The 131589-nt window shown below is 40.6% G+C and overlaps 5 protein-coding genes across 13 annotated transcripts; 3 read left to right on the top strand and 2 right to left on the bottom strand.

The window, feature by feature from the left end:
* Positions 1 to 29124: 29124 nt before the first annotated feature.
* On the bottom strand, positions 29125 to 44062 carry papss1 (3'-phosphoadenosine 5'-phosphosulfate synthase 1). The gene is made up of 12 exons (XM_088302473.1): positions 43792 to 44062; positions 42551 to 42665; positions 42237 to 42472; positions 39858 to 39996; positions 39583 to 39701; positions 39378 to 39491; positions 38890 to 39001; positions 36733 to 36938; positions 34004 to 34139; positions 33509 to 33777; positions 32984 to 33213; positions 29125 to 31323 (listed from the first exon to the last, which is right to left on the bottom strand). Exons 1-12 carry the CDS (start codon positions 43852 to 43854, stop codon positions 31185 to 31187), a joined length of 1878 nt encoding a protein of 625 aa, XP_088158599.1. The 5' UTR covers positions 43855 to 44062; the 3' UTR covers positions 29125 to 31184.
* Positions 44063 to 45182: 1120 nt separating this feature from the next.
* sgms2a (sphingomyelin synthase 2a) lies at positions 45183 to 57044 on the top strand. The gene is made up of 6 exons (XM_088302474.1): positions 45183 to 45411; positions 49974 to 50450; positions 51301 to 51418; positions 52149 to 52302; positions 53508 to 53674; positions 54595 to 57044. The coding sequence occupies exons 2-6, from the start codon at positions 50029 to 50031 to the stop codon at positions 54775 to 54777; spliced, it is 1044 nt and encodes a 347-aa protein (XP_088158600.1). The 5' UTR covers positions 45183 to 45411; positions 49974 to 50028; the 3' UTR covers positions 54778 to 57044.
* A 3403-nt stretch (positions 57045 to 60447) lies between these two features.
* cyp2u1 (cytochrome P450, family 2, subfamily U, polypeptide 1) lies at positions 60448 to 65135 on the top strand. 2 transcript variants are annotated; one of them, XM_088302824.1, is made up of 5 exons: positions 60448 to 60961; positions 61763 to 62413; positions 63623 to 63784; positions 64460 to 64585; positions 64705 to 65135. In XM_088302824.1, exons 1-5 carry the CDS (start codon positions 60547 to 60549, stop codon positions 64884 to 64886), a joined length of 1536 nt encoding a protein of 511 aa, XP_088158950.1. In that variant the 5' UTR covers positions 60448 to 60546; the 3' UTR covers positions 64887 to 65135. The 2 variants fall into 2 exon arrangements, with proteins under 2 accessions (XP_088158950.1, XP_088158949.1); XM_088302823.1 differs by having other exon boundaries at positions 64460 to 64627; positions 64705 to 65134.
* Positions 65136 to 65306: 171 nt separating this feature from the next.
* hadh (hydroxyacyl-CoA dehydrogenase) lies at positions 65307 to 69249 on the top strand. 3 transcript variants are annotated; one of them, XR_015844749.1, is made up of 9 exons: positions 65307 to 65498; positions 66342 to 66470; positions 66543 to 66700; positions 67260 to 67386; positions 67571 to 67660; positions 67751 to 67823; positions 68055 to 68124; positions 68509 to 68625; positions 68688 to 69249. XR_015844749.1 is itself a non-coding variant. In XM_088303713.1 (8 exons), exons 1-8 carry the CDS (start codon positions 65382 to 65384, stop codon positions 68804 to 68806), a joined length of 930 nt encoding a protein of 309 aa, XP_088159839.1. In that variant the 5' UTR covers positions 65308 to 65381; the 3' UTR covers positions 68807 to 69249. The 3 variants fall into 3 exon arrangements, 1 of the variants encoding a protein (XP_088159839.1); XR_015844748.1 differs by having other exon boundaries at positions 68055 to 68128; XM_088303713.1 differs by lacking the exon at positions 68055 to 68124 and having other exon boundaries at positions 65308 to 65498.
* A 1325-nt stretch (positions 69250 to 70574) lies between these two features.
* Positions 70575 to 130278, bottom strand: lef1 (lymphoid enhancer-binding factor 1). 6 transcript variants are annotated; one of them, XM_088302246.1, is made up of 12 exons: positions 129487 to 130278; positions 127509 to 127566; positions 124237 to 124361; positions 91845 to 91974; positions 87653 to 87743; positions 87424 to 87543; positions 86052 to 86214; positions 84564 to 84671; positions 81593 to 81641; positions 79991 to 80023; positions 79735 to 79776; positions 70575 to 71981 (listed from the first exon to the last, which is right to left on the bottom strand). In XM_088302246.1, the coding sequence occupies exons 1-11, from the start codon at positions 129685 to 129687 to the stop codon at positions 79742 to 79744; spliced, it is 1113 nt and encodes a 370-aa protein (XP_088158372.1). In that variant the 5' UTR covers positions 129688 to 130278; the 3' UTR covers positions 70575 to 71981; positions 79735 to 79741. The 6 variants fall into 6 exon arrangements, with proteins under 6 accessions (XP_088158372.1, XP_088158373.1, XP_088158375.1 ...); XM_088302247.1 differs by having other exon boundaries at positions 81593 to 81635; XM_088302249.1 differs by lacking the exon at positions 79991 to 80023 and having other exon boundaries at positions 81593 to 81635; positions 129487 to 130151.
* Between the last annotated feature and the right edge of the window lie 1311 nt (positions 130279 to 131589).

Genomic DNA, 131589 nt, shown 5'->3' with positions numbered 1-131589 from the left:
AGGAAACCGGAGTACCCGGAGGGAACCCACGCAGGCACGGGGAGAACATGCAAACTCCACACAGGAAGGCCATCGATTTTACCAGTCGTCCACCAAGCCGCCTCGGAAATAACAAATTAAACTTGATACTGTCACTGTTATAGTCACAATGATTGGGATTAATTGATTTTATTGACTTACTTTTGTGAAGACACCGATCATGATAATAAGTTCTCACAGTAATTAGGAAACTCCTGATTATCTATATGGAAACAATCTATTTCTCGAAATACTTTTTCAACAGCCCATCACGAGTTATCTATTTGTAGAACGGGCCCGTGGAGGACTCATGTGGTCCTTTCGGGCTACCTGGTGGTCAGAGGCACGTTATCGGCATCACTGGGGACTCGTGTACAGTAATACCCCGCTACTTCGCGGTTCACCTTTCGCGGCTTCAGTGCTTCGCGGGTCTAAAAAATATTCGGGGGCATTGTAGTTTCGCCGAGCGGCACGAGGGGGCGCTGGAGCGGTTAGACGGCCGGCGTGCGCCGAAGAGGAGAGTGGACGAAGAAGAGAGTGGACGAAGGAGAGCACGTTCCCCCGGACACGATTTGGGGCGACGTTTCGCGCGGTTCAGACCGTACCAGAGCTCCGGAGGAGGCCGGCCGGCGTGCGTGGCAGTTAAGCCGAAGAGGAACAACTTCCGCCCGGGCATGAGGGGAGCGCGAGGCTGTCAGTTATGAATGAATAAATGAATAAATAAATAAATGAAAAATGCCACCTTTCATTTCACAGGGCACACCGGACGGCGTACCAGCAGGTAAAAGTCGAAGTAAATAAATAAGTACAAAAAGAGGTAATTGAATAAATACAAAAATAATGGCTGGGGAATAAAAAAATAATAAGTTTTAATAATAATTTTTTTTTTTTGTTATAACATGAATTTCACTCTCTCTCTCTCTACCCGTATATATATACATATATATATATATATATATATATTTTATTTTATTTTTTTTTAAGCATTTTTGAAGGTGCGCCACTACTTCGCACCTATATATATATATATATATATATATATATATATATATATATATATATATATATATATATATATAGGTGCGAAGTATATATAAGTATTTTATTTTATTTTTATTTATTTATTTTTTTTGAAGGTGCGCCGCTACTTCGCGGATTTTCAGTTTTCGCGGGTGGTCTCGGTCCCCATTAACCGCGATAACCGGGGTATTACTGTATATGCTTTTCATAGCTTGTGTGTCGGGTTACTTTATTTGGCTACATTAGGAGACAAAACATTACAAACGGCTCCAATTCTGATGCCGTGTGAGAGTCCAAATTTGAAGCAGCCCTTGTTCAAAGTGTGCACGTGTACCTAATATTGTGGTTGGTGAATTATGCGTAGAGAGAAAGCTCTGCTACAGTGGCGCATTTTGAAGTCCTGCTCTAGTCCAGATGCATGTAGCTCTATCTTCATTGCAAGCAGCTGACATGAAGTGAAAGTGTCCCCCTTGTAGCCCTCTTGTACACCCCTACAAAGACCGTGGATCTGCTTCAAAGCCACTCTGACATTGAAAATGACATACAGATGAAACCCTGCCGGTCAAAAGCGTTGATGTTCCGGTGGTGATAAGCACATGAGAGTTGATGGACGAGCACAGCAGATGAGTCGCTTGGAGGACACTTGGATTCTTTTTCTCCTCAGATGAGAATCTTGTGGTCAGTTAATGCCTCACAGACGCTGCTGGCCACAATGTTCTGTCACATTTGCTTGCACACTTGATTGGCAAAGAGTTTAAGGCAGGCCGTTTGTTGCAATACAGCATCACATATGGATACGTTCAGAGCGTACATTTTACACTAAAAGGATGATGTTTGGTCCCAGTAAACAGAGTAAAAAAATGAAATTTGTTGTGGATCTGCCGGAGCTCACCTACAGACTGTCTGGCCAAACTCAGATTATTATTATTTTTTTTAATCTGTGACCATCCGGTTGGAATAGTCTCTTCAACCTCAGTACAACACACCAATAATTTTGATAATGAAATTATTGGTTGCGGAAAAATAGAATCTTTTGTTTGAATTTTCTTTTTGAAATGGCCTTATGGGGGATTTGGCTCGAGAAAACCTGTTCAAAAATATTGTCAAATTAGAGTTACGGAAGCGTGAAACATGTGAATGTGGAATAAACATTTTTGACATTTGAGCTTCCTGCAAAGTCGTTTGAATGTACTGTTAAAATTGTTGAAATAATTGGTCGCGCGTATTCGTAAAAACAAAAAAATAAAATAAAGGCGCTAAATGCTAAAATCGTTTTGGTTTTTTTCACCATAATGCCACAGCGTATTGACTTACGCATGTGGAAATGTGTGCAACAGCCTTTGTCCACTTCGCACAATTAAATGTATTTCTTTTATCCGATGGGGTGAGGTTACCAAAACATTCCATCCATCTACTTCTGGTCCGGCCCCTCTGTCAAATTTTAGAACCCATTGTGGCCCGCCAATCAAAAAAGGTTGCCCACCCCTGGTATACAGTAATCAGTATTTTTATTTATTTATTTTTTTATTTCTCAAACACAATCTCCTTGACCCTTTTATTACAACTTCTACTCTGGGAACCCCTTCTCTAATTGGATGAACAGGTTGCAGTTAAAAATATCCTCTAGTAAGTTCGTACAGGCCAACGTTTCAAGGGGTTTTCCAAGTTGACGTCTTTCAAACAGCTCCACTTCCCCTAAAAGCAAAATATTAATAGCACAAATGGAACATTATCCGCGAGAACAGCAATGTGGATCATGGGATAGGTTGTAGTACAGTAGTACTTGGTGTGAAATGTTTGACAACGACTGGAATAGGTCAAGTGCTTTCGAAGCGTTTGAAGTGTTCATTCGTTATCATTTAGAAGATTCCACAAAGATAATAAACGCTTGTCACGTTGATGGTATCATTGTTGGTCTTCTTTTAATATATCAGTTATTGGTTCATCGCTGAATCGTAATATTCTCATTATTGTTGCAAGGATCTTGTGCTCATATCAAAGATTTTTTTCTGTGTTTCCACAATCTACAATGATATTGTCTTTAAAAATGTTTCAGACTCTAAGACTTTCTTGTAAATGAACGGCCAAAGTGACACATTTTTAGCATTTACACAAAAAATGTGAGCAGCATCCTTTTCAAAAACTTTGAAACTTGTTTGCATTTACCAGTAGCAACGTTTACATAAGGAGCATGTGATTTTCAAAACTTGGACTTTGAGACCCATTTTCCAGATTTGAGTTTTCACACTTCGAAATGCTGTTGAGACTTAAACGGACGCCTCAAATTATAGCCTTATCTGTTTCTGGCACTTGTGTGCTGTGTGTCGTTTTCATGCACATTGAGACATGTTTTGATGTTTGCGTTTGCAAGCTGCAAGTCTCCATTTCTATGTAAACAAACAGACATCTGTTTTACACAAACACCAGAAGTATTTTCATGTTTGCGTTTTCTGGGTGCAAAACTGTTGTCATGTAAATCAACCCCGCACATTTCAGCACGATCGGTTTGCAAAAAACTGTCGATTTGAAAAACATGTTCTTCATCATTTTTCACGTTTAGGTTCTCAAGGTCCAAGACAAGCCAAAATGATATTTGTCTGTGTATATTTGAAAACCTTGACATGTGAAAAAGCCCCTAAAGTTCTCTTTAAATGTCGACTCAAAGCTGGTTAGCACCATTTGGAGTTAATAGGTCAGAAATTTGGACCGCCCCGATTGGTCCACTTTTGATTCTCCGTAATTGGGAATTCCCGAACATCACGTTCCTCCTACAAACCTTGGTGGAGTTGAGCGCGAAGCCTCTTCAATGACGCGTGAGTCACGCTGATTAAGCGCACAGACGTCAAGCAGGCTGCACGAGAAGCAAATCAGCATCTTGCTCTGCCCACCTTCTCTTTGGCCTTCAGATGTGATGACGCAGTGCGGTCGGCAGGTGGCTCAGAAAAGAGGGGAAACCCGCTTTTGACGCCAGACAGGGCGACGTTTTGAACGTCACAAAAATATTTGGGTAGGGAGAAAGTGTTTTGCTTTCAAAATGCAGACGACTGCTCTTATTTTTATTACCGGAACATCTCGGCAAGACGTTTAACATGGATTATCTGGAAAAGCCCAGCATTAGGGTTTGTTTCCGAAGAGGATATTGCTTTGTGTAGTTCACCGGCTAATTTATATGCATCATTTTGAGGGAGATGAGTATGAACCAGGACATGCTTCTTTGAAACTCCTTCCAACCAGATTAAAAGAAAAAAAAGCTTATGCGCATGTTTATGATTAAGAGCAAGCCGACGTGGGGCCCAGCCAGCAAAATTAAGAAAACCAGCTGCCCAACTGTGCTGAGACACAAACATATTTACACTGGGGCCGTTATGTTAATTCTCAGCGTGTACATTTATTTTGAGACTCAATCTTTGGCTGTGCTCGAGTAGCTTTGCATGACCCTTGGCTAAAAAAAAAAAAAAAGTCTTTGTATTCAACGTTATTTCCACTTTGACAAATAAATCAATATGATCCAAAAGAATATTTGATAATATCACCTGTGAGTCTTTCATAACATATTTTATTCAAAATGGCTCAACAACACGCATAAATGTAAGCTACATTATGAATGCTGCCGAGGCTTGTGGATTAGTTTTGACAGTGATGGTGCTTTAATTGAAGCCAGACATGGCCACACGTGTGTGCTTTGTTCATGCCAGTGACAGTTTTGCTCGTACTCGAGTCATTAAAGTAAAGGAACATGTTTTATGCTTGTTGCGATAAAGGCCAAAATGCTACACGAGGATAGTAGGTAGACGGGAATAAAACTACATAGGCGAGACAGTTCATAAAAGTCAAAAATTGGCCCAAATTGTCGTTGATTTGAAGAATCTATAAGCATCTTACTGGAACCAATATCTGGCAAAGAAATGTCAAAAGTAGGTTTGCGCTCGACCAAACGTTTGTAGAAGATTTCTGTGTTGGCGGAAGTTGCGCACAAATTTGCAGGAGGGGATGACATGGATTTAGGCGCCCACGTTAGCGGCTTTGGTTCTTGATATTTCCGTTAAACCTTTGTTGTACCTGGGAAAAGTAATTACTGTTTCTCAATTAAGTCATCACTTGAATCCATACGCTGGACCAACCCGAGCCCAAATCCTCCAAAAACGAACGCAAACCCTGAAAGTAACCCCAACTATGAACATAACCTCAAAACTAAGCCCAACACCCACTTTGGATGTAACCCAAATTCTAATGTTAACACAAGGCCCTGCAACGCCGACCAACGGCAACACAATCCGATCACCAACTCCAATTCAACGTTACCCGTAAGCTTTGCTAATCAAGTCAAGTCAAATGTATTCATATCGCCCTTACTCACAGGAAAGCCTCAAATGGCTTCCCATGCGCACAGTTCACAAATACTAACGACATGCCCTGATCCAGACCCCCAGGAGGGCAAGGAAAAACTCAAACCCCCATTTGGGGAAGAACGAGAAACCTTGAGAAGGGACCACCAATGGGGGAATCCCCCTTCCAGGATGATCAGGCTGCAATGGATGCAGGCTGGGCAACATTTGACTCGCATTATGATCGTTGAAATAATGCGAAAGTCAATTAAATGCAGTTTGACGACTTTGGTGAAGTGGGTCAATGCCCAGTAGGTCAATGCCGAAATCTCCATAGCAGCCTCCTTGAATGTGCTCAACCTCCAAACTTGTACCGGACAGATGCTGTCGAATCCAATCAGCAGCTTGCAATTCGGTCATCATCATCTAATTCCCGGAAGAAGGGGCAGAAAAGGGAAACGAAGTGTTTGGAACCAGGCCAACTGCTACTTCAACGAAATGCAGAAGAATATAATTAAGTCGTGTTTTAAAAAGTTCTAACGAGGTAGTGCCTGTAATATCCATGGCAATAACATTCCGGCGCATAGGTGCCCGAATAGAAAATGCTCCAGAACAGGTGTGGGCAAACTATGGCCCGGGGGCCACATGCGGCCCATTAAACGTTTTAATCCGGCCCGCCAAACTTGGAAAAATAATAAATGAATAAACCTTATTATTTTTTTATTTTCTAAATACTTAATAAGTATGATTTAATACTTAATAATGGGAAGACCACAGAGCAAAACGTTACAATAATCGAGCAGTTTTAGTCATGGTCTTAATGTGCATTTGAAAAGACACTGTTGAGACGAATACAAATAGAAATACAAAAAGATTTTTTGTCGAATCACTTCGGGTAATAGTACATTCGCCAAGAGTCAAGAGGGGTATCCTTAAATAGATGCCGATGACGAGCAGGTCCAATGATCTCGGTTTATTTGAGTTAGAAGCAAAATATTTAAAGACATTCATTGTTTTATCTTGGCAAGGCTCGTCTCAAAATTGGAGCAATTGCGCCGGTTTGCTATTTCCAGCGGCATATTTAATTGAGTATCATCAGCAAAGCATTGACTGGATGGATCCAGAATGCGGAGGTGGAGCTTACATAAGCAACGGCTAGGTGGGAGGAAGCCCAAGCAAGCACAGGTAGAAGAGGCAAACTGCCTTGCGAGATGTATCAATGAAGAATCGAACCCATTGATTTGAGAAAACTTGTATCAGCCAAATAATATTTGTTTGTACGCCACTGGCATGATCACACATGATCTCACAAACACAAAATGCTTCAGGAGGGGACCAGCTGCCGGATCGTTGTAAGACAGGGGCGTTGATGAGAAGATACTTGCTTTGGAAAATATTTCCTGCCCTCTGGCGAGCCTACTTTTATACGAAAGAAGTTATGTGCGGTCGAACATATTTGGTTTTATTTTATCTCCTTGTTTGTCAATTTGATTGGCTACAAGAATTTGGGTCATAAATATTGAACCGATTTAATACTTAAGATAGTCGGCCAGACTTGTGGACGCTAACATTGGGACTTATACAATATTAACACATTTTAGACAGAAAGCTCATCTTGAAAGCAGAGATGGGCACTTCAGCCGATTTTGCCGGTCCATCCTCCGTCCGCGACCTGAGCACCCTTACGTCATCGTCCCTTTGTCCTAATTCGTAAAATAATCATCCTGCGTTCCCGTCCGTCCTGCGTCCTTCTACAGCGATTCCGACCTTGCATTTCACCAGTCCGTCCATCCCACCCTGACCCAAAAAAAAGACTAAAGTGTACGTTCATGACCTTTGGGGAGAGAGGCTAACGGGTTTCATAATCCATATACATTAGTCTTGCTCGCCCTCTCTCTCTCTCTCTCTTGCTTGTTTGTTCGCAGTTGAACTCTCAAAGGGTCAGTAAATGCAACAGCATTACAAGATTTCACTCTGCTCTTTTGAATTCTATACCCGTGGTACTCGGGACAAAACGAAAACCCACTTCCATCCTTATTCACTCAGTCGTTCTTTCAAAATTTCTTGTCCTTCTTCCCCAAAATGGGTGTCCACCCCATCCCTGGCACGAAATGCCCATCTCCGATTGTAAGACACCAAATAGTTGGGCACTTGCAATCCTTGATCAAAATTATGATCAAGCAAAATGTTTTTATGTATATATTTGTAAAAGTAGACATTACAAATCAAATTGGAATGAAAGAACACCATTTCCACAAGTCAGAGTTGCCAGTAGGAAAAAATGTGTGATTATCAAGACGATAAGTACAAAGCAATATCACCTGCTTCTTTAGGTCATTCGTTTTCGTCAGTGATACCCTTTGTGAAAACAAATAAATGGCCAAAGAAAAATCAAACAACACTTGCTTTTACGGCCTGGTTGCAAAGGGAGATCAGCTGAACGCAAAATTCTAAATCACTTTTTAAAACTCACTTGTACACACAGACTTGCTTTTTTTTTTATGTCATCCCCTTTGGCCACACACTTCTGTGTTTTATTTTCTGTTTCCAGGAACTTTTGACATAAATTTTAGACTTTAGACACTTGTTGTTCTTGCACCAAACTGTTCAATTTGTGGTATAAATTTTGCAAATGTGTCCCCTTTCTGGCTTGTTTGAAGTGAAAAATATACTTGACGATAATATGGGCTATGCAGGCCCTCAAGTCTAAACATGGCTTTTCTGATAATTATTGCATTTGTGGAATTTGACTTAAGCCGCAAAATCCACACGTATTTAGCTTTCTCCAGCGGTGGCCATTTGGCCCTTTGCTGTTGACTGAAAACTCCATTCTGAGTTTGGTCATGTTTGTATTGGCAAGCTGACGCATGATTGGTTGTTACCTGCTTAATTCAAATTCCACAAATGCAATCCTAATAAAAATACCCGCATTGAACATATTATTGCAAAGGTAAGTAGTAAGTACACGTATATATGTACATAGTCTTCTTACAAAAGTATTAAGTCAATTTCTTTTTATTGTCAAAAATAAAAAATACCAATCCCTATTTTTGATTTGCCACTTGGTTGGAAAGGGGGGTGGTGGAGAGGACTTGGCACATAAAATAGCTTCCAATTTTTTTCATTAACTTGTCTTGTGCTTGTACTGAGAAAACAATAAATCATTAGACATAGCTTTATTTTTATTTTTATAAATTTTTTGGGGTCCTGGATGAACACACCTAAACTTTTTTGTTTTGTTTTTTTTAAAGATTAGACTTTTAAAAAAAAAAAAAAAACAAAAGTAGAAAATTTGTAAAAGTTACAGATATGTGAAAAATCAACCTATTTTGGAAGTAATGTATAGAACTATTTGTACAGCACAGGTGAGTGGAGGGGAACCATCAGGTTCTTGCCCCTGGGAAAGGTTTATCCCAGCTTCTGACTGAAGAATAAGGCTGGACTGCAATGTTTAAAAAATAATAAATAAATAAAATAAAATAAAAAAAAAACGGCGAGCAACATTAAACAGGCCAACACATAATCCAACTAAATGCAGAAGTATCTAAATTAGTCTTTTATTTGTTGAGCAAATCAATTGTTATTTTGCTATCAAAAGCCCCATTCTCTCATGTTGTTTTATAGACGGAAAGGATCATTTAGACGTTTGAACTGTCACAAAAGCAAAAACAGTACGTACTGTCATAATTGAAATTATGCTTGAAAAAAAAGCTAATTTTCTAAATTTTTCCCAGAGATTGGAATTTTGATCAAATGTAGCTTTTTTCTCATGCTGATTGCTGAAGTTAACAATTGTATTTTTTGTTCGCCTTCATTAAACAAAAACAAAAGTAAATGACAATGACATTCCTCAAAACTAGGGGAAATCGGCCCCTAGCGCAACTTTTAATAAATTTGAGTAAAACCTTTGAAATGTTCCTTCAATAAATCAACAAAAGTATTCAGTTTGGTATTATAACAACAAAACTGTTTCTGAACAAAACATGAATAGAAGGTACTGATTCCAAACAAAATATTTTTTTCCCTTGAAATTGTCTGTACACCAGACCACAGGACTAGTGAGAATTGACATTTTATAACAACTGTGACTTGTCTCAATACTCATCTTAGAAACCCATAGCAGCCTCCTCCTCTTTAATGACAAGTGGTGCCCATCAATGTCTGAGGACAGCTCTTTCTCACCCTCATGACAGTCCGAGACCTCAGTAGAAAGCAGGTGTGGGAGTTTTGGATGGTTACTCCGATTAGCGATGAATAAAGTCCCTGATGAGCCGTTCACTCAGTACATGGTAAGCCATGAACAAGTTCCGCTCTTTAGGCCTATACCCTTTCCACTCAACCAGATGTTTCAGACCTCTGCCAAGGTGACAGGAGAAAAGCAGGTAGGGAATGGCAGTGGTGGCGAAGCCATGTCAGAAGGCGGCATACCGTGCGGCATTGGAGCAGGGTTGGTAGACGGCCGCGTGCTGCACGCCATTTGAACAGGGTCCGATGACTTTCACACGTTGTGCCGCTACGGAGCATTGTAAGAAGGTGGCCAGCATAGTCTGCCCTAAAGCACATAACCTCAAGCTACCATGGAGCTAATCAAGGTGAAGTTGAAGGATTATGGACTTGTTTAAGGTGGACTTGGTAACCGCAAGAACTCCAGGATCAAAGGGATGGAAGGATTCCAGGATGTGAAATGGGAACCGTTATGGAGAAGAATCTTCACCAGTACTTCCCCCTCAAAAACTATTGACCCCTATCTTTTGCGGGATAGTGGGTGACCACATGGCTGGCCTGGCCACTGTTCAGGAAGAGATTAGCCGCTTTTAGCGATGCTCCCGTTCCTCCGGGCAGAGGCTGCATGGGTTCCAAGTTCCAACCACACTGATGTTGAAACTTCAGTGGCGGGGCTGCAAGGGTGGGTCGGAGAATGGCGACCCATCATTCCACACCTCTTTGCTATCTCAAAGCCTGGATGCGCAGATCGAAGAACGTGCAACATCAGTTTTTTCTTGTAGTCAGCCAGGCCATGGAGAAAAGCATCACAAAACGCTGGGGAATTCCAATCGCTCTGTCTAACATTGGCACAGAAGTCATTTGGCAAAGTCTATCACCACTGACACGTTTATTAAATCCCATGGAGCATCGGTATCAGGGGCCCTCATGCCAAAAACCGTGTGTAACTTCTCGCATAATGACTCGAAGGAGGCACAGGCAGGAGACGATCTATCCCACTTGGCAGTTCCCTATAGGCGAGTTCAGATAAATGATTGAAGGTGAGGGCTACATTGGCTTCTTTGGAGGTGTGTGATTGTTGAAGAAAGAGCAAAGAACATTTTGTCAGAAAAGGATCATAATTCTCGCGATCTTCCATTTCACATTCCAACACCCCCACTCAAAGCTTGGGAGGGTTCCAAGGAGGAACAGGAAGAGGCTATTAGCCTCATCTGGGATGCTAGCACAGATGTTAACGAATTCTCACCTGTGCTTGGGCATCTGCCTCGGCGGTGGCAAGCATATTTGTTTCATGCTGCTCGAGTGTGGCCTCATTACCCTCTAATCTGGAGTGATGAGAGACGTGACCACAGGACTAGTTAGAATTCACATTTAACTAACGTTTAGCGACGGACAGGTGACTGACAACCCATTTAACTTCAAAGTCTAGATGAAGAGCTGTTAAGTGCAAAGTCCAGCTCAAGAGTCTATGAAGATAAGCCCGTCTTATTTTGCGTAGTAAATTTCAAAGATAACACATTTTAGACAATTGGGGAAGTGGTTTGGAGCCGGGCCAAGCAATGCGCCAAAATCAGCAGATTGCTGGAAAAGGAAACTCCTACTTCGTTATCGTTGAAGCATCAAGATGACAACATGCAAAGGCAGAACTCATGGCCCGACAAAGAAGCCTGAGGGAAATCATGGGAGAATGAGTCCATCCAAATGAATCCAATTAATTATTCAATCCCCGGAAACCTCCCGAAGCTTGGGGATGTTCCGAGGAAGGAAGGCAATGAGTGAGTCATCAGCAGAGCTCTAAATTGCTGGACATGATTGATTGGCAGCAAAGTTCTTTGCACTTTCTGAGTATCCAATCAAACACGTGCCATTTCTCAAATTTGCTATGATGTGGGTGGATGCGTTAGTTTTGTCCAAACAGTAGCATTTCCTCACATTTTAATTTGTATTGGTAGTTATACTGGAAATGTACCAGATAATGTCTCGGTGAAGCAGCATTTGGCTCATAGCCCAAGGTTCTTTTTATTCTCTCTATTCCAAATAGCTTTCAACTACAACATGTTTATGAGCAAGATGAGGCTGGTGTTTAGTGTAAGTAAGACAGCAGCTGGCGCACAAGTCGGGATATTTTGTGCATTTGCTCTGTACGACCTCTTGTCATCTCGCAGAACTCGAATGACAGGCAAGTTTTTATCACAGAAATATTTCACGTCCTTTAGTCCCAAGTGACTAAAGACATAATGCTAAAGAAGATGCTAAATATATGTACTAAACATGAGCATTTTAGCACAGCTGTGAACAATATTATTATCTCTCCTGATCATGCAAACTCAACATAAGAGGTGTCCTGGCTGCTCTGTCAATATTATGATGGAGCACTAGGAGATGCTATTCTCCTTATTACAAGCCAGTGTATCATCGTTGGAATTTCTAGGCTTTTGTTGCACATTCCATTTATTACATATTGTGCTTTAATTTGTTCAATGGAAGTTACCTTGCACTTTTTTAAAAATATCTGATCTACATCCATCCAGCCATCCATTGAAGTGCAAATAGCAATGTTAGTGCTGAAACTGATGAGAGTTGCTCTGGCTGGTCCATTAATATTATCAGAGAGTATTATGAGATGATAGTCTCCCGATTCTAAGCGAGACATTTCGAGGCTGTTATTGCAATGGCCAGTCTTTCCATATTTTTCTTCAAAATGTTCAAGTTTCTCTCTGATCTAAATGAATCTTTAGCCAATGTTCTAATGGAACTCACGCTAATATCAGAACAACATGAGACAGCGGCTGCACTGAGGCGGACAGAGTGAGGCTCCAGAGGACGGCGCAAAGGATTATTGGCTGCCCTCTCCCCTCACTGTCGGACGTCTACACCGCCCGGTGCCTCAGCAGGGCTCTCAACATCGTCAAAGACAATACCCACCCAAACTCACACCTGTTGGACCTGATGCCCTCTGGCAGGCGCTACAGGTGCATCAAATCGAGGACTAATAGACTGAGAAACAGTTTCTTTCCAAGAGCCATCTCCATTCTAAACTCTCACACACACACACACACACACACGACCACCCTTACCTTGCAGAACAGCAACGTGATGTGTTTTTATATATCCTATTCAGTATTATTTTCCATTGCACTAACTATTCTCTTATTTATATATTTATCTGAATTATTGTTGTATTGCACTGGAGAGGGGAGCTCTCTAATCTCGTTGCACACTTGAGTACAATGACAATAAAGGGATTTCTAATTCTGATTCTGATTCTGAAATGGTCCTGGCTGGTCTGCCAATATTATTCTTGAACTTTGTGAATACGCGAATGCGAACAAGAGACGGTCCTCGTTGCTCCATATTTAGCATCTGTGTGATTTTAACACCGTTACTGCAAAATCAGGTTATTATATAGCATGATTTAAATTAAAGTAATTTCTGCCCAATTTCTGAGGGGGGTGAGTTTGATCTACATTACAGACCAAAAAGAACTAGACGGACACTATTTGTATAACACCAAATCGGAGTCAGTATAGCCTGGCGAAAATCTTAATAAAACACTGGATAATATTTCTTAGCAGGATTAACATCTGGCGCAAATGTCACTGTTTGAGTGCCGTACGTTATTGTTCTGCGAGAGAAAAGGAGCCAGCATCAATAATAATTTGACCAAAAATAAAAAAAGAAGTCATCCATAAGCTGAACGGCGAACCTTTCCGACGGATCAGACAACTTGGAGCCGTTTATGGACTCCCATCACTCTTGCAGCCTAGATACAGGCAAATACATGTCGGAGCGCCAAAACAATGCCTTAATGGACCATCAATCAGCCGCTTAAGATCCGCCATCTTTGAGCCCACGACTCTGGCTAAGTTTCACACATGTTCAGCTGCTCTGAAGACAAATCACGTCTCCTTGTGATCTATTATCATCTGGCCTTGTATCGTTGTCTTTTTTTTTGTTTTCTATTTTCTTTTTTTTCTTAACTGTGATTTACAGGACTGATGGCCGCTCGGTGCGATAAAAGTCTCACGTTTAGCAACAAAGACAAAACTGTCTAAAACGTCATCAGGTGCTGGTCAACCACGTAATAAAAACATCGTATTTTTTTGCTACTGCTTCTCAATCAGTAATGCAACACTTATACTAGAAATAATAATGATAATAATGACTATAATTGTAATTATTATTATTTGTAATAAGAGTAAATCATATCAAGCAGTAAGCAAGATGAACAAAACTTACAATTCAATTTTTATTTTTTTTTGATAAAGAAAAAAAAACATGCTTTTGATTGGACAGCAGCAATGTATTTTTTGATTGTGTTCTATTAATACAATAAATAACAATTGTGTAAAAAAAAAAGACGTGATGTATCTACAGATTTGTTCTTTTTAATATTATATTTTTTAGGTGTTATTTGCTTTGATACCCCCCCAAATATACAACAGAATGACTTCTTGTATTTCCAATTATTGTTATTTAAATCTCCGAAAGCCATGTCATTCTTTTTCATTTAAAACGGGATAAACTCTCAAGATTTGGGGATAGTATCTGATTTGAATCGCTAAAATTTATTTTCTTTATTAATTTATATATTATCTATTTATTTTTACCCTCCATAACAACATAGAGTAAATAACTCTTGCGTGAGGATTTTTTTTTTTTTAATCCATCCACTCCCTGCTCCGCTTATTCTCACAGGGGTCATGGTTGTGCTGGACTCTTTCCCAGCTGACTATGGTTGTGGTTTTGTAATTACTTGAATTATTCATTTTTTTTAAATACCAATTAACTGAATTCACTGCCAGCCCAGGTAAAATTATTGTTATTTTTGGCTTCGACAGCCGTCAATGGCAGTGAATGATTTTAGCCCCTCGACGAGCCAGCACCTTACTTGGAGGGGTTTGCGTGTCCCATGATCTGAACAGCTAAGTTGTCCCGTGCTTTATGCCCCTGGGACCAGACCAATCACAACTCAAAGGACCCCTATGTTGATCCCAAATATTGGACCGAGAGGCCAAAGAGGTCGGGTACCCTGTGAGATGCGCCGCGGAAATCTTGGCTCCAGAAACTAGCTCTTGGGCAATGGAATGTCACATCTCTGCGAGAGAAGGAGCCCGAGCTGGTGTGTGCGGCAAAGAAGTTCCAACTAGATATAATCAAGCTCACCTCAACACATGATTTGGCCGCTGATACCACTCGCGAGGGGTTGGACACTCTTCTACTCTGGAGTTGCCCAAGGTGGGAGGCGCTGAGCAGGTGTGGACATACTTATTGCCCCCTGGTTTGGCGCCTGTACATTGGGGTTGACCCTGAAGACGAGAGGGTAGCCTCCCTCCGCCGTTGGGTGTAATATAAATCAAATTATGGTTTTAAGATTGAAAAAAGGAGGAAAAAAATTCCGTTTGACATGCAAGCAGCAGTCATGACGGTAATGGAAGTGAGTGTATTCTGCCACTGTGAAGTAAAATAAAACAAAATGCTCGCATTGGACAACAGACCGCGGCACAGACGTAACAAGAGACGTGACGCCGTGTGAAGCCTTTGGAGCAGATGTTGCACTTCACGGAGGTCTGCCTCCTACTTGAAAAGACTGCTGATGTACTCCGACTTGAGCTGCAGACGAAGCCCTGAGTCCAATTGAATGCAAATTGCTCATTTGGCCGCCAAACACACACATGCACATACCACTCAGCTCATTTTTCACGTCGCTTAATGACTTGACATCACTTGGAATAGTTGCTAAAATGTCTTTTGGCGCTAATTGTTGCTCCCTGAAGTTTTTTTGGTGTCCCTGGAGTCACGCCGACCTCCGCAAGGGAGCCGTTGAGGAGCCCGTTTTGTTCCTTCTGTCAGGCAGGCCCGGAATTGAACCTTGAGAAGCAGCCTAAATGCCTGTGGTCAGCGGCACAATAGAGACCATCCTGTCCTCAGGCGAGGACAGGACAACAACCAAAGTGACAATACATTTCCGCTGCTTTGACGCCACTTGAAACGGAATCCTTTCACCTGAAGCAATGAAGACCTCCATGCAAGGTGTTGTGTGAGCCGCTCTATAGTTCTTGTGGAAAATGCTCGTAGGAGGTATATCCACACTTATTCCAAAAACATTCGGCTTATTTGCAGAATGACCAACATTCAAATACAGTAGTGAAGTAAGCCCAATTGCATTACTCCCTTTATCTTAATCTCCCCCCACTCGCCCTTAAACTTGTTTGGGGGGAGATGAAGACAAAGAGTGGGAAAACAATCCCCGTAGGAAATGGGAAGCCACTAGATTCGCTCCATGCTGTTAGCCCCGACCGCGTGCCAGCGAGCGTTAAGCATAAACTTTTAAAACACGGCGAATTACTACAAACTACAAATGCCTAATAAAATCTTGTGTTATTGGTATGAAAATCAATTTGTCATGGCATTCAGAAGCAACAGTACTGTACTACCTGCCTTCTAACAAAATTTTTGTTTGGTCCAACAGACAGGTCGACAGAGAACATTTGATAAAAACACGCATGATACTTCTATGAAACACAAATATATTACTTATATTTTAGATGTATTTTTTATGTTTCCCGCAGCATACGTTTTTGTTTTTTTTTTAGTTTACGGAGAATTGGGACACGTCCTGTTTATCATGAATGTGCATTTTTAAGGGGGAAAGGACAAGAAAAGGGGTAAGGGGTGCTATTGGGATTGGACCCAAGCGTTTATCCAGCCAAGGGTTTGTCCCACCCTTCCGATCAGGTGTGATAGTGGTTTTGCACGTTGGTCTTACAGCGAAGAGGTGCAGGATTTGATTCCAGCTCCGGCCTTCCTATGTGGACTTTGCATGTTCTCCATGTGCCTGCGGGGGTTTCCTCCGGGTACTCTGGTTTCCTCTCACATTCCAAAAACATGCATGGCAGGTTGATTGGACACTCTAAATTGCCCCGAGGTCTGAGTGTGAGCGCGGATGGTTGTTCGTCTATGTGTGTGCCCTGTGATTGGCTGGCAACCAGTTCAAGGTGTACCCCGCCTACTGCCCGAAAACAGCTGGGATAGGCTCCAGCAAGGATAAGCGGCTTAGATAACGGATGGATTTTCCAGTGATATACGGTGACTTAAGTGTTTTTGTTTTTTACCCTCTTTTAACTCTATTCAATATTTATGATACAAAAAAAATTCATATGTTTGTAATCAACACTGAGTTCAGTCAAGCCATGAACTCCACGATTATGACCGAAACAGATAGACGATAGTTAGCAGATACAAGCTAATAGTTAGCCAAGCTTCATCTTGTACGACTGCTATTTCTTCTTCTTTTTTTGTATTTTCTGGCAGTTTGGGTTCCCCATGCTGCTTCTCACAAGTCAGTCTCCGTCCTACGAAAGACGTTACAAGTGCGGTTTGCTGTGTTGCTCATCTGGAGTTCTCTCACAATATGAGAGCAGTAAGAACACATTTTTTCTTTTCATCATGTGTTGTGTCTTTCACAACTTTGTATGCATGAATTGTGCACCTAAAATTGTGGCCAGGAAGTGACACTTCCTTATTTAACGCTGCTCATTAACTGCGAGACATTAAAAACAAAAAGTGAATCACTCAACCAGCATAAAAAAAAAACGTTTGCAAAAATATGCGATGAAGCGCTTTGTACATTGTTGAGCGCCAACCGCACGACAATTTTTCATGTCGTTTTGTGTTCCAGTTCGTCCTCTGATGGATGAAAGACATATTTCCTATATTTGAGATAAAAGAAACGCTATTATTCTTGGTGTATAAGCGACATTTTTACTTGTCAGCTGCAACTTTGGAATTTTTTTTACTATTTTTCATCTGCTGTGTGTTGTTGTTCATGACAAGCCTTCACATGTGGTTCACTATTTATTGCATATTTTTCATCCTTAAGTTGGAAGCCTCAGCTGGAGTGAGAAACATATATGACCGAACTGAAAGCGGCAACAACTGCTTTTGAAAAAGGAATGATAAGGACATTTTGTATTGGGGAGGGATTTACAGTGGTGGATTAGTTGTTAGCAAGTCAAACATAGCAATTTCAGATTCCGGTTCTCTGGGCTTCCTCTGGCGAGTTTTTATGTCGCACCTGCGCTTGGTCGTCTTCTAAAAACATGCAAGTTCATTGATGACTCTTGAAATTGTCCACAGAGGTTTGAAAGGCCTGCCATTAAAATGACCTCGGCATCACCGGCAATATTTAATATCTGTGATTTCAACATTTGGAGTATGAAAAATTAATAATGCGGATCAGAGTAGAGATTTTTCTAGTCGGGATTTGTTGAATTTAGATTTCAAAAAGTGAGTGTGATTTAATATCCTGAAGTTTTGATGTTAGTTCAGTCTACAATTCGCTGGAACTGATTCACTTGCCTGGTAGAATCACTGCAGTTTTTAATTAAATTAAAGTCTTGTTAAATATTCTCTGGCATTTCGTTGTGAAAAAAATATCCATTGAGGGAAGTTTCAATTTAAACAATATAAAGAAATTTTTGATGTCTCGGCAATTGGGTGCTCATATTTGCCAATCTTAGAAACTATTCAGATTGCCTTCTTTTGAGTTTTTATTATCGTCTGTAACTTTGATGAAATCAACACATTCTTGCCTTTTAAATATTCAGTAATCAATATTTTTAGTTTTATCCTATGTTTAATTTATTAATTAATTATAATTAATTAAATACAGAAATAATTATATAGATATTTTGACGTATAATCATTGGTAATTTAATTAATAAATGACACATTTATTTTTTTAATTCCATATTCAATTAATTAATGAACATTTTAATTAATTAATTACAATTTTAAACATTTCATGGTGTATTTACTTATTTGGCACTTCCAGTCCTCCATATTAGCCTCTTAAATTGATCAACCATTTATCTTTTTACCGTGATTTTTTTTTTTTTAGATCATGTTAAATCCATCATAAATGGATTGAACAAGTGAGTCAGAAAATGCCAAATGTTAAATATTCAGGTACCATGCAGCAAAAAAAAAACATTAAAAAATGGCATATGTTGGAATTTTTTCATGCCAAAACTTGCCAAAGGGTTGAAAACAAATATGAGATTGTATGCAACAGGATTTTGAGCATGTTTTTTTTTTTTAACCATTTGTTTTCTTAGTAGTTGTCAGGATTGTCATATGGAAGTATAGAGTTAATCAGAATATCAAAGTAGCCCTGATTACATCCTTGACACATCATGTTTTTAGAATCCAGTAAAAATCCAATAGAATGCATTTGCTCATCTGGAAGAGCCGTAATGCGTTTAAACAAAATTCCAAGCAGAAGAACAGGCCTTTTCCGTGTCATAATATGTGCAATCGGCACTATATCTCATCTGTAAACGTCAGGATAATTTATGTCGAACAGCGGCGTTGACTTGAGTGAGCGAAGCGCGGTGAGGCAGATTATGACGTGCTGGCAACCGAACACACCACATCATAAAAGTCCAAATGCTCCCTCAGGACACACATTTGATACTGTTGCTGTGTACACCGAGCACATTTTCCCAACGTGTTTCACAACCGACTTTGAATCTAAAACGATACGCTCCAGTCTTGTTTGGGCTCCGAATAAGTCCTGAGTGATACTGGCAGAGATTGAATCTGTCAACAGTCGTTAATATTTTCACCCTGTGCCTTTGCTTGCGTTTTGGATTTCCTATAAACTCCATTAAATGCTTTGATTGATCAAAAGGAGCAGAAATTGGAACACTTTATTTCTCAACGCGTGGGTGGAATTTGGTCTTGAATTCCTGGAAATCTGATATTCCCGAAATTACCAAAATCCCCATCATGAATTTCACATTAGATCAGCGTGAGCAATATGAAGGATATCAGACTTCGGATTGCGCTATTGTCTTGATCTGGGAATTGCGCATGTACTCTTTATCAGCTTGTCATCACTCAACAATGTTGCAATGGGAAACAGATGTTTAGTTTTTTTTTTTTATGTGACACATACAAATTCTTCAAAGCGCCGTAATCACCTCACTGCACTTGCACTTTGATCCAAGTTACCTTTGAAAAATTGTGTTGTGCAAATGTGTTTTATGGCATATGCAACCATAAAACTACTGGATATGGAGCAAGTTTGCCTTCAGTTTTTGTTGTACTAAAGGACTAGCTCAGTCAGAAAACGGATCGCTGCAGCAAATTGGAAATTGTTCGCTTTAATCCCACAGATAGCATTGAACATTTTATGTTTGTTTTTTCCAAGAGGTTACTGAGAGCACCAAGAAAGAAGCCAGCTGCAGCTGACGGGGGTGGGAAAGCTTTTGTTCGCAGAGATTACAACTACTATTGATTAGAAAAAAAGATAACTTTCCTGATCAAAACAAAACATACATTGAACTGGTTGAAAAATGGATTATCCATGATCCCTTTAACTGAACTCAATATTTTTTTATGTAGCACTTTTATAACAGCTGCAGATGAAGCAACAGCATTTGTACACAAAAGGTAAAATCAGAATACAATACAGTCATAAATCTTCTTATCCATTCAAAATACACCATCACTCCATCCACACTGGCACTTTGAAGACAGGAGGTAAGTAAAGTTATTTTTAATGGGCCCAACAAATAAGGATTTTTTTTTTTTTTTAGGCTGATGGCAATTCAATTTGGCAGCGTAAAATTACGATAAACGGTTAATTTAAAAAAAATTATATTGACTAAAATAACTTCTTTGTTGGTCCCAAAACTCTTACAGTAAAAGAATAAATAGAATCACAGAATTACAGGCAGAACATTTGAATGTGTTATATTGCTTTGGCCTTTAATATTTGTTAATGGTTTACAACTGAGAAAAAATTGGCAAAAATCGTCTGCTTTCTTTTTTCTTTTTTGCAAAAGGGGTGGGGATGATGATTTGAATGTCATTTTTCTTTGCCTTACTTTGTGATGTGTCCATGCGTAAAAATAAAATTGGCTCATTCTTAAAGAGCTAAATTACATTGGTCAGGCCCTATTCACGATGAATTCAATTAGCATTAAATAACCATTTTTTAATCTTTAAACATTGTAATTGGATGGATGGTTAAGCATTTTGTTTGGAAACAAATAAATACAAATCAATGAATACATTTTAGTGAACCAGTTTTAGGGAGAAAATGCTCAATTCATGCAACAAATACTGTTTAATGTATTAATATAATATATATATATATATATATATATATATATATATATATATATATATATATATATATATATATATATATATATATATATATATATATGAATAATAATATATTAATAACTTTGCCTATGCTTGTTATTCCCACTGAGGGACGTAAAAGTGAGTGATTTGTGAAAGCAGCACATCACTAGAACAAGAATTCTAAACAGATATTTATGAACGCCTTTTCTTTCCTCTAACTGGCGTCATTTTATTGCAAAAAGGCTGGCGCCTGAATTTGTGCCATGAAGTTGAAAGGGGGAATTGCTTCATGAGTTCTCTATTCAGGGACCTAAATTATTCCCATGGCCTGTTTTTTCTTGCTGATTGCCGTTATGCTCCGTAATGAACCGTTCCCCACAGTCGGGTCTCTCAGGTTGTGCCGGTTTATTTATTTGTGCTCGGAAACTGGACGGAGGATCAAGGAAACGAGCAGTTAGGAGAACATTTGCACATGCGGCCATACCAATCGGAATCTGCGTTCAATCATCTTATTTTTCCTCCCATTTGCTGGCCTGAGTATTTGGGTGTGTGAGTGTGTCACCATTCCAGATCTACACATTGTTTCCAGTGGGAAGGACAAGGCCATTGACTAATCACTGCAAATTGGAGATCAAAGCTGAGAGTGACATCCGAGACAAATAGGAGTGTAGTGTCGGTATGCCAGGAAGGAACGATACCCCATCACTTCTTAGACGATCACGGGTCCTCGTTAATGGCGTCAAATGTGTTTTGTCAGCCTCAAAGTGAACCACGGTGTGTGACCAATTGTTCAGTCAGTCTGGATTTTCAGGAATATTATTGTTCAGCATTCCCAAATTTAACCGAGCTCCTTTGCAATTCTTAAGCCTAAATCTGAACGCAGAATTAAAAAAAAAAGTTGAGTTTTTATTATCGTCTGTAAGTTTGATGAAATCAACACATTCTTGCCTTTTAAGTATTCAGTCATCAATATTTTGATTTATGATTTTTTTTATAAAATTAATTCATGAAATGTTACAACGCGGGAAATAATTAAATACAAAATAATTAATTCAATACATAAATAATTAATTAAATGCATAAATAATTATATAGATTTCTTTTCCATATTCATCCATAATTTAATTAATGATACGTTTATGAATTTAATTCCACATTTACACAATTAAGCGTTACAGAGAATACCAAAACCTTGATCAGACTCACGAGACAAATTCACAGATGAGCTCGGACCGGGATCACACTGTAGAGATGGCTGTATTCATTGCACTTCATCCCTTTGCTCAAATTAAACGCAACTTAAAATGCTTACTGTGGCTCTCAATTGATTTTTTCACGCAGCCGCATGTATCGTGTTTTTGCCCAATTCCAGTCTTGAGCTCTCTCTCTCTCTCTCTCCATCGCTCTGAGTTGAACTCTCAGTTCAAGGGGCAGTACATGCAACAGCATTACAAGATTTCATTCTGCTCGTCCTCCATCCCCAATATGGGCATCCATCCGGGATGGGCGGATGGACCATTCTGCCCCTATACAGAATGCCCATCTCTGCTCATTAATGCATTTTTTGATAATATTCATCTGTCCATTTTCTATAGCGCCTGTTCACTGAGGGTTGTTGGTAGCTGGAACATTTCCCAGCAGACCATTGGCAAGAGAAGCGGGATACACCCTGGCCTATTTGCCAGTAAATCACAATCTTATGGGCAATTTGGAATCTTCTATTATCCAGTTGGGGATGTGAGAGAAAACAAGCATGGGAACAAGAACACACAAACTCCCCTGCAACACAAACCGGGATCGCCTAAATGAGCGTGCAGTCAGAGTGTTAGTTACCACCTGTTTCTTTCCAAAGGGAAAAAAGGGGATGTTGGGGGGGGGGGGCATTTATCTGCTTCGTCATTTGGTGACATCATGGCGTGAAAGCACACCATCATAACAGCATGCAGAGTCATAATGTACGCCCGTAAAACAAAAGCATATGACGGCCGAGGTGGAGCAGACATCTGTGCACACAAAAGACCAACACGGAAATGACCTGAAGGCTGCGGGAGGCCAGCTGACTCAACACTGAGGCATCCTTTGCTGGTTGTCCTGCCAGGTCCACCAAACGAGCGCTGATATACAGGATAAAGAACGGACTCGCCTCAAAGGCTTTGAGCTCGAGTCCGTGTCTAGTCTTTAAAGTGGACTACAAGGTTCTTGTCTTTAAGATTGAGTCCAAGTATCTAGTTTCAAGTTTTAAGTCTCGCCTGTGGTCTATGAGCTTGAGTCAAGATCTGCAGTGTGTGGGTCATCTTTGAGCTTGACTCCCAATCTGGAGTCCATGTCCCGAGTTTCTTTCACGTAAGTCGCTTCAGTGGCATTTGTAGTAAGAGGCCTGACGATCGTCTTCGGCTGAGTTACTCGTACTTGTATTTAACTGTCGCTAAATTGCACGACGATCATTCTAAGGGGTTATGTGCGCTGTTGGCAAGGAATGTAAAAGTGCTGGAGAACATCGTATTTAAAAGAGGGTTTTGCACTCGAGATTGCTCTGACAGAAAAATTGATAGAGTGCCACGAGTGCAAAATGAAGTTTGAAGTGATGGAATTGTTAGTGGAAGAGACAACCAAACGTTACAGAAATCGATTGTTCCGATAGTTTTGGGGAAGTCAGCAATCACGGAAAAGCCATTTTCTATTTGCCTTGAGTGCCTGGCTATAAGATGGAAGTGGAAGATAGCATTTGACTGAAAAAGATACCATCATGCCGAGGTCCCTCTGGACTTCAATCCTCACTTCGACTTCCCGAAGCGTAACTCCCCTAACAAACACACGCACAGCCCAACGCTGCCACCTTCCATGCTGAGGTCAAGGCAGATGCGTCTTCAACTCAAGTCTTCACTTTTTCATTCTCCGCCTGTGTTTCACATTTAGACCCGGGGGCCTCTGCTTGTATTGGCCACAGATGTCCGCTTGGCAACTGGCTGCTCCTGCCTTTCAGGTGCATTTTGACACCAAATGCTCAGTTGAGTGAATTAAGGGAACATGATATGAAATCGACACCTTCTAATCGGCTCTTCCAGTGTGGAACGGAACATTGTGGAAATGTTTTATCGCTGCGGTTTTGATGGATCAAATCCCCCCCGTGGTATTAATCTAGGTTTTGAGACCATGGTTTGGTTCACTTTGGTCAAAGTTGTTGTTGTGACTTTCAGCTTGTCCCGTCAGGGGTTGCCGCAGTGAGTTACTCACATGATTTGTTTGGCACCGTTTTTCCACCACATGCCCTTATTGATGGAACTCACCCATTCAAACGGGAAGTTTTATTTGTCTGTGGTCTGTGCTATCAGCAAATAAATTCAATCAATCAATATTTTTTTTTCTTTATTTGATCTTGGGACTAATGCAGTGGAAGATTGGCAGTAGTCGCATGTCACTGGCGTTGGGCCAAAACCTCCTATGGCTACATTTGGTGAAATTGAATTTTCTTACCACTCAATACTACTGGTCAGTTTTTTTTTTTACAAATTATTGACCAAGCAAATCTGTTGAAATGAAAGCATAAAATGAAATGGACATGAAAAGAAAACAGCCTGTGTTTTTTTGTTTCCTGAAAAGTGATGATTTTGGAATTGGACGGTTTGCACCCGATGCCAGTAAAGTACAGCTCTCATTTGGTAAAGTAAGGGAACAAAATACAAAACACATTTTTTTTCTTTTTAAACTGAAAGCTAAGATAAAGATAAATACAAGATAAAGATGCCCTTTATTAGTCCCACAATGGGGAAATTTTTCAGCAGCAAAGATATAGGTCACACAGAGACGGCAGCGTAATGTAGCCGTTAATAAATAACATTAGCAGCAAACATTCAGAAAAAGCAAACCTATGCGAATATACACAGTATATACACAACACAAATCGTCATGTAGTATATACACACTTACATGCCTCAACATATACTAGTTTAAGGAAACACTCCTTATGTCTGTCCATGGTACAGAGGGGAAATAAATAAAAATGCTGCCTTAAATAAAAATGCTGCGAAATGAGTAGCTAGTTTTAAATTCTCTAATAATGAACGAATCTCAAAAACAGCGGATACATACTCGGGGCTCAGCACCTGGGGATTCACATATTGCTTTTTCCGATTTTTTGTTTTGTTTTTTCTAGCTCCAACCCCCATTTTTGGTAGAAAATTGAATTACATTTGGGTGGTTTCAAATAACAATTTTTTACTGTGCATTATGTACTTATTACTTGACTCTTACTCGAGTAAGAGTAAGATTGATGAGGTGTCGGCGTCCATAGCTAGGAGAAGATCATTTGTCTCTTTAGCAAGGGCCGTCTCAGTAGAGTGATCGGCTCTAAACCCTGATTGAAAAAAGTTCTAATCGATTATTAGCAATCGCCACCAAGTAGAAAAAATGGTAGCCGATAATAAACAGTGATTAATGTTTTTATCAATTGCAGAAAAAGTACTGAGATGATTGACTTGTTGGTTCATAATCCTCAAAAAGGATTTACGGGCCTTCATCTAGCGCCAGAGTCTGGAAATAGGCTCATTTTCTCAGATTTGCACCTTTTAGGGCCTCACAACTGAGTTTGCCGTGAGCCCCCAGGGGTTCAGATCTCGAGGACCCGGTTCAGTTCATGAGAAGAGAGCACACATAGTCGATGGTTGTAATAAAAACCAAATCTGGGCTCAGCTTGCGGCCATCTGTCACACTGACAGCTACTGTTACCTCTCGTCTCAGCCGTGGCCTCCTGCAGGTGCTGCTGCTGAGGTCCACCATCAGACAGACCCCCCCACCCCCTTTTTTTATGTTCAGCAGTCATAAATCCAACCATCCAACCAACCTTTAGTACCACCATTATAGCGGCTCTAATGGAGGAGCAATCAGTAAGGAATGACGATTAGGGCTATGCTGAAATAATAAATTCAAGTCACAATTCAAGCGATACCTTGATTTAAAGAAAGGAAAGAAGACCGTCTGGTGTCGATTTCCGCATAGCGCCAACCTCGACCAATTGATTATCGAATCACCGGATACGTTCGCACCTTCAACGAAAGGCCTTCGAGAAGGCTTTCTGTATCCAACTCGTGATCTGAATGGCTATCGCAACTGTCTATCAACTCTAAGAGTCTGTTCACTCACACAGAACAGATGCCCGCACGATTGTATCTGAAGGCCTTGGATGAATACTACGTCCCACTGGTACTATGAAATCTGCCTAGCAACACAAGCAAGCTGAATTGTCATTGGATAAAAACTCTCAACTAAAAATATAACACTGGGATATAATATGACATGCAAGTGAAGAACTACAAAATGAAAGAAACTTATCATAAATATAATTTCTTAATTATGGTAGGTCAGCAGAGAAGGCCTTGACCATCCCCCACTGGTTAGCATTACGCTAGCAGACTTTCGTGAGACTGAGTTGATGTGGTTTGGTTAACTACACAAAATATAATTCTTGGTTTTTAGTTTAGGGAGTTAGTTGACTTGGCCTCTTATCGAGAGAATTAGCTGCAACTGATGTCACCGATGGCATAGTGGTACACTCGCCTTACTTGTGTCCGGGCAGCGTGGGATCAATTCCCACTAAGTGATGGTGTCTGTGTGTGTGTGCCCTGTGACTGGCTGGCGACCAATTCAGGATGTGGCGCGCCATTTGCCCGTAGTCAGATGGGATAGGCTCCACGAACCCCCCCGAGACGCTGTACAGGATAAGCGGTGTGGATGATGACATGACAAACATTAGCTGCGACTGGCCAAGTGTTGCTTGTTGTAAAGTTCGCTGCAACCACAGCTAGCACCAGTAAATCAAGACAAAAAATAAATAAATCAGCGACATTGTATCATTAAATCATCAGTCGATTCCAAAATGTAGTCTATGTCCATTACCAGTGTTACGTTCAAGAAGTTTTGCCTTCTCCTTTTGGATTCCTCTCAAGTTACAAGGCATGTGTTACTTTTGACGGGCATGTATGATCTCTTTATGATCACACTTCAGACACGAGCCCCTCTGAATGAATGCTATTCATAAGGACGCCATAATAACCCACTTGTGACACTTATTATGGTGGATTATTTGTGTTAAAATTGGCTAGTATTTCAGAATAGGCAACAGCCGAAAAAAATGTCAACCCATCTCATGTGATTTTGCGTTGTTTCCTTTGCAGTTTGCAAATAATAATAATAATAATAATAATAATAATAATAATAATAATAATAATAATATTCCCTTTATTAGTCCCACAATGGGGAAATTCGAGATTCGAACCCAGGCCTCCTGGGGAGACTGGGTCCGGAACGCGGCGCCTTAGACCATTCGGCCATCCTGGCAGCCAAGATTTGAACCCAGGCCTCCTGGGGAGACTGGGTCCTGAACGCGGCGCCTTAGACCACTCGGCCATCCTGGCAGCCAAAAGAAAATTCGAGATTCGAACCCAGGCCTCCTGGGGAGACTGGGTCCTGAACGCAGCGCCTTAGACCACTCGGCCATCCTGGCAGCAGTAATGTCTTATGTTATTTTGTTTTTCCTGGCTTGTTGTTGCCAGCACCTTTTGTTGCACATTGACGTTTTCTGTGAATACATTAATTTTCTTTACCTGTTTCTGCTTACCCTACTGGCTCATCAATTATTGACTTTTTTTTTTAATTCACTTCGAACATTTTCCTACATGTAATAAAAAGAGTTACAATTTACTGAACTTTGAATTATTGATTATTATTGTTGATATATTTTTAAATGATTAAAAAAATGCCACATCAGCTTTGAGGTCTGTTTCATTGACCAATTATCAATTATGCGTCGTCTATCACTGTTATTTGTGCGCATCGATTTGAGTTTGTTGATAATTTCATTTATGATTATGTATATACTCGACAAAAATCTGTTCCATTATTATATGAAAAAAATAAATTATTGATACAAATATTGATCAAAGGTCGTGATCTCCCACCATAGAGTCATAACATCTAATATTATAGCTCACACTACATGGTTAAATATCCTAATTACAAGTTAATTTTACCAGCTAAAGTATGGTCGAGAATTTTGCATTTCCATTTTAAAGAGCGGAAATCATTTTTAAATAAATTAATCTACAATTTAAAACTAGGAAAAAACTCACTTATAAGTAACTCGAGTAATTCATAACTCCACAATGACAGTAGTATTGTAAAAGAAAAAAAAAAGAAAATTACGAATTACTTTGACATGCAAGTAAGTACGAATAAATACAAACGGGACACTTTTGTGTTCGAACATAAGCTGAACAAAAAGAATTATTTCTGTGTGCACAAAAGGGCTGTTCCTCTCAAATGTTTTTTTATCACATTGTCTAAATCTGTGCTAGCGAGCACTTCTCCTTTGCCGAGATAATCCATCCATCACTCTAAATTGTGGAGTTTTACTGTATTTGGAGGCTCTTGAGAGGGGTCAGAAAAGCAGTCAGTGTGTGTTGTGACCACCAGTAAACATCAGCCGTGATTTAATGGCCCTGCAAGAATCCTGGTGATTTTTTAGCAATATCGTGTTGCACATGTGGGGACACAGAGCGTTTCCATTAGTTTCTTTCTAAAAAAAAAACAAAAACAAAAAAATCCCCCAACGTAGCAATTGTCAAAATTCAATATTGAGAAAGTTTCTCAACAAAATTAAACAAACATTTTGACTCGAGTCTGAGCAGATGAGAAAGTTACGACACAGCTGACAAATGAAAAGGATGAACAAAGATAAAGTGCCTTGTTGTAAGATGTCGGGCCACCGTCGCAGATGTAGAACAAGCTGGGTATGGGACTGAAACAATGTTATGATTACATTCTTTCATGTGGTGTTATATTTTGGTGACTCTCCTCTTTTTCGTGGTACGGTGGCCCGGACGGTCATCACATGTGCTTCTCATCAGGCAACGACTGGTCGTAAATCCTATGATCAATTTAAGTTCCCCAGCAATATTCTGCCGAGGCTCTCAAAGAGGAGCAATCAGGAGGAAGGAAGATGACACTCACTATGAAAAACGCGTTTATATTGCCGGATTCATGACAGGAACACTCTCAAGTACAAGTAGATAGTAATATTCTAAGAATTAACGCATGGTGCAATATTACAATCGCACTGAAGCATTGTAAAATTGTATTTTATTGTAGAAAAGAGTTGAAACAAGAATAGTACAAAAATCGCGGGAAAAATTAGCACTGCTATATCATTCCAAAATTTTTTTTAGTTTTTTAGGATTTTAATCCAAGATTTTTTTTTTAATTAAAAGAATACATAGATACTGTGTATGTGGGTCGGCATGGTGATTGATATATATATATATATATATATATAAAAAATACTAAAAACACATTCATCATGTCACTAATTTCAACGGTTGCCACTGTTTACTTACTTTTTGATATATTTTCCCCATTTTTTTTTGTTTGTTTTTTTAAAGTTTTAAAAAGCAGTAAAGTTCAGACCTCAGCGATGACTGTAAAGAACAGGAAATTCAATACATCTTGAAGTCAGACAGGATGAAATTTCTCACGTTCGATGTTAGGTGGACACTACTTGGGGTGCAGTCGTGCACGTGTTCCCCATGTACGGCATTGTTTGCATCTGGAAGCCAGCTGCCACTCTCTTGATCCGCGAGAGCATCAAAGTGAGGTTATGGGGTTGGGGGATTTCGGGGGTCACTCGTGGGTCTCATTTAACACACAGCTGATGGAGTGACAGTGGGGAGGAATTTGATTTTGAAAGGTGAAGCCATGTGGACTGCTTCAAGGTCATACTGACATCACATTTCATAAGCAGAGTGCCAGTTACCTTTAGCAGAATGTTCTTGCATAATGAATCAAATGACCAGCTTGTTTTGTTTTTAGTTAAAAATGCTTTACTGGACAAGAAAGCTTTTGCAAAGGGTATCCCGTGCTGGTGAAAATGCAGCAGCTGATTACACGCGTCAGAGACGAAATGCCACATGGAATAAATTAGCAACTTTAGATGGGATGTAACAAAATAGCATGCCAAATGTGCTTAAGACGTCTTGTTAGGATAACAAATATACAAGTACAAAAACAAAATAACGTTCAAGAGTGACAACTGTGGATACTAATTAAACAGACTTTTATCATGGTCTTAAGTGTATTCTGATTCCATCACGTATGTTTTCATTTGGCCAAGGCACTCAAGATTTACAATTAATACACAAGATTACAGTACAAAGAAACTGCTCCACTTTGAGTGAGATCTTTGGTACCATAACTTAACCCCCAAATCAAATCAAACTACAGTCCAACTTCCTCAAGTGTTTACCTTACCATGAAGTATCTGATACCCTTGCCTCAAACTAATCAACAAATCCTAAGCCCCCTGGTTTTCAAACTCACGGACGGCCGCCCCAGGTCACAAGCCAAGCAATTTCATATGGTCGAACATAACCAGAAGGTAATGCTTGTAACAGAGAAATGTAACGTCAAGACCAGACGAGCTTCGACAAAGCTTGTGTACGTTTGTTTGGTTTTTTTTTTTTTTTTTTTACATGGTTTCACAGTTTGGATTTTTCAACCACAACTGCGATGTGGCCCACGATGACTAAAGCCCTAAGCCCAGAGCTCCGTCAACATCACTATAAGGTGCCTTTGAGACTTTCCCATTTCATCAAATAGTTTAGAACTGAACTACACTCTCAGTGCAGTTGGTTATTTTGTTGCATATGAGGTCAAGTTCCTCCAAGTTTCATGAACAGTGTAAATATAAATTAACGGCAAACTGACAATGCTAACAGTAAAATGTGAGCTTGCGAACAGGGTGGACATTTTTGACAAATGTTAGAATTTTATGTGCACTTATTGGACCTATACTTTGCAACATGATTCAGTCAGCAAGCTGACTGTACTGTTTCACAAATATATTACAAGTTTCTCAAAGGTTGGTACGGTACATCAATTGATATTTTTATGATGTAAATTGTGAACCATACGTGTAAAGTAGATTAACTCGTCACTCGAGCAACAAGCCACTTAAAAGAACACAAAATACTGTCCGTGATGTGATTGAAAACCTAATAGTACATTTTAAAGGTGCAGTTAACTCCAACAAAGAGGGTTGACAATTTCTTGGGGGAAAAAAACAGTATAAATGAAGGGAAGACATTTCAAGAGCTTGATCATATTTGTGTTCGTGCAAATATTTTTCCACATTTAAGAGTTTCATTCTTTTGCTACATTTACATGACAGTCCTTGTGATGAGGACACCAAAGGCACTTTATAATGATCTTGACCCAGAGACTCTATTCCTAACCCCAAACACCACCCGCACCATCGCTTATGCAACAGGTGGCCAATAAACGGTGCCCATAATTTGAATCAAGAAATAGAAAACGCACTGTGATGAGCAATCATTGAATGGTCCCAACAAACGGCAATAGAAGAGTTCCGTTTTCTTGGCGTCACGCCTTTTACGCCTTCTCCAGGGACTTGTAGTATTCTTTAAGCACGGCCCAGGCCTTGGGGGCCATGAAACCGTCTGGAGGATTGTCGCCTTCGCGGGCCATCTTGCGCATGCGTGTGCCCGAGATGAAGTCGTAGTCTTGATGGCTGTGGGGGAGAAGATTAAAACGTTTTCTTTGGGTTTCGCTTAGGACTTGGAAACAGGGATGCTTAGGGAACACCATGTGTTCTTTGAAGTGGGAATTAATATCAATAACGTCACCATACAGTGATGCACACAGCTATATTAGATAACCATGCAGTATGTGCGATATATATATGTATACACACTACATTTGTTGAGTAGAATTCTGTCTTTCATATAAATTGATGGTTTATTCGCCTTTATTTTAGAAAAAGCCTAACATGTAAGACCAAAACATTTATGGATAAATTTTGTTTATTGTAATATTGATTCTTTTATTGCTTGTTTGTTGAAAAAATACATGGGAATAGGACCTCGAAAAAAATAATTAAAAATTAAATAACACGCAACATTTAAGAAAATAAAAGTGCAATTCTATTACCATATTTTCCGGACTATAAACCGCCACTTTTTTCCAAGATTTTCAACCATGCGGCTAATACAGCTGTGCGGCTTTTCTGTGGATTTTTTTCACCGGTAGGGTCGCTCCATAGTTCAGAAAATACGCTAAATCTTGAGAATTAGTCGAGTTGGATTGTGGAGAGTAAACCGCTGTGTTGAAAAGATGTGATCGTAGCGCGCTCAAGCACCCGAGGGCACAGCTCGCCCAGCACGACAAAGTAGAGGGAACAAGGGCAAATAAAATGTTAAAATGTTTGCCTGAAAACGGCTTACCGTAACTAGAATCCCGCGTTGCATTTTATTACTTTGTGCACTTTGTCACCGTAAGTAATCGTGGCTTGACTTTAACCTTTGGCTAAAATGCACCGAGGGATTGTAGTTAAAATAAGCCAATTTAAGGATAAAAATTAAACCTTCGACGTAGTTATTAGACAATGTTCGACGGAATGTCGGCTTGTAGATCACGGTCCCCTTACACCCTGCAACTTGGTATTTCTTCTCAAGGTTGCTGTGTAAAAAGTATTTAGAGGGTTGGGATCTATGTTGATGGGGTCGCAACGGCATAATAGCGGTGTAATTCCCCCCGGTAATAAAAATGTCAATAAAATTATTTTAAAAATTATTATTACAAAACGTCAAACTCTATTTCTATTTTTTACTTTTCTGGTTACAGTCCGGAAAATGAAGGATTACTATATTTACCTTTGGAAACGAGAACTGTTTAATTTCCACATTTTGTATATTGATCTCTAGATGCCCTGAGAAAAAAAAAGCATTGCATGGCAAAAGCAGAAATATGACTGCCCTTTGAATTGACTCCACAGAGCCATGCCCCGGCACATTTTGTTTTGTGTACATTTTATTCAATGTGAAATTAGAACCAGCTTCTTCAAGTTGGCAAAAACTGTTGAGACCTCATGAGAGAACACTGAAATGCATCTTTTACATCGCTTTCGAGCTTTAAAAAAAAAAAAAAAAAAGGATAGAACTGAAGGCATTGAACACCGCCGTCTTTGAAGTTTTGTACTCGTACTGGATGTTCTTGATAACAGCGTCACACATCGCGTTTCATGGACAAACTAATACAGGCCACGGTGGAGACCAATGTGTACCCTCCCCATTCGGATTATTCTTCCTCTGCAATCTCACTTGCAGCAAAGATGAAGGAAAGAAAATGGAGGAAAATAAGAGTGCAAAGCCAATTTTTGCCACAATACTCACTTTTTGGGCTCGTAGAAGTCCATGGCTCTTTTCACTTTGTTGTAAGCAGCGACCTTGAAGGGGACAATCTCCAAGGTGATGAGGCCCGGGGCCATAGTGAGGACTTTGGCTCCGTGGGTGGGCTCGTACAGGTCCTTGCCCGTGTCGGGGTGGGGCATGCCGGCGGGGTCGCGGCCCACGATGTAGAAGTTGGCGCCGGCTACCATACGAGCTCGGCAGTGCCACTGCACCTGTCAAGGGAGGACACATGCTCTTTAAAATACGATTAGCAAATTGGGATCGAAAAAGTGATTGCAGCAATTACATGTACAAGGAGTTTTAATCAAAGTATGAGCTCTGAAATTCACCCAAAACCAAAATGGCTGACGGGGTTCTTGAGACTTTTTTTTTTAATGCATCCTGTTATAATTTATAAATCCACCTAATTCTGTGCAGATTGGTCAAACTGGTGTCCGTATGTGGTCTTATGGCGGTTAGTTATGTCAGGCAACACTAAATGTGACCCCAAAAAGAAAAAACCTTCACCTCAGTGGGCCCGGCGTACATCATGGGTGAGGGGAAGATGGCGACGATGGTGGAGTCCGACTTCAGGACGCCCTCTTCCAGCACGGCGGCGTGCTGCCTCATTCTCCACGGCAGCGGCACGTCGTCGTCCTTGGTCCAGCCGCCCAGCGGGTGCAGCAGGAGCACGGGCCGGCGGTAGCCCCGCTGTGTCAGGCGCTTGTGGGTGTCCTGCATCAGGAGGGCGTGGCCATTGTGAACCGGGTTGCGCAGCTGGAAGGCAAACACGGCATCTGCAGAGGAGGGAAATGTGGACTGCAATTACCTTCTTCATTCATTTTAAGTGTTAATGTGTTAATATACTCTTCTTATGTGAGGGAAAACTTTGGAGCCCCAGTGGGATAGGTCCAAAGAGGGGCTTGGATAAGTTTGATGTGGAAGAAACAGTTAAGCATTTTAAATTCATTTAAATGTAATTAGTTCTTGGGCCCTACATCTTCCACTCAAAAAAAAAAATACCTGCATTCATTTCTTTAAATTTCTGTTTGAGCTCGGTGGGCGTCAGTCGATACTGGTCCAGTCCATCGTTCCAGTAGATACGGTCAAGGACCTGCAGGTCGCCACCGACAAGCCAGTCACCGCTTTCCATCACCATCTGAAACGGGAGTCACAGCAGCGGTCAACGCTCAATGCAAACATGGTCCAAACAGGAGACAACCGCGAGCCGTAAAAAAGCGTTTCGGCGAGCTGGTGCGGCGCCAGGCCAAGATCTAATAAAGTCCAGATTTATCAGATCCGAAACAGCGGGGACACTCACAAAATTGATCCATAGTAAAGCTTGGTCAAAACATTTTCTCCACTTTTGAGCTTCATTGGAAAATGTCACCATCCATGTAGGCTGTCTTAGCAATTACAAAAAAATGCTGGTTTGATAGTTGTCTTTGGTGAAACAGTGTGTGGCTCATTGCCCAAGGTTATTCTTGTATGCTCTGTTCCAAGTAACTGTCATCAATTACATGTTATGGTCACGAGACCACAGTTTAAGTGGGACAGCAGCTGTCATGTTAGTCAGAAGACCTTGTACAATGTCTGCACTCGTGTTTTCGAGATGCAACATCTCTTCCGACAGTTTAAAAAATATATATATATATTGATTATTTTTTTGTTTTTGAATACAGTAATAGAGAAGCTGTTCCTCAAAAACATGAATTAGGACGGCCGGACGCCGAGCGATGCTGCCGAACATGGTCGGCAAACAGCGTTGCTACGATTTCAAATTTTAATTGCAAGTGAACAGCGTCACAGTGTTGCATACTGTCGCCAGCACAAAGCAAAGGCCACTCAATTTTTCAGTTTATTCAGAAAACACAAAAATCGGAGCCAAATACTGATTACATTGTATTTCTAAATCATTTCATTTCAGGGCGAGAATTGAATGATCTGTTTGACCAACGGTATAGCCGGTTTTAGAAAAGCTGGCTAGCATCCCGAGGAGATGTTTAAGACAAAACATGTCTCTTTTGTCAAACATGATTTTGGCCATTATTTTACAAGGGTGAAAATATGTAACGGCCCATCAAAAAAAGTGATCTTGTTTTAAACACTTTCATAACAAAAAAAATTACATTTTCGGATACCAAGCAAAAGCCAGTCGGTCGGCGCCAAGCCGCACAAATTCAGTCTTGTGTTTCACAACAATAAAAAGCAAAGTGTGGAGACTGTATAGTAGTGTCTGCATGTACAAATGTGCCTTTATGAGGCGGGACCGGCTTGTGTGTGTCCTGGCGTGAGCTGAGTCTGGAGATCTACAAGACATTTATCCAGACTGCCTCACTTACTACTTATTTACTTTTTAATGCAAAATTCACCTGACAAATTGAAACATTATAATATATAACACTACTCGGCTGTTTGCACCCATGTTGGCATTGCAAATAAACATCTGTGCTCAATTACATTACCTGAGAAATAAAGGTTGAAATGATAATAGTATACTCTAATGGTAACAGCGTTTAATATTATCCTAAAAATACAGCGCTATAATATTCAACTTTCGAACTCCATCTGCCATTTGTGGGGAAAAAATATTTGTGTCTCTATTATCTTATCTACCTGAGCCTCAGAGCGACAGATTGAAACAATTTACAACACATGCAGTGAGAGTGAGTCAGCATCCAGAAATAACACCTGCCAAAGCATGCTGGACCAAAAGCAGCGGATCAAGCGATTAGCCCGGGCGTCCGGACAAATTGGGGAGAAGGAGCGCTTGACCCCAACTTGCCTCCGTTTAGTCTTTCCATCAGCTAAGTGAAAAAGATGACACGTTGGAACTGTGTTCTGTCAGCGCTGATTCCAAGGCGGCAGAAGAGTGGTTGTAGAAGCTCCTCACTTTGGAGATTTATGACGGTGCAAACATTTGTCTTTTAATGTCACACCTGCTCCTGGAAGTGCGCACCTTTTCAACTACGTCCAACCTTGAGAGCCACCCTGTTGGGTTCCTCATAAAGTGAGGGCCAACCACCTGTGTTGCTAAGGCTAGGTCCACACAAACAACATGAGTTTTTTGGGGGGTTTTTTGCAAGCGAACTTGTGTCTTTTACTGAGCTGTGGGCCTTTGTCCACACGCAAAATAAGTTGTGGAGGGCGGAAAAGTGAGCTTTTGGAAAACTGTGGTCAAGATAAAAACATTTCCAAAAAGTGTTTGCGTCTAGACAGGGAGAACAGCATTACTGTGACGAACGCACACTGATTTAATAAAGAAAAGTAGTACTTCTTCTCCAAGTTTTTTTTCTTTATGCTTTTGAGGCCAAACAAATATTGCAAATAGCACCTTTGCCGAGTCTTATCAGAAGCTTATGCTGTTGGCCAACGCTAACCTGTCCGGCCGACAAAACTCAATGCAGCTCTGCTTAGCTTTTGGTGAACAAGGGTGTCGCAGTTATGGGGGACGTGGGAGATTCTGGTTGACATTGCCTCTACATGTTACAGTTTCAGACAGTGTAGTCACTCGAAAGGGACTCTGGATTTTCACCCAGTAATGTTTGAATCTTTGTCATATGAAAAAAAAATAACTCGGCCGAATTATCATGTAGGGCCCTACTCAAAACACTGCTGATACAATTTAATGAAGGTTTTATGATGGCAACAATCACATCTACTTTCCAGTGGGACACACAAAAAAAGAAAAACATGCCAAATCCCATCACAGGTGTTGACCCATGCGTATCTGTTTGCATTCAGATACTGACCTTGATGTAAGGGTGGGTCGTACATGTGGTGCCCCACTGGCGGGCGCAGCGTTCCTCCTTGCGGTGCTCGTAGAACTCGGGATTGCGAAGAATGGCCACTCGCCTGCCTTCATACACCAGCGCCATCGCCGTCACGCCGTCCAGGCGCTCTTTGTCCTCAGAAGGCACCGGCAACACCACCGGCACTGAAAGGTTTATCACACCGCCTAGAGCCCAAAGTGAAAGTTATTTACAGTTCGGTCCGTTAGTTGGGAAATGCCAAGAGTTTTTTTTTTCTTCATTCCCTACCTATCACAATAGACTTCCAAAACAAAACAAGGCAAAAAAACAAAAAACAAAGATGTGATTGAAGTGTGGATCTTAAGCGGTAATTAAAAAAAAAAAAAAGGCTAAATTGTGTCCAACTCCCTCCATGCTCAGGTGCTCAAAACGGAATGGAGGGAATTCTTGATTTTTGTGAATCTTGCTGCCTGCACTTATTTTGTGTAATGCATGCTTCATTTTTGTTCAGATCAGATTCAAAGAGGAACAGACAGGACTTGTGCTGTCTGGGCCGCGCCAAATGATGAGTTAACATCTTATATCCTACATGGTAAATGTCCCATTTTTTGTGGAATCGTATATCTTTAATAATATGGGCCTGAGCATCCCACAGGGCAAATGCGCTATTGGAATCGTGGATCTACTTTTATCATAACAGGTTCCACAGAAAATTCTCAAGCACCCATGACCCATGTGCTGAGACTGATCAGGCCATGTTTTATTATGGGTGAATTTGCCCAAATTAGCCAATTTTATTTTGTTTCCTACGTCATCTAATGTGGCCAGAGAACAGTGTTTAAGTTTGGGAATTTGACCTGAAAAATGGATGCGAGGGAACTTGCGTGTGTTTTATTTTAAATTATTGGCATAACATATCAAAAACAAGAATGTTACAGCCCAAATAAATATGACCCTAGGTTTTACTATGAAAATTTAAAATATGACCGCCTTAGGGGAAAGTCACATGATTTTAGAACGTGAATTGTGGACGCATCCTTAAAAGTTACGATGGATCTTGTGGCTGTGGCGTCAGAAGGCCATGCGGCCCCCAGTGCGCCGTCGTCTAGTCCCAACGTGCGGTCTGAGCAGCTGCTTCACATTAAAACTCCCACGAGCCAGCAAGGCGGATGCAAACGGGACTATTGTTGATTATCTTAGCAGAACGTTCAGTTAGCGGCGAGCTGGCGACTTTGATTGACGGCGAAAAGATGAATTCCTCGCGCTCCAGCTGCAATTTACTGGCACGATGAACGACATGTCAATCTGTGATATTTAGACACCCCATATCCATATTTCAGTTATCATCTCTGCTTTTTATTTTAGGGTATTTGCGCTTGGACAGCTGTTGTTAGAAGCACCTGCCAAATTCAGAAAAATGATACATCAGCTATGCTAATCTTTTACTCTTTTATTTCCAAAACATTTTATGTATGCGCATGTAACAAAAACATTTGGCAGAACAAACCAAGCCTCAGGAATTGGAAAAGGGTCACATGGGTTATCTTGGAATGTTCGTGAAGCATAAGTTGCAGTAATTGCGCTCAAAACAAAATATGACTCCACTCACTGCCAAAACAGAGTACAGATGCTTTTTCTCCAAATGCTAAAAGTGCAGCTTTAGGGGAACCATTCTGACAATAATTTATTGGTCTTTTCTAAATCAGAACAAATCTGAACTAAAACTGCAAATAATATCAATAATCACTATTATTTGTTGAATGAAATGTAAATTGTGGGTGCATTATTTCTGACATTTTGCAGATTCCCAGCAGAATGAATTTCCAAGGTAGGCTTTGCACACCATCTAGTGGCCTTTTAGGTTTATTGCAAACAAACTTTGCACATTAAAATGAATTGCCTAAGTGCATGCACACAGTTTCGAATAAAATTAAACAACCAAATAATACTTATCGGTCTCTTTTTTTTTTTAATGGATGCTTCTATGATCATTACTTATTTTTAATTATTTATTTTTTAATGATGAAAATTGATGGATTAATCTGCCCATTTTTCTCTATAGTCAGAATAAACTAGTGATGTGACTGGAAAATACTTTTTTCCCCATTGACTTTCCCCTCAATGCAGTTTGCCTCCTTGAAAAAAAAAATAAAATACCATCCAGCAGGCAGTCAAAGTGAAGACACTGCAGATACTCTCGCTCTCTCATGAAGCCGTTGAGAGGCGTTGCCCAGCCTTCAGCCAGCACCTGAACCCACTGCATGTCCACCTGATGGTCACACACACAAATCAACAACTGTAAATCTATTTTGTAGAAAACAAAATATGTGGGAAAGTCATTGTTTTATGGTGTACAACTTAAAAAATATATGAAAACTGTCAGTTTGCCATATGAAATCAATACCTTTGTGGTTGTAGTTTGCCGGGGGGAAAAAAACTACACTAAACCATATTGATTGGTATTGCTGTCTGTTTGATTTAAACAAGAGGCACATTATTTTCTTGTAAAGGCACTATGTATGATACAGCTCTTGTACTGATTTTTCAACAGATTGTAAGAACGGCCATAATATTATGGCTGGTCAGCATCAATACAATTACTTATGCACTGTCGACCTCACTGAAAAAGGACAAAAGGGAGAAACCTTTCCAATCTGAAGAGCTGGTAGCGTCTCTGCGTCAGCCTTGGCCAGGTCCAGTTTGTTCTCTTGAACGTATAACTCTTTCACCTCGTAAGAAGCATCCACCGGTACAATGTCCTGCGATGATGACAGAAAAGCAAAAGCATTCAGAATTTGTACGACCACCAGCAGTCGGATAAAAGTGAAAATTGTTGTCTTTGGCAGTCACCCTCTCCTGAAGCAGGTCAACCAGCTGCTGGATGCACTCATTCACACTGCAGGAGTCGGTCTTCAGCACCAGCTCCGGCGCCTCGGGTTTCTCGTACTCAGAGTCGATCCCAGTGAAGCCTGCGTGAAAATACAGTTTCGATAAATATCACGCGACGTGGCTTGGGCGAGGGTGACAATGGGATCATGAATGCCAATTTGCTTCTACATTATGAGTAGGAATCCCACAAGTGGACTTGGTGGCGCATTTCACACAGATGCCAAAACATCCTCTACCTCTTATTTCGCCCGCTCTGGCTCTCTTGTAAAGGCCTTTGACATCTCTCTGCTCGCACACGTCCAGCGGGGCGTCCACAAAGACCTCGAAGAAAGGAAGCCCTGCCGCTTCGTGGATCTTTCTGGCGTTGAGACGATCCTGCAGACAGCTCGGTCATGAAAAACAATGGTGGTACTGATCGCTGATGATTACTTGAACAAGAAACGTAAACGCTTCATAATCAACTACAAATTTAACATTTTAGTGTTCTAATGAAATTTAACTTCAAAAGGTGAACATTTGGAGCAGCTGAGTCTCTGAGCAAAATCAACTGCTTTCCACATGCCAACTTCAATAAGTAATTTTGACATCTTTCTTTAAATAAGACAATTAACATGCAAGGCGACAATGTTGCTCTAACATGATCATTTTGCAAAGCTGGGAAACCTTGCTCCAACGCAGTAATTCCCAACCACTGTGTTGCGTCACAGTGTGTCGTGAGAGCCCATCAGGTGTGCCAGGGGAAATGAACCAAAAATCACTTAATTGGTCTGAAAAGAATTCATTTAGTACAATTAATATAACGTATCATCTATATCAGTGACATTAATTCCATGAACAAGCTCTTAACTCAATTTATCTATACAATCACATCAAATAAAAAAACACTTCTATACTTGGTGTATTAAAAAAGCGCTGATATCCTGTGCTACTGTATAAGAACAAGTCGACTACAAGTCTATGTTGTTAAAACATTTTTATTTTGTTGATTTAAGTTGCTTTAAGTGAATTATAGCCACAACAGTTGCCAAATAAATGCTTTCTTGGCTTATTTGGGAGCAAAGAGCATTGATTCCGCTGTTACTACTTTATCTGTTTGAAATGCAAAATCCTTAGTAGTCTCTCAGAAAGTCTTTGCAATTGGGTGGAAACCTTGTATTCCTATTTCGAACTAAAACGGACCAAAACGTTTTTGAGTTTTTGTCGACTAAATTTACAAAAACTAGATGAAAATTTTTTGGAGATTTCGTCAATTAAAACTATCACAAATTGGAATACAATACAATACAATTTTATTGATGTCGCCCATTTCGCAACAGCTGGAGCAGTAACAAAGCACTTTCCATATGCCGTTAAGTAAATTAGCAGGTAATTTGAACTCAAATTAAAACACAAACAATATACACCAGAAGAACAGCAGATGAGTGACAGTCTCATGTTGAGGCAAAAGCAAATGAATAAAAATGTCTTCAAACAGGTTTTAAAAGTAGACAGAGAGTGGGCGTGCCTAGAATTTAATGGAAGCTCATTCCATAGGGAAGGGCCAAAAACAGAAAAGGCGCGATCCCCTGAGGCCACGCTTAGTCCTCAGCTCCTCCAGCAGCATTTGGCCCACAGACCTGAGGAAGCAGGCAGGTGCGTAGGGGTGGAGGACTGAGAGGGGTACGCTGGGGCGAGGCCATTTAAAGCTTTGACTAAATGTGATGAAAACTAATAAGCGTTTGCGTCCAAAAGACAAATAATAAATCTAAAATGCCAGCCCTCAAAAAAAATAAAATCAAACACCGGCTGAGAGGACGCAGCACACTGCTTCTTTGCTGATCACGGTGAGGATGCACGGCATAAAAGCACCGATCGGGATATTTACAGAGACTGAAGTGGGAATTATTTATTTATTTGAATGAGCATTGGCCCCAGTTTTTTGACTGTAGGCAACGTCACTGTCACCCGCCTTCTTCTTATTTGAAATGCAACAGCTCCGGGCTATGCGTACACCACTTAATGTAACATTCCAATGTGGCCACACCTGGCTATGGAACTGTTTGTTCGCTGAACACTGGCTCTCCCAAAGCGGCCCCGACCAAAAGCACATGCCACGCCGCGATGCGCACTGTTCAAGACTGTTTATCTGAAATCAAGGTCCACTCACTCCCACGCCAAAGTAGGCGGCTGCAAGCAGTGTCGGACAACGCACGCGACTGCTTGGGAAGCAACCCGCGAGATGAAGACGCAAGCTAGATCGTAAAGCACTGATTTTGTTGTGCTAACGACTTGTTTTAACGGCCCGAAGCTAATTGTTGCTATTAGCCGTGCCATTATCCTACTGTTAGCCAGGGAGGGTAAAGATTCACGTCTGCCTCCTCGATGAGTGCTGCTGCCCGTTGGCGGGCATATCTAGTACTGATGTAATTTTTACATGCAAACCCATTATATAAGTGTCAGTGTTAAATGTATCCAAGTGTCCCTTTAAATAAAACAAACCTATTTGTATTATTCTATTCCCTGACTCAATGAGAATGGATAAGAGAATTGATCAGGAATCGTCTTGATAAGCAGCATCACTAAAGGAATAAGAATCGCTAAATTTCTTTTCAACTCCATTCTTAGGCATGACTCACCCTGCTGTAGGGGGAGATGAAGCTGGCCAGGCAGACCAGTCCGGCATCTGCAAAGAGGCGTGCCACCTCAGCAATTCGGCGGATGTTCTCCTCACGGTCCTCAGGGCTGAAGCCCAGGTTTTTGTTCAGACCCTGGCGGATGTTGTCACCATCCAACGTGTAGCATGGGATGCCATGGCAGACAAGATACTCCTCCAGGGCCATGCTCACCGTGGTCTTCCCAGCGCCAGACAGACCTGGACCACAAAGGGAGAAATAAATAAATCACCTAATAGGATAGATGCTACTTGACTCATTAAAGACTCACGACTGACCAGTGAGCCATACAGTGCATCCTCTGAAGCCGCCTCTCGTGCCCACCACCTGCCCACGCTTGTTCCTGCTGACGTGGTGTGCTTGATAAGTGACATTTGTGGCACGCTGTGTCCCCTGTTTTGATTCAGCATGCAAATTGGTTAGTCACTGAATTCAACATAAGGAATTGGGTTCATTGTGTTAACTAGTTGTACCTTGAAACAAAAGAGGAAAAATGGAATTCAGCACTTAGCTACAATCAGCAGCTAAGGTTTTGATTCAGTGTCTGTGAGTCTTCTGGTTAAAGCTAGATTGACACTGTATGTTTCAATTAATACAATTTATTTTTTTGGTCAGAAGTAGAACTTCAAATATGCATCATTGCAATGCAAATAGGACAAAAACGGGGAATTGTGTAAAAGAGGGGTATACGGACATATAAGGACGGAAAAATACCTAGACCAAGTATCGGTATCGGGCTAATACCGGCCTTAATTTAAGGTATCGGATAATCGTGGACACTGCCGATACCATCTTGGACAATTAAGTTAATATATAAATATGAAATGTAACTAAACCAGTCTCAAATTAAAAAATTACAAATGCAATACATGTTAATCTGATTTCTTCTTCAGTGCTTGACGTTCTTAAACACAGACCCCATTTGACTGCACAGTGTACCTGCAATACATAAAATAGTTCTTAAAAACTTTGATAACCACTAATGTTTACAGAACCAATGTGATTACCATCTCATCAACTGCCCCCCCGCTAAATTGAAATCTTCGTGGACTTCCAGCAACATGTCTTATGACGCATTGTTACAGCTGCAGCTGTTGTTAAAGTGATATATAAATAAAGATTAGTCGCGTAATAGTATATAAAGATTTGTAATGTCCTCACAAGGGCCGCGGGAGATGCTGGAGCCTATTACAACTGTCTCCAGTTATTGTCAGTAGGCAGGGTACATCCTGAACTGATTGTCAGCCAACAATTAGCAAATAAACAGATTAAATAATATTAAAATAAAAAAAACGACATGCCCTCCCCCCCAAAAAAATTTAACCTATTTGAATATATTCCGTGATAGCGTCAGTGTACTGTCTCGGCAGCCACTTGGTTGAGAACACGAGCCATTCAAAACAAGATAACAAACAGGGAACAGCAAACTATGCCAACGGGATAAACGTAACGGAGAAGTAGCCCGATTTTTCGACGGGGTTAGGATGAAGGGGAAATTGATCTCGCCCAAGACACGCACCCAGTTCTGGGGCGCGTTGCTCAGCTTCTGCTTCTTGTACGAGTTTCCATACGTCTCCATCATGCCAGCCCGTTGGTTCGCGATGTTCCACCGTCTTCGGACGCGTTGAAGATCTGACGAGCCGTTACCCGCGTTTGCCCGTGATGTGAGCCCAACCCAGTGCCGCTAGGTATTACCTAAGCACGGAGGTAAGCCTCAGCAAACTGGGAGGCTAGCAACAGGAATCGGTTTACTAGGGGCCACGTCGCCTGACGAGGTGACGTACTTCCGCTTTTCTTCTTCTTCTTCTTCTTCCGTTTTTGGCAGTCAACAAATAACTTTTGGTGGCATACCGCCACCTTCTGAAATGGAAAAATACTGTACTAGGAACCAACAACACAAATGGAAAATTAAAACCCCGTCGCACCTACCGGCTGCCTCAGGTCTGCCGACCACGTGCTGCTGGAGGTACCGAGGTCTAAGCGCGGCATCAGGGGGATCGTGCCTATTCAGTTGCCAATCCTTCCCTATGGAATGACCTCCCATTAAATGTCAGACAAGTCCCCTCTCTGTCCATTTTTTTAAACCCGTTTGAAGACACATTTTTATTCTTTAGCTTTCGACTCAACATGAGACTGTCGCTGTTCTTCTGGTATTTATTTTTTATGTGTTTTAATTTGTGTTCTAATTTCCCGATAATTTATATGATGCCATATGGAAAACGCTTTATTCTATGCGCTTTATAAAGAATGTTGTATTGTATTCTTTTTAATGACTTTACTTTGATTTCATTTGGCATTTCTTGAAATTACTTAAAAAACTAGGTCCTTAATGTTCATAAAAGCCTAAATACTGAGGCGATCGTTTTCATATTTTCAGAGATTGATGTTGGCACAAGTAGAGATGTGCATATCAATTTTGTTGCCGATTGATCATGGTTTTCTAGTATCTGTCCGTAAAATCCAAAATACTATGGATTTTCATAGATTGAGTGGGCATCAGTGGTGTGCATGTGAATTTTAGTGAGGATTGGTGGCAGTTTTCTGACATTAAGCTTTTTGACACGTACATTAGTACTTTTAGACTGCCCTAAATATTTTGCCGGTCGCTTGCATATTGTCTTGTTGCAGTACAAAGCGTGGAAGCATGACCACTACATTTCTAGCAACATAACATCAACTTCATTACTCAGATAAACAATGGAAAATCACAGGGTGTTCTTTTATTTTCAGTGAAATGGGAAAGGACTCCAAAGCCACCGTGCCGCTTCTAGAGGCTGCCCTCGAGCCGACCACCAATGCGCACAAGACACCCAATCGCACACTTCTGAACGTCACACAGAGCCCAACGTCACCGCTTTGGCTTTTATGACACCTGCCTGCGTAACGTCGGCGCCGGGTGAGTCGACGCGATTGACATTCGAGGTTGACCGAGGAGGATGGAGGCGAGCGGAAGGGCGAGTGCAGTCTAGTTGGTGTTCGGCAAACGACGGGCGGCGGGGAGGAGCGAGCCCCGGAAGGCGAGGGTCTGTCCCTTGAGGAGCCGGAGCACTCCTCTTTGATCCGAAAGATCTAAGCATCATTGGCACATTCTTGCCGTCACTGCGACGACACAAGACACCCGGAGGACCGACGAGGACAGGTAGGACACTTGCTGAAACGTACTCTTTCATTTTGAGAGGGAGACATTCAACATTGTTTTTTGTTGTGATGTAGTTTGCGCTGCTGTAGATTAGAATTAAATCTGCCCATGTATCAAGGTAACCAAATCACAAATTAGTAATAGCATATTAGTAAAAGGCAGACTTTTTGTTTAGGATTTCATGTTCTGAAAGACTCAATGGATCCCATCAGTTTTTAAGTCCCCTGAGACTTCAACAAAAACAAAGAAATAATAGATGATGGGACTATATGTATGTAATCAGCGTTTGTGGATTAAAGTACTATTTTTATATTTATTATCATTCCCTCAAGGCATTAACTCTGTCTATCTCATTGTACTAAAAGCGTCTTAGGTGCTGATTAATGCGAAAGACTACTAGTTGGATAGACACTTGTAACAAAATAGTTGCTCAAATCACCTTTAATAGTTACTGTTGTTTAATTTCTATCAATGACCGCCGACGTTAGCATTTTCAAATGATCATTTTTGCATCATTCCAAGAAAATCACAATGTCCCATCACTGGTTAAGAACATCATGTGTTCCTTTGGGGGGGGGCACTACATTGGTAACCCCGAGCCTTGTGATTAGCATGTCAACCTGAGACCCATCTGGTTTGGAGTTTGTATGTTCTTCCCATACTTGTTTGAATTTTGTCAAGTACTCTGTCTTACAGCCACATTCCAAAATAATATATAAGGATTTAATTGCAAACTATAATTGACAGTCTAAGAAATTTTCACATGAACGTGTAAACAGTGTCGGAATAGTAAACATTTCATATTCTGGATAAAATTCAGATCCAATGTTGAGCTGCGGATAGCGTCGTGTCATTCATAGTGCTTTGCACATCTGCCACACAGTCAAGATGTCTTCAGATTATTATTTTTTTGCTTTCTGACACATTCCAAAAACATACATGTTAGCATCATGGAACACTCAAAAGAGTCTAGTGCTATCTTACTGTACGACAACATGTCCTAAAGAAAACAGAAGAATAGAATTTTCTGGTGGCCTATAAACGGACCACGGACCGTAGGTTTCCGACCCATAAGAGCTGAAAACATTTACGACCAAAATCTTCAATTTTGTGTTCTTGTAGTTAAGACCTCATTATGGGTTTGTATGTAAACACTTTGTGTAATGAATGATACATGCATATTGATAAATTCTATTTAATGTTGTTCATATTGATCATGTATGAGACCAGAGCAGCATTTTGAAATGGAAACATCGAAACATTTCAACTGCTGCATTGCTCATTTAATTCGATTGCAAACTCCCAGATGTTGGCGGTCTGCCTGAAAGGGATAGCGTGTAATTACAAGACATTGAAAATGACCTGTTGCCCCACCCACGAGCCTCTAGTGGAACATGGTGTTTAACACCGCGTGCATGTATCCAAGACAGACTCTCTGGAAGGGAGACTCCCAGTCCTGCCTGTCATTACTGACAACATATGCCTCACTTGTGGCCTAAGGCCCCTGGTCCACCCTGTCTAATAAAATGAAGGCCCCAGCATGTTCACACCACATGTGGCTTTTCCAACTCGACCCCACGTGTGTTTGAAGGCCCCTTCATGACCAGTCCACCCACCTGTTGTCTAAGGCCCCATCATATCCACCCCACACGTGGTCCCTCCTGGTCTGCCCTATCTCTTCATTGAGGAATCTTGGTCCACCCAACCTCTAATCTAAGGGCCCAGCAACAGGTCAGCTAAGCGCGTGATCTAAGGCCCTACAGGAGGGTTTACATGTGGTCTTAAAACTCCAACATGTCCTCTCCACTTATACTTTGTAGTTCCAATAGTTCATTCAAACATGTGATTGAGGCCCCCCAAGTTCCACCCCAGACATGATTGAAGGCCCTGTTATCTCTGTACCCTGGGTCTGCGACACATATATTCCAAGACCTCCCTCAGGTCTGCCCCACCCCAGGTCCAAGTTCCAGTCCACCAAATTGACGCCATATAAGCTCTGCCGCCTCTTGGCCCAGGTCTCCTCCACCTGTCCGTGTCAAGCTCCACTGCATCCAACTGGCTGACCACCTGCATTCTCAAGAGCCCTCTATCTCCATCAGACTTTGCGTAAGAGTCCATCCTGTACATTGCTAATACTGTAATTAAATTATTAGCGATAATCACAAGCATCATGCTGCGAGCGTGACAAACACTTACCTTTTTTAACATTGTCTCTGTCATGTTAGTACTTTAATATTAGGTTGAGGCACAAATGTGGGGGGATGCAACTCAAACATTTATTCATGTTCAGAGCTTGAATATTCACAAAAGGGACACTTTCTGCTTCTGCAGTGTTCCATGCGTGCACCGCCCTTTAACATGACTTATTATTATCATTGGCTTTGATGGAGACAATCCACATGCTGCCAGGAGGTAAATGAGTGAGCAGCTCTCGTAGCATGTTATTACCAAGGCCTCAAAATGGAGGCCCAGCCCTGGTTCTTGCAAAGTATAAAACAGAGCCTTCATCCGGGCTCTCTGAAAATAGCTCGGGTGAGTGTAGCCGGCCAAGTCATCCATTACGCCGTGTGGACATGTGGAATAGCTGTTGTTTTTTTAGGGAGATTTTTTTGGGTCATTTTTCCATCACCACTCTTACCCTTTAGAGCACTGGCAGGCGCACCGGGTGGTGGGAAAAGGACTTCTTTTTCCTTCCCATCAGAGCAGACTAAATCCTACATCCTCACTTGAAACACTACTAAAGAGTGATGCTTGTTGTTTAATCCATAGGAATGGGAAATGTAGCACCTGCATGGCTTTCATATGCAAGGAGACAAACTGTTGGTGAAATTGGAAATCGGTTATCGCTGCCATATCACCTCAAATGTCAAGAATCCCCACCAATCTACATCATTGTACATTGAAATGAAATGAAATCCATTCAAATATTAGTCAATTAGGAATGTTTTTTTAAATGATTTTGCATCTCTAGTCACAACAAAGACGTTACATCATCCCATGTACAGCACGCTAATGATCTTGTGTTTGTGGTCGCTATTAATCAGCTTTGTGACTCCTCACCCACCGTCTGTCAAACATTGCCAATTGCAGCCATTCATCAGCTTCATCTCGCAGCTTACATCTGTGATTCTCAGACTGATCATCATTCTCCGCCGCCACCCCCCCAAAATTGATTCTGAGCAACTTGATACTGTCTATTCCTATCCAATTCCTTGCTCAGGTGCCATATTTGTCCACAAGTAAACATCCCATTGTCTATGCATCCTAAGTGGCTCTCGGTTAGAATCAGTATCCCCAGAGCCATTAGCAGTTAAAAGGCCCCCTTTTAAACCTTTTAGATGTGAAATAATGAAAATGCTGGAAGTGGATATTATCGTTCGGTTGATGTAGGACTTCCGCGGCCATTTAGTTGAGCGCACTGAAAAACATTGTAATTGTAGCTCATCTCCCACTTTGTCTTCTGGGTGCCATTTTACTCCACTTCTTGCTCCATGCACTCACACTCACTGCTCAGTATTGGGCAACATGTGGCAACACTATATCTTGCATGTAGACAAAACCGTGTGTGTGTTGGGAGGTGTGAATTAGGGCTACCAAGATTAGTCGAATAATCACAACAAATCGACAAATAATTCAATTAGTCGACAATTTATTAATTTGACGCATTGCTTATCTCTTGAAACAACCTTGTCTCGCGCTTTTAGGGCGCACATGCATCGTGATGTTCATCCGGGTCGTCAACCATGTGAACAGAAGCATGGGTAAGAAGTGTCATGGCTACCTGGTGTTAGCAACAGAGTTCGAAGGTTACGGCACAATTCACCCACAAATACTTAAGATGCAAACCTCGCTTTCATGGCAGCACGATGGAGATTTTCGATAACCGAGAATGGAAGCACGTTGTGGCTGATGCCTTTTTTTTATTTCTAACACGGTCAACTGTTTAGTTAGCACACACAGGTTTCGGTGTGTTTGTAACTTTGTATAAAACACAAACACGAAGCGTCTCCTATGGATTAAGTAGGCATTAGTCAGCGAACTCACGTTTATTAACAGCCAAGACAGTGTGTGTTTTTCTGTGCTTGGCATCAAAGAAGAAAGCTCTCACACGCACACTCTCGGGAACAAAGTGATGCATTCATGAACTTGGTAATCCCAGTATCAAAGTAACATAACATTTGCTACAAGCCCTCATTGGCATCACATCAAAATAAAACACATAATTATGTTTGCTGCAAGATACTAGATTATGCTACAAAAAAGTGTATGCTCCTCCTAATATAATTCGCATAAGTATTTTTATGTTTGTACCATGTGCATTGATTTTGTAAATCAATTTACTACAATTGAATTATGCATAGTAGTGAAGAAAAGCAAAATGTTATGGATAACAGTTAAATAAAAACTAAAGCAAGTGTTTATTTTAGATTTATTTAGCACCGTGCATTTTCCTAATTTACGACTGTACTCGGAATTGATGATCTTTTACATTTGAAAAAAGGCTTGGTGCCCAAATTTGTTTTCGAGTACTTCTATTCATATGTATTGAATTCTCATTGCAGTGCCAACACCTCCATCCAGAGGGGTCCCACCTGTGAATGGACAGAGCAGGAAGCCATGTCGTCGTCCCAAGCGGATAGCAAGAACCAAAAAATGGAAGGCGCTGCCGAGCATAGCCATGACAAAAAACCCTGCCCTGTGCACGCGCATGGCTCGGGCGACACCAAGCGGGGCTTCCGCAAGACCAGGCACAATGACTACGTCAAGATCTCCATGAAGGAGCCTGAGGTCAACCGCCTGCCTCCGGAGTGGTGGAAAACCATTCTGCTCTTTTTCTATGCCTGCTTCAGCTTGATGCTGACCACGGTGGTCATCACCCTGGTGCACGAGAGGGTTCCGCCCAAAGAGAACATCCCGCCGCTGCCCGACACCTTCTTTGATTATATCGACAGACTCAAGTGGGCTTTCACTCTTACGGAGGTTAATGGCATTGTGCTGGTTACCATTTGGTTCCTGCAGCTTTTCTTCTTCAACCACAAGTAAGAAGTCTGGGCATACCGAGATCTTTTTCAAAAATTTTTGGTTTAACATTTTGGTGATGTTTCGCTTGAAATTTCTGTTGGTCTCCAACTAACGATTATTTTAATTATTGATTAATTGTTGCAACTCTAGATACGTTTTCCATGGTTATGATTATAATCTCTCAGGGAGTTGCTAATGTTTGCTTTTACAGTATCTACTGTCATTTATTAGTACCACACCCTATTCTCTAGTTTTACCAAAAAGACCATCTCTAATGTACAATGACCTCAGAACTCCCGACCAGAGTGTGCAAGCACATTACTCTGGGATTAAAATGTCTGCATTGGCTCCCTGTTTGTTTGGCCATTATAACTAATTGATATATATTTTTATCATATCAACCCTTGCGGGTCGTGCGGTCGTATTCCACCGGCCATTTAATCATTCCAAGAGTTTGAGCAACAATGTACAGAGAGGCTGCATTTAGTGCCTTTGGAACAACCGCTGATGTTTTTAAAAGTAAGCTCAAGTCTCAGCTGTTTAGTTTCGTTTTTGCTGATATTTTATTATTTACAGAATATATTCTCGAAAAACGGTTTGGTCAAAAATAACCGGTTCAACGTTTTGGGTTGAATAAATAAAAGTTGGGTCAAATGAATAACCCAAAATATAATAATGTTGGTTTGTTTAAATTGTTTTTTTAATAAAAAAAAAAAAAATCAAGTTGTTTTTTTTGGGTTATTCATTTAACCCAACCTTTTGTGTTAAATCTAAAACAAGCGACTTAAGAGTAAAATCCACAAGTTGTTCACTTCAAATTCAAATACTCTCCATGTTTTTCACTTACTAATAATGTATATGTTGCAGGTCCATAGTATGCCGACGCTACTTCTTCCTCGTGGGCACCTTGTACTTGTACCGCTGCATCACCATGTACATCACCATCCTGCCGGTACCTGGCATGCACTTGAATTGCGCGCCCAAGGTGAGCACGTCATAAATCCTGGAGGTGTCAGAAATATGAACAAGAGAGAGACACCTTTTTTCTTCTTCAATTCATGCGAGAGCACTAATAGTCATCTTCGTATTGCAATTCCACAGCAGAATTCCAAAATGAATGCAGCCCTTTTATGCATTTATCTTGTCCTTCCCCATTTTTCAACTGATTCAATCCATTCCAACTTAAAACTGTTCAGCTCATCACACAATTGCTATGTTAGAATATCAACTGCCAACATGTTATCATCTGACCACTTTAACATATTAGAGCTAATTAGAAATAGTGCGAGAACACATAGCAAAAACTTTGGTGCTGTCGCTACTCAGATTGCATTCTTGCTACTTTGTATTAGCACACCAATGTTGGCTTTTTATGTATTTTTTTCTAATTAAAAATATTACTGGGATAACAAGGCATCAGACTGTCTTTAAACGGTTTTTACTTGTATAAATTAGCTAACTGCCAACATCTTAACCTTTGATGAATTCTCATTAGAAATGGTGCTGGATTACAGAAATCAGAAACCCTTTATTGTCATTGTACAGTGTGCAACGAGATTAGAGAGCTCCCCTCTCCAGTGCAATACAACAATAATTTAATCAAATATATAAATTAGATAAATAAAAGAATAAATAATGAGATGTTGCTGTCTTAATTGTGAGCATACAAACATTTTATCAATATCCTCATCCTCACTCGTTTTGCTTTTCGTCAGCTGCATGAGGACTCGTATGGAAAGTTCCAGAGAGTTCTGAATTTGATTTCCGGGGCCGGCCTGTCCATGACCAGTTCCCAAGTTATGTGTGGAGACTATCTGTTCAGTGGACACACCCTGATGCTCACCCTCACTTACCTGTTTATCAAAGAATGTAAGTCATTTGTACATAAGCAGTGTTTGCGTTGTGTGTTGTTTGTATGTATTTACAAAGGTGGGCATTTTACTAAAATTTTACTAAAATTCACCCATCGGCATACAGGATACCCCACCATTATTCGTCAGTCCGTCATTTTTTCAGAACGAACCAACGTGTAATCATCAGTTGGTCAGTTCGTCCATCAGGTATTTCACACTAGTAGTTAAAAATCAAACGGCCGTCAGCTGGTCCATTTTAATGCTGCTTCGTCTTATTCTTGTTCTTGGTTCATGGTCGAATTCACATCTCTTGGTGCATAACGTCACCTCTCGTGGAGGAAGGGCAAAGCATTTACAGATAGTCAATGCCCGCCATCAAAAACAGACTGAATGAGAATATGAAAAAAATTCCCAAGATTTAACAGAAAATCAAGTATAAGCCTCAAACTAACATTGTAGATTTGTCTTGTCATCGCAAAGTAAAGTGGCGTCTTCTGGTTCCACCAGTTTAGCGAGCCAGCCATCACAGTCCCTGCAGAGATCGGATTGAAAGCAAACCCAAATAGTCAATGCAGTCCTCCAGCAAACAAGTGTTTCTGTCTCTGGTCGGCCAAACTGCCGTCACTCTGTGATGGGCTGAGAGGTCCGTCGGTACTTGACCCGGTCAGTAACGATTGCACTGACGGACCAAAACCCACTTCTGTTAGTGCTCAGTTTTTCTTCTTTTTCTCTTTCCGTTTCCCATTTATCGTCAATCGTTAGCAAACGCTGAGCCCGTCTTTTTTTTTTCCCTAGAAACTCACTCGTCGCCTAACACAACCAAGTCAACCCAAACCCAGCTCCTGACGTTACGAAATAATCCATGCCTCTTAACACACAAATATTGCTCTACATAGTGAATTTATTATGACACCAGTTTATTTCTTCACATTCCGTTTTTTTTTTTTTTTTAGGTTTTTACACTATACTGTTTACAGTTATTTTTCTTTATTAAAAACATGTAACAAAAATGTACTGGTATTTGGTGAGCTAGAATGGATTAATGGCATTTTCAATTAATTTCAACGGGAACATTTGTTTGATATTTATAATTTGAGATATAGAATTTATAGAATGAATTAAACACGAAAGTCAAGGTGCTGCTAAAATGTCAATATTGTGAAAATGGTTGATTTTGGCCCGCTTCACTCTTTTGTTGTGTGGTGGACTTCTTCCCTGCAGACTCTCCTCGCTCATTTTGGTGGTACCACCTGATGTGCTGGCTGCTGAGTGCCGTGGGCGTCGTGTGCATCTTGGTGGCACACGAGCACTACAGCGTGGATGTGGTGGTGGCCTACTTTGTCACAACGCGAATCTTCCGGTGGTACCACTGCATGGCCAACACAAAGGTGGGTGAGAGCTACTGAACAGTAAAGTGAGTAAGAAGTCAAGTAAAATAATAAATATTTGGGCACCTCGAAATGTTAGAGTTGCTACTGTATGTTAATTCTGTAATTGCATTCCATTTAGGTTTTTTGTTACTATTACAATCGTCCATACTGTTGTATTTTAACGTACTTTTTTTTTAAATTAAAAATACTGTAATATCCTGCAATAAAGTAAACACATTACATTTTTTTTATTTGTACAACAAATGTTTGTTTTTAATGTTCGAAATAAAAAACTTTATTTTGTAACGTTAATGCTGAACGTTTTAGAATTCACGTAATTACATTTTACATTTTGTTTACAGACTCATGTAATATTTCAACATTAAAACGTTAATACAAGAGACTGTAAGACTTTGAACGTTGTTAAACTTGATTGCATTTTGAAAATATTTAAATATAATTTACAATACTGTGATGTATTGGTAGCATTATTTCCGTGTCTTAAACTATAAAAGCTAGTGATATCATTTACATTCAATTTCTCTTTACATTTTTTAAATTAAAACTTATGTCCTAACATCCTTTTTTTTTTCCATTTTCATTTTACAAAATAGAGTGGTATCTTAAAAATACAAAAACGTTTTCAGGAAATTGTAGCATTTAACTTTTTAAAATGTTTAAATACAAATTTCAGTGATGTATCAACTTTATGTATTCATATAATTAAAAACTAATGCGATAGCTTAGTAATAAAAAATAGTGATATCTCGTAACATTGAACTTAAAGTGAATGTGAGAGCTTCTAGACATTCAGCTTTTATTCATTTCTATCGTTTTTCAATGCAGTTTGATATCTTTTCTAACTTTAAATGTGTTGCTTTATTTTCTTTTTTTTCTAATGCCGGTCCTTCTCATCCTTTTCTCCCCCCTGTGAACAGTGTCAGTGTACCCCCAAAAGCTACCTCAGCAACACCTGGTGGAACCCGCTGTTCAACTTCATGGAGCGCAACGTGAACGCGTCTGTGCCGTGCGTGTATGGCTGGCCCATCAACTGGGCGCCCGCCTGCCTGAAGAACCCCTGTAAGAAGTACTCCATGGTACAGAGCACACGTAATGAGTGACAAGTGGGGGGGGGTTCTAAACAAACAAACACGTGCCTAGAAGGTTGATTACGCTTTGTCTGTCTGTGATTTTGCTGTTGTAATTTCATTAGCTGCATAGTTGTCCGTTTCTCTCTTCTGTGTTTGTGTGTGTGCATAACCATTCTTGTGCCAGCTTCGAGAGCAGAGGTGGGCAACCTATCAAAACATTTTATCCGCCACCGCCAAAACCATTAATCCCGCAATCAATATTTAATCTAGTACCTAATCTATTTGTTCAATGGTCGCTTGATAATTTTCATAAATCCCCGATAGGAAAAAGGTTCCACACCTCTGTTCTAAGGAATTTTAGAAGCATTTGGAGCGACTTCACCTCCCAAAGTAAACTTCAAACGTTTTTTTTTTTTTGGTTTTATTTGGTTCAATGAGCGGACCTCACTATCAGTGTCACAAGGTGCCTTAGTGCAGCATTTCCCAAACTTTATGGCTGAACGCTTCTGACTAGCCGGCGAGTCATGCTTAGAGAAGAAATTACAGAAAAAATTGGAGATGATGAGCATCATGATGACCAGCTAAGCCGTGAGGTGCTTGTCTTTGTATTTGCACTCTCTCATAGCATTTTCATTCACTTAGCCATTTCTAAATTAAATTTTGGATAAAATTGTATTTCCTTTTATTTGTCATTGTCATTTCTTGTTTCAGTGTGAGCGTTTCACTTTGCACTGAAAACTGTCGTTTGCTAAAAAGTAGTGCAATAAAAAAAAAGAGATGTCTTTCTTAGCATAAACATCAGAAATGGGGAGAAGGGTCCGGCTGCAGCGGGGCGGTGTCAGCGTTTAGTCGACCAATGAGAAGGATACAGTTGGTGTTCCCAATACGACCACAACTACTACGTAGCGTGATGTCAAATACCGCGTACGAAAACATGTTTTGTGCGTACAAAAATGTGTTTCACTTGTAAAAGACCCTCGAAGTGTACGCACAAAACAGGTTTTACTCTTACGGCTTCTCTCCTCTACGCATACAAAACAGGCAGGCGTGACAATTGTGCCACAATTCTTAACCAATCAAGAGTCGGACACTAGGGCTGTTTCTGATTGTCTGTTACAGTCCAGTTACAGTCCAATCGTAACTCAAGAGGTGGGGTAAAAACATACACTAGAACTTTATTTATATAGCGCATTTTACAACAGCTGGAGATGTAACAAAGCGCTTTTCATATGGTGTAATATAAATAGGAATAGAATGGCATGGCGCTATTACAAAACAACTACAATGGCAACATCTAATGATGAAGACGGAAATGCACAACTCCGAGAGGTGATTTTTGATCATAAAAAAAATCTAATAAAACAAACAGAAAAATATTTATAGAAGCACATCAAGCCAATCAAAGATTTATATTTTTTTAAATAATTTAAACAATAAGAACAGCGTTTTAGAAAGTGACTGTTTGCGGTATTTGACATTACGCTGACGTAATTGTGGCATAAATCTGACGCCATAGAGAACAGTCGACAGCGCACGTGGCGCTCGGTGTGAGGGGGTGTTAAAAAACGGGAATGCCCATTTGTGGCTGCAGCTGGACCATATTGGGAGATGGCCGCTTTAACCCATTTTTATGGGCCGTCTGCCATCCACGACCTGGCACTCTTCTGCCATCGTCCATTTGTCCTAATTCATAAAAATAATCGTCCTCCATTCCCGTCCTTTTAAAGCGCTTCTGGCCCTGCATTTCAACCACCCGGACTAACTGGTAGAATATGGTAATGTGCCTACCTCTGGTAAAGCACTGGTAGACTCCCCCCGCCTCAAACGATTCAGAACGTAGCTGTCATTACACAAGTTTTCTCTCTCTCTCTCGCTCTCGCTCTCTCTCTCTCGCTCTCGCTCACTCTCTCTTGCTCTCTCTCACTGGCTCGCGTCCCTGGGACGGAATGCCCATCTCTGCTGAAGTACATAGTGAAATTATGTTGATGTGTGTAGGTCGTAATCTTGTCACTATACATTGCTGGCAAAGATTGATTGACAAAGATACATTAGTTGCAGTCAATAATGAGTCATTTTCAGACCAATTAATTGAAATTGGATCATTTTCCTCAGCACATTTGATGATTTCTCATGACACAATGTGTCGCGGCACAGTGGTTGGGAATCACTGCCTTAGTGCGTTCAACTTCAGTCTCTGTGTAGGTGTGTGTGTGTGTGTACCAAAACTGCCTTTGAGTCTCACTTTCTTACCCTTCATTATTATGATTATTTATTAATTAATTAATTAAACTTGATTTTCGAACCTAGCAATTTGTGTGTTATCACATATGGTCTTTGAATTGTATTAAACTGAATTAAGAACACCTAAGTGTCTTATTTGCACTCATGAATTATCAAAAATGTCCAAAACCACAGGCAAGACATTGTTCTCTTAATTTTTGTCCAGTCCTGTATATCGTGGCCACGATTTAAAATCTGCCCATAACCTTGACATCTCTGGGCTTTTTTTCTAAATGTAAAATGGAGTATGTTGTTTTTATTTATGACATTTAAGATGTGATTTCCGCTGATCAAAATAAAGGATATTGCGGTATCCGCTCATGATTGTTCCACTGACAATGTGAAATCAATTTTGTCATCCTGAAATTTCGCCTGAAAGCTGATTAGCCCTAAATTTTTGTAAGCGGTTTGTGTATAAAAAGACTAAATTGTGGCCATGAATTAGATTAAAGGTGTACTTGAAATGCTCTTGTCTGGCCAGGAAATAGGTATAATGCGTGCAAAAAAATACAAATTACAGTAGAATCTCGATTTAACGGACTTGGATAAAGGGGACCTTCGTTAGAGCCAATTGTATTTCACATCAAAGTACTTTTTTTGTGGCCTAAAAACACAAATTGTTTTCTAATCCCTGCTTTTTTTTCAAAGCCTTAAACTGACAAGTACAGCACAAAAAGTGTAAATAGATATTTTAAATAGCTTGAAAAGTTTCAGAGTATGTCCAAACTTACCTTGTCACACCTGGTCATGTTTAAGAGCCACGATGTTGCCGCTTCCTTTTTTCTTTGCTGTTACCCTTAGATGCCATAGATAAAGGCTTTACAAAAAGTATCTGCCCTGTTATAATGATAGCATGTTCACAAGAGTGTACATAACTAGTGGCTGCTTAAAAAATAAACAGCCATAAATATGAATAAGTAGGTATGACACGATCCCTTTGCGATGCTAAGCTAACGTCCATGTTTTCAGTTACCTTTGATTGGATAGCCTCCCCTGCTAGCATGACCACCACATTAGAAATTAGATTAGAAATCCCTTTATTATTAGCGTGCTTTTTAGCGTGCTCTAGTCTATATAAGTCTGTTTAGCTATGACAAGAGAGCAGAGCAAGCCGTAAACTCCTGACTAGTCTTGTGGCTCATGGCGAGGAAATTCTAAAACTTAACTGACTTTCAAACAACCCAGGACACTATTTTCTGTCCGTCATAACGGGGTCTGTTGCTTCTGGGTTCGTTACATCAAGGTTCAACTGTGTTAATATTAATCATTCCTAGACAGTATATGCATAGAGGTATTATTTTGGCTTTTAAATTCAATATTGTCTTCTTGTCAGGCCCTGCACATCAGCTAGTGTTGTACCAGAGAAGTGAGGGCAGTTCCACGACTGAGGAAAGCACTCCGTAGCTGATGCCAGATAGGGCGACGCCGATGGGTCTTAAATTTTTGGCCCTTTAGGGACAAGTGCTCGGCTGCGACTCGTCGGAAGTTGCCAGTGGAGCAGTTAGCGTGACTTGGCACAATGACGGCGCCTCATGTACATGGAGGAAAGTTACCCGTCTGGTCATCGCGACATGTGCATATGGCCTATCATCTAGGGAATGTGAGGAGGTAGTTAGCGTGTCACATGTGATTTTTATTTTTATTCTTGTAGATCGCAACATAAAATCAACTGAATTGTTTGGAGGTCATGTACCTATTGTCACATTGGTACTGGTGCTTACCACCACATTCTAAAAACATGCACATTGGGTTTATTTACGACTCTAAAATATGCATGGTAAAATACAGTAATCCTCCGCTATTTGCAGACACAAATAAGGAAAAACTCAAGTAATTGACACCACACCAAGAACGGTTATAACGGCCTATTAATGATGCAAACCAGCCATTTTTAAAGTGTTAGGTGCACCACTAGAGGTAGAAATGCACCATGAAACATCACATTCCAAAAGGCGATCCAGTGGATTTTTTTTTTACCCCATGAAATCATTTAAGTACAATACATTTGCATAGCTTCTAAGCTTGTTTGATTTTTAAATATTTAGACAACGTTGGGACATTTGAATAAAATTATTTGAAATTGAAAGAAATTGGAGATAAGTGTACACTTCATTTGTGAGGAATACTTAGGCCTGTTAGGCTACTTATTTTTTTTTTTTTTTTTTTAAATATGGGCTATTATAGTGGTACATGAAGAGAAGTATTTTTGAGTCTAAGAATTGTGAAAATTTCACCAACCACAAATTGACCTCAAATTACAAACCATGATCCAAAACCTGGGCAAGTACAGACCAATTTATTTGTACTTGTGTATGACAACTTTAAAATGTAAAACTTTTCACCAGATAATTTGATTTTCAAAGAACACATTTTTTTTGGCACGGGTATAGAGAGTGACAAATCATGTCTCTTCTTACACGAACAATGACCTTTAAGTAAACCTCTGCCGTTAGCATCGCTCCCATGGCGGCATTATGCATGGACACTTTTTTTTCGGGGGCCGGAACGTGGTCGGGGCCAACAATTATTAAGAATGAGTTTGGAGGGTTGAGGCCAGATGGGTACCGAGATGGTGGCCAAGGGAGTGGGACTGTTCTGGGTTTGAATCTGTCCTCAGGCCTTCTAGCATAAGGTTTTCTAGGTGACGCCAACTTTCAGGCCAAGCCCTAAATCAGCCGGAATATGCTCCAGCTCACCCGCAGTCCAAGTAAGGACGGGCTGGATGGAGGAAGAGATCAATGGATCATCAATGGAATTGCTCTGAAGTTACCTTTATCACTCTTATCCAGGCAGAAAAAAATTGAGGGAGAAAGTGAATTCACACGCAATTGTTTACAGAATGACTTCTCTGTGGGGAACATGACCACCTGGTGGGTGGCATGTCTACCTCACAGCTCTAATGAGAAATTCCTCAACTTTAGGACTAATGGAAGTTTGTGTGGCACATACTGCTGAGCCAGGCGGAAGAACTGAGACATCAACTTTTTATTGTCAAAACAACAAGCCCTTTTCAACACTTGAGATGCATCAGTGATCGCGTAAGGGGCCTTATGAGTTTAGATATTAATTCCTTCCTGTGTCAGTCACATGACCATTGGACCATCATTTTATTGGCCAGACACTGGTTGAACAGAATGGATTGATTTGTTCTCTCTTTTTGGTATTTTTGTATGTGTATTTGTTTTGAATTTCGACTGAAGTTTTTCGCAATTAAATTAAAAGGTTTTGATTTTTTTATTTAATTATAATTTTATTTTATTTGAAATGTAAATAAATAAATAAAATAATCCTGTTGAAATTTTTTATTTTGAATCAGTAATACTGTGCCTCCAGTCCTGCAAGTCACATTGCCGGTATCGGGTCTTTTAAAAATGTAACCTATCAGAGAAGCCTATTTTTATGTCCACCAATAGAAGAGCAGCTCCCCCACAACACCGGAAGAATAATTACCGTCTGTGTTTACATTCTGAAAAAAAGAAAACATGGCTAAATTGAGCATACCGTCGCCATAAATTAGACATGATGCTCCCGTTTTGGAGCAACTGTCTGCTGTCTGAAGTAAACATTGTAACTCTGCTCGTCATCTTTGTGGTGTATTTGTTCATCCACTCCGACCTGAAACGCCGCCGTCGCCTGGCGAATATTCCTTCGGGTCCCAAGCCCATGCCGATAGTCGGCAATTTTGGCGTTTTTCTCATCCCTTCGTTCATCCGAAGGAGATTCGGGAAGGCGTCGAAGCCGAGCTCGACCCCCGTGGAGGCGCTGACAGAGCAAGCGGCGGTGTACGGCGACGTGTTCAGCTTGTTTGTAGGCACGCAGCTAATAGTGGTGCTGAACGGCTATGACGTCATCAGGGATGCTTTACTGAACCATACCGAAGAGTTTTCAGATAGGCCTGACATCCCTGCGGTCACCATCATGACCAAACGCAAAGGTGAGTTTTTATGGACCTCCAAGGACTTTTTCATTATGCAAGTACTTAATTTATGAACTTCAATGACAATTTTAGTTGTTACTTCTTTAATGACATTCAATTACATTTTTGTTACAATAACGTTAATGACTAGTTATTTAATGTTTTTTTTAATGTAAAGGCATTTTCAGTTATTCAATGATCTATTTTTTAATGGAATTTGACAATGTATATAAATACATGACTTTTTATGTGACTTATTTAATGTAAATATGAATGACTATTGTATGACATTTTCAATTGTTTATCAAATGTTCTTTTAGATATTTAATGGTGTGTTTAGTTATTAATGCCTTTGTAATTTTTTGTAATGTTAACACAATTGTTTTATTTTTTACACCTAGATTAATACACAACACCGATTAATCTACAAATAATTATCAAATGAAATAATTTTGATAATTGATTAGTCATTTATGGATGTACTTTACTTTAGAATTTTCCAAGTCCTCCAAATTTTAGCTCCTCAACATTTTCTGCACTATAAACTTGAAATAAATTTTACATTTTGAACGAAGCTTATGAAGAAAAATCAGATTGACAAAATTGACACATTAATCAATTATTGAGATTGTTATTTGCATCTTCAGTTGAGACACTTATTGTCATTTTTGTTAGTATTTTGACTTTTTTAAATTACATTATTTTTGAAGATGGAATTTTTATTTATTTAGTGTTTGTAGTAATTAGGATGGATAATTGTGAAGTAACTTGCATCATTCCTAAATGTTATCTGTTGACAAATATGTTTTCCCCCCCAAGGTATCGTCTTTGCACCATATGGGCCGGTGTGGAGAAAGCACCGCAAGTTCTGCCATGCCTCTCTTCGAACTTTTGGTGTGGGTAAACTTAGCCTGGAGCCATGCATCCTCCAAGGGCTAGCAACGGTCAAAACCGAGCTTATGCGACTATGTCGGGAAGTTGGCAAAGGCGGCCTGGACTTGACGCCCCTGGTCAGTAACGCCGTCTCCAACGTCATCTGTTCTTTGGCCCTTGGTGAGCGCTTCCCCCAAGATGACCGCCAGTTCGGGACCCTGCTGGGCCTGATGGTTCGAGGTATGGAGCTGTGCGTTAACAGCCCCGCCATCCTCATCAACGTATTCCCACCACTCTACCACCTGCCCTTCGGCGCCTTTGGGGAGCTACGGCGGGTGGAGCGCGACATCACCGCATTCCTGAAGAGGATCATCGCCAAGCACCGTGACACGCTGGACCCAGGGAACCCCAGAGATTTAGTGGACATGTACCTGGCGGAGGTGGCGAGCCAAAGAGCTGCGGGCGTGGAGGACAGCAACTTCAATGAGGACTACCTCTTCTACATCATTGGTGATCTTTTCATTGCGGGCACTGACACCACCACCAACTCTCTTCTGTGGGTCTTGCTCTACATGGTCGTGCATCCGCACGTCCAAGGTAAAAAAAAATATGGCAACCATGTAGCTTCCATTGGAATACAGTGTCCCCCTGCTATTCACAAATAGTAAAAATCTGCTAGTAATTGATGCCACCCTAATGGCATTTTACATGGCAAAACACCATTCCACATTGTAAAGAATGGGAATCCCAATAATCCGTTCTAGTGTTTTTTTTTTTTTAAGAAACTATCGAGCTGGGATACGCAACCTAAATGCTGGACGGCTATTGGGGGCGGGGCACACAGAACCACACACTTTGTGTAGAACATGTAGGATGCCATCCATCCATCTATTATCCAAACCGCTTTTCCTCACCAGGTCGCTGGAGCTTCTCCCTGCTGTCTTCGGGTATTAGGCGGGGTCCACCCTGAACTAGTTGCCAGCCAATCGCTAGGCACATGAAGACAGGCAACCATCCACACTCACAATCATACAAATTTTTTGAGAGTTTTCAATCAACATGTCTTCACTTTTGATAATACATTTTTCAATGCATTTATAAAAGAACCTATTATAACCCAACAACAAAGACTTAAGACTTTGAAGCAAACAACAAAATAACCACAAAATGTTCTTTCTTTTTTCTCGTTCATAAAAATATGCATTGTAGGATGGTACAAAACTGCTGAACAAGAAAACATAATTAAGTGTAAGAATTCAATTTATGCTTTTTTCCCAGACAAATCAACTCACTCAAAATATCAATACATTATTGAGGTACTATCTTTGTGCAGCACATCATTATAGATCTGCAGAAGTTATTAGGCCTTCTTGTCTTGTGTGTTGTGGGGCAGTTTAAGACCCAGTATAAGACCAAGTAAGACATGTCTGCCACCTAGCTGTGAATGGTGATATTATAACTTAAAGAACTGTCGACCCCTACATATTCACTGTTTGGCACCGGCGGATTTACGTATTTGCTGATTTTTTTTTTTTTTTCAATATATTTTCCGATTTTTGATTCAACCCAGTCCAACAACCCAACCCACACCAAATATACACTTTTTGGTAGCAAACATATTGAATGTGTATGTGTTTTTTAAATAATTTGGGCCATTCATTAAAAAAAAAAATTATGCAAAAAAAATCTAAAGAGCTAAACAATTTGGCATCGGTCCAAGGTGACCCATGGCCCTGATGAAGGTAAGAATTTAGAATATGGATTGAAGAATTAGGATTAAGATTTTTGCTTCCACCATGGGTTTAGATAAGGTCCAGGCAGAGGTGGACGATGTGGTGGGACGACGCCGTGTGCCGTCTTTGACTGACCGGGGACATTTGCCCTTCACTGAGGCCACCATCATGGAGGTCCAGAGGCTGACCGCCGTGGTTCCACTGGGAATTCCACACATGGCATCCAAGACCACAGGTGACTTCATTCATAAATCAGGGTTTTTTTTTTTTTTGGTTTTTTTTTTTTTTACTTCTGCCAAGGAAGTAATGTGTTTTTTTGGTGTGCAAATTCCCTTTTTTTTTTTTTTACTGATTCCTGTTTTAGCAACAAATATATTATATTATAGTATATTATATACCCGGATATTACTGGGGAAACATGTACGGGTACTTAAATTACAGTTACTTTTGGAAATTTCTATTAACTTTTTATTTACTTATATATTATTTTTCATTTATTTAATTACATGGCAAATTTTAAGACAACAAAGTGCTGTACATAAAAAAATAACAAAACAACAAAATACATTTCTAAACAATACTAGGCAAGCAAAGCAAACAAAACACAAAAACAAGGGCTCAGACATGAAACATTTCAATAAAACAGATAATACTCACCAGAGATTTTTTTTCAAGTATATTGTGTTCAGATCAATACAAACTTCTTCTTTTATCAGTCATAGTTGGCTGTAACTAGTTGACCAACCAACCAATTATAGGACTTAAAATTGCTGATGTAATCGAGAGCCAGTGCAGTAGCCCAGTGAGCTGAATTTCAAATCTGATTAGTCAAACAGAATTAACTTAATTTTAATTGCACTATTTTTTTTTTTTTTTTTTTTTTTTTTTTTTTACATTTGTGCATTTGTAGATTTTCGAGGTTTCACGATCCCGCAAGGAACAGTCCTCCTGCCCAACCTGTGGTCCGTCCATCGAGACCCAGTCGTGTGGGACCAGCCCGGCTGCTTCAGGCCGGAGCGCTTCCTGGACGATGAGGGCAAGTTGGAGAGAAAAGAGTGCTTCATGCCTTTTGGGATTGGTACGATACTCATCCTGAAATGGCAAATTTGTGTGTGAACTGATATAATTTTCCATTCTCGCTCTACTGTCTGCCAGGTCGTAGGGTGTGCATGGGCGAGCAGCTGGCCAAGATGGAGCTCTTTCTCATGGTCACCGGCCTATTGCAGGCCTTCACCTTCCGGTTGCCGGAGGGAACGCCGCCACCTCCTATGCACGGATGTTTCGGCCTGACACTGGCACCGTGTCCCTTCGCCGTGTGCGTCAGCCCTCGTGGGTGAAGTCGTTGGATGCCCAGAAATGCAGACAGTACAATATTTATTACATACAGTCACATGACACTTTATTTGGATACACTTTGTGTCATTTTGGGTCAGTACTATAATGTTGCGACTATCAAAAATGCTTGTAGTGTCCATAAATTATGTGACGTGGATCAATGCAATGAGGTGTTTTCTAGAATGTTGATGTACAATTAGAACAGCCAATGGGATGTATTTTTAAATAAATAAATAAATAAACAATAAATGAAAAACATAAAGCAACAGTCTTCAATCATTTGCTGTTTTTTAAATCCAAAATAACCCTGCACTGTACAAGTTTTGAGTGACTACATTTTTATTCCCCCCCCACGACTTCGTGTCCTCAGCTGGCTTGTAGACACCTGTTACGTGACGTCATCAAAGTGTGTCAAAAGTTACGTAGGAATCTTGGCGTCACGTGACCAATGATTGTCCTGTTAGCTTCCAGTAAGCGTCCAGCTCCTTGTAGTCGTCATGGCGTTCATCGGGAAACAGTTGTGCAGAGCTTTTTCCTCGTCGGCCCTGAGGAGTGTGGCCATCAAGCATGTGGTCATCATCGGCGGAGGACAAATGGGTGCGGGAATCGCTCAGGTGGGCCGAAAATGAAGCTTTGGCGTTTTAGCCGAACAGCTAGGAGGCTAACTGCGTGTCAACGAGAGCATGGTCCCCTCATGAAGAGCAGAACTGGGATACTGAAGTGTAATTTAAAGCATTTGCTGCTATCCATGCTGCAGTTTCATAACCATTTGCCTGACTTGGAAATATAAAATGTATGTCATTCAATGAACACACTACGCCAAGTTCGAACAGTGTAAGTCCCACTTAACTGCAGTTACAATTTTGGCCAGCAGGTGTCACCGCATGCCTGCTTTGTGCCCGAGTAGCTGAAGTTATTATATGTCAATCATTGTCTAGGTTCTTGAGTAGGTCAAATATGTATTATTACGGTTTCCAGGTTGAAAGTGGTGGAGATAAAAATATCTACTTAAGTCAAACTGTCACCTTAATAAATGACCACTGTTAAATCCATTGTCGAAAGAGGCATAATGTGAATGACTTCTTAATTGTATAAAATATTCTGTTCTCTGAAATGTCAGCTCGCCCGTCAAGGTGTCATTTCTGTTACTAGAAGTTTAATTGTTTCAACTTTATTGGATACAACTACTGCTGCTTATGGATCAAAAGTAGTCATACAACAGCATAGACACTTAAAACAATAAATCAATAACAAACGGTAAAACACCGCAAAACACAAAAACAATACAGATTTCACGCTGAATCAAAACTGAAAAACTTTTTTATACAATAGAATTAAAATAAATTAAGATTTCTTTTGTAGTGAAATGTAAAAAAACTAACAAAAAAAACAAAACAATGAAACAGCATCACGTGCACTTCTTTGCCCGCTAATTCGGACTTGAATGTTTGCGTTAGGTCGCTGCGTCGACCGGCCACCAGGTGACGATGGTGGACATGTCAGACGCCATCTTGACGAAGACGGTCAAGGGCATGGAGGCGAGCTTGAAGAGAGTAGTCAAGAAAAAGTTTGCTGACAAGCCTGAGGTTTGTAGCTGAACTTGGTGAAAGAGATGACGTGTAATTAGTTTACCCGAGGTGTTCGTATTTTCTTTCCAGGCCGGTGAGGCGTTCATTGAGAAAGTTGTGCGAAACGTGTCTACCACCACAGATGCCGCCACAGCCGTCCAAAGCACAGACCTCGTGCTGGAGGCCATTGTGGAAAACCTGAAAGTCAAACAGGATCTTTTCAGCATGCTCGACAAGGCGGCGCCAGCGTAAGCGTTGCAACTTTAGTGGCTTCCTGTGCGCTTTTCCTTCTAAAGTTGCGACCATGTTACAAGCGCACGTTAAGGAGTGGACTGTCTCACGACTGTCTCACTGTGCGTCTAGTGAATTTATTTAATATTTAAATTGAACTTTTTGGATTGAACTAGTAAAATAAATTTACTTTTTCCACCCTTTTTTTAGATGCTCCTGGAGTGCGCTGTTCCATTTTAAGTCTTGTTGGTGTTGGTAGCACCATCATCAAAACAAATTAATTAAATAATAAATTATTCTTTTATCTTTTTCTTTCTATTTCTTTTTTCTCTCTCTTGCTCTAATTCTCTCCTTTGTGTTTTACCTTTCGTTCTTTCCCTCTTTCTTTTCTTTATCTCATTCTTTAATTTTTTTTCTTTCATTGTGTTTCTTTTTTCTTCTTTCCTTTTTCTCTTTATTTCTCGTGCCTCGTTCTTTCCGTCTTTTGTCTTTTGCTCCTTTTTCTCTTTTTCTTCCTTCCACTCCTTTGTCTTTTTATTTCTCCCACTGCTTTTTGTCTTTTTTCTTTTCTCTCAGACACACCATATTTGCAAGCAACACTTCGTCGCTGCCTATCGGCGACATCGCTAGCGCCACCTCGAGGCTGGATCGCTTCGGTGGCCTGCACTTCTTCAACCCGGTCCCCATGATGAAACTGGTCGAGGTAACCCAACACACAACCTCGTTCATAATGTGTTGTTAATTCATCTCACAATGTGGACATCCACACTCATACTGTTTGCATTCAACTAAATAAATGACCTCTATGACTATTACTGTATTTCTGTTCCACCAAAATTTAACATTGAACCTAGTACCTCCACGTGGATGATATAATTGGTCCACAGGTCATTGGAACACCGGCCACGAGCCAGGAGACGTTCCAATCCCTGGTGAACTTTAGCAATGCGCTGGGCAAAACAACCGTGTCCTGCAAGGTACGACAGAAGGATGGAAATGTTGTCGTTTTTCCTTCTGTGAGGAAAATGAACCGCAGAGCGAGCCGCTTAATCGCCACTTCCTTTCAGGACACACCAGGATTCATCGTGAACCGCCTGCTCGTCCCCTACATGCTGGAGGCCGTCCGTCTGCACGAGAGAGGTGTGAAACCACTCTTTGCTTTCGTGCATCTGTATGTGCATCTCTGTGTAAACCGCTGCCCCGTGTGACATAATTTGAAATGAAAATTCTCATCACATGCTCAAGAAATGAGTGTCCATAGATTTGCAACTCTGTTGTCACTAACATGTAAATATCTTGCCACTCTACGGCAGCTCAAGTCACATGCAAATCACCAGCTAAAATTAGCCTCAATGTATTTTTAATACAAAGCATGCTTGGACTCGTCTGCTGCAAAAGCCACAAATGTGTCCACACCACTGCAGGAATGTTATTTGAAAAGGCAGGTAAGCTCATTTTTTTACATCAGTTTTAAGCGTTCATACTGTACCTGCTACTCATCTAGACTTGTTCTGTTAGTCAAAAGAGTACTTCAAATCAGCATAATAAATTATAAATAAATTATGTTCACTCATTTACAGTCAGTTGAGTTGAGTGAACACCCCTAGTTTGAAGCATGCAAACTTTTTGACCCTGCAGCCGAAAAAAAATGAGAATTGACGGACTCAAAATGAGGAACCAGAATCATCGACGTTCAAATGGTACCCAACCCCATTGACTATAGTTGAGAGCGAGTCAAAAGTCCATATGCATGAATCTGCATGTTAAGTTGTGCATCGGTCACTACAGTGGACACCGGGTTGTCGTGACATGCACGTGATTGCAGGTCACGCGTCCAAAGAAGACATTGACGTGGCCATGAAGCTCGGTGCTGGTTACCCAATGGGACCCTTTGAGCTGCTGGACTATGTTGGCTTAGATACAGCCAAGTTCATTTTAGATGGTGAGTCCAAATGAATGACAAATGAATCTGAACTCGCGTTTAACTGTTTTCGTTGTGATCAGGTTGGAGCGCCATGGAGCCAAATAATCCTCTCTTTGCCCGGAGCCCTTTGCTCAACAAGCTGGTCGCAGATGGAAAGTTTGGAAAAAAGACTGGAGAAGGGTTCTACAAGTACAAGTAGCTTCACTTTAGTCATGAAGTAACTACCTAACCTGGAGAAGTCTACAATGAAGAACTTCAATGTTACTTCAATGATAATGTGATTTATAATAAATAAGATGTGCCTATTTTCCTGAATGATGAGCTGATGAGATCTGCACTACCAAAATGTGCTAATTGTCGATCATATGTGAACATTTACCAATTGTTAGTTCGTTTTTTAAATTAGTTTTTTATGCATTTGAACAATTAAAGATCTCTGCCCTGTTCTGGCCTTAATCGTCGAAAAGCATGACTTGGGCTTTTGTATCTGAGTTACCTGTCATTCCTCAAATGAACACACGGCGGTGCTGTTGCTTTTGAATAGCGCATGGTAAATGGTTTCATCTCAATTTATCACCCAAAAGTATTAATTGTAGACTTAATCGGATCCATTTTCAATAAAGTATCCTATCCTATAATAAACAGCACTCTACATATACATTTGTATCATTTGATTGTACAGTGGTGCTTAGAGTTACGAGCTATCAATCAGTTGCCTGATGTTATGCTCTGACTTAGCGATTGTCCACTTGGGAGACGAGTTCTGTATGGCTGGCAGCGGTCTGAACTGAAATAATTAATCTGTGTATCAACTGTGGCTATTCAGACAAAATAAAGTTGGCTTAAATGCATCGAGCCAAAGAAATTCAAAAAGTAATTGACATTTATGGGTCTGGAAATGGTTACAAAGCCGTTTCTAAAACTTTATGACTCCAGCAGAGAATGGTGAGAGTCATCATCCGGAAATGGAGAAAATGGCAGTGCTGGTCCTTCCCCGGTGTGGCCGGCCTACAAAAATTAACTGAACAGCATAGTTAGTTACTCTTGAGATTTCAGTGTACCCCGCACACATCCAGGACACCCTGTGCCAGATGCAGGAAAACAGCCCCAGGACATAGCAGAGCCTTCTCCATGTTTCACAGCTGGGACAGTGTTCTTTTCTTGGCAGTATGCTTCGTTTTTACATCTGTGTACATAGAGCTGACGTGCCTTGTCAAACACTTCCGGTTTTGCCTCATCTGTCGGTAGGATGTTTTCCCAGAAGCTCTTTGACTTCTCAATGTGAAGCGTGGCAATTTCCAGTCTTGCTTTTTTATAACAGTGATTACCAGGGTTCTTAACAAACGCCCGCCAACCCAAAAATGCAGGTGTTGATTAAAAAAAAAAAAAAGATAGCTAGGGGATAAAAAGATCCAGATTTTGGCGTGGTCCTATTGGATGATAGGGCCGTAGTTTGCCCATGCCTACTATACCGAAATGCTAGATCCAGTAATGATGTTTGATGCCCATTGGCAGCACAAATGTCTGTATTTTCAGACTACAGTCTTCCCTTTTGGCTCGAATATTGCCGGCTGATGCAATCTGAAATCTCAAATTTCTGATTATGAGCAACTGCAGTCACAGAAACATCAAGTTCCTTGGAGATTGTCTTTTTGCCTTTACCTTTGATCATTTTCTTTTGAATTCAACTCACTCTTTTGTTTCCCCTGGTCCATGTTTATTGTGGTACAAATTACATTACAATGACTGATTACAAGCTTTTTTGCTTTGTGGTCACTGATGGTATAGTGGTGCACTCCCCTGACTTGTGTGCGGACAACGCGTGATCGTTTCCCGTCCGGTGCCGTGTCTGTGTGTGCCCTGTGACTGGCTGGCGACCAGCTTATGGTGTCGTCAAGATTTTTATTTCTTTTTCTTGAAAATATTGTTTCCCAAAACTTACCACACATGCACACACACAAACGTGATCAAATAAGCAAATGGTGCCTTTTTATTGATTTTTCTTAAAAAACAACAAAAAACAAAAACGTGGAAACAGTTCAAAGACGACCACTTGGGAAGCAAAAGTGCTCCTCCAAGACGACAGTGACCCCAAATCATATCAACACGGGATAGTCATCATCATCAAAATCATCATCATTGTGGAGCAATAGTAAAATAGAGAAAATATTACAGAGATGCTTGCGTGGTGGGGACGACGACAAAAAAACAAAAAACAAAGAGCTCACTATTTTGCTACGAGGGAAAAAAAAGGTCCATTGCAATGAAAGAGACTGCCAAGTGCTGGAGTAAATATATAATATCTGCTTCATTTGTCTGCTTGTCCATCCATAAAATCTAGGCCTCACTCTCGCATGTTGCCTGAAAAAAAAACAAAAAAAAAAAACAAGGAAAATGACCGAGGAAAAAGTACATCCACACACACCCGAACAGAACGAACGTTAGTTTACAAGATTATAAAAAAAGAAAAAGAAAAGAAAATCAATGGCTTTCCTGTGTCCAAAGCTTACGTTCATACACCATAATCTATATATATATATATATATATATATATATATATATATATATATGTAAACAATATTTAAAAAAATGTACACCATGAAATTAAAAACAAAGGCTCAAGATAAAAAAAAAACAAAACAAAAAAATCGTTGATCCTTTTGGCCAACCAACTGGTCCAACTTATTGATAAAAATCAAATAAAAAAACACGTGTGGAGATGAGATGAGAACGAGATCCCTCCATGTTCCTTAGTGCAATCTACAAGAGGTGATTGTTCCGTTTGGTCGGAAGGGGCGGGAACCCCGAAATGGTCGCTGGACTCCAGTGAAAAAGCGGGAATGTTGACCTGAACCAATTGGGGAACGCTCCGAGGGTTTTATACTACATATATGGAAAAATATAGTCAACATATTTATTATTGTGTAGCATCAATATTTGTGCTTACCTATGCTTCACTAATTTCTTGCGCTCTGTAGCTTTCTCACTTCTGAATTTGACAAAAAAGCTAACAAATAACTTATAATAACTTAGTTGGAGAGTGCAGGTAGTGTGTGTTTCTTTTAGCGCGCTTGTGTGTGTACAGGAAGTGACACGCACACACGCGCACGCACACACACGCTTTGAGTGAAAGAACATAAGCGATGGTGATTGTCGTGTTCAGTTCAGTGTCTTTCCAACAGGGAGAGTGTGAGGTGTAACTTTTAGGAGGTGTCAGGTGATAAGTGATGAGCAGGTGGGGTAGTTTGGGTTGGGTGCTTTTAAGGTTGGTCCTCTGAGGGTCTTCATGGAATCTTAGCAGGCCTCCATCTCGAGCAGAGGCCCCGCATCGGCTGCCTTTGCTTTGCATGTGGAGAAGTTGTTCCGTTTCCCTCCTGTGATGACAGAAAGACATGGCGGTCACCTATCATCATAGCGAAGGGTATGGAATGAGCAAAAAAAAAACAAAAAACAAATGATATATATATAAATATATATATATATATATATATATATATATACACATTTATAACATATACATTTTTTTTTTTTCAAATTTCATAGTTGTGTAACAAATTGAATCACCCACCAAACGCAGAAGCCAAAAGTAGACCAGTGCTAATAATGACAAAAATAGCAAAAATCATTGACATGCATTCTCAAGTTAGCATCTTCCTTTCAGCCGCATTCTAAACATCTTCACCACATGTTGCATGAACGCGACCACGGCCTCCGCCCGCCCCATCCCGACATCTCAGCACAACCTCGCAGGCCCTCCCAACTCCCACCCTTGCAGACGCCGCAGACATGAAACGATTCGGCCTTCCTGCTTCGGGAAAGAAGTATATGTGTGTGCGTGTGCTGTCGGCAACGGGCCAACACTTCACAAGGTCCGGCCGACACAAACACCAGGATTCAGGAGCAACTTGACCCCTCCTCTCCACCTCCTCCCGCCTGCATTAGCACTCAGGAATGCTGGCTAGCCTTTTTTTTTTTTTTCCCTTTTCACAGGAAATGAATCACTCCTCTGTTCTCACACGCACACACACACGCCCCCCCACACACACACGCACGGTGATCCCTGTCCCGGGACACAAGCTCTCCGCCGGGCGTTTGAAGTGCGTGAGGTTAAGATAACTGGCGCGACCTCACGTCTCAATCGCCGCTTTCAACCTCCCGCGCGCCCAATCAAAGGGGGCCGTGGCTGCGAAAGGCCCGCCTCTGAGCATCCATTTTAACCACCCGCCCCCCCTTTGCTGAGTTGTTTCTTCTGGTGCCATTAAGAAGGAAAACACAGCAGACAAATTGGTGTCTTAAAAGAGGCTGGAAGAGAGGCCACAAACAACATGGCGGAGGGAAAATACACGAGCTGGACAAAATTAATGGGACATAGTTGAGTATTGCAGCAATTCCGACTCAAACAAACATACTTTTCTGTTTTCACACTAACTGATTTATTCCCTAATGTCTTTTAGACAGAATTTAACGCAACCAAAATGTGTTTTTATGCGGCCACTGCAGCTTGCATGTTCAGATGATTAGATTTGTGATGACATTGTGAGGTCTTAAACTTAAATTCAGTTTACTTTTAGCCTCTGATAAATATATAGATATTTTTTTTAACCAGACAATAAGCCTCTGTGTCATTTTTGACCAAAAAATATTTTGGAGTGAAAAACAACATGAAAAGCGGAAATAAGTTTGACATTTTTGAGAAGAAAAAATGAAATGTGGCTTCAAACAGCCATTGCACTTTCACCTATTTAGATAATGAGATGCATGGCAACATCAAAATCAACATCATTTTCCCAAAGTCATTTTTAGACAAAAAAAAGTTGTATATTTTTTTTACAAAAAGTTTTTGGTTTAACTTGTTTTTGTTTCTTTATCTACGATAGCATAATAAAAAAAAAAAAAAAACAAACAGATCGACTGAACTTAATATTAAAGTTGTTTTTAAAAAAAATACTAATTGTTAGAAATGAGAACAACTTGGAAGTACTAACTAGTAATTTCATGTTTGACTTTTTGCAGCCCTGATGAGATGACAACTCAACGGACCTTGTGAGAAAGCGGTCAGGTGACATCGCACATTTAGCGACGGATTCTTTTCAAAAGCGGCAGTAAAAGTTACACCAGGAAAGGATAAAAATGAGCGTGTCCATTAAAGGAGGCACCTGGAGGAGAAGGAGGGGGGAGTTTTTGCACACTCAGCACTTTCTCCAACACCGCTTCCTTGGCCCACTCACTTTTATTTGTATTTATTTTTAATAACGAGCCGTGGCAAGGCCAGCTGGGAAGGGCTGGAACCTGAAAAAGTGCACCCACAAACCGCAGGCATGTGCGTGTGTGACTAATGGGAGGCGCTGGCCACATCAGACGCGGCAACCATAGGGGGCCCAAACAGCTCCAGTCTGGCCGTGCCCCCCCCCCACCAACACAGATCAGTCTGAGGGGGTGTTGGCGGCGGCACGTTCAAAGCGTCAGAACAATGACTGCTCCCTTCGCTGTGGTCCCGCTTGAAAGTGAACATGACGAGGGAGGGAAAGGAAAGGGAGTCAGAACTTTGCGCACTTCAGGGAGCGCACACACGGCAGTGGACAGCGACACAAAAGATGCTTTCTTCTCCATTCGTGTGTATTGATGTGGCATCAGTCACGACAGTGGGCAACTTTTCAAAAGCAGTTTCTCTCCGTATGCATGAGCTGATGCCGGCGAACAAGGGAGTGGATGGACTGACACCCTGACATGCGCTGGAGGGATTGATGTTCAACTTTAACAACCAGACTTGTGCAAAGACTGTAGAAGAAAGCAGCTTTTGAGTTTTGTCCACTGCAGTGACGGATACAAAACTTGAGCATCAAGATTTAAAAGAAAGAAAGAAAAAAAACTCAAAGAAAACAGCTTTTGAAAAGCAATCCATTGTCAATGGTCAACTTGACGGTCATAAAAGTTTCCGGATAGTTTTTTTAATTGTAGTATTGGGCAAGTGACTTTCAAAATGGTATATCTACTTACTAGTTACTTGGATTTGATAGTCAGTTTCTTTACAATGTTACCATCTGTGCAAAGTAATACGTTACTTAGTACTAACTTTTTAAAAAAAAATCTGGATTCATATGTAATGGTGATTTTAAAAGGAATGGAATGACCAATCGGAAAAAATAAAAAAACTAAATTGGAGTTGCTGTAGCGTGACATCATCAGCCAGCGCAGACAAATTTACATTTTCTAACTAACAGCCAATCAGAGTGATCCCCATTTTGCATACTGCGACGGATCGTCCATTCATTCAAATCATATCTAAATTGCAAATTTCTACTTTTTACTTCGGATTGTTTCTTGCTTGTATTTTAAATGTTATACAATTTATGTCCTGAAATCATGACGGTGGATGTTCTGACCAAAATTGACTTCTGTCATCAACTCTAATGCCTTACTACCTTTGACAAGCAAGTAACTCTACTTCTACAATTGACATTTTAAAAGGTTTTCTTTGGCTTAATAATCAAAGTGCTGATATAGTAACTGCAATAATATTACAAAAATGTCATGAGTAACTCGTAAGAGTAACTACTTTGGTACCACCTAATAGATTTCTGACATTTAACATATTACCGAAGTACATTACTTTTGTAACGCGTTGCCCCCATGACTGGTGATCACTACACATAAAATACTTAACTGCAGTGACTGATGCGCAACCCTAAGAAACCATCGCATATGAACACGTTCAAAATCCTTGGAGGGACATAACGAGAGGGTTAACGAGCAGAAAATTGAATGAAACATAACAATATGTCCCCTCCTGCCTCATGCTGCCCCCCCCCCCCTCCTCTGCAGATAAGCGTTTGGCAAGGTCCCGCGACTCGGACTCAGGAAGCGCTGGAGACATGACAAAGACCCTCATGGCGTTTAGCGTGGCGCTTCACAATGGGCCCGTGACTCCGGGTTAACGCGCGCAGGGGAGCAGTCTAAACAACAGGCCACGTGTCAACAAACACAGTTGAGGCTTTACAACAAGCTTCTTTTCATGCTCGCTTCCTCTCAAAGGAAGGAGGACAAATATCAGACGCGGTGGAGGAAGACCACATATGTATCCCACGAGAGCATCTCATCGTTGTTTATGGGCCCGACCCATATGGACCGATTCCGATATTTGGACACAAAAAACGATTAATCGGCCGACTGTTTAAAAAATGTATGCAATTAATTAAAACACTTCGGCTTGGTCCTTGAACACTTTCAACAACAAAGTATGAAATACAGGGAAACAATTTGATCGTTATACAATACTTTGTCCTTCAGTATGTGTTCAACTGTACAAGAAGGAGTAAGTACAAAAACATGAACCTGAAGAATGTAGCTTTTGATTTCGTTCATAAATGTATGCTGTACTTAAGAAATAAAGCATCAAGCAAATGAAATTATTGCCCACATAAGTCAGCCGAAAAATGGGTTTTGAATAAAAAAGTTGCACATTTTTAGGGAAAAAAAGAATTCCAGGATAAACAAAAAGTTTTCATTATATGTTTTTGAATAAAGAATAAATATATTGTTTGGATGTGTTTGCTCATCTGCATTTCTATCCTCCTTTTAAAGACACTTCTAAAACCTCTTCTCTTCTCATCTGTGGAGTCACTCTTCCCATCCACATTACTTTGATAATGTTGGTGGGAGGCCACTGGGAAGCGCAGCGGCCTCGGAATGGGGTGCTCCGATGCCAAATTAAAAGGGGGTGGAGCTCCATTCTACCTAATTGCAGTCAGGCCCCAGTGTGACGGGACGCAGCGATGATGTTCCAGAGTTGGATTTTTTTTTTTTAAAAGCCCCTTTGTTAGGAGATGAAGAATTTCAATTTTTTTTTTTAATGGCGAGTAATATGATCTCTTGCCAAATGAGCATTCTTAGAAAGTTTGGGAATCAGAGCGCCACTTGTGGAAGATTTGTTCCATGGAGGCGGTGGCGAGCTGTGCGGTGGTCTCGTGTTTTGACTGGCTTACAAGTACAAAAGAACCCACGTCAAAATGTTTAAAACCACTCGGCTTGGTCTTACATAAGCGCACTGAATTGATGCTCGTAACGAAAAACGATATCAGTAAAGTAAAATATCGAGAAGGAATTCTCTTAGTTTTGCTCCTGGGCTCCCCCTGCAGATGGGAAGCGGAACACAAATCAACAATGGGAAATTTCTTCAGGATGACACAAAGCTTGCTTTCACATTCTACCATCAAATATTCATCCATTCATATCAAGTTCTTTTTAAAAACGATTAACTGATAGGTCAGATTCTTTTCTTTGTTATCAATTGAAATACTGTATGATCATTTTACAACGCTAACGTTACCATCAATTTATTACAACATATGGAAAGTGCTTTGTTCCATCCCCAGCTGTTGTGAAATGAATAAATAAAGTGGCATTGTAGTGCTAGTGACAACATGATCAACTAATTGAATTTTTCAAAACAAGGTCAACGGTTGTCCAGTGTGGTCAGCCAGCACCGAAAATGACCAAATTAGTTACGTACGTACTGAACACAAACAAGAACTTTCCAATCTTGTAAATAAAAAATGAACATACATTCATTGTAATATCATTGCTGCGGATGACGGCACGATGGAATTGTATATTTGAAAAAATAAGTCCACTGTGGCCAGAAATGCGTTGTCCATCCAAAAATGCCAAACACTCCTATGCTTAAGAATATAAAACTGCACGACTATTTCACAACTGTAACATTTCGACGCTAACAATAACACAATAACTAACTGATTTTACGGGCGAATGTAACAGTGTCATAATAAGATGAATATGAAACTGCAAAATCATTTAAAAACAGTTATTAGCATTAATGTATGAAACAACACAACAGAGTAATTTGATTTTGAAAAAAATACAGCCAATTTTTTGGGTCAAACTGGGACAAAAAAAAAATCCAGTGTAACTTCAGGTATCTACTAAAATAAAAAATAAAAAATTAAGATCACAGTACATCTGATTGTTGTTCAGTGTGGCCGTGTAATGCTAAAAATTACCAAATTAAAATAAATAAATGAATAAATTAATAAGCATGCTAACATAGAAAATATATTTTTCCGAAATTATGACAAAATATAATATTTTACATTATTCATCCGTGTATTTTCCAGGCTGAATCACAATGCATTGCAACGTCAAAGCCAAGTAAAAAAAAAAAAACAACCACGGATGCTAGCCAGGCTGCAAGGAAACTCAACAAACACTTTTTTTTTTGTGGCATCTAAACGGAGCTAACCTCAATCCGGCTCTGTGGGATCTGCATAAATTGAGGGCTCGAGGAATTGCGGCAGGATCCTCGGCATTATGCATATTATGTCAAGGGCTGTCACCGAGAATCAACGGAGGTGTCCATCCCGCCGCGGCTAGGCGCTGCTAATTATTGGATCCGAGATAGGCTGCCTTCTTAGCGCTTTGAAAGCCAACTGTGGCCAAAGAATACGACGACGGGGAAGGAGGAGGGGGAAGGAAGGGGGAAAAAAAAGAAATGCAGCCCAATTTGGGGTGCTACTGGGTCATAAATCGATGGACGGGGTGGAAACCTTTGCGCCATTTTTGACACGAAGAGCAGATTAGTCACAAGTGACCGGATTTTTTGGGGGTGGAATAACAGGATGATGGCAGGGAGGTAAATATCCATCCATGCATTTTCTCCGGCGTTTGTCCTCATTAAGGGCAGCTGGAGCCTGTCCCAGTCAGCTGAATATGAGCCAGAGGGGTGTCGAAAATGTGCAACTTTGTTTGTTTGTGTTGTTCAACTGAACTAGTCGTTTGACAAATTGACTTTTTTATTATTATTTTTTTACATCAAAGTGTGAAAATTGGTAAAAGGGAAATGTTTTTTTTTTGTTTTTTACACGTTTGTGAAAATATACATCTCTCTTCCTTGTTCATAATTTTTATAATAAAAATATTTCCGATACCACAAAAAAAAGTTGAGATGATTCAAGATTCCAGTCTAAAATGTGCCCTTTTTCATAAAAAAAAAAAAAAAAAAATTCCCATAAGAACATTTTCTTAAAAATATTGCTCTTTTGTCTTTGTCCCTTTGGAATGAAATTAATTTTTTTTTTTCTGAAGATATTTTCTTGTTAGTAACAGTTAGAACGTGACTTTTTTTTTCACGAAAAAAGTAAAGAAAAGATTCAAAAGTCAAAGTTTTTCCTTGAAAATTTTTCAAAAGATTGATTCTCCTTTAACATTATTTGTTGTAAATGTACGACTTTACTCCTTAAAAATGTAAATCACAATTTTTGAAAATTTAAGTTGTTTTTGTCAAAAACATGTCAAACATACATTTTTTCCTGAAGTATCATAAAAAGAATTGAGTTTTTAAATAACTTTTTTTTTAACAAAACAACTCTTCTATAAAAAAAAATCAATTCCTTGATAATGTTTTTCTTTTTTGCTAAAAATACATGAATTTTTCATAAATTTTTCACATCTTTGTTGAAAATGTCATAGCTTTCATCAAAAAGATGTGTTTTCTTTGGGAATTTTCTTTTTAGCTGAAGATATTTAACATTTGTCTTGAAACATTTGTTGGTGATAAATCAGAGGTGCTATTGTTAGAAATATAATCCTTTTTTTTAAAAATGTAAACATATACAAAACTGGCTAACTGAAAGTGATCACGGGGAGGCAAATTGAAGGGAAAAAAATCCTCTCAAACAAACAAATTCGGTTGCCAAATAATGAGCACTGGAGACACTTTTCGACAAGTCCTCAATTAATACATCCCGCCTTTTGTTACGACCATATAACAGACACCGTGAAATCTTCTTAAGGCAAAACAGCTCATTAAAAAAAAAAACTCCTGAACGTCTGCTTGACAAAAGAGACATGACACATGTGGACCATATGGAGCAAAGATGATGTAAACTGGGGGGGGGGGCGATCTAGATTTATCCTTTTAATCAAAATAGATGAACACACATGTTTTTTGTTTGTTTAATGCAATCATCCAATGTTGCTGCTCCACACACACACACATTTTAATGGACACAGTGACTTTGGCATGGACCTTTTTTAGGATTAGTCTGTATCGCTTTTTACAAAGAGACTTCTGACGTGATGAGCTAACAGAAGCAAAGGGGAGGTGTGTCTTACCATTTTCTCAGATGTACGCCGTTTTCATTCTCTGGCCCGTACCTGCAGAAAATGGCATCTTTTAAAAAGGGACCGGAGGATTTGGAGGCAGCATGAGCTCATTGCCGCCTGTTCGGTTGTAAAACAGTGACAAGATAACAGCGCAACCTCACAAGTCGAACGTACAGTTTGAAAATCAAAGCTAAACTTGGTTGAAAGAACTTGCTTTTTCTTTGACTTTTGGGTGGGATGTAACCACAAAAAAGTGAGGACGCACCGTAGAATGCAGGTCTTGGCTGTTCAGGCATAGCTAAAGAAACAAAAAGTTTGAAATCAATCATAAAAAATGAAGCGCAAAGTTAGCTACATTGAGTCTCACGGTGAAGAAACTCGCCTCCCAGGCACACTGAATAGGCGTCATGGACTTAACGTGAGACTAGCTTAGTGAACACTTAAAGTATTAACTCAACAAGTGTGCTTGGTTTTTTTCTTGGGCGCGTTGTTGTGATGCCAACACAGACGGCAAAGAGGAAAATTGTGACCACGGCCATTCAGGACAGGAAATAGGAAATCAAGAGTACTTCACTGCAAAATGTTAGAGCAGCTAAAACGTCAAGACACAACTTTAGTACAGCATATTAGTTAAGTTGGATTTAACTTTGAAACATTTACGTTTGATCTTGCTAATCTTGAGTACAATATTTTTCACAATATATTTTTATTTTCCGATTTCTAAGCAGAGAGCCACTGTACTTGGACATTGGAGCGTGCTACGTAATGGTCGGACATAAAGCGTAATAAGAATTCTAAAAGTAAAAAAAAAAAATCTTTCCTGGTTAAAAGTATACTTCTTCAAAAACACCAGTCAACATCGAAAGACTCTCGAGAGCCTTAACTGTATTTTTAGAACAATCCTTTTCAACTAGTGACCACCTAAAACACTTTTGTCGTTCTAGAACAAAGTGTAATGGCACCTCCACTACAGTAGGTGGCAGAGGCGCTCTGATTTAAATTTTTAAACATTTCAAGCAAATTAGTCCACTTCAAATATTTCCATAGCAGACTTTTTAAAAAAAAAAACAATGTTAATGAAGTTATGTTTCTGATCTATATTTTTTTTGTCTTTTATTTTAATAAGGATTAATGTTATGCAGATGTGTACTAATAACAATTTCGTAGATAAATGATACGATTTATACTTGTGGCGGAGAGTAAAATGTTTTCTTCTTCGTCAGAGGGCGTAATAGAAAATAATTGAGAAGTTTTAGACTAAAGTGGTACAGTCTTGATGTTGGCTGCCTGTTTAAGTTGAATAAATTACGATTAAAATGTCGATTGGAGAATTGAATTCAAATAAGTGATGGTATTGAGTAAGAAAACTGTGACTCTTTCATAATTAGAATGAGAGTAATCAGTAGGTAATAATAAGAATTTAACGTTACTTAAAATATACATTTTACTTTTACTATTATTCAAATCAGTTTACAAAATAAAATAACATTAACATTAAGAAAAAAATTGAAAGAAACGGGAAAAACGTCTGACTTTAAAAATAAAATAGCATAAAGTAGACCAGCATAAAATAAAAGTACAGCATATAAGTGGAGCAGTATTCCAGGGATGTGTTGAGTTCGACTTTGGAGGTTGCATTTCTTATTTTTTTTTTTGCCTAGCGATGACCTCATCAGTGTGTTAGTGGTAGAGTGTTTCAAAAACGTCTCAAAAACGAGGTCAGCAGGAAGCAACATTGAGCAGACAGACAAACAAACGTGCACAGCTCCAAGCCGCAGCGAGAACAGCCAGACTAATCCCAAAGGAGGCGTGACGTGGACAAGATGGAAACGTCGTAGGAGGGCGAGCGGCGGGCGCATTAACTCACCTGCGGCCGACTCCTGGATCTTCTCCCGCTTCCGCTTCTTCTTCTTCCCCTAAAAATATACAGAGGAACGCATAAAGTGTGGCTCCAGCACTCACGTTCACTAGACCACTCTGATTGGCTGCTGCTGCTGCTGCTGCTGACTGTCATGTTCACTCATCCCCTGCCGGACATCCCACCGGCATGCCCCCCGGACACTCCGGAAAGTCTGCCGCCGCCAACAACAAAACAGCCGAGCTGAGAGGGAACGCGTCTCCATTGGGGAATGTAGCACTAACGATTTTTTTTTTTTTGTCGTCGATGTTAAAGTCATGAAAGAGATCTCGAAGTTGAGTATTCCATTACGTCAACGTTCTTTTCAGTCCGACATACTCAAACCATGTAATGGTAGTAATTTTTTTTCAACAATAGGTCTTGGCTGCGCAGTCGTTCGTGGGTTAATTTTTTATTTTGTGGTCAAAATAATTTCAGTTTCATTTACCCAACGCCTTCAAAATACAGAGTGCCGGCGTCGATCACACACACCATTGAAATTGCTTTCATTTTGTTTAACCGGTCAGATTTTAGATTCACCACTCTGTATCTTCACCAATTCTCAGAGTGACGTCAGCGTTTTTCTGTGATCTGATTGGTTCTGCTGTGATTATCCCGCTGATTTATTGATCTTAAAGGGGGAATCAAGTGTAATTGTTTCTGTACAAGATATTCAATGCGCACCTCACTATGTTTGAAGTGCACTATTCTGATTAATATTGCGTTTGTGGAATATGGATTAAGCAGCAAAATGTAGCCCTTTTTATCCATCTGAGGAGTCAGCCATGTTGCTATTTTCTGTCGACTGAAGATGACATCACAGTGCTGAAGAGCTCATCTTGCGAATGTCACAGAAAACTCGTGAGTCGTGACTGGTTGCTACCTATGATTGATCTAAACAACAGGACGACGTTGGAGATGATTAAAAATGGATTTTCACGTTGCATTTTCCAAGAAAAACTGGACTTTATGACGCTGCATCAACCAATACTGTTGATGGATGGCCTATTTCAACCTGGAGAGTGGCAACGTTTCTGAACGTCATGTGCAACTAAATTGTCTCTGCATGGAAATGACCAATCCAGTCTTTGTGGCCCCCCTTAATGACATTCTCATGAAAATGCAATTAAAAATGCTCACTCCCATTAAGCTCAATGGCAAATCTACATTTTCTTCCCAAAGAAGTACTGAGGATTTATTCCCACCCCAAGGAGATGATGAAGGGGGTAGAATATACGTATAGACTCTCAAGGTTCTCAAATATGGGCAGCACTTTTGGTTCCCTGCTAATCCATTTATTCACGAACTAATCTGCCAGCATAGAGGAGACTCACACACACACGGTCGGGGGTGCTCGAGGAATACTTGAAACTGTCAGTATATCAACACACACACACACACATATATATATATATATATATATATATATATAAATTGTGAGTATAAAATGCAGCGCATCAAAGATTAAGTGATTTTGCATTATTTTAGTTGTACTATTATACCATGGCGAATTTCTTTTTACACTCGATATCAATATAACTGGTGAGGAAATGTCACTCAGCTCTTCGTTTGTTTTTGGCGGCGCAGCAGCAGAGGCAGGAAAGGAGGAAGGATGCCGTTGATGTCCGAGGGGAGGCAGATAAACACCACAAAGCACTTTTATTTTTCAAATTCTTATTTTTATGGGGTTTTTTTTTTTTGGCCGGTGGTGGAGTGAACGTGAGTGCCGGAGCCACACTTTTCATAAAGGCTGGTGCTCTCTCTCACTCGCTCCCTCACTCTCTCTCACCCTCTCTCTCTCTCTCTCTCACTCTCTCTCGCCCTCTCTCTCACTCTCTCTCTCTCTCCTGCTCACACACACACACACACACACACACGCCCACACCCCCCCCCACGCATGCACACACACTCGCAGGAGTAAGAGTTTTTTTTCAAAAATATCTAACTTTTTTGTTGGATATGTATGTACTTATTTATTTTGAAAATCCCAAAAATATATTTTAAAAAATTATCTAAAAAAATGTGACTTTATTCTTGTAGTAATTAATACTTTAATCAAAATATTGTCACTCTTGTCATGAAAAAAATGATTGAATGACTATTCTCCTAAAGTGAAAAATTGTATTTTATCTTTAAAATTACATTTTTATTAATTCTTTAAAATTCGCCACATTATTTTTATACTATCGCAACAGTCAGTAAAATATTCTACTTTATTCACATCATTTTATGATTTCAATTTCGATTTTTTTTTCAAAATCTTTCTCACAAACACTTCTCGATATAAAATCCAACTGTTTGCAAAAAATAAACTTAATTCACTGATTACAACCTCAATATTCAAAATAGAAAAAAAGTTCTCAAAAAGTAACTATTTTTCTTTAAAGTGATTGACTTTTATCGAAGATATGTCCAACTTTTTTTCCAGAAAAAATACCGCTTTTTTTCGCAAAAAAACCTGAAGTAACGTCATATTACTTCAATCCTGAAAAACTTTTTTCTAAAAACTATGAAAAACCTATCTTTCTCTTATAATATCCTGACTTAAATATCGACAATTTGATAGTTCTTGAAAATATTTATCGTAGTTTAATTTATCCTGAATATGTTATATTATTTTACTGCCATACACATGTGTGCACAATGCTGTTTTTTTTAAAGGCTCTTCAAAAAATCTGAACATCAAACAACCACGTAATGATTAGCCATCTAATTTCACTGGCGGTGGCCATAAAAAGTGCCACTTAAAATCTATCCAACGCTATGAATTACACATTAGGCTAAAACAAAGACAGGCAAGCAGGGGCCTCTGTTTTTTTTTGTTTTTTTTGGGGGGAGAAACAACTTGTCACACACACGCACACACACACGCCCACACATATCGTCATGCGTGCGCGCACACATTCTGGCACCTCTGCAGAGCTGTACTGTTGGTACTTACATAGTTGTCTCGGGCAGACCAGCCTGGGTAGAGTTGCATGTGGAGCTGTCGTTCCTTGCGGGCTAACTCATAATACTTAGCCTGCTCTTCCCGAGATAATGCATGCCACTGTTTTTAGCACAAAAGGAGAAAAACTTGTCAGTTATTGTATTGTTTGTGCGTTTTTTTACGATAACAAAATGTTTGGTGAGGAATAAAGCAGGTATAAAGCAAATGATAGCGCAAAGGAATATTAGCTAATATTAACTACGAGACAAACGTTGGAATTTTACGGAAATAAATCGTATAGTTTAGAGATTAATGTTGTATATTTGACAAGAATAAAAGTTATATAGTTTCAAAGTTAGACTTTTTTTTCTGATAATAAAATGTGTCTAGTTTGTAGATAAGAGCCGTAGCTTTGCGAGAATGAAAATCATTCAATCAGCCCCCCCAAAAAATTTAGATTTCTAAATTGTAATTTTACAAGGTTATTCTAAAAATAAAGTTGAATATTTTTACAACTATATTTGCAATTTAAAGAGAGTGAAGCTTTATACTTTCTAGAACAACAATGTTGCAATCTTAAAGACTACAGTCATATTTTTGGGAGAATATTGTCAATTATAAGAGGATAAAGTTGTTTATTTTCTGGATTAATGTTGTAATTTCAATACAAAAAGTAATACATTTCCAAGATAAAACGTATATTTTCATGATTCAAGTCTTCATCTTTTGAAAATGAAGGTTTATATTTTGGAGGGGAAAAAATTCCATATTTTGGTGAAAATTGGTTAAAAAAAAGTAAGTTTTCATTTTTTTTTCTGGGGAAGAAATTGCAATTTCACCGGAATTAAGTTGTATATTTTTGACGAAAAAAGTACAATAGTTTCAAATTGTAACGTTGTAGATTTACAAGAATGAAATGGAAGTTATTCTTGTGTTCATTGAATTTTCACAACAATTTCTTTTAAATTATACGACTATATATTCCATTGTGATTACACTTACAACTTTTAGAAAATGCAACATTGTTTTTGTAAATTTAAATCTATAACGTTTTCCTTATAATTACGATTTTAATCCTGAAACTATAGTTTTCAGCGTACTCAAATTATTTCAACTATAATATCGACAATAGATGAGTTTTTAATCTAAAACTTGTGCACATTTTAACTAAAAAATTTAAAACTTTATTTCATATTACAACTTGAATGCACAACTTTTTCCGTTGTCAGTATTGCGATTTCGTGACACATGAATCTCGTAATGCGATTTCTTGTTTTTCCTTTCAGAGCGACCCATCGTAATAAAAGACTAGACGTGAGGGCAAAATCATCTTTCTTTGCCTTGCTGTGGGGATCTTTCATGAAGGCATTTACCATGGCTTTGCACTTTCATGCTTAAAACTTGTCCAATTCCAACTGGCTTGATTAAAACGTCAGACGGACAATTACCACCGTCACGGCCCCACCTCATAAAATGTATGCGTGAGCGAGCGCCACCTACCCGCCGTCCCAGGATCTGATTGATGGCGGCGCTCTCCTTCAACGTGCACTCGGCCACCACGTTGGCACGCATCTCTTTCATGTAGAGCATGAAGGCGTTGAGAGGCTTCTTGATGTGCGGTCTTTTGGGCTCCTGCTCCTTTCGCTGTTCGTGCTGTGGCTTCCTGTTAACCGAAATACATAAAGAGTCAAAAGATATAATTGGCAAAAGACAGGGCGAGGGTGCTAAAAGTGTGACAAAATACGTCGTGCAGTGTGTCTGGGCTGTTACCATATCGCCTCCCCTACCACATGTGCAAGTAGTTGAGTCGCGTTGTTTATCTTCTATTCATGTGGCTGTTTCATTAGTTTTTTCCCCCCAATGACGTACTGTGCAGATTGTTTTTTCCCCCCTCATCCTTCCTTAATATTTTACATCTTGGAAAATCAAGGCGCCATTTGGCTTCTCCGTTCTGTCTCCCTGTTTTGGTCATGTCATGTCATTATCCACACCGCTTATCGATTCACCAAAATTGAAATTTCGGATTCCTTGATCAATATTTAGGAGAAGGCAGCCTCCCACCTCGGGTCATGGCTCAGAAACTACATCTGAGGACGGGAGGCAATTAAAATATTCCGTGTATTACAACATTTAAAGACGACACGCCGGTAGTACTCGTCCTGTTGCATACGGCGAAAAATCCAACACGTCACTGAAAGAGTTTGCAATAGATGCCCCAAAATGGCAGCAAAGGACACATTTTTGTTGAAATGAAAGTCCTCAACTCACTTCCAATTGTTTCCCTGACACAAAAAGTCTACCAGACGGCAGAAAGCTGTAAGTTTTTTTGTTTTGGCTTGAGCACAAAAAGAGCAATAGGGGGTCATTTAAAAAAAAAAACGGTGACATAACAACGCAACCACTTGTCCAGCAGTATATCAGGCTGAGATCTTTTTCTTTTTTGAAAAATACTTGCTTAAGACAAGCCTAAATTCCAATGAGTGCCCACTGGTGGCCAAGGTTCACACACCAGAAGTCAAGGTGCCACTGTAATCTCATTTCTCTAGAACACATGGTCCAAAAGAGTCACTCTTTTTCTTGCTCTCTCGCTCTCTCTGGGTGAAACGTTCGTATAAGACGCCAAGATGACCGTGGCTAATGCAGCAATCGGCCATCACCTCTTCAGCATGCTATCAGGCGTGTTGCGGTATCATCTGGGACCAGCATCTGGTGTTGGCTGAGTCCAACACCACCATCCTTGAGGCTAAAGAAGCCCCTTGAGCAAACCCGAGCCGATAGATAAGACGCTCACTTCAAAGGTAGGCTAGTTTGCAACTGGCGTGGCGGAACACCTGAACGTGACACCATGACGAAAGAGGGCGGTGGGACTCACATGTGCATGATGTCGGTTTCGTGCAGGGGCTCGTGTTTGACCTGGGGATTGACGATGGCCGGGTGGGGGATCCCTGTGGCGTGAGGACCCGGCGGTCCCGGGACCATGTGGTGCGAGAACCTGCAATGGTGTCAAGATTTAGTTGAAGAAGAGAGTGGGAGCAAAATAGATGAGATTGATCGATTTGATTGACTGATGGATCATATTCAGGTCTTAGGGATGGACTCACCATCCCAGTGGCGGCGTGAGCTGTCCCACTCCTCCGGGAGACAGCGAGTAGAAGTTGGCTATTTCTGGTCCTGCATGATGCCTGGACATTCCTACACCAGAAACAACAGACACTAATTATGATTATGGTCATCTAGTATGTAGACATAAAAAGATAAACAACAAACAATCAAATGTCAAAGCATATGTTCAATTGTTGTGGTTAATCACATAAATAGTAAACAGTTAGTCAACTTGAGATAGCGTCAATTGACAATAGTTTACCGAAAACCACATGGATTAATTGGTTAGTCAACAAAATGTGCATGTGAGGTGCAGGTTTTGGTGTTTTCCATTTGGGGTCCTCAAGTTCCACACTAAGGGCGGCACGGTGGCCGACTGGTTAGCACGATGGCCTCACAATACCGAAGTCATGGGTTCAATCCGGCCATCCTGTGTGGGTTTGCATGTTCTCCCTGTGCTTCCGTGGGTTTCCTCCGGGTACTCCGGTTTCCTCCCACATTCCAAAAACATGCATGGCAGGCCGATTGAACACTCAAAATTGCCCCTAGTTATGAGTGTGAGCGTGGATGGTTGTTCGTCTCTGTGTGCCCTGCAATTGGCTGGCAACCAGTTCAGGGTGTCCCCCGCCTACTGCCTGAAGATAGCTGGGATAGGCTCCAGCACCCCCGCGACCCTCGTGAGGAGAATCGGTACAGAAGATGGATGGAAGTCCACACTAGGATGTCTGTGATTTTGAGTGAGTGTGGCTTTAAAAGGTGAAGCCTGGCCTGGCGAGTGACTCAGCAGATTGGAGGGTTAGCTTTTGCTCTTATTATTTTGGTTCCTTCATGTTTTCAACAATGAAGACATGAATTACAGGCAGAACATTTGACTGTTTTCCAGAATTCTGTTTTATAGTTTTTGTTTGTCTTTTTAAAAAAAGGCGGAGAAAATTTTGAATAAAATCTGCTGTTTTTGCTATTTTTTGGATGGGAATGTTTGAGTGTTATTATCGTGTCCTTACATTGTAATGCCATATGTATTTGTTTCACAGTTTTAGATGAACAAACATCAGCCGATTATATCAGTCAGGACCACGAGGAACACTGTTCTCGACCTGCTCAACGTGTTAAGTACCTTGCGCTAACTTCTGTTGTGAATCGGCAGGCCCCAAAATTGACTTGACTAGACAAATTTATTCTCGACATACAGCAATTTTATTCTAACGCAAAAATTGAACGGAGCTAAACTGATTTGATCCCTACTGCTTGGTGAATCGTGAACAAAACTTTTGCTGAGGAAGGTAAAGGGAGGTGAGAATAACTGCGCTTTCAGTTGGACTATGCTTATAATGCGTCGACATAGACACACTCGTGCACAAAGAGGGTAAATGCCTGCAGATTAGCACCACGCTCGAATCCCTGCTGAAGCCACAGCCTTTTCTCCCTGCCTCAATCTCTGTGGTCTGAGGAGTCCTTACTCCTCAGAGAAGCAGTGTGATCGGGGGGGGCTTATATTTCCAAAGCTTGTGTTGCGGCGCTGGATCCATGGCGTGCGGAGCTCTACCCCCTGCCCACTAATCCACCCCCACCTCAAGTCTCCTTAGAGCCCTCCTGAGGGCATTGAAAGAGGAGGGGAGAGACGCGGCGTGTTAACCTTGTCACTCACACCCCGAAGGTGACTAATAACCCCCTCCCATTCCTGTCACCCCCCCTCCTAACGCTTCGCACGTTCCCGCTGACATTTCCTTTCTCACCGTCAAACCGTCTCCATTCCAATCAGAGTCACTGGTTTAGAAATTCCATTTTTCAAAAAGGCACAGGGAGGTTTACATGCGAATGTTCAAAGGCCCATCGCCCGACCTTGCGTCCCGCCCATCTACGCATATTACATCCGATAATGAGAAGATCCATGATTGTTCTTCATAATTAACGAGCAGATCAAAGTGTGCGCCCGGCGAGGAGGCCCAGGACGCCATCGCTTCAAGAAGGAAAGAGCAGCGAGAAGACGGATTCACACTTTAGCAACGTTTTGTTTTAGTTAATAAACATATCAGAGTATTCGAGCTACAATAAAAAGAAAAATTCCAAAAGTGTGTCGTGTAAAGGTTGCTCGAAGAAATACTTTTGCTAAAAATGACAGTTGTGGTGTGTTGAGAACCGACACATTTTAAATTTAAAAAGAGAAAAAAGTTTTCATTTTGTGAATCAAGTTGCATTTTTTCTAATTAGAATTAATGAACATGAATGAAAAAGGTCTTTATAGAGAATAAATTAATACATTTATGACGGAAAAGGCAGTTATGTTTTGTAACTCATGTTATTCACAACTGAATATGATAAAGAATAAATTCAAAATATCACGTGAAAAGTACAATAATAAAATAATGAAAAATTTGAATCATCAAGAGATGTAATGTTATGGACAAAAAGTCAAAATATGGGAAATAGCTGTAATGTTAAAAAAGAACCCCAAGATCACAATTAAATGTAGCATTAAGATATATATTTTTTTTTATTTAAAAAGTTAATGTCTCAAGAAGACATTTGCTAATTCGAAAAAAAAGGCAAATCAGTCCTAAATTTAAACACTTATTATTATTTAAAAAAAAAGAAGAAGACTATCTATGAAATGTTGCAACTTTATTCTGAAAATTTTTTTAAGTGTAAGTGTTATTTTTTCTTCTTCAAAATTTTCATCAGTGTACATCATCTGGCAAATATGATCCTCTACCACATCCATCAACTGTGCACTGCACGAGTTCAAATGCTTTCATTGTCTTTCTGAGAGCTCGCTAGTGCAGGCTCATTTGCATGGGACAGCTGAGAAAGGGCTGATTTCAGCAAGACAAGAAATACACTGTATGAAGTATGCTCCAATTATTGATCCTTGGTGGTATTTTGATGAGCTTAGATTGTGAATTAAATGCACAAGAAATGCAATTTCTAAAGATCTGCCGTATGTGCGGAACGCTGCTCTTCTCTCAGCACTTGTCATCAGATTGCAGCAAAACTTCATCAACTGTACAACTGTGACAACGTACGTTTCTGTTCTGATCCACATAAACTACTTCCTGCTTGTCGAACGCCTCTGAAGCCAGATTCCTCTGACATATGTGGAGCAAGCACAGTTTTCTTTTCACGTCTCATCTGCCTTCATCTCACTTCCACCTTGTTATTTATAGACTCTTCATCATCATCATCGCCAACATCAACGTCTGATCACTCTGCCGCTTTTCAAGTGGAAGAAGAAAGGTGAGGGGGAGAAAAAAGAAGAGACAAAAAGGTGCCGGGGAGCAGATGAAAATAAAACACGACGGAGGCCTCGCCTGCCGAGCGCGCGGCTGCGATGCCGAGCGGCTGTCAGCTCGGCAGGCTTGATGTTGCGACAGAGAGATGCGAGGAGGAGGGAGGGAAAGGGCCAGCGCGACGTCCCACAGGCACCTTCAAATGAGTTTGGAGCACAAACCAAGGTAAAGACGGCTCGGATGTGACAGTTTGGGAGTTTTTCTGACAGCGGACGCCAAAGTACACTGGAGTTTATTTATAGCGTCTTCACCCTTCAGCCTCTCTTTCAACTTGGAAAACGTCAAGGAGTGGAAGATCACTTTTCTGTTAGTTCATTAGTTATTTTGCGCCAAGACATACGAGTTTACTGCAAATCATCTTGTGTTGGTTGGATACTCGGAGAAATATTAGGGGTTTTTTTTGGAAGTTGCAATTTTTTTAGTTATCCAAGGTCCTTTTCCCGTATATTTCTGAACAAAAACAAGCGATCAGTTAAGCTGTATTACTTTGTACAAGAAACAATAACAGATTTATTTTACATAAATGATTTGGTCTTCTATGTTAGGCTTACTCTAATAAAAGCAAGTTAAGAATACTTTCATTAGAGCTGTTAACTTGCTAAACACTGACTTGCAGTCTTTTTTGCATTCACTACGACAGTTTTACAAAATCCTACGAAACAAGTGTGGTGTGAACATAACTCAGTAAGTCATAAATCTGAATTTCTTCTTAAAGCGTTAAGCAATTAAATTTTTTAATTAATTAATCGCAAAAAAATGGATTGTGATAAATCACATTTTTCAACAACTATATTTTTGTGAAGCTTGACTTGTAACAGATAGAAATTAGAAATGAGTAGAAATGTACCCAACTGTGTCAAAAGGATATTCTGCGATGTCAGGAACAGTGGCGCATGCGACGTACCTTGTGGTTTGGTATCCTGAGGGTGATGGCCGGAATGGGACCCCGGGGCGAAGTGCTCGTCGCTGTACGTGATCAGTGGGGTGAGCGGGTGGACGGCGTGGGACGGCTGCACCACGGGAACTTTGTTTGACTGCACAGGAGAAGAGGAAACAATAGATTTGACTATATCCTTATCCCAAGGTGAAAACATGCAAATACATATTACATAATAATAATAATACATCTGATACAAATGATTAGTTTTGAAACATTGAAAACGTGAAATTGGAATTTATGTCTCAGCAAAAGTTGACTGTCCAACACGGGAAAAGGCAAACTTTGTCGCAAGGCCTTTTGACTTGAAAAAAAATGGTCAAATGGGAGTATGGCAGGGAGCGGGATGCAAGAGCGAGGGGTCTTTCAGACAGGAGATCAAAGGTGGTCATTAGCCAGTGAATGAGGGGAGTTCATTACTGAGCAAGAGCCGGGGGACGTTAGAAAGGATGAGAAGGGTGGGGGAGGCTTGGGAAGAGAAGAGAGACGTCTGCAAGCAAGGGTGGAATCAGCAGCCCACACCCCTCCTTCCTAATATCATCGCTGACTCACAGCCTGCCTTCTGACAGCTTAAATAGTCGTGAGCCAAGCCCTGAAAAGTTGTGGCTGGACCCTCCCCTCCCCTCCTCTCCCCTCCTGCGGCTGCCCCATTCTGCAAACAGTGCTTACATGCTTCAACAGCCGTGAACACATGGTAGCGCTTAGACGCACTAAAAGTACACGGCAAAAATGGAACCCAGACCTGCACTGGACCACGCCTTCACCTCCACAGGATGCACATTAGCAAGAAAGTCGTCCTTAAAACTCGATTTTCTCAACTGCAGACGTGCGAGGGAAATATTATAATTGAGTGAAACTGGTACCGTCAGCCCCGATGAGTATAAGATACCTTCAAATTGGCTTATACCGATGCCTGGTATCACTTCTCGCCCACCCCTCATAAAAAAATAATACAATATTGAGGTCCATCTTTCACACACCTGCAACATCACACATTTGTAAGCAATCGTGTTTTATGGCTTTCTAGAGTACACAGGCAAGTCTAAATGTAGAATAGTGCGACCTCAGTGCCGCATATCACGACAGGCCGGGTTACACCGAGGTCAACTAGAAGAGATGCGGCGTGAAATTAAGCACCAAGATGGTCCCCAAATGTTTTATTGTAAGAATCGTTTCCACGGAGCTGAGAGCATATATACCTGCGAAAAGGCTCGGCTTGTATGTGTTGCTGCTCAATGTGTGTTAAAGTAGAGGCTGTTTGAAGGTTTATAATGACCCTAGCATCGATGCTAAGCTCCTTGAACCTAATGTATGCTAGCATAACGCGACTGGACTTTCTTTAGGAAAAATGACACAGCTTGGTTCGACATCAATAAACAATGTTTTGTGTAAAGAACTCGGTGAAAGACTGATAAGGTCTTTTAATTTCCTAAATGTGTTGTCGTATGATGGTCGTGACAGCGAGAAAATGAGAACATTCACTAAAGAACACTTAATTTATTTATTTATTTATTATAAATGTAAAGCAGGTAAGAGTGATAAAATTAATTTCAAAATGTATTTTCCATGGTCTCCATATTGCAGCTATTCTATAGTCGCGCGCAATAAACAAGTGTTCACTGAACAATGAAAAATGCAGCCAAAGGGCCAGAAAATGAAGCAGACCGCGAGGGACCAATAAGGTGACAAGGACTCACACAACATAGAGGGCCCACATGTCAGAGTTCACTAGTTCGCTAATTGTCATTAACGATGCAAGAACGTCATAATCACAATTTGGAAGGTGCTACTATTTGGATTCAAAGTGAACGCTTGCGTTTCAAAACCATTATTAAGTCACGTCACATTTTTTCCATCGACAAACAGGCCAATTAAGCTCCTTTTGACAATTAGTGAAGGAGCTTTTATTTATTCTTCCTGTCACTATACGTCATTTGCAAAGACAAACAAAGACACATTATTTGGACTAAATAATAATTTCCGGTCCCCTTCAATGAAATCGGATCATTTCCCAAGGCACATCTGATGATCTCTCACGGCACAACGGTTGGGAATCACGGTTCTATGCACTATAGTGGTGCCCGTTTGTTTTCCCCGAGGGGAAAAATGAGGAGGCTATTTGAGGGAGGCGTTTATTTGTCTTAAGTAGATGACACCCCGGGCCACTAATTTGGGTCATACAGTCTCTTATGGTATGGCAATAAAGTTCTTTTTAGTTCTTTCTTTGTTTTGGTGGTGCTTTAGTGGTGGAGTGCCAAGGCGACATTCCTAAGTGCTTAGCGGCCGAGGCTAGCCAGCGCTTGCTCGCCCAATCCCGACGCACACACGCACACACACGCAGACACACATAGACTTGGACTCAGGGGTGACTGGAATGTGTGTATTTCCCAGAACCCCTCGCAGACTGGCACAGCCCTCAATCCGTAGACCCCCCACCTTCTGGGAATGTCCCGAGCGGGAACACGATGCTGCTAGCGTGTGGCATCCAGGCTAGGCGACCACATGACGCTGCTGGTGTGCCACACTCATTACTGGGTGGAGAATGGAGCGACTCCTCCCTACACACTGCTTGGAAAATGTTCTCGCCTTTTTCTTTGTGTTGTATAAGCTGCACCAACACGGGATGGGGTGGGTGCAGTCAACCCAGAGGATTTTCAGATTTTCAAGGTCGTGTCAGAGTTGTGTGTAAGGGTACACCACAATGTTGGGGTAGTGTGTGAAATTTTATACTTGAAAGTCACTTCTCCGTTTCGGTTGTGTTGAATGCAATTGCAAGACCCTTGCATGAAAGTTAGCATTTTCCCTGATTTTCACTATGTCACAATTCTATAAAAATGTCACCGACATGGCATGGGGTAACACATTTTCATCTAGGTACAGTGTTGCTTCGAGATACAAGTTTACTTTGGGCCATGATCACGCTCGTACCCCAAAACACTCGCAAATCCGGGCTATAATACGCACACGCATATAAGCTGCCCCCACCAAAAAGCCGCACCAGACTATAAGCCGCAGTTTTCTATGTCGAAAAAAAATGTGTTGTTTACTACATGTACAGAACAATTTTGTACTGTGCATGCTCATAAAGGTAAATAAACAGATTCTTAAAACAATGCCTTTTAACACAGCAACAACTTTGCTAATTAAAACAGAACAGACCCAAGAGAAAAAAAACCATCAAGATTTATTTAACGTATTTTCTGAACTATAGAGCGCCACTACCGGTGAAAGAAAAATCCACAGACAAGCCGCACTGCTATATTCGCCGCATGGTTCAAAATCTAGGGAAAAAAAGTAGCGGCTTATAGTCCGGAAAATACGGTCATTATTCCATTCTGACCAACCGCCAAAAATTCAACCAAAATTGTTGTAATGTTTTTTCTTTTTTCTTTTTTTTTTAATGATTCAAGTAACACAAATAATAAAACAAATGAATCAGTTATGTCACACTGTACCGCTTGAATTTTGTGCCTTCTAGTGTGCAAGCTTTGGCCACATGGGGTAGTATAAGACAGACGATGACGAGATTGTTCACTGAGCCGTTACTAAGAATCCGACTTATTTTCCAGGCAGAACAAGCCCAGCTGCAGCAAGCAGCCCCGCCTCGATGCAGTTGGCCAATCATAAGAATAATAATAATAATCATCCTCAAGTACCGAACTCATATTAGCCATTCTGCATAGGACAAAGGATATCCTGAATGAATGTGAATACTGTTAGATCGACAGTAGACATGTTGTGGCGACACCGTTTGTTTACAATAAGATGCTTACAGGGCTAAATAACATATATGCTAATTAGCAATAGCAATAAACTAGTATGGGATTGAAGTATCGAGATGAGACAGTGGCAGGATGCTTATTGTAAGGACATTTGACAATATAAAGTTTCACACCTGACACTCATTCTCCCATCCTATTTTGTTGAACCCAAATGAAGTTCCACTGAAACCATCCTCAGTCTTACCGAGTCCCTTTCACACCGCTGTGAAGGCAAGGAATTTTTTTCAAGTTTCTGCGGTAGTATCAGAGTCCGGACAATGGCGGAAGGTCAAATTTGACATACACGTTCTCACGATGTCTGACATGGTCACACATTGAATTATTTCATTGGAGGATGATGTGTCGCTGTGTGAAAGCAGTTATCTTAGCTGTGTTCTGTGCAAAAGGCACGGGGGCTGGATTCCTTTGTAATTTTGCAGGAACTCTGTGTGGAAGAAATTTGCTTCCACCTCCGCACAGGTGAGCAAGGTTGTCTGATAATGGTGACAGGGTAATCCCTGAGCGTGGGAATCTCAGACCTCACTTTCGGATGGGGCCAGGCTTATTAGTAGGCCTATTAACCCTAGAGGGGGGTGACCGGTACGTGCCCTCACCAGGGGCTACGCCTGCACCGACATTCGTCGGGCTGTGGGAATAAGATAAGAAGTGGCTGGGTAATTATCTTTTTAGCTGGAGGTCAGTAACATTTGTTCAAACAATCCAGGTTGAAGAGGACAGCGACACCTACAGTGAAAGCAAACGCCAGGCCCACGCAGCACGGAAGCCTGCTTTTGTTACAGCTTGTCAGATGGGATTTCAGTCAGCTTGTTAATAAACGGCCGGCCTATTGTGGTGAAGTCAAGCAAGGAAAACGGTCAGGCCTCTGTGACCAATACACAAATTTATGGATATTTGGGTGCACATTTGCAGCCACAACAGCCAATTGACAAGGAAAGAAGCGAAAAGAAAAAAAGCAGAGCACAATCAGTACAGATGGTTCTCGGCCAATTTGACAACGGAGCTCCACCCATACGACGGCAACATAACTCAAATTTTAGTCTTTCATGAATCTATTCTTTATTCTTGCGCTCCGACAGAATTATTAAAAAAAAAAAATAATAAATAACATTTTGCCACAGAATGCCTCATCATCTTGCCATTTTGTTGAATTCAGCACAAATTTAAGTACGGTAACCCTTTGATGAATGTGGCAAAGCAGCACAAGAAAATAACCAAGACTAATCCTTGTGGAAGCGGGCAGCCCATTTGGGCCCACAATTACTTGACAGTCTTGAGATTTCACTGAATCCTGCACTCATTGCAGACGCCCGATGCTGAATAGAGCCAAAGGATTCCGGAACATAAATGAAATAGAACCTTCTGACACCGGGCACTATCGTTTAACTCGGATGCTTTGATCATTTTGAGGTGTCTTTGGAGGGGACAGTGTTTAAACGCTTCATGAAGATGTTAAAAAAAGCTTGCAGTCGCCTTAGGTCAGAAAATTGCAATGAATTGTCACCAAAATACACATGCGCATCTCTACTCATGCCACTTCAAGCTCTGAAAATACGAAAACAATCGCCATAGTATTTTGGATTTTATCGGCATGAAGCCTTTTTCTTGTTCGCGATAGAAAAAAAGCTTAACGTTGCTTCGTGTTAATTTGCTACAACCAATCATCACCAATACAATTAGTTGGTGACAGTTACTGGCACGCCATTGTCATGTTAAACGATAAAAGATAGTATATTAATGAACTGTAAAAAAAAAAAAAAAAAAAAAATCACGGAATAAATTACCATGTAATGAAATGTTTCTCTTTCACCCTCCTGAAACGTTGTGGGTTCAAATTGACTCGTTTGGAAAAATCTTGGGGAAAATTGATTAAACAGTCTGCTGGTTTGTGTTTTTTTTTTTTCATTTTTGCTTTTTAATATTGAAAGAAAATGGTATTGCATTATGGGATTTTTTTTTTGTGAGCGAGTCACATTAACCCCCGAACGCTAAGCGAACAAAACATGAGCATTAAGCAAATTTTTTCATCTTAATGTACTTGGGTTAGGTCAACGATATACATTATGGTTAATTTGACATTAGTAGGATTGGGTCCAATTTAATTTACTTGGGTTCAATCAACTTAATTTACGTTTTTTCAGCGTTCCACTGTGTATTTATATAAGTTTGCTCTATTAAAACTAACCTAGGTAAATTTCACACCTAGTCTTAGCATGTATATTTTATAAATGTGGGCGGAAAACAAGAGAAAACAGAAAAAAATCACACAGGCCCAGAAAGTACATGACCTCATAGCAGGTGTGGGCAAACTATGGCACGGGGGCCACATGCGGCCCGTTAAACGTTTTAATCCGGCCCGTCGAACTTGAAAAAAAATGTAATGAATAAACCTTGTTAATGTTTTATTTTCTAAATACTCTGGTTTTTCAAAGAAATATATATTGTTGTAATGCTTTTGTTCACGTTCATTTAAAATTAAATATATTTCCGATGAGGTGAGGTTACCAAAACACTCCATCCATCTGCTTCTGTCAAATTTTAGAACCCACTGTGCCCCGCAAATCAAAAAGTTTGCCTACCCCTGCCTCATAGCATAGAAATGTGCTTGCCGTGTGTTATTTCAACGTGAATGAATCCATTAAATGTGAATGTAACCGGGTTTAATGCAAATTGTTCTTGATTTCGTCATGTCCTTATTACAAACATGACATTATTGAATACCAGTTCCATGTGGTAAATTAAATAAAATTAATATCCCTTTTTTTTGTGGAAAAGGCCACTATTTTCCCATCGAAAAAAGGCCCTACAATCAAGCAGCATGGGAATCTGCCATCCACTGCCAACTTCCCAGCTGTTTATGAACCAGCTCACAGGCGCTGCAGGCGCGAGGAGTCCTCATTGCATATAAATTACAGAAGTGGGAAGTGATTATTATAAAAAAAAAATGAAAAAAATAAAAAAATCTCCCCCCTTCTCCACTCAGCAGAAATGGTATAATTGAGTACAAAAGCTGCTCAACGCCGCACAAACGTGTGCGTGGATTCATGCTCGGCAACTATCGCAGGTAGGCTGGAATCTTGCGCTTTCAAAAAAAAAAAAAAAAAAGGATAGAGAAAGGGAATAAAATGAACCATTTCCTTCCCCACCCCGAAAGGAGCCGGTGTGCCAAGTGTGTGGTTGCCCATGCTGCAAAACTCTGGAGCGGCTCCCGCAAGGAGCCGGCTCCTTGCCAGCTTCAGTTCCGCACAATGAATTTCCCTTCAAAAACCACATCTGAGCACTTCTGCTTCTGAAGGGCTGGCCAACACGCGATAGGAACGTCCAAACTCAATGTTTTCCTTGTCAATCCTGGCCGCCTCGCCTCTCTTCTCTCGCGGAAAAATACGAATAGAAAGATCCTTCAACCTATGATTTCTCCTGAATAAAAAAAAGGGGGGACCTTCACTATGGTCGTGGTCGCCCTTCATTGCCACATTCCAGCGGAAAGTACAGTTTGTGGATTTAAAAACATTTTTCTGACTTTACCACTGCGTTAGTGTACGTTTGTGAAATACCCACCTTTATATCGGCCAGGACCGATTTGTGGCGTTTGGAAATAACTAAAGATTGGCGAACACTCAAGAGTGTGTGCCCTCTCACATAGTCATATAAAAGGCTATCGGAAATGGATTGGCTCATGAAATGGTTTAAGTGACAAAATTCAGATATTTTTTTTTTGGCTTTCATGTGGCCCAATTTAAATGTCCCTCATTCCGCAGATCGGGGAAATCAACATATTCTTTCTTTTTAAATATTGCATATTTAGAGTGTTATTTATGTAAATTAATCAAAAAAATAATACAGCATAAGATAACATAATAAAAATACATGTTATAACATGTCTATAAAGGGCCAGTGCTTGTTTTGGCAGGGCCACCACAAAAAAAGGCTTAACGTCTCACCCTGTCATTGTTTAATTCAGCGTTGTTGCTGTCGCATGTTGACACTTTTGTACTGTAGATGTAAACACTGTGATCTAAGCGCCAAATCGGAATGGGTCCCAAAGTGTAATTACAGCATAACCTCCACAGGCTTCCTCTCTGAACTTGGCAAGAAGAAGAGTGTGCTGGGAAAACCACTGCTTGCAAGGTTCCTGCTGTTAAGTTGCAATAAAATGACGCAATGGAGGAAAACCCACGAGAGTCGCTGAGATGAGCACACCCACCTCACGCTAGCCCCTCTGATACAGCTGGGATTCGCTGAATCTACTCGGCTGAACGTTTGCTCGGTCTTTATCGATTATAGTCAATACATGGAAAATGTCAAAAATTCTGCTTTCCACAGATTGGGCACGATTAATCATATCATTTATAGGAATCCATTTCTCATAGTCCAGCCTCTAGAGCTCCATGAGAGAGACAAAAGAGTTGCCAAACATGTCAGGGACAAAATTGTAGACTGTTTCAAAACCATCAGCAAAAAAAGCCCGTGTGGGAAGGTGGCAACTATTATTAACAAGTGGAAAATCAATGAAATGACAGTGAGGTAGCTGCCTCTAAGTACACTGCAGGAACTTGGCAATTGGGGAGGAAGATCGTTGGTGACCCGCTGCGCTGCAATGGACATAAATCTTGCAGTGCCTGCGTAGTCCCTCTATATGAGAAGACACATGTAAGGCTGGCCTTACGTAAGTTTGCCAGTGAACATCTACAGCAGTTGACATTTTCCGGATCCTCGTTGTGGCTAAACGGCACTGGAGGGGGTAGAATCAGAATGTGACTTAATGGGTTACAGCACATGCAATATCATGCATTTATTGGCTTTCTATGAAAATAAAATTCCACACACCTGGCATGTAGCAATTTTGCAGGGATAACAGACTGTGTTCAAGTGTGTTAATATCCGGGGTCCTATAGCTTAAGGCAAGTTTAACTAAAGACTTTGATTCCATTTGAAATTAAACTTAAGACCAAGTTCACCATGTTCGCACTGTCTCGTGTGGTACATAAATGGCGTGCATCTGCCTGCAAGAGTCCGGACTAAAACCACATCACTGTTTTGTTGCTTCCGCTATCGTGATGACACGATGTTGCCGCAAGAGTCACTCGGTAAATTATTTTGAAAGAATATGCATTTAGTTTGACAAACAATTCTACTTTTCATGTGTTAAGGCCTTGGAAAGTGTCAGCTTTTCCCAGAGAAGCCGTGACAACATGATGCAAACTAGAGCATCCTATTCGCCCTTCCTCCACTCCCCTCTTTGAAAACCAGTAGAGACCAACCTGAGGAAGCTTAAATAAATAACCAATTAGCATTTTGTGCAGCGGGTTGAACCCCACCAGCTTGGCGCGTACGGCTAACTAGGGAACCATCTATTGGCAGGGACGGCTCTTTGTCCAGGGGGCTTAATGTAACCAAACCCAATTAATGGAGAAGAAAGCCCCGCCGCAAGCGAGGTGCGGAGGAGCGCCACGAGCCCGGGGGTAATGAGTGGAACAAGCGGAGCTGAGCGTTGGGACCCGAGTGGAGGAGGCTACGAATAACAGGAAAAGCCTGCCCTGGAGACAAATTTACATCTGTGAAGACACCCCCTGATCTCCTGCCTCTCTCTCTCGCTCTCTCTCTCTCTCTCACTCTCTCTCTCTCTCTCTCTGCATTTTAATCATAAATCCTGCACGCTAGTCAAGAGTTGACGCTGAAGGGAAGCGCTGACACTGAAGGCCGAGGCCAGTTGGACGAAAAAAATAAAAGTAGAAAACATATAAAAGGGGATGAAGGATCAAGTCATAGACTCCCAAGTAGTTTGGATTTGCTGTACATTTGAATAACTTTTACAGCTCAAGACGGCCTTTTCTGGGAACCAAATTACTAAAATCCATCATGGGGTAGAATCCAATAAGCAACGCAAAGCAATGAGCTTCAGCATTAGCAGCTGTACATGAGTATTTATCATATAAGCAACAAAAAAGCACCAATAATATTCAGCAGTATGGCTTTTGAGTTTAAAAAGGTGTCAACTTTGGGCAACTTTACATGAACGCGATATCTGCACACGTTGAGCGCAAATGTGTCTTCATTAGAGCTGGCTAAAATACACTGGAGCTCGCACGTCAAAGACGCCTTGACTCCTTCTACTTCATGTGACCATCTGGACGTGTTAGTTGTCAGTGTGGCAAAAATTCTATGACACTGTAGCCGCTGCCTACAGTAGATAGAATGACGGGGTTGGGGCTTCTCTACCAGATTTTAAACAGATTTTTATTGAAGACATTTTATATTAATCATAATCACGTGATTATTTCGATATATATTTATATTTAATCATTGCCCGGCCCAGCTATGTACCGGCTGTAGATGAGAATGGCAACTTGGCATAATAAAAACAAATAAACAAAAACAGCAGCAAGATAAGTCAGCAGCATTACTCAATATTTTCATGTGAAGAGCAACTACACATTAATAATGGGTACTATGTTAGGAATTTATACATATGCAGTAAATACAGGTGCGGATGGCATGAGTCAGAAATACTATATTATGCAATAAAAAGGCAGTAAGAATAGTCAGCAGTACCACAGGTGAAAAAGTCAACTATAGATGAATCGTATAAATGGATAGGTAGAAGCAGATGTGAATATGAACAAAAGGCAGCAAGACCAGCCAGCAGCATCACAACTGCAGGACGATGAATTAATGCTCTTGTTTACAAGACGATGTGCATTGAACAAAAGGCGGCAAGAATAGTCAGCCGCTAATTTTTGTTTGGAACCTATGGCACACTTTTGGTGAAACACGCGGATACAGAATGAGACCACTCTCAAGGAGCTATAGTAGGCGAAAACTCATGAAAAAAACTCAAGCAGTTTTCAGCGCTTCACTCACTAGGCCACACCCCTTCAAGGGACACATACAAACACTAAACAACACCACTAGATGTTGTTGTTGCTGTTGTCTTTCACTTTTTGTGCTTTCAGCTTGGGCACGAAAAGAATTCAAGGTATCGCACTATTATGCAGACATTCATGACAATTGGAAATGAATATGACATAATATGCAACAAAAGGCAGCAAGAATAGTCAACAGCATTACGACATGCTATTTACGTAAAGGATTAATGTATGGACCGCCATAATTGTGCGACGTATGCTCACACATTTCAGGCCCGACCCACAGTTTGAAAAGCCGTGGTGTGTTATAGTAGTGTCAAATGCGGTCACGCTCCATGGCACGCCTTGAATGAGTCTACACGCCAGCACAAAGGCGCTATTAACAGCTGAGTGTCTCCAACAGCACGAGATGGATTACCCATCATCCTCCAGCTGGCAGGAAGCGCGTGCGCTCCGAGCAAACCAATCACGCTTCCATCGCTCTCTCTGCCTGTCTGTGGCACCGATGATCTCAACGAGGAGAATTTGTGTGAAATGTGCCTGCCCCAGATGAAAAAGAGTCAATCCGCTTTCTCAAAACAGTGTTTCCACTCTTAATTTATATATGTCACAGAGCTTCTTAAAGGGGGTGCGGGAAACTTAACTTCGGGGTACACAGATGGAATGGTACGAAAAATCCAACTGTTTCCCAGTGAAGCCAGCTTGAGTTGACAAGACGACTTTAAATTGATCTGTTTCCTGATTCTCATGAGTTTTATTACACTGGTGATGATGCTACGACTAATATAATAAATATATATATAATAAAGTAATATTATTCTTTTCTAATAGACAAAAATACACACAATTAGCTAGACGTCCTGTACAATAAAAATCATGAAATATAAATAAAATTAAATCTAACATGAACTAGCAATTTTATAATTATATATTTTATAATTAACAAATAAATATAAGAAAACGATACCTAGTAAAATAAAAGACAAGTAAAATGTCAAATTAACGACAATCTTTCTTTTAAATATAAATTTTAATGACATAAAAGAGGCTCACTTGAGTGTTCTAAACTTCGGTTTTCATGCAAGTATCATTTAAAAAAAATGTTTTCTCACTGCATTGCTCGAGTGAATCTATCTTGATCAATCAATACATTCATCTAAATCTATTGGCTAATCTACAACCTTTAATTGAGGTGACAAAAATGAAAAGAAAATTTCAAACGACATTTTTTTTTTTTTTGTATATTCGTAGTTCAGTAACCTGCGGAAGTGTGTATGTGCAGATTTTTCTTGGATTTAAAAAAATAATATTATTGTTTTATTATTAGTTTTTGCCCTCGTTGAGCCAGCTCTGGCCCACAGGTCTTAACGTTGTAAACGATGGTAGTGGTGTGGACACTGTTCAAACGCCGTGTGGAAGTTGACCAAGCCTGAGTGTAGTGGGTGGGCACTAGGCAGTGTGTGACGGTCTGGCAGAACCGAGGGCAAACTGCGGGACGTTCACCGTGCGGCGGGGCACGGGCCTTATTATCACAGCGGGGCCCGGTCACATCAAAGGAAGCGCGGAAAAGGCCAAACATTGTACTCGACCAAGTACGCAAGCTCACACGTAAAAACCAAAAGGCGGACCACACACCTAAGGGCACTTATTTGTCTAATAACAGAGACAGAGCACTGATAGCTTTGGGACACGCTAACTAAAACCACAGCTAAAAATCAAAGAGAGCTTTTTCATTTCAAAAAACAACCCCACCCCCCCAAAAAATATGGTTTGTATAAACTTGAAAAACATGCAACTGTAATGAGGCTAGCAATGCTCTAAACTGATAGTACAGTCACTATAGGTGGTTAGCAATCTTGCTAACAAATCAAAGTAGTTATGCATACGTATCAAAAATATTGTTTTTAGTATTTTGTTTTCAATACATTAAAACACACTCGCCCGGGTGCTGGGCGGATGACAGTAAATACAGTAAACAAAGTTGGATAGTTAACTAACTAATTTGCTCGTAAGCTAGCTTGAGAGCTAGCAAAAGTGCTAGTTTTTGAAAGGTGCCATTATGTTATACTTGTTGTCGTTTTGTAGTGTACAGAATTACTTTAACTATTTTTTGGTGTAACATTTCACTACTGTCACTACTCATTAAATTGTATTTGAAGCATAGTTTTGCATTGTCAATCCGACACTAAGTTCCCGACATTATTTCAAGCCGACCTAGGTGGGCCCAATCTATCCCTTGTCGACGACAGCCAATCGGCGTCGAGAACATAAATTGTCAAACGCAGGCGCCGTGCAAACAGACACGCAGCCAAATGAAGAAAAAAAAAGAAAATAGCCGTGTGGCTGACTCGGTCTGAAATACTGATGAGAACTCACAGACGGACTAAATCACTGATGAATGCCCACCTCTGATTTTAAGTCATGTTATGGTGGTAGATCACTAACTAGTTTTTGTGTAGTTTATTGCATAGATCTGTAAAAAAATCTAACTAACCCCGTATAGTATATAATTTTGCGTAAAAAAACGGTATGGTAAGGCCAAGGTTTTTCTAGCGGCATGTTTCCCTAATAATAGTTGCTCCATGTTTTACAAGGCCACCATAAAAAATCGTAAAGGTTACTATAGAACTTCAAGTGCCACTTCAATTTGTTTTGGTTTTTGGCAAATTGAAGGGTGAGAGAAAAAACCCCGGTCTAGACCGCTGGCTTCCGTCGACTTTGGGCTTGGTGGTTTTGTCGGAACGGCGCATTCAGTCAGCGTCGCATGCATTGAGCATGTCAAACAATGCCGGAAAAACTAGCAAAAGGAATGTGCTCAAGATCATACAGGAGTGCAATATGAAACAGATGAACATCTCAGGGGGGCGTTAGCTGCATTTAGGCCGCATCAATAGCTAATTGCCGCAATCGAGTGCGTGTATTCAAGCACGGGGAATGTTAATCTGGGAGCCTTAAATTGGATCTCCTCCGCAAAGCTCGACCACGTGCACGGAGGAGGGAAATGTTTGGAGCACATTGGAGTTTTCTCCCCCGATTCAAATGGCGTTATTTATAGAAACGTTGCATGAGTTATCATTAGCAGCCAGGCTGAGTGAGCTGTGGCGCCGACATACACATTGAACGAGGCCCCGAGAGGTGTACCAAAATAAAAATGGCAGCACCAGCGAACTAGCATGCTAGTCTTTGCTCGGTAAGGGCCAAGGGTTCTGAGTGTACAACAGAGGAGAAAATAGAAGTAAGTCTTAACTTGTTTTGACATTATACTTTATACATAAAAATTAAAATTGTAAATAAAAAATAAATACATATTATTACCTTATAATGAAAATGTATTAATTGCAAATTAAATCAAATTTACAGATAATAAATGTCACTGTTATTGTTATTATTAAATTAATAATACTTTATTATTTTTAAAATGATTACTTTAATTTTATTTAATGCGGAAAAAGTCTTTATAAATATTTTTCAAACAGGTATTATTTGTATTATTATTATTAATTTAATAATAATTATTATTATTAATTTAATAATAAGAATTATTAATAATAAAGTATGACCTTATTACTATTCAAGTAAAGTTAATTTTAATTGTATGATTTTAATAATATATACAATTAATACAAATATATATATATATATTTTACTTAAATTAATAAATACAAACAGAAATGCCAAAAAACATCTTTATTTCACAATGAAGAAAAGTTTTTTAATAAAATAAGCATTTTATTTTTCATATCTCATAAACATAAGTTAACTACTTTTTTTTCAAAATTGTACTCATTATTTAAAAAAAATCCCAACACAGGTAAGTTTGTGCATCATTGAGAACTTCAAAATTTTCAAAGTGAAAAATTAATGAAAATTTTAAAATCAAACAGCTCTTTAAGGAGTATTTTTTGCATACAATTTCAAATAATAAAATAGAAAATACAATGTTATTAATATTACTTAAATATAAAACTACATTTTATATTACTTACTATTATATTATTTAAATTGTTTATTTTATGGAGGGGTGTGATTTAAATTTTCTATTCATTTCCTTAACTTCACATGAAAATAAAAATGGGCAGCAAAAGCTAATTAGCGTGCTAGCATTCTCCCAAAAACAATAGCGCAGTGAATGAGGCTGCCTCGCACATGACGAACAAGAGCGGATTTGCCTGCGACACCTCGATAGCGCGCACCCCCACAACCCACCAGCCCCACTTCCCTCGAGTCGCAGCTCGCGCCCAGGTATATTCTCAGCGTGAATGGCTGTCACTTTGGATTTGGGAGCTCAGCGTTGACGCAGTGGGAAAACCGAGTCTGGCGGGGGTCTCTTTGTGCGACTCTACCTGTGGAGAGGACAGTGCGGGACTAAGCGACATTACACAATGCACCTTTGGAGAGGAAAGGGTTAGACCAGAGTTGGCTGCGAGCGTATTGCAACGGCTGGGGAAAAAAAACTGAGGGATGGATGGCGGGTTGGGGTGGGGTGCTTTTGGAACGAGAGACGGTATTGACCTAGTTTTCCGACGGATGCTCTCCCACTCACATGACGAGCCAGAATAGACGCGACAAAAATATCGGCGGCTCAACGAGTACGTCGTCTTCACGGATGAATTACAAAGGCATCAGACGTACTGTGCGGCGGGTTGCGTCTGTTGGGGCAGGTCACGCGGAGCACCTCAGGTGCTGAGACACCTGCGTCCCCTGGCCTCCGCCTGACCTTGCCCTGAAAGTCATGTGACTAAAAATAGCTCTTTTCACCACACTTGGCCTAAACCTCGACCTGTGGGCCATATATGGAGCTGGAGGTGCAATCCAACAAACAAATAAAAATGCAAATGAACTGTTGTTCATGAATTCTCATGAAATAATAAATTACAACTGTAGCGATACCGACATCTGAGTGTTCACTCACTGCTTCGCATTTCTGTTATCGCGGCTTCAGTTTTCATTTGTGACCCTTACTGAATCTATCGTGGGTTTACTTCAATATTTTGTGGGTTTTCTTTATATTGTTCTTCCTTTTAAGTCAGATCAGTCAAACATTTTTGATTTTATTGAGGGTAAATTTGCCGAAAAACGAGCGGTCAGGGACCATGAACATTACAGCTCGTCGCCTGAAAAATCCCAGTTCAAGACAAATGTTTTTTGTCGGGATGGAGACTGGGTAGGCCGGCGAATAGCGAAAATCCACGTTTAATTGATGTGTTGTTTTTTTTTTGTATTTTGTGGTGATGTTCACTCAAGCCCCGATTCGATTGGATTTTTAGTTCGCAATTTCAATGTATAGAAGGAACTGAAATGAATGAAAATAGGGAAATACACTGCGCTAAAGAACAAAACAAATAATTGATTTTTATTTTTCATTTTATTTAACGTTTATACAAAACATTTTGTTTTGCTTTTCAAATATACATAATATAATCTAGACAATAAAGATGTGCTGTGTACCTGTACCATCCCCACAACAACAACAAAAAAAAACTTTAAATATTAGGAAGATAATTTTTCATCAATGGAAATAAGTATATTGTAACGACCTAAGTAGGTAAAGTTTTATTGTTAGGCGCTGCCGTTAATGGCTTGTGGCAAATGGGCAATGTGTTACTTTGAGTGCTGGGATGTCCGAGTTTAAAAATGCAACACATGCTCGTATTCGCGACCGAGTGACCGTGATAGCGTCATAGCACATGTGCTATTGCTGTTCAATGTCAACCACAGGTACACAAAAATTGTGTTTGCTTTTAATAAATTTGAGTTCGCTGACAGTAGACACTTCAATACGTCAGCGTACCACAACAGGACATCGTATGTGATCTTTCATCAGACGCACACGGTACCTTGTGTGTGCTAACCACAGCTAGCTTCCAAAGACAACCGGCCCTATGTCAGAAATTTAAATTGTCAATCAACAAGTTTATCACGGCTATGAAAGGAAACGAGCATAACTAGTTTGACGGTAGTATATCGCGTATTTTTCACTATTATTACAAGATTTTATATCAACTGGCTTTTTTTAAACATCTCATTCAATGATTTTTTTTGTTGCATTTGCGATATTTAATGGTACGGTGAAGTTGATGTGACGTTGCTAAGCAGTATTCATGATGGTGGATCACATGGCAAACCTTTGGGCTTATTCACAAGATGGACTGTACAACAATACCGTCAAGCCCACTCTCTGGGTGTGTTTTAGGGGATTAAGTGGTAAAGACGTCCAACATCTGCCTTTCAGCCTGGAATTAGCCCTTAATCAGACCCTACACTTTCAGGGTCCCCGCAAGTATGTGAATTAAAAAAAAAAAATCTATTCAGATCTGATCCCCCACCGCCTAACAAACGGCTTTTCTGCTTCTCCGCAGACCTCGAGAAGCTCTTCAAGGAGCTCAGCTGAACACGCGAGGACCCCGCCTCTTGTCAATTAGCTTTGCGATAGCTTTTTGTTGTGTGCGCGCGCGCTTCAATGCAAACTAAACAATGAGCGTGTACGACACGATGCAGGACAACGTCTGCTTATCCACCCCCCATCCTGAGAGTTGTAAAGAGATGCTAATGTTGGATTTCGGGAGCACAAAATAAAGTCCTTAAGCCCGGTCGTATGTCGCGGTAACGCTGCTGCACCTGATGCCATAGATACAAAATGTGCACCTGCATCACTGTCACGAACAAATCCAAGTGCATCCTAAAACGAGGATAAAAACACAACCAAAAATTTATCACGGCATGTGAACGTCACATGAGCAAACCAAAAAAAAAAAACAGGTGAGCTTTGAAGGTGGCTGAGTCCTTCGGCACTGTGATGTCATTTTCAGTCGACAGCAAGCGGCGTTGCAAGGCAAAATGGAAACCTGCTGAGATGGGTTAAAAATTTGTGTTTTTTTTTTTGCTTAATTCATATTCAACAAGCGCACTATTGTGGCTGCTGTGCTTAATCAGGAAAAGAATAAAAAAATTTAAAAAAAAACAATAATTCTGATGTGCGACTAAAATATGGCCGCGCCTGATTCTCATGCTTTAATTTCCAGTCCATTTTTATTCATATTTGCTTTTGTCACTTTCAATTAGCTTTCAGTGATCATTGTGGCTTTTCTTAACGAAGAGGATGCCAGCAATTTGGAAACATGGCCGCTCCATCAAAACCAAGGATGCCCTGCAGGCAAATTGGCATTGTTTAGTGTGCTAACTTTTAAAGTAGCTGATTGTCCGTTTGTAATGACGGAGGCTGTCAGCGGGGTGCATCGGTCGCATCCATTTCAACGGCTTTCATCTCAGGTACAGAGGAGGGGTGGATTGATCTGCCGGTTTTGATGCGGCGTTTGATGGCGGTCAGCTCAAAGTGGAGGACGCCTGTGTGATGTCTCGCCATCGCGGGACATAAAAAGCTTCACCTGCCTCCCTCTACCCTGAGCGAAGTTTATGACCCCCGGTGGGTTTGAAGACTCCCCGCTGAGACGGATGACGTTTTCCATTGATGCCACATAAATACATTCAGCGGCCCACCTTTATAGTTTTTTTAAAGCCATGGCCCGCTTCCTCTTCGGCTTTGTTTCAACTCAAACCCTGATCATAATAGGACAGTATAGCTAATTTATTTAATGCGTGCATCCCGCGAGGAAAGCGAGTGCCTTCCATCAGCCAGAGAGAGCGAGCGAGCAGCTCGATGATCAAAAGAAACACGGGGCGCTAGGCGAGCTCGTCAGAGGAACTAATATATTCTTGCTAGATATCTAAGTGGGTTTCATCATCCTGCATCAAGTGACTGCTGAGGGGGGGGGGGGGGGAGAAAAACAAGGCCTTGTTCTCATGCTGGTGACATCAGCGAGCGCAGAGGGGGAGCAGAAAAGATCAGTTATTTCCAACAAACACAACTCATAAGTGTGTGAATGCCGAGAAACGAGCATTTGCTCTAATGCTCGCGTGCCAAAAACATCCTCCTTTATTCATTTTTATTTCGGTTAATTGTGTTAATGCAATGCATGTGATTCAAGCCCAATCCAAGTCTAGTTTTCTGCAATTTCATCACAGAAGACGAACGATGAGGCAATGATGTCATGGCGCAGCTTCAAAAGCGATGTATCCAAATGCCGCAGATGTAACCTAACAGCCATGCAAAAATGCCAAATCACATGAGCTTTCACAACAAAAACGATGTGAAACAAAATTCAGTAGGCTGGATTGTTATTAGCATTGGTGGAAACAAACAGCTGCAAGTATAGCGTACAGGAAGAGCCCAACTAAGGATGTTGGGCACTATTTTTGTTGACAGGCGCAAATGTGGTTGGCTGGTACGGTTTTATTTTTGGGCCGTGGCAAGTCTAATTTACTGAGTTGAGGAATTTTGCAGACCGTGGTATGACTTCCGGGACGTTCAAGCGGACAGAGGGCATTTTCTATTCCACAGCCCAGGAAGTAGATTTGCTATTAGACCAGAAAAAAAACAGGTCAAAGTTGTGGCACAGATCACACACGGACGCACAAGTGTTGAAGTGCTCATCATCCGCAAGTGGAGATCTTGCAGTTCCTTTCAGATGTACTTTACACATGCCCATCTCCTGCAAGGACTCTCACGAATCTGCTTCTGCCATGCAGGCAGCACACGTCTCCTGCACTGAATTTAAAGAGAATGAGGAGAGCCGCTTCCACTGGTCGGGAAACAACAGCGCAAAAGCCCATTTCTAGTTGCGTGCTTCTATGAAAATACCAAAAGAAATAAAACGCCACTCATGCACAGAGTGAGACTGCGGTTTGCGCTTGACTTGCACTAGGCACAAAAATAGAATCCTTGACGAGTCCTTTCCGATATTTTTCATGTTTCAAAAAATGTGAGTATCTACATTATGAATTTCTGCGTAAAAAATGACATGCACACGAGTGTCAGTGCATTTCGGGTGCCTTTCTTTTTAAATCAATTCATCTGGAAGCTGTTTATTTTTAAAGGTAATGTTATGAGATGAGCTTGAAATGATTTGAAAGTGTTTGGGTCACATCTCGCATTGAAACTATTACTATAATGTGTGGTGTCTTTTTTCCAATGTTTTGCAGTGTTCTCAGTCATTAAGTGATGACACTGCAGTGTGAGAAGACACAATGGAGATGAGAAACATTCGAAGCTGCTTCGCTTTCCTCTCTAACTTGCCCCCCCCCACTCCAGCCATGGTAAATTGGGCGCCCGAGGCAGGAAACTTGGCCAAGCTTGCATTTGAGGGACGACTGTGGTGGGGCATGAGGGATAGAGATATGGCAGTGGAGGAGGGAGAGGAGGGCAAGGAGGGGGGGGGGGTGCAGGGGCAGTGAATGGTGTCAGTAGGCAGTGGCGAGTGTTGGCTGGGGAGGAGGAGGAGGTCCACGATGGCAGGAGGTGACAACGCAGCGCCAAGTCAACACGCAATCGGGAGCCACGGCACACATTTTACATTCCAAAAATGTCACAACACGTCGCGTGTCTGCTAAAAAGTGATCCAGTTTTTTTAGAAAACTTACATCTGAAAAAGAGAAGACTATGCACTTTCCAGGCATTTATTGAACGCCAAGAGAATATAGTCAAGCTCAACGAGCTCTCTCACACAGCAGCTGCTGTGGGCCACAGCTCAAGCCCAGACACTCGCACTGAGATTTGCTCGTTTCACTCCACCCTACCAGGCCCCGCCTCTTCAAGATGCACCCACACTACAATACATATCGTATTATCTATGTTTTATGCTTCGTACGTGCTGTCGTTAATGTGTGTTTAATATAAGCGTAACGCCACAGAGACGATTAGCATAGCGATATGTGTCAACGATAAGTTGTTTTGTTTTGGCCCACGGCCCAGTATTGGTTCGCAGCCCGGTGGTTGGTAACCAGTGATCTAGTGTAAGAGCTTTAATTGTATTGCTTGTCACTATACGTCCCTGGCATGGATAATCAAAGAAGCAATTTGTTTTTTCAGCGTTTTCCGAACAATTTAGTGAAATTGGATCTTTTCCTGTGGCACTCCTGTACTGAAAAAAAAAACCCAAACAAACATGTATTTCTTTGGGCCTAGAAGAATCATTTAATTTGTAAGGACTTTCAAATATAAATTACTGACATTAACAGCACCATTGTGAGCTCGCACAGCAAAGCAAGCCTATTGTGTTGTATACTTCTGCATATCTTTCAAGTTAGATTCAAGAAAAGGGACAAAATTCTTAAATCTTGTGAAATTCACCAGAGCAAAACTTTAAACAAAACCCAATTTAAAAATGCATCAACGTTTGTTGCTTTGAAATTTTGAGATCACACATTTATTTTCACAGTGACGATTTTCCCACATGCAAATTGTGAATGGGATTGCTGATCTAATGCATTTGAGTTTCTAACAAAAAAGGCAACACATCTCATTAGTGTGCTCCATTGCCTCGCGCCACGCCATAAATATGGCTTCATCTGCAAGCGTAATCACTCACATTGTGCTGCGATTTTCTGCTCTGCTGGACAACAACCCCCCCACCTCCCACCCGGCCCCCCTTTCTCCTCAAGTGTCTGTTCCTGGTGACTCCAGGGCTGCCAAGGCCTGGTGCGTCTCCCAGATTACTGGTTACAAGAGTCACTAATTCGAGCATGGGTTGAATTACGTGCGATACTATATAGGGACAAAGCACTTAAAACGGAGACTGGTATTCCGTTTGGATTGATTTACAGCTTTTATTGTGTTGTGTAAGAACACTAACAAAGAAAAGTCAGCAAAGCATCGACTCCATACAGCCAGCATGTACACAATCCTTAACCAATGTTACAAAAATGAATGTAAAGAGGACTTCCATTATTCAACACCAATAAAGCACCTTCCTGGAAGGTTTATCAATAGTATTAGCGAGCATACCAGCCTGAATACAATATGACGTCATGCATAATTCGGATTCGCAATTTTTTTTTTTAGAGGGGTGGGGGAGGGCTGCACCAGGTTGTTCCATCTTTCCATTTTTGGAAGATTTTATGTAGAATTTTTACATTTTATGGATTTATATACCTGTATTTATTTTTCCCGAAATAAATGGTCGTATATTTTACACGGACTTTCACTCATCACAGGCTGGCCTGGTCATTGGGGGCCGCAAATAGAGGGTGTTAACTCTTTGTGCGCGCTCCATTAAACTCGACTTCTGGGATTTACACACAGTAATAAATGTTGACAAAGTAGAACACAAAGGCTACACTGAAAATCGATTTTATTTTGACAAATGTCCCAATACATTTTAAATAGACTGTACATGAACTTAAAAAAATTATCTGGATCATTTCATTTTGTCCAAAAAATTAATTCAGTAAATTCATTCAACACACCATTTTATGTCAATGTACTAGTAGCTGCATCACAAGCAAAGAAAAAATAAAGTTCATTTTCACCTATGACTGACTGTACACAAGGTGCATTCAAGGACCCCGGAAAAAACAGGACTTCCAACACACAAACGAAAAATCTGCATCAATGAATTAAAGCTAAGACAACACCACTGATGGTCCATGACATGGCAGCCAAGAATCACTTTTACCGCTTTGTCTTGAACACAAAAACAGCAAGTAGGTGCGTTTTTAGGCGAATAACCAAGTGGTGGTTCGCTGTAATTGCCTCGGAACCGTGATTGATTTCAGCCTCGGAAAGGAGGAAAAGATGATGGCTAACGCCCTCCCCCCCTTCTAAAGAAAACCCCCTCCTCTGCCTCTCCGGCACTCGCTCGCGCAGCCAAGACTCTCCATCCAGTAGGAGGCAGGAGGCTTTGAAGAGATCAAAGCCAAGGCCGGGAGCAGTTGCGCGCCCTGGGAATACGGGAGAGAGGCTTTCTGCTCCTCAGCCCTATTTTCTAGCGTCCTGTCGGATTGCAGCTGTATTGCATTTCACCAGTTTTCTTAATGCTCTTGGTTTTGACTTTGACATCAGTGCCCCCCTCCCCTTTTGGTTGCTTCAAAAACAAGGAGAGGAAGAGGAGGAGGTGAAGGGGAAAACAGTGAGCAGTGAAGAAAACGGCACGGAGCGGGGGGGGGGTACGAGATCTGCCGAGTGATTCCTATTTTCGCAACTCCATAATTGGCCGGTTCAAAAAGGGGAGGAGGGAGTGGCATTTGTTTTCAATTGCGTTGCAGATATGAAAGGAGCGACAAACTTTTATGGGGTTCCCAAAAAATTGAAGACAGGCTTCTTTTCTTTCTTCCCCCGCACAGTCAAAGGGCAGCTTTTTTATGGGCGAGACCACACAAAGTGAAGCGACAGCAGAGAGAACTTGGCTCTTTTGTCCTCCCACAGCATTGTGTGGCATGGCCTCACCACCGCATGTCCTCGATGGGTGAATGTGTTCTATAGCCAGCAGAGATTCACAAATTGCATTGCATTATATAGTTTTTTTTTCTTACAACATATGAAATTTGAGCATTTCCTCATTATGATTACATGTCAAGATCATATTTATGGGACCCAAAATGCTTTAGCCTGCAATAATATCACAACAATTTAGCAATGGAAAACCGATTTGGCTAATTTGATCTCTTCAGATTCTTGAAGCAGCTTTTTATGAGTGAGATTGGGGCAATTTTTTTCCTCAACAATCTGATTGCCATTTAATATGATAATACAGATTATTTCTTCCCATGTATTAGAGCCGTATTATAATAAGCAATATCAGATTTATTATTTATATAGATATATATATATATATCAATTTCACCAAAATATGACTTTAAAGGTTTTGGCCAGCGATATATAAAATAAAGCCTACTTCGTTTTTTTTTTCTTCAAAATTGCAGCATTTGCAATTTGAAAATCGCATTCCACTACATTGCAATGACGCTTACAATTCGATTCATTGTTCAGTCCTAGGTGAGACCACACAAAATGAAGCGTAATCGTTTGCCCTCCTACAACATTGTGAGGGAAGTCCTCTCCACCAACATGTGCTCTGATGGATAAATTAAAACTGAAGCCATTAAAGCAGGGACTCCCAAACTTTCGGTCTTCTAATTTCATCAAATACCTCCTGTTCAGGCTCACCTACAACATCTGACAACATGGCCCACTTACTGTTTGCGTACACGACTTTGAGAAAAAAATGCTATTCAAATCCATCTATTTTCTGTATGGCAATCCTCACTTGGATTGGACCGATTCCAGCTGACTTTGGCGGATTGGCAGTCGCTTTGATTCATTATTATTATTAGTAGTAGTATTATGATTCGTATAGCGGTTAATCTTTTTTTTTTTTCAGAAACACATTTCTGTAGCTTTACCACAATTATGTTACATGGAATTATTTGCAGAATGCATGCAACATATACAGTAGGTACCTATGCAGATAAAGGTAGTCCTATTAATGTTCAGTATAAAGAAAATAAACACGTAACACATTTCGTCATTTTTAATTAAATGTTTGTATGATTGTATGATTTCTTTCATATGTGCTACCCAAAACGCACTCAGACCCGTCGTCTTTCACAACCTAAAATGCGTCCTGGAGCCATTAAGGAGGGGGATTCCCAAACTGCAGTTCTGCAGTTCTTTTCAATGCTTTATATCACACAAGCAAATCCTCTGCATGATTACTCTTCAGCTGAATAACAACTTAAAATTTATGGCACCAAGAAACAACTTTGGCCTGGTATAAAAGCAAAAAAACCCCCAAAAAACTAAAAGCTCACCGCAAAAAAATTGATCTTGTGCCTTGTGTTGATACAGGGCATTTGCAATTTATGACAGTCCCAATATGACATTTCGAGATTACCAATGTCACACAATGAACTACTGTTAAGCAGTTTAAGGAAGTTTTTCACTAGAGTGATTCTTATTTCTGGCCTAGAAGCACTTGTACAATAAACCTTTTACATCAAAATCAAACTATTTAAAATTTAAGCCACGTAAAGTCTACGTTGGCCTGTCGTTCATCCCGTCCACGACGCCGTATTTAACGTAGGACAATTCTTTGGTCACAATGCTGAATGAGCTCATCTTAAGACGCAACGGTTGTGTTAAAGAGCGTGTGATGATATTTAGCGCCCCCACTCAAAATAAATAGAAAGCTAAAGCCTTCGTTTCAATGAACAGCTTGGCTCATAAAGCCCCCCCACCAGCCCTTCTCTTTGTACTGTAACTATGCAGGTCTACTTTACCAACCTCCTACACTGGGGACCATTAATATTTCAGCGCTGTCAGATACATGCATGCACCCACAGCAGAAAGAAATAATGAGCTTCTGAAAAAATATGAAACAGCAAAGAAGAGGAGAAGGAGGAGGAGGGTGAAGGATGAAGAGCGCTGACCATCTCGCTTCACGCCACAGAGCGGCTATTGATCATCGCATTCGCGTCTTCGCCCGGCGAACAAAGTGGGCTCTGTTGATGCGTCAGCCAATTCTGGACACAGCCGGCGGCATTTGCACCCATGTTTCACTCCTGTGGTCGCATTGTCACCCCCCCGCCAAAACTGTGGCCCACCGTGGTCCTCAATGGCGGCTATTCATCTTTCTACTCACTTGATTGGCGGTATGAGCGAACATCGAGCTTAAATGCTTGCAGCTAAGCTTGCGCTGATTCAAAACTTTTGATGCACACTAGTGTTGTGGTTCATGTGGCTAACTTTAGCATAGCAATTTAATGCCCCATAGATAACAACCCCCTTACGATAAGTCCCTTTCTAATAGTCTGTTAATGCTGGCATTTTCTCGTATATCTGTTCCATATAAAGCGGCATCAACACACAATGACGGGATGAAGTCCACCTGGAAATTTGTTTAGCTCCGGGCCGATTATAAGAGCAGTAACAGAGTTGGGTTAAGAGTATTTCTTAAGCCTGTATCACATTGAGCGGCGAAGGTTGCTTTGTGCTCGGCTCCAATGTTGATTTTTCGTCAAGGTTTGTTCAAGGTCGCAAATGGTCTCAAAGACGTTCGCCAGACATTTGCCATCAGATTTCATGGTCACAAACTGTTTTTCTTCTCATCCCCAGAAAATGTACATGTTGGTCATGTTTGAATATGCCTTTTGCAACAGTTTACAACCTTTTGGGAACCCTGACAAAAAAACAGCAATCACTACATGTGCACAGGCGGACTTTAATGCTGTCGCTGGTCTATATAAATGACATTGACATCAAATGGGTTTACAAAGTTGATGTTGCAATTTTCCAAAAAAGCTGTGGAGGACATATCAGTTCTACCACATCCTGTATATGTAGGGACTATATATAATATATAATATATAATGTATAAACTGAATATAGGATCTACACGGATAATGAGGTAAGAAGTCGACTCAGCTACTGTGTGGCTTTGAAGGTGGGAGTATCAGAGCCCTAACAGAGGTGGGAAAACTTCCTGCGTTTCATTTCTGTCCCTTTTCACGACAACCGCAACGGCATGGAATGGGGTACAAAAAAGTCCTGGCAATTTTCCGTCTTCTGAGGCAGTATCAAAGCAGCAACAGATGTGGGAAGCCGACTGTGCGTAGCGATATGAAGTAAAGGGCGCATGGCTGTTCAGAATAATCATCAACAACGTAGAATGGGGGTACAAATTTGCCTCGGCTGTTATCCGACTTCCGAGGTAGTATCAGAGTCGAAACAGAGGCAGGACATGATTCTGTTTCTGATTAGGAATCCGGCACCGGAGCCGCTAAAACAGAACAGGGGAATTAGGGACGAGCTTGGCAAAGCCTCTGTTCTGACCCTGGAGATCAGCACCAAGCTGCATGTGCAGAGTGAAGCCCTCGGAGCAGGTGTGACCTGCTGGCTGACTGACTGACTCCAGGCGACCGCCTCGCACTCGATTTGGTTAAGCCGCATCCGATTCCGCCACGGGTGTCATCTCTTCAGCCTGCTCTGCTTTGAGGGTGAACCACGTCCCGAAACACAACCACAAGCTCGCTTCAAGTCTTCCTGTCATCATCATGGCAGAGACACTGAACAACATTTTTTTTTTTTAAGCTAAAGTACAATTTGGCTACTGAATCAAGCACATATGTTCATACGCTTTCATAAATCTTCACCATCTTCAGTTTATGATGCCTGAATTTTGTCAGAAATGATTCACTGAGAAATGAAAGACAGCGTTCCAAATGCCATCTCACACAATATTATCAAAAATGAAAAAAATATATTTTGCCAAGACTCATCGAAATGTAGCCTGCATTTCTATGTTTGATAGATAATGCTATAAAAAATTTCCCAGATACACCCAAATCCAGTCCAAATTTTCAAGGCTTACATGTCACGCTCCTCCACAAGATGTCTTACAATAATATATAAAAAGCATACGTATCAAAACGGTAATCTGTAAAACTCGGACTGCCATCAATTGGAGAAGCACTAAACTGCACACAAGAGATGTCTACATTTTCTGATGAAATCGAACTGAAATACACTAAACCTGAATCGAACATTAGCCTTTGCCCCACATCACACAAATGAGCTGACATTTTGACGATTAACATGATATACTGCCTCCTACTGGCCTGGAGGCTGAACTCACAGCACCAAGAAATAAGTCCTCATCCAGTTGCATACAAGTACATCATCAGAAACAACTTCAGATTCTCCTATAAAAAAAGAGGCGCTCACAGTACGGCTGAACGCCGAGCTCCATTTCACCGCATGAAAGGCGGAGATAAGGTGATTGCAACCACATGGCATCGTTACAGCCGCACATATGTGTAGTGAAACCCTGGCCATTAATGGCGCCATTTAGAAAAAGAGCCGAGCTATGGCGGCGCTACAAAGCCTTTGAAAAGGGCCAAGTGTTTCTCGTGTGTGAGGTCCCCTTGGCGCAACGCACATCTTACGCAGCTCGGTAAAAGCTGCACTGCAGATGACATCAATGTCACCGTGACTCGCTTCCTTTATTGAGACCATCCAGCCGGAGACCAACTGAGAGCTGCGATCACGTGCGATCCAGCTGTTTCTCGAAGCATACCGAAGACCTTTTGGAAGCTGCCCACTCAAGCAGGGGTTCTCAGTCTTTTGGTGTCCAGGCACCGAGACATTTCTCCAAGTGCCTCTTCATAATCCTAATGCCAATCAAACATGCCTACCGTGATATACTGAAAAAAAAAGACTTAAGTCCTATCGCAATATTCACGCAGAAAGTCCGATTTCTGTGATGATATGTCACAATCATATCAGAGCTTTTAACTGGCCCAAAATGAAGGTATAAATGGGCAATACTTATTTTCTACCGTATTGTCTTAAATGGGCAATTTGATGCGTACATAAGCAAAGGTGGAAGCAATTAAACTTCTCGCAGACTGTGCTGATCAAAAGAAATTGTTTTTGTTCCGTGTCTCTGTGCAGCCCCATACCAAATGTCCCAAGGACCTGCACTGCTGGTTGAGGACCGTCTCTCTTAAGTACATCCAGCTTGTACACGGATGCTTGCTGGTAAACGCAATGTTCTCAATATCTCAATAACAGGGATCTTCCACAGTAGCGCTGAGGGCATGAGCAGAGGACACCCGAGCGGTCCTACCAAATCCAGTTAGATAAGCCCGGGTTAGTGATTCCATGCTGCGAGACACTGCATGGCAAGATCCGTCACATTCCCGCTACATCAAAAGGAAATGTGCGGGCACTGTAAAACCCATGCCCCCTCCCGAAAGCCTCCATCTTCCTCGCCACAAGGATCTGCAATTGAGTATTCATAGGGAGAAATACTCCATGGCGTAGGAAAGAGAGAGGGAACCCTAAGGCCGCCATTTGGTTGGTTTGCAACAGTACAGTTTGGTACAGTAAACCTTGATCTGACTTATGGGTTTGTGGTCAGGGGGGGGCAAGCTATCCATCCATCCATTATCTGCCTCTAATCCGCGAGGGGGCAATCATGTGACAGAATACCAGCGCGGTCTTACCAATAACACCCCCAATTACGAATAGCAGTGTCAGAAAGGTCTCTTGGAGGATTGGGATTTTGCAAGCATGAAGCCATGTTTTCACCACGGCGACAACAATTCTGTTGTTTGCTAAAACAGTAGTGTGTTTCGCCGGCATATTCAAGTGAACAATATTGCACTGGTACCACAAAAAACAAAGTACAGGGTGCTGAAAATGAAGTCCAATATTTTGGGAAACTTTACAATGGAAAAGCATAAGAAACAAATAGACAGGCTGGTGAAACAGGGCTGACAATGAGGTGACAACAGGGATTTAAATGGCACCGAAATAATTGACAAGGCAGAGAATCGGTCGACTCTCTAATCTGGAAAGGTGCATTCACACTGGACCACTTGACAACTAAAGTCCAGTACGTTTGGCTATTTTGGGTGCTCTCATTATACTCAACATACCCTTCCCCTTCCTCAGACATGCTTGGGTGCTGAGCTATACAATTATTGCCATGATGTTAAACAGAAACAAAATAAAATGAACAATACGAATGTCCTCTCTGGTTGGAAAAGGGATGAACTGCATTTGACAACCTAACTCTGGTGCGTTCAACTTTGGTCCGGTATGCGATCTGTACACTTCCCTGCTGCTAGATGGCTCGGAAAAAGGTGGACTGTGGCCGTACAATAAACGTAACTATGTGAAACAACAACATACCAAACTAAATTGACTGTTCAGTCCAAGAGGAAAATGGGTTTGACTGCAACGTCCACCCCCCAACACCACAGCAGCACGCTGTGATTTCATCCCTTCTCCTCCTGAAGCTGTTCCAACACAGATGGAGATCACCTGCACGTCAAGCAAAGAAGCACGCTTCCGCTCTTTTCTCAAAACCTAAACTTGTGTGTGCAGTTTTGGGCAGCAGAGCCAGGACGTGACGCTGGCAGACTATTCCTGGAATAGATCCATAGCACGGTCTTTATTTAGAATCCGTCATTTTGAAATCCCAATTTAGAGTTTGGGCGACTCAGAAAAACATCCTCTTCAAAGCCACGAACAAGCCAGATCCCTCCGTTCGCCCGTCATGACATCCTGAAGGTTTGGCGGGTTGCCTATGACTCAAACGATACACACGTCATCTGTGAAGGCATGCCAAAAACATTTAACACAAATCACCCATTCGGTTGTCTATTTTACACAAAGACACAGGTGCAGAAACAGTGGAGTTAAAAAGAATTTGCCCCCGAGCTGATATCTGATATTATCAAACATATCTGGCCCAATTTGAAATCGCTTGAATAGAAAGTGGAAGGAAAATAAAGAAAAACAAACATTAAGTGACGTAGGCAAGAAATTAAAAAAAAAAAAAGAAACAAAGTGGCGAAGAGGTTTGAGTCTAATCTAAAGATGTGACTCCATAGAAAGAAAATTTGAATTGTGCCATTTGAATCCTGCAGTCAGGGTTGTCAAACTGCTGGGACCGTCACTATTTCAGAGCCATATGTGAAATTATGTGACAAAAATGTATACATTAGTGCTTGTTTAAATAAATGCTGACGATATCTCGCCGCCGATCACGATAAAACAAGTTGAAGCGCAAACACATCATCAGCATCTGGACGTCGATAAAACCTGCATAAAATGCACATTCAGCATGATCTACAAAAAATGAGAAAATTTTATAGCCACGGTACATGTGCGAGTGAAAAAAAAAATGCTGCAATTTGCTCTGCAATTTGTTTCCCAACTCTGAGGTTTGGTTTTCCCAGCAGGATATTACTCCAGGCCAAACAGTTAGGTTGCTAAGATGTGCAGATGAAGGACCACAAGATCAGAACCTTGTCATGGCTATCCCAAGCTCCATAGCTCAACCTCAATGAAAACCTTTTCAATTTGATTAAGACATGGTGACAAACCATCGATCAGTTATCTTATCATTAGTTATTAGTAGAAAACAAAACTGGAATATTAATTTTCAACATATGCAGGTATTTATAATTTGCAAAAATCAGAAAATCTACTGCATTTTTTTTTTTTATATACCAGATCAGTTTTTAGATTGTGCTCTAGTTCTTTTGCAGAGAAGATGACTTACGCATGTAAAGAAAAAAAAAAGAAAGCCACATAAAAATCTGCTGACAATCAGCGGCTCCCGACAGCTCTGTCATGGCTGGACGGCATGTGTGCAGGAATGTCATGGTGAATGGAAATCAATCCAAAACGACTGTGACGGGGGGTTGGTGGTGGGGTAGGACGATGGAGGGGAATGAAAGAAAGACGGAGCCTTTGATGTGAGTGAAAACTGATCCCAGGCCTGCGGATATACTGCGGCGGCCGCGGCGTCTGCGACACTGCCATCGGGTGAGACAAAGGCGTTAAAAATGACTACTGTTTTATTCAAAATGGCTCCAAGAGAGGAAGATTCGGGGGAGAAAAAGAAGTGAAAACAACGAGAGGATTTAAAAAAAGAATTGGCAGCAAGCGTGCCCCGGCTGGGCCTCGTATAGTACGTCTGCTGGGAAAGGTAATTTCCTCTGGTGCCTCTCCAAGCAGACCTCCTCAAGCGCTTCCATGTGATTGGAGACATAAAGAATTCAACTAGCGTGTGGTTGGCGTGGAGTTTTTTTTTTTTTTCACAACTCAGGGAAATTGATTGTCAAATGAATTGCGTCTTGAAGCAATCAAGTCAAAATGGAATGCACTGCTTAACTACCACCAGCAGAGGCGCTGTTGATTCGTACCACAACTTTGTGGTTTGAAGAACAAGAAAATGACATCAACTAAATTGTCAGGATAGGCACTGAGCCCTGCGGCAAAAAGTGAAAAACACATAAGCAATTGACACTAAAATTATGTTTAGAATTGCGTACATGATAGTTTAAACCGCAAATATATCACAAACTATGCTCTTGTCTCAAACACTTTAATATTTCAAATGAATCAAACAAAATTTCTCTTGAATATAAATGGCTTAGTGTGCGTGTTCATACATATGGGAGGTGAAGATGTTTCGTACCTTCCACCAACAACCCAGGCTTAACTTAGCTCCACCCTGACATAAAAAACTTATCTTGTAGAAGAGATGTAATGTATTGTGAAACCATGCCAGACAAATCCTGAGTGACTTGCTGCGTTGACCAATGACGGGAATAGCAGCAACAAAACACAATACAATGTTCGACAAGAAGCCCAAAATTCGAAAATAAATTATACATTTATGAGGACTACCGATAATTGGTTGTGATATAACGGAGAGTGTGTCACCATCACAAACAGTACCAACTATTAGCCTCTGGATCGGTTCAAAAAAATAAAATGTAAAATAAAAAAGAAAGAAGACACCAACTTCAAAGAAACCCAGACATTCGATACATTGTGTCATATTGCAATATAACGTGCCAAAATCCAGTGGCAATGCTGCCAGTCGTCCGGTGGTATATCGTGGACCTAACAGCATTAGTGTGGACAGCTGCGAGGGACACAGGAAGCCGTCAGTGACGGATCTGCAGCTGGCCTGAAATTGAGGCCATTACAGGGGGAAGTCGGGGGGGACGCAGGCAATGGACTGCACCACTTACTCAACTGCAGCAGAACCCGACCGCTGTCATACTGAGGCCACCGATCCCTCAATTGGGGTATTGTTTTTATTTCTTTACAGTTTGAAAAGTAATACAGTTTGTAGAGCAAATTCATTACGAAAAGATTCAATGATAATGTGTTGTGCTTAAAAGTTAAATACAACTGAACTGTATTTAACATGTGTACTTTAGTGGATTAAAATTAGGAGATTTAATTAATTATGTGATTATTTTACATACCACTAGAGGGAGCCTACTGAAATCAATTCAGCTTTCCACAATATTCAAATGTATTAAGATGCACATATTTAAGTTGGTACTCACCGTTCTGGGCATGGGAGGCGAGAGGGAGCCATTGGTCATGTAGGAGTCGTTCATGTTGCCCATCATGATGTAGCTGGGGTAGCTCGGGTACGCGTGGCCTTTGCTGTACAAGTCCTGATGTTTCACTGATGCAAATAAAATAACAAAATTAAAAGTCAGCCTTGTAATTTAACATTTTACAAATATATTGTTACTGCACTGAAATAGAATTTCCAAATATTCGAATGTCGCTACATCAAATGCACAATATACTTTTACTGAGATATATTTTCCTTGAACCATTTTTGTATTTAAATTCAACTCTCTTTCAGATGTTTTTGAACATTACAAAATCATTTTACTCATCAAAATTAAAGTATAATCCACATCAGTGAAATAATATTACTTAAGTACACCAGATGTGAGCTTATTCAAGACTTTTTACACAAGCAATATTCTACAAGATGTCTTTAAGATATTTCTAATTAAGAAAATTTTAATTAATATAATATAATATAATATAATATAATATAATATAATATAATCATTTTACCCAAGTATAGCTTTCAAGTACTTCATACCAGAAGGCCAATAAGTCAGCAAACAGTAGTGGGTAGACATGTCGAAAACTGCACTCAAGTACCAGTAATGTAACTTTAGCATAGTATGACTCAAGTACAACTACAGTTGACCGCTTCATACTTGCAATTCGACACAAAAGCATTTGCATAGTCACAGATTTTTTGGGCAATTTTTTCCCCTATATTTTTAAATATGTTTTCATATTTATTTTTTTCATATAAAATATAGAATGAATGTTAATCAGCGCAAATAATTTTTGGGGTTTGATTTTTTTTCTGCAATGCATTTTAATAGGGGTCAATTATATTTATAACATTTACCAGAAGTCGGGCCAGCACGGTCAGTATCACCTGCGAATAGCGGTAACTGTGCATATCGTTAGCTTAATAGTCTAATTGCCTCATTCATTTTTGACAAACAACTCTGACGTTGTACGATTTATCCCAAAAAGTTACTTCAGTAAATGTATGGTGATACTACCCACCTCTGACAATAATTACACTGAATAATAATATCGCTTTAAGCCGCGGCACATTTCGCCCGGGCCTTTTCTCCACGGCCTCACAGTGGACTCCGACGAAATTTTATTAGCACAGGAACAATGGAGCCCCTCTGTGCCAATTAGCACCAATTAGACGAACATACAGAGTGTGTCAAAACAGGAGACGCCCCAACTGTTCTTCTATGACCCGACAACAAGAATAGGAGGAGGAGGCGGTGTTTTATATGAGAGGACTCCATTCAGCGCCACTCGCCACTCAAATGTCCAATAAAGCCAGTGGTGGGTGTGAGGGGAGGGTGCAAGTGTGTTTGTGGTATTTAGCCAGACAGCAACATGGATCTTGTTGTGAAGAAAGCCAGTGTTTGGTTTGAGAGAAGGAATGAAGTCAGGGGTGGGGGCGGAGTGAAATGGGAACAAAGGGGAGGCACACTCCGCCTCAAAGGCCCCGCCGATGACCCGCCAAGCGGAGGTCACGCCACAATAGGCCCGCGAGGTCCCCAAGTGGCGACCGCGTGTGACCCCCCCGACACCGGCTTTATTGCGACGAAAGCATGACGGGTGCCAGCTGGGTTGATCTAAATATGGAGACGGGACTGTGCAATGAAAAAATGTTGGCATACGATGATGATTTGAAAAAAAAAATGACTTGAAAATGTAGCACACTGGACTGATGGTTAGCGCATCCGCCTCACAGTTCGTGGAGTTCGTGATTCACATCTTAGTTTTGGCCTTCCGGTCTGCAGTTTCAAGCAGGAAGGAAACAACTGCACAAGTGGATTTGGCTTTTTATGATGCTCCCCAGCGTTACTTGAGTATTTATGTTTCTGACAACTTTTTACGTCTACTTTCTTTACTCCTTATGTTGATTTGAGAGCAGGACTGTTAAAAAAACAAAAAAAAAACAGGTAAAGCAGGAACATGGATAAGCATGAACCAGACCGTATTAAGTTACTTCCTCTCTATGGCCGTGTCTCAGCAACCGTGTAATGTATTTAATAATTTTTTAGAAGTTGTAGCTACTATCCGGGGAATCAAAGACAGCGTGTGGGTCAGAGTGATGGGTTTATGTCTTTTGTTAGTTTTGTGAAGTCTAACAAGACCAAAAACGCTAAAAGTGGACTGAATTTGATAATTTCTTCCAGAAATTCACATTATTGTTAGCTTACAACTTTAGCCAAACTGTGGGAATATGTGTTAGCATAAAAGTTGAGCAAGCACTTGCGAACTCTTAACAGCAAGCGACACGCACAAAGATTTTTTCGTTCATTAAAGAAGAAAATTATTTTGTGTGCACAGACATTTTTTTTAGCATAGCATCTCTGTTCTGGCTACGCTGTATAGTATAGCTGAATCTTCTCACTGCAAGTACTTTATTAGTTCCAAAAAAAGGCTAATTATTTTTTACAGAAAGAAGTTTGTCAGAGGTTGTGGGTTGTAGGGTTTACCCTCAAACAAAAGGAAAAAAAAATCAAAATTATCAGGCATGTAGCGGTAGCGTAGCATCTCTGTCTTGGCTGGGCTACTCAGTACCTAATGGCAGGTTACAAGATACAGCAGCTGACGTCCTTTTACACTCGAATAATAGTTCATGTAATGTAAATTATTATTATTGTCGTTGCTGTCAGCTGCTCAACACAGTACTTTTAAACCTATGCCTCAAAGTTTGCTCTGTTTAGTGTTATGATGAAGAGTTTCTCCTCCCGGGCGCACATAGTGATACGTGGCCGTCACAATGTAATGACTTCACAATTTATAAGTGTTTTGGTTTTAATTACTTATTTTACACTTGTATTGAGATTAAGCCATCTACTTCCATGAGCCGACACTTTCTACACCATAAGTTATCAAAAGTACAAAGTTTAATTTCATTATCTGAAGATTTTTTTTTCCCAAATTGTGGGACTGTTAAGATTATAAAAAATGTGAATGGTCAATTCACGATTCAGTTCCGGACATGCATCTTTGAGACTTTTTCATGCGTCCTAGTATGACAGAGATGTCCACTTAATTGTTCGACAAACAGAGAAACCGTTTTTTTTTTCCTATGGAAACAAAGTGCCCCAAAATAGCAACAAACCGAAGATGGAATATTGTATTGTTTGTGGAAAGGCCTTGTATGAGGCAGAGAGCTTGTTGTTTAGAAGCATTCAAATACATGTCTCCCATTCCTGGCGCATGAAGAAGAAAGGAATGTTTTTGCGTCACTCACCATCGTCGGGATGCTCTCTGTGCTTTTCGTGATACGAGTCTTGGGACTGTCTCGCCGCCTGCATGAAAAAGAAGCCAGGAAAAAAAAAAGAAAGGAAAGAAGAGGGGAGAAATTGAATGGCGGTGAATCGATTGGTAGGGCCTTCAGACGCCGTTAGACACACGGAGCTGCTGATGTGGTCAGAAGACCGCAGAATAACACGGCCTGGGATGAATCTGCTTTTTTTTTTTTTTTTTTTTTTTTTTGCTTGTCAACAAGGCGCATGCATACACACACACCAGCATCTCTCCCACTTAATTAAGGTGCCATGGCCTTGAGAGGCTTGACAAATGAACTTGTTTTCCTATAAGTTCACTCGTTTTCATTCCAACCCCCAATCATATGTCTATTAAGGCTATACATATACATATATATATATATATATATATATATTTTTTTTTTTTTTTTTACTAAATCAATTTTATTTTAAATAAAAAATAAATAGATAAATCAAATAAATGTATTTCCTGCACGCAGTTTCTATCAGGGTTGAGGAGAGCGCATACACACACATCTTCAGCATGGCTTCCAGCTGTGCATGGGGGAACTTCTCGTGCATCCTAATTAACATTCAGTTCACATCTGCCTCCCGTCTCTGAACATTTCGCAGTCTCAGTCAAGACAGGGGTCCCCAAATTTCATTAACTTGGCGGGTAATGACAGAACATTCCCATAACTTGCTTATTTTTTTCAATATTTCTACCTCTATGTGTGTGTGTGTGTGTGTGTGTGTGTGTGTTTGTGAGTCGGGGTGCGTTTGTGGGTGTGTGTAGGTGTGCATGCGCATGGTGGTTATTTAAAAAGATGTGCAAAAATCAAAGATTTGCAATATTCTGAAAAGAAATATTGTAAATATTTAGGAACAAAATACTCCATATATTAAGAAAAATATTACAAACATTTAGAGACAATTCTGTGAATGTTTAGGAATATATGTATAAACAGATAAAACCATACTACAAATCGATGTTTTTATGTTTTTAACTTGGGGGGAAAAAAATGCAAGAAATAAAAGAAGTGCAAATATTTACTACACATGAAATCAAAACTGCATTTTATTTAAAATTGAGGCACTATTGCATTGAGGAAAATATATAAATATATTTTATTTTTTTTACAATCAATGAAATTAAAATGTGCCTGAATCCACTTACTGCAGCACCTTTCCATTCACCGACAAGGCGTTCTCACAATAACATTGAACATCCAAGATCTTATTATGCGTGCTAAAAATGGTTTTACATTTATTATTACGTCATCTTAAGTTGTTATGATTGCCTTCTCCATATTGTAAAATGCAAATATTTTAATATTTTAAAACATTCAGAAATATGTTTTTGTATTACATTTTTTAATTATTCTTTAGAATTGATGAGATTGTTTTTAAAGAAACATTCTCAAAATATTTCTGGACCAATAAATATCATTTTTAACAATCATATTAACCGACTCCTGGCAAGGTCTTTAAACATCTAAAAAAATAATTGGTAATTTCTAAAAAAAATAAATAAACAAATAGCTTGAAGGCCAATAAATTGCATAGTGCAGTATGTGCAGTGGTGAACAATGTACGGCCCGTGGGCCATAAAGCAGCCTCACTAGAGCATTTCATCCGGTCTGTGGTGAAATGCAAACCCTTGAACAACTACCACTGAGAAAAAAAAGTCTAAAAAGAATAACCCACGCGTATGCACAATACAACACAATCTAAAATGATCATACATTTAGTGAGGGCCTTTCAGGACTTTTTTGATCCCTGATAAGTAAATTTTGCATCTTTTAGGAGCCAGGCTTATTTTTCCAATGTAAGTGAAAGGATGATTTTTTTGCATGAATGAAGGAAAGGTGACAGACTCACGAGTGTACGTGGTTATTTTGTGTTGTTTTTTTTTTTTTTTTTTTTTTAACAAACACTGGGGCTGTTGACCAAGTGACTCACATCGTGGCTGTTACTGTTGGGGCTTCCCTCGGACTCGTTGACCAGCGACGACTTGATGTCAGCCAGGTCTCCCTCCTCCTCCGAGTGGCTGAGCTCGGCAAAGATCTGCTCCTTGTGCGGCTCCCCCTCGTCCTTGAACGGAATCATTTCGTCCGTGGCGCACAGCTCCGGGTCTCCGCCGCCGCCTGACAACTGAGGCATGTCGTCTCGCCTCTTTTTGCACCCACAATCCTGCCCCCCCTCCTGAAAAAAAAACCCACCCAAAAATGTGATAAGAAGAGAAGAAAAGAAGAGTGTATAGGAACTCCCAGGGGAAGAAGCCAAGTTGTTGACCCCCTGCAGAGGGGAAACAAAACACAAAAGGATGCAAACGTCCTCAAATCACCACGTTTCACTCAAAGATGATTGATCCACACGTAAATGGAGAGAAAAAAAGTGCATGTGATAGTCCCTTGTGGGTCCCGGTGGAAAAGTCAAAAAGAGTGTTTGGATGTGCGCATCCACAGTCCTTCAAATAGGAATTAAAGGCAGCAAAAAAAAAGGTGATGTTAGAACCAAACCAGACACAGTCCGCGGAGAAGACTTTCCCAGCGCTCCCGCAGCGTTTCCACGGTGTAATGTAACCGGTGTGTGTGAGCGTGTGTTGGTAATGGAGCTGCTCCCTCCTCCTTTTTTCCTCCTCCTCTCCAGTCAGCACTGATTGACACTCCCACTTTACTTCTCCAAACAAATGGGCCGAGCACACAAGCCCACGCGTGGACTGACTGCTCAAAACAAGCACGCGTGAAGGTGGGTCCAATGGTGGAAGGGTCCTCTTTTCCTCTATCGGGGGCCATTCCTGAAAAGATCAACAAGGGCCATCATGAAGTTGAGCCACTGAGAACTAGAGTGGGCCATATTTGTCATTTTGCAGAAGGCTTTTAAAGCTTTATGGCTGCAAGAAAATTTGATGGATTTACTTACGCGGCAAGGACGTCGGGATATTTGTTTTTACAGAAATTATACTTTTCCTCTGAATTTGGCATCAGTCTAATAAAAAAAAAAAATCACGTGTTTAATTGTAATTTAATATTTACATTCCAACCTGTCAAAAGTAACCCATAATAGCTGAAAGAACTAACCCAACACTGAGTCAAAAAAGGTCTCACCCAATGTTGGGTTATGTGCAATGACTTGATAATTTGACCCAATAGGTTGGATCCAACAAGGGCTAACAAAAACGTATTATACTTTTGCCTCATTTAAATATGAGTTCTCCAAACTGAGGGATGGGGGCTCAATAGAAGTTTTAGGGTTGAAGCTTTTACCATATACTGTAAATGTCACAAATATATATGCTATATACGCACCCTTAAAACTACTGGGTTAGGAATAGACAACTTTGAGTTGTTTGTACATAAAATTAAAAGTTAAGTCAAATTGACCCAATTTAGCTGGTAGGGCAAATTTTTTACACAAATTCGTTCGACCGACTAGTTTTAAAAGTTTATATTCAACTTATGTATAATCTATATTTGCCATGTGATTAGGTTTACTACTACAATATTTCTAAATGGATTGTCAAAACTCTGTATTTTGTCACATAAATGCAATATTTTGCCACATCGCTTGATTTTTCCACAAAGTGGTTATCTGCCAGAAAAAGGCAACAAAAATGCTACATATTTTCTCAAGATGGAAGGCAGTAGACATTTTTTAAATTTGAAAACCCAAAACATTTTTATAGTTTTATTTAGGGTTATTTAAAAAAAAATCTACTTCTTGTTTCTGGTATGCGTGAGAATCACAGTCAGACTGAGACGGCTCAACTTTATAAAGTGCAGCGAGGGAGGAAGGGGGTGAGGAGGATGGAGGGAGAGGGGTGAGAAGGAAGAGGGCGGGAGTGTGGGGTTGGGGGGGTGAGTGGGGGCGGAGCTGCGCTGCCTTTGATCTGGCAGCGGCTGGCTCTTTCATCCCAGTAGCCCCCCCCTCTGTCCCCTCACCCACTCCATCCCCTCTTCCCAACCCGCTTCCTCACCCCCCTCCCCACTCCCGAGTCCCCCCTTGACACTCCCTGCATCCCCCCCTCCCCTTTGTATGACTAAATTTGGTCCGAGTGTGGAG

The sequence above is a fragment of the Idiotropiscis lumnitzeri genome, chromosome 8 (genome assembly GCF_059441095.1).
Source record: "Idiotropiscis lumnitzeri isolate Australia: NSW breed Sydney's pygmy pipehorse chromosome 8, RoL_Ilum_1.0, whole genome shotgun sequence".
Classification (NCBI taxonomy): domain Eukaryota; kingdom Metazoa; phylum Chordata; class Actinopteri; order Syngnathiformes; family Syngnathidae; genus Idiotropiscis; species Idiotropiscis lumnitzeri.
This window is presented reverse-complemented; position numbering and strand designations above follow the sequence as displayed.

Excerpts from the sequence above, each read along its gene's own strand:
- papss1 (XM_088302473.1), bottom strand. The coding sequence starts at position 43,854 with ATGATGGAGACGTATGGAAACTCGTACAAGAAGCAGAAGCTGAGCAAC. Across the intron at positions 39,997-42,236 it reads TCATCTCCCCCTACAGCAGG|GATCGTCTCAACGCCAGAAA; the intron begins GTGAGTCATGCC and ends AGCTGTCTGCAG. Across the intron at positions 39,002-39,377 it reads CAGCTCTTCAGATTGGAAAG|GTGGACATGCAGTGGGTTCA; the intron begins GTTTCTCCCTTT and ends TGTGACCATCAG.
- sgms2a (XM_088302474.1), top strand. The coding sequence starts at position 50,029 with ATGTCGTCGTCCCAAGCGGATAGCAAGAACCAAAAAATGGAAGGCGCT. Across the intron at positions 51,419-52,148 it reads ACTTGAATTGCGCGCCCAAG|CTGCATGAGGACTCGTATGG; the intron begins GTGAGCACGTCA and ends GCTTTTCGTCAG. Across the intron at positions 52,303-53,507 it reads TTACCTGTTTATCAAAGAAT|ACTCTCCTCGCTCATTTTGG; the intron begins GTAAGTCATTTG and ends TCTTCCCTGCAG.
- cyp2u1 (XM_088302823.1), top strand. The coding sequence starts at position 60,547 with ATGATGCTCCCGTTTTGGAGCAACTGTCTGCTGTCTGAAGTAAACATT. Across the intron at positions 60,962-61,762 it reads CATCATGACCAAACGCAAAG|GTATCGTCTTTGCACCATAT; the intron begins GTGAGTTTTTAT and ends TTCCCCCCCAAG. Across the intron at positions 63,785-64,459 it reads CATGGCATCCAAGACCACAG|ATTTTCGAGGTTTCACGATC; the intron begins GTGACTTCATTC and ends GTGCATTTGTAG.
- hadh (XM_088303713.1), top strand. The coding sequence starts at position 65,382 with ATGGCGTTCATCGGGAAACAGTTGTGCAGAGCTTTTTCCTCGTCGGCC. Across the intron at positions 65,499-66,341 it reads TGGGTGCGGGAATCGCTCAG|GTCGCTGCGTCGACCGGCCA; the intron begins GTGGGCCGAAAA and ends TGTTTGCGTTAG. Across the intron at positions 68,626-68,687 it reads AGCCAAGTTCATTTTAGATG|GTTGGAGCGCCATGGAGCCA; the intron begins GTGAGTCCAAAT and ends CGTTGTGATCAG.
- lef1 (XM_088302244.1), bottom strand. The coding sequence starts at position 129,687 with ATGCCTCAGTTGTCAGGCGGCGGCGGAGACCCGGAGCTGTGCGCCACG. Across the intron at positions 124,362-127,508 it reads CAGAGAGCATCCCGACGATG|TGAAACATCAGGACTTGTAC; the intron begins GTGAGTGACGCA and ends TATTTGCATCAG. Across the intron at positions 91,975-124,236 it reads CGCCTCCCATGCCCAGAACG|TCAAACAAAGTTCCCGTGGT; the intron begins GTGAGTACCAAC and ends TCTCCTGTGCAG.